We start from the raw sequence: 144179 nt of genomic DNA, 5'->3' as shown, positions 1-144179 counted from the left end.
CATCTCTACTTACCAAAATTCACTTTGAGACCGAATGCTAGAGTATATATTCCTTGCTTTCTGAACTGTATCCCACAATTATGCATTTAACTACCTTATCATCAAGCTTATTGCATTGTTGCTCAGGCACAAGAGCATAAGCAAGACAACCAAAAACACACAAATGAGCCACAGAAGGCTTTCTGCCATGCCAAGCTTTATAAGTAGTTTTAGATTGCAAGGCCTTGGTAGGGCATTTGTTTAACACATAGTTTGCGCACATAGTTGCCTCTAACCGAAAACCATGAGGTAAATCTTGGGCTTTCACCATACATCATGCCATCTCCATGAGAGACCTGTTCTTCCTCTCAGCCACACCATTTTGCTGAGGTGTGTATGGAACTGTACATTGATACCTTATGCCTTTTTCAGCCATATATGCATGAAATTCCTTAGACATATACTCCCCCCCTCGATTTGAAGAATGAAGGGTGCTAACTTTACATTCAAGTGCATTTTCAGCCATGGATACAAGTACATAAAGCACATAAAAACCTCTGACTTCTGCTTTAATGGATACACCCAACTATATCTAGAGTAATCATCAATAAAAGTGATGAATTAGAGATATCCCCCAATAGATGGTGTCCTCATAGGACCACAGACATCACTATGTATAAGCTGTAATTTCTTAACAGCTCTCACAGATCCATCCTTTGGAAATGATGCCCAATGCATTTTACTAAAAGAATACACCCCTCACATACATGTCTAACAGGGTCTCAAGAGTTGGCAACTCAGACACCATATCATGCCTTTGAGGGCATAACAAACTACCATAATTCAGATAGTCAAATCGTGCATGCCATAATTCTGCATCACTCATAGCATGAGTTGTAGAGACTGAGCAAGCATCATGCTGTAACTTTTTAAATACATCCATCTTGTATAGGCCATGAAACAAGGTACTTGAGGTAATGATAGAATAACCATCATTTCTATCCTGAACTATACATTTGTCATCCACAAATTTTACCATCAAGCCTGACAAGGCTAAGGTTGAAACCGAGAGCAAGTTCTTCTTAATGTGTGGCACATATAAAACTTTAGAAAGAGTAAATGCACCCCCATTTACAGTATTAAGCACAACTCTTACTAACTCCTTTGACAGGATATGAGGAACCATTTGTACATGTGATGGTTCCTGCACTTGGGACAGATTCCAAAGATGAGAATAATTTTTTTTATGAAGTAATGTGCTTACTAGTAAAACAAAGTACCAAGCATTTGATTCTGCCACTGACATGCATACATAAAGAACATAAGGGTCATAACTGCAATGTACAGTCCATGACCAATCATCTTGAGCAAAACTTGCAGATTCCTTCTTCTCTGCACTTGGTGCAGATGCATCAGCCACACCCTTGCCCGATTCTTTCTTTTTCTCCTTCTCTAGATTTTTCTTGCACTCATTTATGTAGTTCCCTGGTTTCCTCCAATAGTGACACTTGCCCTTCTTTTTAGGCTTATCACCTTATTTCTCTGCATCTGTACCTGAGGATTCTGATTTTGGCTTATAGCCACCATGCGAAGAAGCTTTACCTTTGCCTTTCTGACTGGCAACAAAAGCTTGGTCACCAACTCACATAACATATCTGTTTTTCCTAGACTTCTCTTCTTGCAAGAGTACTAAAACCAGCTCATCAAATGCAAGGGCATTTGGATTTCCCTTCATCATGAGTCTAAGGGTAGAGGCAAAACTCTGATAAGAATCCAACAATGCATTGAAAACCGTGGGCACCAATGTACTATTAGGATTTATCTCATCCACAGTAGCGAGCTACTCCTTAAAATATTTAATCTTGGTCAAGAAGTTTTCCATTGATTCTCCCTCATTCATGTGCTCAGATTCCAACTGTTTGCGTAGATATGAAACACATTCTTCATTGTGCACCTAGTATAATGCAGTAAGTGCATCCCATGCCTGTTTTGATGTCTTACATGATCGAATATGAGGAATAATGCTTTGATTCATAGAAAATGCAAGCAATGCATGTGTCTATGCATCTCTTCCATCCCATCTCGTTTGAGCAATAGTGGGAGGTACTGGTGGTGCATGTGGAGGAGTCACATATATATCAGATTCTACTTTAGATGTACTTGTAGCACGTGGTTGCACTGGTAGTTGTGAAATAGAACGAGTTTCACTACCACTAAAGGCCTTTAGCAACCAATACATGCCTCATTCTAAAGGCCTTTAGCAACCAATACATGCCTCATCATATAGGACCACAATGGGTAGTTAGTCCCATCAAGTTTGTCCTCAGCAGACAACATGTTGAATACATCGCCAACCATGATTGTCTACCAAATGCAAAATCTTTCAACACACTGAAAGTACTCAATATTCACTCAATGCACCCCCGGATGGGCTACCGGCTGATTGAATCACCTGTAAAGTGTATGAAAATTAACATAGAGTAGAGAATAGAGTGTTATTAGCAAAAGTATGATGGTTGATGTTATTGAAGACACTATAGATGTTGCTGCACACCAAATCTTTACCCGCTGCAGAGCCCAAACACCCAAAATCAAGCAAAAACAATCCAAAATGACGCCTCTCTAGAACGTCCTACTGTTGCGGAAACCTTGTGGTGCCCAAAACGTGTCCGAATCGCGCCATAGACCTTGAAAACACTGTATATTTCATATATAACACACTACAGTATATACCTTCTTCTCCTATATATTTCATATATAACACACTACAGTATATACCTTCTTCTCCTAAGAGGGTATCTCAATCGGAGATAGAAAAACAGGTCGTGAGGAGGGAGGCAGACTACTAGATCAAATGTCAAGAAAGCTAGCTCTGATACCAATTGTTGGAATTAGGGTTAGGGTTGCAACAATGCACACACACAAGATAGAGAAGCTTGAGAGCACACAAACTCGCTAGATTAGAATAAACAAATATGTGGTAGATACAAAAGATAAGTACATACCCCAAATATGTGGTAGATACAAAAGATAAGTACATACCCCAAAATGAGTAGATAAGAGGGTGTACATACACATGGGGAAAAAAGTGTCTCGACGGTCCTAAGTGTGTTCACACACATCACTACCATATAATGCTATAGGTAGTGTACTTCAATGTGCTTGGTTTTGGCATGAAAGATAGGATTCTTGGTTAATACCATTGCACTTTGATTGTCACTGAGAATTGGAGTATGGTTCTCTGAAGGGACACAAACATCCTTCAGCAGTATTCTCAACCATACACATTCAACTATCATAGTGAATTTGCTCTGTATTCAGCTTCTCATCATAAGACGAGGTTGCCATAGTTGGTTGCATCTTGCTTAGCTATAGGAGATGCATGAATTTCCAAGAAAGAAGCATTTTGTCGTGTATCATAATCACCTGCCCAGTCAAAATCAGAGAAGTCCAGTTCTAGATCACCTCCTTGGCATAGAACAATCCAAGATGTTGAGTACCTTGTAAGTATCTAAAGATATGATGAACTAACTGCCTAACTTAGAATCAGAGAAGTCATGTAATTCTAAATCACCCCCTTGGCATAGAACAATCCGAGATCTTGAGTGCCTTATAAATATCTAAACATATGCTTAACTGCTTGGCAAGTCACAATCAGAGAAGTCTTGCAGTTCTAAATCACCTCCCTTGACATATAACAATCCAAGATCTTGAGTGCCTTGCAAGTATCTAAGGATACGCTTATGCTTAGTGCCTAGGCAATACATAAACTTTGAAATCTATGACACACCAAACCAAATGTCTCGTTGTGAGTTACACAAAGATATAAGGCATCCAACAACTTAATTATAAGTGGTTATATCCAATGGTTCTTCGAGATCCTATAGACTGACCTTTACACCAGGTTGTGTTGTTATAGAGATTGGTTTGTAACTTTCGATATCAAACCTTTTGAGCAGTGCCTTGATGTACCTAGGCTGGTTAATAACTATACCATCATCTCGTTGTATAAGCTATATAGCCACGTAGTAGTACAAAAGACCAAGATCTAACATCTCAAAACTTAAGGCAAGGTCAGCCTTAAAGGCTATTATCAAATCCTCATTGGTGTCAACAACATGTCATCTACATAGAGAATGACAATATGCAAATCCTACTTGCCCTTTTTAACATACAAAGTGCTTTCTATAGGACTATTTTGGACATGTCAACCTTAAAGGCTATGGTTAGATCCTCATTGGTGCCAGTCAACAACATACCATCTACATAGAGAATGACAACAAGAAAATCTTGTGCTTATTATTTTTAACATATAAAGTGCTTTATATAGCACTATTTTAAAAACCTTAATATGCATGAATCTTTTGGTTCCAAGCCGTGGGGCTTGTTTCAAACCATATAAAGCTTTCTTAAGCTTTCATACCTTCTGTTCTTGATTAGATTGGGTAAATCTAGCTGGTTGACCCACATAAACTTCTTCTTTCAAGTCAGCATTCAAGAATTCTAATTTGATATGTTCGATAGTGGCAGTTTCCATCCATGGTGGGCTACCAAAGTAGTAACAAATCTGATAGTTTTCATAGAGGAATTGGGGGCAAAATTTTCATCATAATTAATCCCTTTTTTCTAGGCATAACCTTTTATAATAAGTCTGGCCTCCATAGATCCATTAGCATTTCTCTTGACTTTATAAACTCTCTTTAGTACCAATTTCTTTCTTACCATTCTTGAGCCTCTTCAAAAGACTTAGGTTAATCTACATCATGTAGAGAACTAAGAAATGAAAACTTAAAAATATCTATTGAAGGAATGGTTTTAGCACCGGATTTGGTTCTACTGTACAAAGGAGTAGACAGTTTGCTATCCTCCTCCGAGGTTCATCTAACCCATCTAGGCATAAGCCTAGACTCATTGATTGCCTTTCAGCATTTACTACATCTTCCAATTGATTAGAAATCAGTTTTGTGAGCATTTCCCCCTTGTGACCAAAAATGAGGATCAATAGAGTAGGCAAAATCTACCAAGACTCAACAAACACTAGCATTGGCAACAAAACATCAAGCATGTTCGGGGAGTTAGCATAGGTATGTTTATTGAATTCCATCATAGGACATACAAAATCCTATGCCAAAAAAACATCCCTACTAACACTAAACTTCTTAGTGAGAGGATTGTAGAGATGGTAACCTTTGCTTTCTGCACTATACTCAATAAAAATGTATTTCACTGCCTTGTCCTTATCTGCATTTGATATGGCACATGTGCCAAACAACAAAAAACAAGCACATGTTCAACCTTAGGTTTTTTGATGAACCAAGCTTCATAAGGAGTGATGGTTTTCAAAGATTTAGTGGGACACTTTTTCAGCACATAGGTAGTACTAAAAATTTCTTTCATCCAAAACTTGTGTGGAAGCAAATGACCTTTAACCATGCATCTAACCATCTCCATCAGAGTTATGTTTCTTCTTTTAACAATATTAGTTTGATGTAGTGTATAAAGACACGTGTGCACTGATGATTAAAGCTTGCTTGTGCCAAAAAGTCTTTGAAAGCATTAGATTAATACCCCCCTCTATGTGTATGGAGGGTTTGGAATTTTAAGCCAGTTTAATACTTAACCATAGCAAGAAAATGCTGAAAATGAGAAAATACCTCTAATTTTTCTTTCATGGGGTAAGATCAGCCGAATTTGTTGTAATCTTCAATGAAGGTTACAAATTAAAGATTTCCACCAAAAGATGGAGTTTGCATTGGACCACACACATCACTATATGAGCCACAATTTGTGGTTAACTATATTCAATGCATTTTTTAGAAAGGTTAGAATAAGAGCTTGCCAAGGATACATCGTTCATAAATATATTTGGGTGGGGGATCAAGTTAAGACATGTCCTCTAACATCCCATGTTTTTACAAAAGCATTAAACCACCAATAGATGTATGGCTAAACCTAGCGTGCCAACTAATGATATTTCAAAAGCATTTGAAGCTTCCTACCACACAAGCATCATCACACTTTTCATACATGTCCAAATTGTATAAACCTTGGTTTAGAGTTTAGTAAGTATAATTAAGCATAATTTTCCTATCATGTCCTATATCATAGACAATGCATTTATCATCTGCAAATTCAACATTAAGACCCTCCTTGTTGCTAGAGTGAGCACTGAAAGTAAATTCTTCTTTATACTTGGAACAAAAAGTACATTTTGAAGACAAAGATCCTCACCACTAGTAGTGGTAAGGCATATTCTTCTTAATACCTGGAACAAAAAGTACATTTTGAAGACAAAGATCCTCACCACTAGCAATGGTAAGGAAAATCTCACCAATACCTTTAACTAGATAGGAGGCATTATTAGCACACACATAACAGTGTGACCATCCTGCACAGATTTCATATTCTTGACCAAACTTCTATAAGAAGTAATGTGCTGTCTGAAGAAATTACACTGAAACGACATGAATCACAGCTAGGATACGTGAGCTTCAAGGATAACATTTTCTGAATCCTCTTTCTTAGCACTATGGTTATATGGGGGGGCAAAAATGATAAACCCTTTGTCATATTTCTTTTTCTTCTTTTATTTATTATGAAATTTAAAGCAATTTTCAATTGTATGGCAAAGATTTTGCAATATTGGCAAGTAACCTTCTTTGGCTTATTAAAATCATCATTAGCCTTAGAAGTATTGTTTAAATTGTTCTTTTGTTGGAACTTCTTTCCTTTTCCCTTGCTCTGATAAGAGCCTGATCACTACTAAAACTGAGAGGATGCCTTCATTCTAGACTGCTCCTCCTGTAAACAAGTTCTTGGTAGGTAAGAGGGGCTGCATTACCTCTCAAAGAAAGCTGAAGGAAAGTATTAAAACCTAGATAAGAATCATGCAAAGAGTTACGGATGATGTTAAACCATTTCCTTGTTATTAGTGATCTCATCAATGTCGAGAAGTTATTCTCTCAAGTCCTACAACTTGGTTAAGTGTTCATGGACCCCTTCTCTTGCATCTTTTCATTAACAAGATACCTTTTGAGAAAAGCAACTCATGCATCATTTTTAAGCCTGATATATAGTCTCTAAAGTGTTCATTCATGGATTCCTTCTCTTTCATCTTTTCATTATCAAGCTACCTTTTGAGAAAAGCAACTCCTGCACCATTTTTTAGCATGATACATAGTCTTTAAAGTGTTCATTCATGGACTCCTTCTCTTGCATCTTTTCATTTGTCAAGATACCTTTTGAGAAAAGCAACTCGTGTGCCTAATATACAGTCTCTAAAGTGTCTCAAGCAACTTTAGAAGTTTTGCACAAGAATAAATATGTAGAATAATAAACCTTTTGATAGACAAAGCAATTAATGTCAAAGCTTGTGCATCATTAGAATCCCATCTTCTTTAATCAATAGCATGTGTATGTGTTTGGATTTGTTGGCACCCTGACCCCTTTGATTAGTAGCATGTGTATGTGTTTGGATATGTTGGCCCCCTGACCCCTTTAAGGAGTGCTAGGAATAATTGTGTGAGGATCCTATCTTCTTTGATCAGTACCATGTGTATGTGTATGGATCTATTGGCCCCCTGACCCCTTTGAGGGGAGTGAGGAAAAATTGTGTGAGGATGAGGCTCATCACCACTAGTAAGACTCCATAAATCCTTGGCAATAAGGATATTTTTAACTATAAACTCTAAAGGGAGTAATTCAACCCATCTAATTTATCTTCTTTTGAAAGAATACCAAACAAATCATTGGATGAGTTTTTGGCCATATCCGATTAATGTTGTTGAAAATATCTTTAAATGAAGTTAGCAAATGGTGATTGACTAATCTCTTAGTCTACTAAAAATCTATAGTTAAGTGGAGCAATAATTAAAGTACAGATCACGATTGGACTTTTCAATGGGCATAGATTAAATTATACAATAGAATCAAGTGATAGAAGAAGTTAAATTGCTCGATCAAAGAAGTGATATCGCCGATCAAAAAAGTGAAATCACTGATTGAAGCCGATCAAAAGATTAAATCGGACAATAAAAAAAGATGGAATAGATGATCTAAGAAGTGAAATCGCCAATTGAAAAGTTGAATTGCCGATTGAAAAAGTGAAATTAGATGATCGAATCATGTGATTGAAGAAGTCATATTGTCATTTGCTGATCAAATTGGAACTAAATCACATGCCTGAATCATGTAGGATCCCATGATTTATGTAGCTGAATCGCTTGATTGTAAAAGTTAGATCGTCGATTGAATTGGTGTAGGAATCAAGCGATTATAAACCAGGTTTATGATTGTAAAAGTTGGATTAGGAATCAAGCGATTGTAAACCAGGTTTACGATTGTAAAAGTTGGATTAGGAATCAAGTGATTGTAAACCAAGTTTACAATTGTAAAAGTTGGATTGTCGATTGAACTGGTGTAGGAATCAAGAGATTGTAAAATAGGTCAATGGTTGACGATTGTAAAAGTTGGATTGAGTGATTGAACTAAATAGGTCAACAATTACAGAAGTTATCTACAATTGTAGAAGTTATCTACCAGGTCTCTACCAAGTTGACAATTTGTAAAATTTGGATTGTCAATTGAACTAGTGTAGGAATCGGGCTATTGTAAAATAGGTTAGTGGTGACGATTGTAAAATTTGGATTGGGTGATTGAACTAAGTTGGTCAACAATTGCAAAAGTTATCTACCACATGGTGTTAGTAGGTTATCCTCCACGTGTCGTACTAGAGAAATGACAAGTTAACAATGATTTGATAGAAATGATGATGGTGTTGATGGAATGTGACACTACATAATGAATAGTCAGTGAAGACTATTGTTGTTACCCACCTCTATGAACCTACTATAGCTTGGTTGACTTTTGCAGACACTTGGAGACAATTAAAGATGACTAGTTGTTACCTACCTCTATTAATCTACTATAGCCTGGTCGACTTAAGCCAATTGGAGACAGTTAAAGATGAGTCAATTACAACTAGTTGGATGACTGTAATAGAGTAGAAGGTGATTGGAGCTTAAAGTTGTTGACGTTGGAGATAAATGTACTATTGAAGTCAAGTCACCTGCTCTACCACTCTAAGTGAATAAACAGAGACCTAGGAAAAAGTTGTGAAAGCTTCAAAGCTACAAGAGAAGCTTCAATAGAAGCTTGACATGAATCCAACTACTATGATACCACTGCTAGCTCACAATGGAGTTAAAGTCACACACACACAATTCTCAATGATAAGGACACAAGGGTGTAGAGTGTGAGAGAAAAAGACTAGCTTAAAGGGGAGAGAGATGAAGCTGTGCAAAAACAAAAGAGTGTGAGAGAAAAAGACTAGCTTAAAGGGTGTAGAGTGTGAGAGAAAAAGACTAGCTTAAAGGGGAGAGAGATGAAGCTCTGCAAAAACAAAAGAGAAAGTATAAATGAGAAAAAGACTAGCTTAAAGGGGAGAGAGATGAAGCTCTGCAAAAACAAAAGAGAAAGTATAACTGAGAAACACCCCTAGACAATGGTTGAGGCTACTTATATACTAGCTAACCACCCTAAGGTGTATGTCCACACCTAGATGGCCATGGAAAAAACCCCAGTGGGACAAATTGCCCATGGTGTCAGTACATGGCCTCACTGTAGAACTACCATAAATATCTAACAAGGAGTTGTATTATTGAAGAGCTAAGAGGTTTTCGTAGATTTGAGGGGGGTTTAGGTGATGGGTCATACCATGTACCATCATGCTTACACACACCATGAGCCCCTATCCTCCAGAGATGTACGTGGATAGTTATTGATGACGCTAGCACTAGTAGGCTCAAGATCTAGTCTACCCACAACAAACCCCATGTCTCATACAATAGAAAATTGTGACTCGCACTTGTATCTATTGAGTCAATGAGATTAGAATAAGGCTACTTGAAGTAGATATCCAAAATTCAAGTCTTACACCTTCAATTTCTAGATCTTCCTTCTCAATTGAGCTGAGGATGGCCATGTTTATATATAAAGTTTTCCGTATCTTATTTTTCTTAGCCTTAACTTCTCAAGACTTGGATTCCTCTTGAGTTTATTTTTAAGGTCTTCTTTTTGATATTTATCTTGGTTTTTCCAATGCAACTGAGTTAACATATCTTGGGTTACAGGCCTATTTTACTTTTTGAACTTGCTTCCATTGATGTGTCCTTCCACCTCAACATCCTCAATTCTAGTTGTGGCTTTGTAATGTAATCAGTAACTTGGAAAGGCCCTAACCCATGATATTGTAGCTTCTTTTTCTTATTGGATGCCATTCTAATCATAGCACTTGGTCCCATTCTTTGAGTTTTTTTCTTTAAGTTTTGGTCATACCATTTTTTAAAAGGATATTTCTCTAGCATTACAACATGCATAGCTATCATATTTTAAAAGGTATTTCTCTAGCAGTACAACATGCACATCTATCATTCTTGTTCTATCCACTTGATCTAGGTCAATTAAGCAGCATGAACCAATGCATTTTTAGTGATATATTTCTCCACCATTACAACATGCACGGCTATCACTCTTGTTTTATCTATCTTTTCTAGGTAAATTAAGCATTAGCCGCATTTTTTTACCGAATGAGAAGGATCATAGTGGATTAGAGCCATGGATTAGCATATGGATGATGACTAGTGAGATATGCTTAAGAACTTAATCATATTAAAGCATAATGAGAACAAGCTGATGCTAACAAAACACGCCTATTTTTCATTAGATTTGTGCCTCTTAAATAGACTTATGAATACAAGGATTATCTCAATGCTAAACATGTTTAGGTGAGAGTTTAGGTGCTAAAGGTGCTCCCCTTGATTTGTAGATCTAGATACCCTTTCCACATGCTCTAAGTTAACATTGGTGGCTAGTGTTCAAGGCTCTTGTCTGTTTGTAGTAAGCATGGATTCCTTCACCTCTAATTGGCTTTTACCTTGCTTGGACTTACTCTAAGGTGCACTCTTTTAAGGCTCATTATTTACAAGGTTTTCATTTCTAAGGTTTTAGACTTTACACCTTGGAGATTCAAATAGATACCCCTAAGATGGATGTCACTTGATTTTTCATGTCTTTTTGTTGTAGAAAAGAAAAATCTGTTGGCATTCCTCACACATTCCATGGCATTCTTGAACACAATAGGCCACCATAGACTTGCTTGAAGAATCGTACAAATATTGACTTCACCAACAAAGTGTTCTAGAGTGTTCTTCTTACAAAATTATGAGGAATTCATCTTCCCATGTACATCTTCTCAAACATCAATTTTCCCAAGCTTTTATAGGTTTTTGTGATCAGTTATTGATAAGGTGTTGTGAACTTGATAGTTTGACACATCTTTAATCTGTGTAGGAAAACCATATGCAAGGTTTATCCCTACATTCTAGTAGAAGATCTAATTTGAATAATTAAGCATGCAGCAAGAGATCATCCTCAATGTTAGTGGTTGGCCCTCTGTTTGGAATTCTTAATATATGGTTATCCGAAACATGTTGAGTTCATGTTTTCAATATGAGTGTAAAGTCAAACTCCATTAACAAGAATGATCATCATGTAATGTAACTTATAGTGCTGCAAGGTTTTTTTACAAGGTACAACAAAGCGTAGTGGAAAGAAGTTAATATCACTATTTCTTTACCGTATAAATCATTGCCAACCCTACTCTTTTATTAGTAGTACTGTGCTTCATTAATTTGCATGCTAGCAAAACACACAAGGGTCCAAATTGAATTCCCTTGGCTACACTAGCACATATCTAATAGAAAAATTGGATGCATCCATATGTAGATGAAAAATCAAGTCCAAGTTAGGTTTTCTCAAGATTGATGCACTATTTAGTGCCCTTTTGAGTTCATTACATATGCTCGTCCTCAAACCACCAAATTGTTAGCACATTTTGGAGCCCAATTTTATAATTCTCGTCCTAGTATTTTGTAATAACATAAGTTAAAGGCTTTTGCCAAGTGTATGTAATGATGAGTCTATGAAGTCATTTGTAAATGCTATGATTATAAAGCCAAGTTTGTTTTTGGTACTTTTAAGGAGTGTCCAGATGGCAAGGTATATAAGTGACCGTTGAGTCATTGTATGGGAAAATTTCACATAATGCAATCTCTTCGAAAACTTGTGCAAGAGAGAAAGTGTGTTCTTGAGAGAGTTCTTTCATGTGTGCCTCCTTCAAACTTGCACTTTCTTGTGGGTGTGAGAGTGTGAGTGATTCGTCCTTCTTGTGTGTACCATGGTGAGTGACATGCCGATGGAGCAAATGACGAGGGAATGGAGCGACCAAATGGAAGTTGCATCTTAGAGCACAGCTAGATGTGGGTAATTAAGAAATTTCCCATAATTCTATTCTAGCTTAGGCCAAGGTAGTAAGTGACATCTTTGGCACCACTATCAGGGGAGGCCTTTCGTTTCTTTGTTTACTAGCTTAGCATACTTGAGAAGTGCCTAACGTTCATTTGGACATAGATGAAATTTGTGACTTGAGAAAGAGAGACTATTTCTTTTTTGTTTATTACCACCAAAAATGATTTTTTATATTTTGTGTGGTTTTTCATGCATTGAAAGGCTATAGCACCTATAGTAAATGTTTCCAATATTTGTTGTTGGTTTTTTTATTTTCCCATGGGTTTTTGGATTCTTTTGCTTCTTTTTTTTAAATCCCATTTTATCAAAAAATATAAAAATCCTAAAAATTTGTGTAAATACTTCAAATTGAGACCAAATTTTGATGCATAGATTCTTGATTGATCTTTAGGAACCCCTAATCAAGCATAGAATTTGGAATCCCAAAATTAAACTCTAATTTTTCTAGAAAACCCTAAAATTTAAGAAACCTATAGAAGTGTAATGGTACACATTGTTGTAATGGTACGAAGTCCATTAGAACGTGATCCTTATAGAGTCAAATAGAATCATCTGCTATTGACACATGGTAAATTGGGTTGACTTATCACACACAAGGTGCCACATGGCATCTTATCTATATCTTATTCGTATACTTGTAATGGTATGTGTTTTGAAACCATACATTACATATAATAGAACATAGTGAAGTACACTTGTTAGTAGGACATTTTGCAAACAATACATTAAGTATAACGGAACACAGTCAAGCGCACTTGTCAGTATGACATTTGCAAATGGTTATACATGCATACATTTCCTATTAGTCCTTTATACATTTTCAATTAGTATGTAGTAAGTTCTATACATCAGCCATTTGCTTGGTTGTGGTGCTGGTCAAGGTCGTCTCCACCAGAACCAGGGAAGTTGGCTTGAACCAACCCTACATGCAGTTGTTGTTGTTGCAGAACCACCATTTGTGCCTTTGTCTACTGTCATCGAGGCACTAGGTTCTCTGTGTAGTATCACTAAGAGAATCCAACATGTGGTGTGTCTTTTTTCATGATCAATGTTAATAGGATGTTACTGTATTTATACATATTCATTGCTTCTACTATAGGTTTTTCATAGTTGTCTATTTTTTAGCTTACATCTTTCTATCTACTTTTTAAATTAATGGTGGTTGATTATTTTCACAGGTACCCACATCAATAAGCGAGAGACTCACACAGGAGTTACAAGAGTCGAGAGGAGAGATTGACCATCTTAGAGTAGCATTACAGATGGTAGAGGCAACCACTATATAGAGGCATGTCAGGGGGAAAGATATTGATGTCCACTTGGTAGGTTGGTCTCTCTTTATAAATAAAAGATTTATAATCAAGATATAAACCTATAAATTTCTTAAGTTATACCTAATTAGAGAGAATACGTAAATTTTTATGTACTTTACTTTTTAAGTAGGTAGTTCATGAGATGGAGACATAGCTTCAATAGGTCGAGGCAGAGATGAAGAGTACTAGAGCATAGGCAAAGTAGCATAGGATTATGGAGAGGATTTTCGAGCATAGGGTAGAGTACTTGATCTTGCATGTTCGAGAGTTCCACCTGTCCTCTAACATGATAGTGCCTTACCTACCTTTATATCCACGACCTGTTTAGGGAGTTTTTTCAACCTATTCCTTCAAGATGCACCAATGTTTCTCCACAAGGCTTGTTGTACTCTATGCCTTGAGGATATGGATGCGACTGGCGGGATGTGCTAGAATTTTTTCCATTTGTCCTACATCACTCAAGAGCTAGTACGTGTCTTGGCATGTCTCTCTTGTCAAGCATGAGTCAACTTGGTAACATACATAGTTCTTGGCATTGATGACCTCTCTCTAGTCTTTGCTCATGTTGATGTTAGGCTGGTCGGCCTTTGGATTTTACATTAGCCAATGACTTTGAAGTTGACTCTATCAAGGAAAGAGTACAAGAGTTTGAGGTGGCTGTGGATATTGAGTGGAGTGCACATGAGTTTGATGCCTACCATAGAGAGTCCTTCAAGAGAGTAGGCTCACTACACACAAGCGTGTGGGTGGTGATGGTCCCAGTGGCTTCTCTTGGTAGAAGTGTTGCTTTACATGAGAATAGCATGTCCAACAGAGGAGCTTACACACGCAGAGTGGCAGAAAGCATGGACCATAGTCGATTTACAGATTTTAGATTTATATATATAGACATCTTGTAATAGCACGATGTCGAGAGAGGGACAGGGTTGTATAAGCTTAAGGGACTCGTGAGCTCTTAACTACTAGACCACCACCAGCTCATGATCCTATATTTGAGATAGACCTATAGAGATTCGGTAACCCCCATAGTCGGCACAACCTCCTCTCATCGACATGTGCATAACGTTCCCAATGTTCACATCAACCACCAGCAATAGCGAGAGATAATGATATTTGATTAGGTGCCTATTAATAGATAATACTAAACTCAGACTAGTTAGGTTAGCTCACTTACTTACATTGTACTTATGTCTATTGATAGTAACTAAACTTAAACTAGCTGGGTTAGCTCACTTACATTGTACTTGATCTATAGAGACAATGATAAAACCCAAACTAGTTAGGTTAGCTCATATTATATGTACTAAGTTGTTGATGTTTATATTTTATGAGTTACGTCTTCATTTGATAATCATTGAATTTTAGTTGATGTTTATGATTTATGGATTTTTCTCATTCCACTTTAACTATCATGTTGTCTTTACATTTGGGCCCTCTTGGAGAAAGCCGTGTAGAAAACATGAGATAGAGAACCATATCTAACTCGAATGACGTATGATGGTGGTGAGACCAAACTTTGCAAGTGTGTGGGGAGGGGTATCCCACACACACTTACAAAGTTTTACCACCAACAGACGTCGTTTGGGTATGACGAGATTAAGAAAACCCCGAGTTTATGCATTTGGGTTCTCTTGGAGAAGGCCGCGTAGAAAACGTGAGATGGAGCACCATATGTCACCCGAAGGACGTCGATGGTGACCAAACTTTGCAAATGTGTAGGTAGGGGTACCCCACACACACTTTCAAAGTTCACCCACCAATTTAAAATTGTTTGGGCAACATGATAGGATCGAGAAAACACAGATTTTGTGCATTCGGTTCCTCTTGGAGAAACCCATGTAGAAAATGTGAGATGGAGCTTTATATCTTGCCCAAAGAATGTCTGAGATGGTGACCAAAATTTGCAAGTGTGTGGAGAGAGGTACCTCACACACACTTATAAAGTTCAACCACCACCATCGAATGTCGTTCAAGCATGAAGGGATCAAGAAAACCTGAGTTTTGTACGTTTGGGCTCTCTTGGAAAAACCTATATAGAAAATGTGAGATGGAGCAATATATCTCGCCCAAATGATGTATGATGGTGACCAAACTCTACACGTGTGTGGGGAGGATACCCCACACACACTTGCAAATTTTTGCTACCATCGAGCATGACGAGATCGAGAAAACCTAGATTTTTATGTGTTTGGGCCCTATTGGAGAAACCCGCGTAGAAAATGTGAGAAGGAGTATCATATCTGTTTGGGCCCTAGATTTTTATGTGTTTGGGCCATGTTGGAGAAATCCGCGTAGAAAATGTGAGAAGGAGTACTATCTCATCCAAACGATGACCGATGGTGACCAAATAACAAGTGTGTGAGGAGGGTTGCCTACACACTTGCAAAGCTCGACCACCATCCGATGTTGTTCAGGCATGACAAGAACGAGAAAACCTAGATTTTGTGTGTTTGGGCTCTCTTAGAGAAACCTAGGTAGAAAACATGAGATGGAGCACCATCTCTTGCCTAAACAAGGTTCGATGGTGACCAAAATTTGCAAGTGTGTGGGGAATGGGTATCCCACACACACTTACAAAGTTTTGCCACCACCATTAGACATCGTTTGGTCAAGACAAGAGCAAGAAAACCCAACTTTTATGTATTTGGGCCCTCTTAGAGAAACCGTCATAGAAAACAAGAAATGGAGCACTATATTTGGCCACAATGTCCATGATGGACCAAACATTGCAAGCATGTGGGGAGGGTACCGCCCACACATTTACAAAGTTTGGCCATCATTGGATGTCTTTGGCATGACATGATTGAGAAAACTTAAATTTTGTGTGTTTGGGCCCTCTTTGGAGAAACTCACATAGAAAAGGTGAGATGGAGCACCATATCTTGCGCACAAACGATATTCAATGGTGAACAACCTTTGCAAGTGTGTGGGGAGGGTACCCACCTACACTTGAAAGTTTGACCAACATCGGACGTCGTTATTGCATGATAAGATCCAAAAATCCCAAATTTTGTGTGTTTGGCCCCTCTTGGAGAAATCAGCATATAAAACGTGAGATGGATAACATATCTCACATGTTCGATGTGTTGATGAACCAAAATTTGCAAGTGTGTGGAGAGGAATACGCCACACACACTTGCAAAGTTCAGCCACTATCGACGTCATTTAGGCATGAAGAGATCAAGAAAACCCAAAGTTTGTGCATTTGGGCCCTCTTGGAGAAACCTGCATCGTAGAAAACATGAAATGGAGCACCATATATGGCTCGAATGATGTCTGATGGTGGTCACAAAACTTTGCAAGTGTGTGGAGAGGGGTATCTAATATGCTCTCATGATTGGCTACTGTAAGATGCTAATGTGGCTGAGATCCACATTTAGTGTTACATACCCGGTCAAGGTTAAGCTTGACTATATACCCGATCAAAGTTAAGCTTCACTACATACCCGATCAAAGTTAAGCTTAATAGCAACCACTAAATGGGAAAACTAAAAGGCCTCTAAACATTAGGAGAAATATGGACTCTCCATTTTGCCCCTTAAGGAGTTTCTCTCACTTCTCTCTCTCTAGAAAAAGATTCTAAAATAATGTTATAATATTAGCTCTTGTAGAATTAAGGAGATCTCTTTATATTGTTTTTAAAAGAGATTCACCTATTATTTTATTGTAGTATTGTCCCATCTTCAAAGTTATGACCACTTGTCCTCAAAATTCTCAAATCTGAAATAATAATATTTTATTTGATCTAAAAACGTGAAGCATCTAAGATGTGACACTCTTAAATGCCCACTTGACTTTTCAACTTCTAATTCCTTCCAAATAGATTGCATTTACGTATTTCAAAATGGGAAAAGTTAAAAAACGGAATAAATTGATGTAGATATCAGATTTTTGAATTTCTTTTTATCCACGCCTACCTCTATGCTCTAAGAGTGTGACTGTTAATTTTCATCATTTTTCATTAAGTATACAAGGGTTTATGAATATTTTCTTCATTTAGAGACCTCTACATTTTTTAGAATAAGAAAAGTAGGGTTTTCAGTTTAGGGCGGTTTTAGTTTGCTTTGATAATAGATAATAGTTGAGTTTAAGGATGCTATTTCTGTGTTATTTAGATTGTTTATTAGTGATTTTCTGAGTGAAAGAAGTGTGTGAAATATAATTGTTGATTAATAGTTATGATTTAGTTTTAGGATATATTGAAGTCTATATGTTATGTTATGTTCAATAATATGTTATGTCCCCATTCGGTGGTGAAGGCTATTTTGTGGCTATTTCTGTTCATCAATCTCTGCAAAAGAATCAAGAACAAGAGAGCAATGGAGGTATGATCATTTCTCTTATCTGTTATGTTGTTTTGTTATGGTTTAATTTTATCTGAGTATGTTTTCTTTTCTATTAATGCTAATCTTGTTATTCTAAATGTGATTTACTCATGTGTGAAATAGAAGATAATAGTTGAGTCTAATGATATTGTTTCTCTATTATTTGGATTGTTTTGTTATGATTTAATATTGTCTGAGTTATTTTGTTTTCTTTTCTATTTTGACCATCTTATTGTTCTAAATGTGATTTAATCATGTGTAAAATAGCAGATAATAGTTGAGTTTAAGGATGCTATTGCTGTGCTATTTAGATTGTTTATTAGTGATTTTCTGAGTGAAAGAAGTGTGTGAAATATAATTGTTGATTAACAGTTATGATTTAGTTTTAGGATATATTGAAGTCTATAGGTTATGTTCAATAATATTATTTCTCATTTATGATGTTATTGTTGTGTTATTTGGGTGAAATAAGTGTGTTATTTTGATTACAAGTTATGATTTAGTTTTAAATTATATTGAAGTATATCTGGTTAAGTTGTGTTCAATAATGTTATTTCTGGTTATATTTTTGAGTTGTACAAATGTATAAAAGCTACTTTTTTGTTAATAGTTGTATTTTATTTAGAGCTAATTTTTTGTTAATATATGTATTTTGTCCAATTTCTAATTTTAGGATGTAGGCCGGAACAAGAAGAGAGACATTCACTTCCAATTGGAGGCCGAGTACGCACCACTAGAAAAGAGAATGCCAACAAGTAGAAAGCAACCAGAGATAATGCAACAAGAAAGAAATACAGGGGACAGACGCGGATAGCAAAGGTAAATGTGTGGATTGCACTTAATAAATTGGCACCACTTTTACAAAAGATGACATTCAATTCTCATGATACCAATGCATTTAAAGAGGCGGTTGTAAACTTTCATAACTCAATCACAAAGGCATAGACTTTAAATTGCATTACACACTATATGGTCAGAGTGGTCTCCAGTTCATTTTTACAATTAAATTGTGAATGTAATATTTTGAGTTTAATTGTGGATCCTCTGTTTTTGAATATAACACATACTTGAGGCTCATGGTTCATATGAACAAGGAAGTTTGGCGATATGGTTCATACTTTGCTGAACAAGGAAGTTTGGCGATATGGTCCACACAAGGCATGGAGTGATTTCATTGGCAAGCTCGATGTGGATTCCAAAAAGCAATGGCGCATGGAGGTGGAATCAATGATTCCAATCCTATGAGGCAGTTACTCCAATGGTGGTATAGGAGAATAGAGATAAGATATGAGGACAAATTAATAAAGTCCAAATCCAATGATACAGAAGTCGCATGGCAATATATGAAGTGAGGAAAGTAAGATATGAAAATAAAAGAACATCATGCAGAATGGTTGACAACCCAAGAGAGAGTCGGTAGCAAATGGAAATATTGATAGAATTGTAATTATGAAATAACATTTTATGTTTATGAGAGTATTGGAGCAATCCAATGTTTTGAAGAAATAGGTGTTTGCTAAAGTCAACATGGATAACTTTTTCAAAATAAGTGTTACTAAAGTCAACTACTAGTCAACATGGATAACTTTTTGATAGTGTTGATAAGCATACTTGTGTGTGAACAATTGTGTTATTTTTAAAGTTGACTAAACTATTACTTATAAGTGCTTATAAGTGGTGAGACATTTACATTTTATAGTCTTCTAGCTTTCAAGCCATGGCACGCACCAAGCAAAGCGCTAAGAGGAACCCTACTGAGACTTGCCCAACACAGTCCCCACAGGTTAATATACCAACGAAGACTAATAGTGAGCGCACTCAATTTGACAATCCAGGAGGCACTACTATAGGTACAATGCATCCACATCCGCCACGTCACAAGAAGCGTAGATGGAGACCAGGCACTGCTACTCTTCGAGAAATAAGAAAGTATCAGAAAAGTACAAACTTAATCATACCGAGGGTACCATTTTCAAGACTCGTGAGAGAGATATTGCAAGATTTCCAGCGAATGTCTCGTAGTAGGTTCTATGCAAGACTTAGTTCTACAGTCAACAATATATAGCGATGGTAAGCCCAAGCATTGCTAGCTCTTTAAGAAGCAGCCGAGGCATATTCGGTGGACCTCATGCATGATGGTCAGTTGTTGGCAACTATTCATGCGAAGCGCATCACTCTTATGGACAAGGATTTAAGACTTGTACGAAGGATTCATAATAATGTTAATGCCTTCAGCTTGAATATGGATAATATGATTTGAGTAAATCATATGATGTATTATAAACCTGGGTTTTAATGTACTTGTAATCTATGAGAAGTGTTTTTAATACAAGTACAATTTGATGTTTCTTTCTCAATATCTTGGGTGTTATTATCTTTTTCTCTCGTATAGTTTTTCAAGTTTATCGAAAGCATTATTTTTTTGTTCACATGCCTCGTATGGATTTAGGATTTTTCACACAACATGTATACATGAAAGACTATAAGTGTATAAAATTTCAATGAATTTAGAAGTTTTAAAAATTTTATCTTTAGTAAAAAAATAAAATAAAAACTACTCTAAAAATTAGATTACTTTAAACATGGAACAAAGTTCTAGAAACCCTAGGAAATTAGTGAGATGTTGCATCAGAGGGGCTCTTGTAAAAAAGAAAATTACTAAATATAATAAAAATTACTAAAAAAAAATTTAAGAGTTATTTATTTTCATTCTATAAAAATATAAATATAAGTTATATTTTCAAGTTATAAATATAAGTTTAGAGTCTTTTGTTTTCATTCTATTCTTGTTTTATCTTCTTCAAGAACATGGCTCGCATGAAGCAGACTGCCAAGAGAGTTGATCCCGTGAAGGTCAGGCCCCCACCACTGCCCACACATCGCAAACGTCGATGGAGACCCGGCACCGTCGCTCTTCGAGAAATAAAAAAGTATCAGAAGATGACAGACCTTCTAATCCTGATTGAGGAGGCCTTTTCATCGCCTCGTTAGTAGGGAGATTATGGATGATTTGAACGTGAGCTGGCTATCTCGATGGCATCGTCGGGTCGACAATAGTGAGGCTTCCACACGATGGACATCAGTAGCTTTGGAAGCTCTTTAAGAGGCTGCTGAAGCTTTTTTGGTGGACATATATGGTGACACAGTGTATGCAGCCATCTCCATGCGAGGAGAGTCACCATCACTGACAAAGATATGTAGCTAGTTCTACGCATGTGGAAGTGGAGGGAAGATTATGGTGATGAAGAGCCGCAGTTTAGGGTTTAGGATAATCTCATGTATATTTCACAATGTAATCTCATGTGATCATGATGTAAATGCTTTACTGAATGAAAATATTTTTTTTAAATCCTTGCCAAGTGTCTACTTGTATTGTGATTTCAATTTCAAATTAATAATTAAATATTATTTATTGATTTTAATTTTAAATTAATGATTAAATATTATTTGTTGATCGCGTGAATATAACAAAACTTCAAAAATGTATTTTTATTAATATAGAAACTGTTACATCATGACCTAGAAGCAAGTACAAAAATCCTAAACTCTGCGCCTCTTAGAACTAGACTCAGCAGAGTCAGTAGAAGGTTTAAGCGAAGAAATTACAACAAAATTTCCTTCGAGCTGGATAGCATGAAGATCAATCTTCCCAGTGGCAAGGCCTAGGCCAACTAGTGAATGGATCTTCCCTCCACGGTGAGCTTCGAATAAGTATAGGATCTTGCAACACTTCACAAGCACCACCTTCTCTAAGCTTGATTTCACAGGCATAGGCTTGAATGCAGCACCCTTTGTTTTATAAAGCCTTGATCTTCATTAGAGAGACTTGTCCATCAGGGGAGCATACTTTGTGAAAGACAATAATGTCTTGGAAGATTTTGCCAATGTACTCCTTCAAAGCTGTATCCTGGACTCTTCCTCCACTGCCCCTTGTTCCACCAGCTCTAGATGCAAACTCATCGACATAAACAATTTCCTGAAGAAAATATTTGCATGTAAAAATAAATTATCAAAAATTATTCCAAAATACAATTGCATAAAAAAAAATATTTTCAAATGAGATAAAATTGTTGGTGCAGGGCCTTAGGGGCTTGGAGATCCCACACATGTAATTTGGGAAGCATCAGGATCCTCCAGGCATGCCAGCCAAAAGCTGGCGAGGATGGCCTTGAAAGGCCCCGCACCAAAATTTTCAAGAAGATTAAAAATAATAATTTATGTACCTTCTCAGTCTCATCATTCTGTTTCTCGTCCCATGTATCTAAGTCTACCCCAGGGATCACTCTATCACCATGTACAGGGTCAGAGAGGTCAATGCATGGTTGAGATCCAAAGAGCTCCTCCTGCTGCAGCCTCTTAAATTCTGCATTTGAGATATCATACTCAGGAGCAGATTCTACAGCACTTCTTTGGATGTGGATGATTGCAGAGACATCATCCATGCTCGTGCCATCGTATCAGCCAATCTCAGTTACTTGTGGAGGGACATCCACAGTGTCAAAGTCGATGAGGTATTCATCAACACCTCGGACAAGGTGGCAGTAGAGCTCTTCCTCTCTCAAATCCAAGACCTCAAGGACATTCTGCATGAGCAAGTACTCAACACCATCTATAGTGATGGCACTCAATGATGCAAGTTTTGCATTCTTAGTAGGATGGGCTGTCTCTTGGTGGATAGTCGACAAGTCCAGAGACAAGCTACGTGCCTCCTCTTCTTGCTTGTCCACCAGGACTGTCTCCTCTGGCTTCTTCTCTTCATAGGTGAGAAGAGGCACCACTGGCTCCTCATCATTCTCCTCTTCAAAATCAAAGCATAATATATAAATAGCAAAGGCAATATCCCGCTCGATGAGATCGATCGGGTTTGCCTCCTCAAAAGTGAGGGGCATAGAGGTAGATCGGAAGGGGAGGGGGGGAACATGTGCAAGTGCTCTTTGCACAACCTTTCTATGGTTGTCTCACCACTCTTCTCATGGAGAAGAGGAACTCTAGAGGTATCCATCGAGCAGTGGAGTCAGGGGTAAAAAATGCGATATCATCATATCCCGATGTAAATGTTGCCATATACATAGGCAGTGATGTGTGTGAACACACTTAGGACCGTCGGGGCACTTTTTCTCTCTTTAGGAGGTTTTTTTCCCCGGCTTGTATATACACCCATCATACTAGGGCTAACTTATCTTTTGTACATTGACATAATCTAATACACTTTGTGTTGTGTGCATTCTTGCTTCTTCATCTCCAAGTTTTGTGTGCTTTCCTGCAACCCTAATTCCAACAATTGGTATCAGAGTAGGCATCGGCTTCCAGGGCTACGCTGCCAGCACCCTTCGCGACTCACGTTCTCCGATTGAGGTGAGTTTTCACGAGCACTTGCGTTCTCAGAATTTGCATCTGAGGTCGTTTCGGGCTCCGTTTTTGCATTTCAAGTTCTGCACAAGTGTTTTCGTCATTTTCTGCAGAAATTTCGACAGTGCAGTTTTCTGTAAAACAGGCATACGTATTCTATTGTGGACCGTGCTACATAGCACGAGTTGTTTTTTGTTTAGTCTTTGCTTCATTACAGGCAGCTTTTGCATCAGTTTCAGTCAATGGCCATGGCTGATAACAGCAATGATGTATTTCGCATATTGTCTGTTGAAGACAAACTGGATGGAGACAGCAACTACCTACTTTGGGCATACATGATGCAGCATGTTTTGGTTGCAAAAGGAGTGTGGAACATTGTGCAGGGTACGGATGTACGTCCAGGTTCTGTGGATGTAGGATCTGTTGAGGATGTTGCAGGTTCTAGCAGCTCTACTGTTGCTGCTGTTTTACCCACTGCTGAACAAGCTCATTGTTGGGATGGTAAAGATGCGCAAGCTCATGCCTTGATTGCACTTTCTGTCAAACGTAACATCACCCCACATATTCGTTCAGCTAAAACAGCAAAACAGGCTTGGGATATTCTAGCTGGTTTATATGCAGGTCATAACGAGGCAAAAATCGCTTACCTGCGTAAAGAGCTAGAATTGAAGATTATGCAAGAAGATGATGACATGAATGTTTTTCTTGCTGAGATTAAAGATCTCAAAGAACAGTTGATTTTATTCCTGATCATTCTCTTGTGCAGACTGTTCTTGATGCTTTACCTGAGACATATCAGACTTTTGCTTCCACGTGGAGACTTCTTAATGAGGACAGACCTGATGCTGTCAAGTATGATACTTTAGTCAACAAGCTCTTGCAAGAAGCGCAGTCCAGGCAAAACAGGGCCAGGCAGTGTGCTGTTGATCAAGCATTTATTACTGCCCAGCAGCAGCAGAGAAGAAGTGGTAAGGCAGCCCCTTCCACTGTTTCTTCTCCTATTAGTAGGTCTGCAACTTCTTCTCCTTCCACAGGTAGCAACAATAAGACTGAGAAGGCTCTTGATAAAGGCAAGAAAAAGACCAGGTGTAACTATTGTAAGAAGGCAAATGATCATGTCATTAAGAATTACCCTAAGCTAAAGGCTAAAGAGGCAAAGAAGAAAGAGTCAAATGCAGCCACAATAGCGGATGCTTCTACAAATGCAGATTCTGCAAATGTTGTGCAGGATACAGAATGGGCGTTTAGCGTGTATTGCCAATATGACTCATCTGTACATGATGCATGTTTGGCAGTTTCTGTTGACTCTCATGTTTGGTATTTTGACAGTGGTGCTACAAAGCACATTACCTCACATCGTGATATGTTCACTTGTCTTGAGGCTATCTCTAATGGGAATACTGTCACATGTGCCAATAATGCTTCTCACCCAGTGAAGGGCATTGGTAAAATTATGCTTACTGCTGCAAATGGCAGCGCTTTCACACTTTCAGATGCTTTGTATGTGCCAGGGATAAAGAAGAATCTATTGTCTGTCTCTGCGCTTGCTAGACTTGGATTTGTAGTCAAATTTATGGATGACAGATGTACTGTTCATGATTTGACTTCTGGTGATACGATTATTGCATCTGGCACCTTGTTTCGTGGGCTGTATAGGCTCAATTCTTATGACAAGTGTGTGGAAGATTCAGCAAATGCAGTTTCTGATGAAAAGGCAGTTTCAGATGCAAAACTATGGCATGCTCGTTTTGGTCATCTGAACTTTGCTAGTTTGCTGCGTTTGCAGAAATTTGATATGGTTGCTTCATTGCCCCCTCTTGAGGCACCATTGAAACATGTTTGTGAAGGCTGTATTTTGGGCAAAATGCAGCGTTCTGCGTTTCCAAAGGATGGTTCTGTGCGGGCCACTCGTAAATTGCAGCTTGTACATAGTGATGTATGTGGGCCTATGCAAACTCCGTCATTTGGTAAACACTTGTACTTCGTGACTTTCATTGATGATTACTCAAGGCATGCATGGGTATATCCATTGAAGGCAAAGTCTGAAGTGTTTTTGTGCTTCAAACAGTTTTTTCTTATGGTTGAAAATGTATCCAATTGTATTGTGGGCACCCTCCGTACTGATCGAGGGGGGGAGTACATGTCTAAAGAGTTTGATGCATTTCTGGCTAGTCGTGGGATAAAACACCAATGTACAGTGCCGTATACCCCTCAGCAAAATGGTATTGCTGAGAGGAAGAACAGGTCACTTATGGAGATAGCACGATGTATGGTCAAGAGCCAAGCTTTGCCACATGCGTTTTGGCTTGAGGCTGTCATGTGTGCTGCATATGTACTCAACAGGTGTCCCACTAAGGCCTTGCAGTCTATTACTCCATACGAAGCTTGGCATGGCAGGAAGCCTTCTATTGGTCACTTGCGTGTCTTTGGTTGCTTGGCCTATGCTTTAGTGCCTGTGCAACAACGCAGGAAATTGGATGATAAGGCTGTCAAATGCATTTTTGTTGGTTACAGTGCTGAGAGCAAGGGTAAGTTGCTATTTATTTCTTGTTTTTTTTTCTTTATTTGTTTATTACAATCTTCTCTGCATAATAATGATTTTAAGTGGCATAAAATATAACATTAATAATCATAGGTTTAGGGCTTGTCTATGTTTTGTCTTAATGTGAGCAATGATCATTGGTTTAGGGTTCGTTAATGTTTTGTCTTGATGTGTTTATATTTATTTTCATAGGAGCAACAAGGTTGTGTAAATTAAAGAAACAAGGTTGTGAGCAACAAGATTGCTATTTATTTCTTGTTGTTTTAATCTTTATTTGTTGCTTACAATCTAACATATATATTTATTAATCATGCAGTCTAGCTTTATTAATTCAGATGTCTTCAAAGAGAGGAAGAATATCAGTAATATTCACACAATGGAGGTGTTTAACAAGAGAGACGAATGAATGTAACTGGATTCCTGATCAGTATAGTAAGTTAAATTGGATTTTAATACGCCAAGTACTCGTGGAAATTTCAAGGTCAAGCTCAAAGATGTCACAGACTCCAACAAGCAATGGAAAGGTAGAATCATAGAGTTCAGGAGATGCACAAATGTTATGAGTACAATAACAGAGGCTTTCATTCAGAGGCTTTCATTCAACATGTTTATATGCACAAAGATATTTGAGTGCATCATAAATAACTTCCACAATGAAAGACATAAGCCTAACAGTAAGTTTATATCTCTGTGCTTTGTGTTCTTGTGCTTTGAGTCCATCCACTCTGCATGTTATAATATAAGCATGTTTGTTGCTTGTAGCTTTATATCCATCCACTCTGCATGAATGGCAGAATGTAGAATGTTTTAGTGGAAAGCTAAATGTTTTACATGCAGAGATAGGTGCCTTGATTTATGATAGCAAGAGTGTAAGTGAATTGGCATCTCAGAATGTTTACTTTTATGATTCAGTGTATGATGTGGAGAGACACAGTTTGGAGTATATTCCACTATCACCATTGTCTAGCCCCAGGAATGGTATAATCCTAGCTTAGACATGTCAGAAGCATATAGGGTAAAGATAAAAACTGATGTTCATGCTACCATGAAACCATCCACAGGCTCTAGAGATGTGCATCTAAGTTGGTTTGTACCATTTGGTTTGTTTGTATATTTGTTTACATCTTGTGAAGTAGTTAAGAAAACTAAGCTTACTTATCAATGATGCAAGTGCCCATCTGAGGATTGGATGACTCAGTTACTCGGTGAGTCATGGATTCTCAAGAGAACTCACCATGATGATATCATTGAGTGTAGAATTGCTGTGTAAGATGTTACCTTCAGGTAAGATTGCAGAATTACTGTGTCTGTTTGTTGATGGTTTTTATTCATAAGTACTTCATTGTAAGATATTGATTGTTGATTTTATGTTTTTATATTGGTTGTTTGTTTTTTTTACAGGTATTTCATTGCAAGATAAACTTTGTGCATTCGCTTCAAGTATAGGAGGTGGCGACTTCTACAAGGGGGTGGCTCAACTTGGACCAAGACATGCGAGATGCCACGCATTCAACACTCATTGATGTGAATATTCTTTGGGAGGGTTATGACCCTTTTAGTGTTAATGTAGAAAGTCATTGGCCCCTTAGCTTTTTGAGGCAGGAAATCCAACTCATGTCCAATGATCCCCCTTGTAATTTTTATTTTAAGTTGGATGGTAGGAAGGTTGGGAGTGAACATTGCAAAACATGCAAACAATGTATTGCTCCACACATCCTTGAAATTGTAGAGTCCATGTAATTCTTATTATTTCAAGTGAATACTCTGTTTCTCTAAAAGTGTTGTGAATTTTATTTTATTTCATTCTCATAAATTGTAGTGCTTTTTTTCAGTCTTCTGTGTTTCTAACCCATTAATATGTAAGAAAATAAAGATGAGTATGAGTAAGTACAATTGTAAATATAAGTATAAATATATATTTAAGTGTAAACAATAATATAATTAATTATCCTAGAAATATAAATATGGTTTATAATTTCTTATGTTTTAATGAAGTGTCATTAATTTTAAGTCTATGGATATAAGTATAAAAATGAATACAACTTTAAGTATATATTTAAGTGAAAATAATAATATAAGTAACTTTGTAAATAATAAAATATAAAAATAATATATAACAAGAAATAAAAGTATGATTTATTATTTATTATATTTTATTGAAGTGTAAAATATTAAACATAAAAAAATGGAAAAAAAATTAGTTTTCAAACTTTCATGTACATCTGACATGAAAGATATGGAATCTGGCATTTCTCTATTTTTTAAAGATATGGGCTCTATTATTTTATTGTCTTAAGCGATTTGGGCAAAGATATGACAAAAAGATCCATGTTACATGGATCTAGAATCCTAGCTCTCTCATTGGTCAGGCCAATCTTTTTTTATTCACTCCTTAAGGGGTTAAATGGAGAGTCCATATTTCTCCTAATGTCCCACTTTCATTGTGGGAAGTGAATGAATCTCCTTGCTTGGCCAACTTACTGGTAGAAACGCCTTTCTATAATCATGTCGTGGCCCCATTAAAGTGAAACCTATGCTCATCCACTATGTCATGGTCGAGGATGCACTTCGACCTAGTGAATCTCATGAGATAATAATTGACCCCCTCCTCATAATTCTCATCAATAATGTCTGTAAAAACATCATCCTCCTATAAGAAATCTATCAATGTATCAGAACGAAGTGGGCCTGCAAAGTAGGGGTTGTATGGGGATGTGGAAGGTGCACATGGGTCAACACCTGCTCAAACCAATGATCAGCCCATGCTGACATAGTACAATCTGTGTAGTTACCATCTATACATGACCCACAAAATCATGCAAAATGTTATGGGGTCTGTCGCCACATTGTGCTCCTAATGGAATGGAGTTGAAGAGTGCCTGTAAATCATGTGATGTGAGATCAATCACGCTAACATCCACACATCAAAAATGCCTCCTCATAACCCTAGCCTCATAGTAGGAATATGAAGATGCTGCACTTCTTGCCAAACCAATCCACCACCTAGGCTGCACGTCAAAATCTATTCGCATCATGCCAAAGCTGATAACGACAAAGAGCACATTTAACACCTGCTCTTGCTCCATCATGCTCAACCTTCCCATTCCTAGTCTTAAAGAAGCTCTTAAATTGCACACCACATCCATCCGCCGACCATACCCATTGCTATCGCCAAGTGATACCACACTCTTTCAAGAACGAATCGTGGAGAGAGAAGTAATGCTGCATAAAGTGTGCATCATGCAAGAAATAATCGTTGATGTAGAAGTGGTTCTCCCGAATGATAATGTGCAAATCTAGGATACTTTCCACTACAACCACATCAAACTCCACATGTCGGTAACATAGTACACCATGATCGCACAGAGGGAAGGGTTGTAAATTAATCAATTCTTACATAGAGTATGACATTAATTTTAAAATTAATCAATCTATTTTTTTTAAAAAATGTTACCTACTCAAAGAAGCAGTACTATGGATTGAATCTCTTGGTATGATGCAAATGTGTAGTTCTTTACAAAATCTACTACAAAGACAACTACACCTCTCTACCAGACATGCTCGAAACTATCAGTCCTACCACTTGGTAGTATGTGTATGTTGTATGTATGGATACACCTGCTTCCTAAAAATGCATGTGAATACTGCACATGGTATATGATGCTCCATAAGTTAAATTCTCGTAGACTGCCCACACCACCCTGATGCACAACATACTCATAGCATTGCCATCAGACCATCTTGGTCCACCATCTCTACCCTCGCAAGAGATCTACATGTGGTGCAAGTACCCCCCAGACAAGTGAGCTAATGATAAAGGGCATCTATATCTCGGGCTGTAGAGGGGTAGGTTGCCCATGGTATGGACATGTGAAAGCACGAGGTGTGTGCATTATCCCACATGCACATGGGATTCTAATAAGGGCCTTGCTCTTATAGCAATCAATTCATCTACACGAGCACATAGTACAGAGTGGATGAAATCTCTAGGGCTACATGGAAGTTGGGTATGTCTACATAAAACATCATAAAAGAGCTGAAATTGCACGTGGTAGAGCAAGACATGTGTCACACTGGCGTATCTCATGAACCACGGCTTACATGCCTCAAATGATTTTTGCCCAATCCTAACGTGGGGGAATGTAGCTACAAAAAGAGTATATAACTCTGTCTTGGTCATCTCTAGAAAGTAAGTGCCATGCTCAATGCACTGCTTTTTGGCAACTCTCTTGGGCAAAGCTTTCTTGAAAATTGGTGAGGCACAAGGATTTTCCTCCCAAATTTTTCTATCAAAATTCTCTATGGGATTGGTCTAACCTACAATCACGTCTAGGTGCTCGACCACTACTTGCCCACATAGAACCCCAAGATCATTAGCATCTAGACTGTGACTTCTACTAGACCCAACTCTACGTGTGTGTGGTGCTATGGAAAGGATGCGAGATGTGGCACTCACCTTACTTGCCATTTGTGCTATAGTTATGGCTGCCAAAATGGCACGTCGAGCTGCCAATGCATCCGTAGTATTCCTCATCTTGATTCATGCATAGGAACTATGCACACAAGACTACCATGCTAGCTCTTCTCTCTCTTTGACCTCCAATGTGGGAATGCGCCCTACACTCCGCCATGTCGAGATGCTCGATCAATGAAGTGAGCAAAATCGCTTGTGGTGAGGGTGTGAGATCCTTGAAATAGGGCTTTGAAGATTGCTTTGGCACGAAAATGTACCCCACCCTTGGATAGTTCTCTATGGGCACCTAGAGGTGGAGGGATAGGTTCTTGTGAAGGAGGAGGGAGCGGAGAAGGAGGTGGAGGTGGAGGTGGAGGTGGAGGATGGGTGGATTCTTGTGGAGGAGGGTATGAGGGAGGAGAAGGGGGTGGAGTGTGCTCAATATTTGGAGGGAGGGTCATGATTTAGAAATGAAGCCTCTTCCTCAAAATTGTGGTCTAGCAACCAAAAACATGTTCAATGGAAGGAGCAAGAACCGAAAGATAAGGCGGCCAAGAAGTTGGTGACAATGATGCAAGAATAACTTAAGATAAATGGTGCTAACTCTCCTAAGTTTCAATCGCAACATGATGCTATTTGGTGTAGCATTTGTAGCAAAAATCATATGGCAAATGAATGTCCCCCCAACAAGGGGCCATGAGGTATTATTGCCAATTACACAGGAGGGTGGACAACCATGCTACCCAAAAGTGCATATATGAAGCAAGGATAGCTCCGTCCCAAGGGCCACAACATCCCAAAGTCTAGTTCAAGGGCCAATGAAGCTTTCCCCAAAGAAAACTCCAACCACTAATTTTTCCTCAACAACAACCAAATGCAACACCATTGGCCGACATGGTCAAAAAATTGGGTGGAAGTGACTATGTGGATCAACATCTTGGAAGATATGAGAGAAGATAATTTCCCCATGTGTATGCAACAACAGAATATGTACCAAAATCAAAGGTGCACAAAGTTATTTGGTGTACACTTGTAGGAGGAATAATATGGCAAATAAATGTCCTTACTAAGGAGCCAAGAGATATTATTACATGTAATGGGATGCTACCCAAAACTACATGTAAAGCAAGGAGACATCTTGTAGCTCCATACCAAGAAAGCCCTTGCCAAGGGCCAATGAACCTAAGGGATATATATGCAAAACCCCAAAGAACACTTATCCCACTACTAAAATTTCATCACCAAATTGAACGCAACATGAGTAGCTAATATGCTTTGAGGAATTGGGCGGAAGTAGCCATGAGGATCCAAGGAAAGAAAGCAACATCTTATGCTATAATGGAAGATGATAGAGGAGGAGGTTTCCCCATGTAGACAACAATACAATATGTTCCCGTATGTTATTTTTTTCAACTAATATCTTGTTTTGTTTGTATTTTCCTAGTAGGAATTTGTTTCAAATAATACATGTTAAGAGATTAATGTTTTTACAAAAGCCTCCAAAAGCCACTTTTCCTTTGCTAGACTAGTATCAATCTTTTATTCTTGTTGACATGGCCAAAGTGTTGACTAGGTAAACATTGATCATGGTTTATGGGCTCTAGTGGTATGGGATGCCAAGGTTTGGGTGATGTACACGGTCGGTGTAGATCTAGCCTAAGGCTCAATCATGCTTCATTTGAAGCCATTTTAATCTAGCCAACAACTCCTTTGATTGTTCATTTTATGTATATGTTTGTGCATGATAGAGTTTAGGGGATTTCATGGATTTAGATAAGCCATACGGATGTAAGAGCCTAAATACTTTTGTGTGCATGCGTGCATGTGTATGCATGCATGCATGTATACACACGTATGGCAAGTAACAAGAGGAAGTAGGACATCCAATATAGAGAAGGAGAAGACGGGGTTAAATATATAGGAGAGAGTGGAGGGCATTACTTTCAATAAGTGCTAAACGCTTGACTCTTCCCTTATTTCTCTTCTAATTATTATTATTTGTGAAGAGCCAAAGAGAAACTGGGTAACTTCAAGTAAGTTCATTGCTCTCTTGGTTTATGGAACAATAGCTTAAGTTTGGCTTCTTCCTATGGATGCTTTCCTACACCATATTCCATATCTTTTGTGTAATGCACAACATTTCTTTGAGTTGGCCAACCCTAGTATTTCCTTTTGCTATTTTCTATGCTTCTATTTTAGGGCTTCAATCCAATATTATTCTTCTTATCTTTTTTTACTTGGCACATTTGGGATATTAAATGAAACAAACACCTATCCATGCTTTTGACATGTCCCCACCAGGACACTTGTGTACTTCTTTAATAATTCCTATGGTAACTTTTGACAATTACTTATGTCTAGTATCTATAATGTTCTATCATACTATCTAGTTTCATCAATTTTCTTGATGTACCAAAATTTCAAGGGTTACTAAGCCTTGGGTTTTTTTCACCCAAGAAATCAACATTCAGGTGTGTTGTTGCTCGAGGCAAAATCGACCTTAATCTTTGAACCTTGAGTGCATGCTCAAGGTTTTAGAAATTGGAGCACTTTCTCTCTCTTGCGTTTAACGGATCTCTTGCAAGTCTTTTTCTTACTTTGACATTCTTCTTTGGTTGTGAGTTTGTATTTATATGCATCTCTCTCTCTCTCTCTCTCTCTCTCTCTCTCTCTCTCTCTCTCTCTACTTTTTAGTCCTTTTTGTCTTACTTTTGATGAGACACCATCAGCTGTGTACTATGTTTTGGTCTCATAGGCCACTTTGGCCTTTCGCAGACGTTAATATATCTTTCTTTCTTTCTACATACATATATATGTGTGTATGTGTGCACGTGCATGCATGCGTGCATGCAGGTGTGCATGTATATATATACATGTGTGTGTGTGCGCGTGCATTCATGCATGTGTATATATGTATATATATACATATATATGTACGTACACACACACACACACACACACTTGTTTTAATAGTGAAACCACTGTCTCATTAAGAATGTACACACACACACACACACACATGTATACATGTGTGTATATACATGTATGTGTGTTATCCCACATGTATGTGTATATACATGTATGTGTGTTATCCTACATGCATCCACCCTCCCATAGAACCATGCCCAATTGGAAAGAGAGAGAGAGCCAATGGTTTTGTAAGAGCAAAGAGAGAGAGAGAGAGAGAGAGAGAGAGAGAGAGAGAGAGAGAGAGAGACAGACAGACCTTCAAAATAAATACAAGAAAGTCCCTATATGTTGCAGCTAAACCATATATAATAAGCGATAACTAAGTGCCCTTATCCATAAAGCCAAGTGATTAATGTATGGTACTGTGCAAAGCTTGTACTACTAGTAAGTGAGAATTGCTTTGCATGATAAACAAATTATGGATACACAATTTCAAATTTTAAAGGAGTTTTTGATTCTAACTTTGTAACTAGGTATCACTTCCAACTTATTATCTCTTTGACCTAACTCGTTGTAATCAATGTCTATTCAGCTAAGGACACTCCATATATGCATTTGTATATTTCTTATATGCAAGTGCAAGGCTTGCATGGACTATAGATCTTGATTTCCTTGTATTGAGTTCTAGCCACAATCAGATTAGGAAGCTGCATCTTTGGTATCTCTATCATTGAAGCATAGAGAAGGTATAGACACACATCAATACAACTTGTTTCAATTTCAATCTTCCCCATATGTAGAGATGATTGTAGGAAAACGTTTTGTGTGATCTATCTACCAAGCTTGTCAGAAGAATGAACCCAAGTGCTTGCCTCATCTCCAAAAATTGGCTCTTAAAAGATGCATCACATCCTCAATGCCACATAAATCTAGATCTTCCTAAAAACCAAGTGTGGTTGACTACAAGATTTTTTTGGCATGCATAGCTCTTTGTTGTACGTATCATGCCAAGCTCATGCAACCATCATATAGATATGATTGACATTTTACTTGGGTAGCATAGGAACACGCAAAACAAAGCTAGCACCCACAATTAATTGTGGCAAGGAGAAGAAAAGCTCACAGTATAATTCCTAATGGGTCCCTTTGGAAGTGGATTCCCATACCTACCTTCTTAAACAAGTAGTAATTATTTTTAATTCCAATGTCCAAAGTTGGCAATGCATTTAACCCCCAGCATCTTAAGATTTTTAGCATGTGCACTTATGAAGGACCCATTTTCTTCAAAGGATACAAACCATGTACAACTGTGTTAGTAAGGAAAGCAGCCAACTTGATAGATACAGAAGGGTCATGACACATACAACAATGGACATGCTTCTTATAACGAGGCACAAACCTCAATCAATCAATACCTTCTCTTACAAGAATAGGACTACATGCAATCTATCCACTATGAATTTGGGCTGATTTCTTCTTGGTTTCAACTCCAAGCCTGTTGTATTCTGATTCCAACATTTTTTGTTCATCTCCTACCTTTTTTTCTTTTTCTTTCTTTTGCCTGCCAAGTTCAAGTCTTTGTATTAAGCAAGCACTGCAATCATACCTATGTAGTTCCTTTTTTCTAGTGTGAATTAACGAAATTTAGAAACCTTAAGACTTGATAGAAACACAAGGTACTTCACAAGCTTTTGTACATACATCTCAAGATCTTTTGCCCCCAAAAAGAGACTTCTATTGAAGTAAAATCAAATCATACAAAGGGAGATCTCAACCAATCCCGGATAGTATGGGGATACTATGCTGCCATAAAATCCCGGTAAGAGTGGAGCGGGCCCAAGTGGCCAAAAGAGTCAGTTGCTCATGCTTGGACAAACCCAGAGAGTTCCCACTCTTAGGCCTCACTAGGAGGCGTATGAACCTAGCATTACGCATAGTGTAGCTGAAGAAAGGTATGCTCCTCATGGGGTTAGTCACATTAGTCCATTCCCACCCACCAGGGTCTCTCTCTGGGTTTGTCCAAGCATGAGCAACCTAGTATTACCCATAGTGTAGCTGAAGAAAGGTATGCTCCTCATGGAGTTAGTCACATTACTCCATTCCCACCCACCAGGGTCCAATGTAGATATCTGATATGGCATCCACCATACAGCTATAGGCACTACGAAAAATGAGTAATCATCGAGCAACCTGAGTAACCTGGTGTTATGCATTGTGGAGCTGAAGAAAGGTATGCTCCTCATGGGGTTAGTCACATCAGTCCATTCCCACCCACCAAGCAGGGTCCCACTGTAGATATCTGATAGGGCATCCACCATATAGCCACAGGCACTACGAAAAATGAGTAACCATCGCTGGGGAAGGGTCAGTATACCAACGCTTCCTAGAGCGACCCAGTACTCTCACTGGACCCTGTGATACAACTTTTATCCTAATGGATATGCTTCTCACTACCCTCACTCCATGAATGAGCCATGAACGAGAAAGAGATAAGAGGAGATTACAACCCTGTGATGCCCAACAAACTGAGATTCAAAAAAGATTCCTTTTCCAGTTTTTGGACAAATTTAATCCTCTTCCTAGTCATCGAGTATGAGGATAAGAGATACATGCCTCTAACGAAATGAGATACAGATACATAGAGACAAACTCATGAGACATTGGGAGACTAAAGTATCATAGTTACACTTGCATGTTTTCTTCAGAGCATAGGTCAATGCAGAGCTTGAGGGTTGCTCCAGAAACAAAAGACTAGATGATGGGACATCCTCATTGCAACAGCCGGATGGCTAGCTGCATCCAGGTGCCAACACGTGTTAGACACAGTGCAACAAAAAGACCTAAGATGTGAATCAGACACCCCAACAAGAAACGTATGTTGTTTGACCTCATTGAGTGTCTATAGAGGAGATTGTCACACAAACAAGGATCAAGCATCTCACGAGCCACTCTAGTGATTCTCGTTTTCTCTTTATCCTTTTTTTTTGTGGGTAGGAATTAAGATGTGCCGCATTCTATCACAGTACTACTACCCATTATGTACTACTACACTTTGGTTTTATAGTTCAATAAGCCAATTCAGCCCCGTGTAGACATTACTGCACCATCTCTCTCTCTCTACCTAATTTCCATGTCTTCCCACTCACGCCACGAGCTGACAACTTGCCACCTCTTTTTCTGCCTCAAAAGCTATTACGGTTTCCCTCCGACCCTACTAGCTTATCAATTATCATTATCACCAGCATCACTTTTCCTAGGAACATGGCCTGCCTTACAACTTGTGTACTTTACTAGCCCCAATCAACACCATTTCCATGCTCACAAAAAACTCATCCCTTCTCAGCCAGGCAATTTGTAGCCATCAAGGGTGCCCGGATAGGTGAAACTCTATTAATTTAGGGTTGCGCATGTAGAGAGTGAGAGAGAGAGATGACAAAGCTCAAGAGAGAGAAAGTATTGTAGGACTCAATAATGGTTTATTGATTGATGTTGAAACCCTTCACAAGTACATGCTTTTGTAGGCTAGTAGCCTTATCTTTTGACCCATAGAAATCACACACACACACACTTTTTTTTTTTTTTTTTTGGGGTGAAAGCACTGTTCTGTTTATTAATTAAATGTACAAAGGAGTGTGTCTCACTACAAGACAGAGACTACTCAGAAGCAGTGATAAAACACCTCTAATTGATTGTAAGGAAGCTCTCCAAGATCATGGCAATCTTGAAGAGACACAAGAAGAGATCTCCTGAAGTAAGTGAAGCAAGAGAAATCAGTAGTATGAAAGATAAGATGATTCCGGGCCGTGTAGATGGTCCATAGAGCCCAGAATCTCATCCAAGTAAGAAAGGGTGTATAATCTGGTAATGGTGGTGAAACTATGGAAAACAGCCACCGAATCTTTGACCTGGAAATCTGATGCGTAAACGTGTTGAGAGATTGTCGAGGAACAGACAAGCAGAGGGGCAAAACCATAGCATGTGGGGGATTGTTTCCTGTGTTCGAGAGCATCTTCTACAATCCGGTGATGCGATGCGCCTACGAGGTAAGAAAACCCCAACCGGCAATGCTCCCACCACACATCTCCATAGAAAGACCTTTTTGCTTAAGAGAGACACTACTTTTCCAAATACGTGAGAGCACATCACGCCACCACCTTTGAGGCTTGTTTAGATGCCATAAGCGATTGCCATGTTGCTAAATCCATGGGGTGGGGGGGGGGGGGGGGGGGGGGGGGTTGGGGTTGCAATAACAAGTGATATGCTTTCGCAGCAGAAAGTAAAGGCATAGGAAAAGGGCGCAGTTCAGGCCTCCCTGGAACAAATGACCAATCATCTAGTCTCCCTTGGGTATCAAGAGGAGGCACAGGCTGTAATGGGGCAAGCAATTCCACTGGTGTATTCCAAATCTGCCTATGATACATACCCAATCCAAGTTGTTGACTCACTTCGAGGCTCTAAAGCGGCCAGAGGCTCTTGAAGAGGACACACAGTCTGTAATGGGGCAAACAATTCCACTAGTGTATTCCAAATATGCCTATGATGCATACCCAATCCAAGTTGTTGCCTCACTTCAGGGAAGGAAAGTAGCATGCCATGCATATCAACCACATCATCTATGCTCTGCAATCCATGTGCATGAAGGAAATAAGATCTACGAGGCTCTAAAGCGGCCAAAGGCTCTTGAAACACCTTGCTCCAATGAATGTTTTCGAGACGCAAGGAATTACCGATTGATTGTTGCTGCCCATTCCAATGTAGATATTCTAGAATAACTTGCCGGGATTCGTCCTCTAAACTTTCCAAAAAAACTCTCTTTGTAACAAATAGACCAATGCCCAAAAGCTTGGGTTTGCATGACTATCACCAAGTGAGAAAGCATGATGGCCCAAGGTTGTCGTTGACGTAGAAATTCCAATATAAGGGTGCTTTTTCGAGCAATGAGATGCAGATGAATATTAAGTATGTTGAGTCCACCATGCATCTTTGGAGTGCAATCCAATTCCTTCTTGAGAAGATGGAGAGGCTTTCAATCCATACTTGTGCGCCAAAGACAATCTAAGGCCTTTGACATAAACACATCCAAATTTGATTTTGTCCAAGGCAATAATGGCAAGAGAATTTGAACATACACAATGAGAATGGATTGTACAATTCTCAGACGCACATGCAAGGGCCATATAGCTTCCAGTAGTTGAGTTTCTGGAGCACCCATTGCCTTTCTTGCTTAAGGGAAACATGCCAATCAATAGGATATCCCAAGTGTCTTACAATTTCTGTGGGTGGGAAAATCTGCCCTAGCCATAGAACACTATGCCAATCACAGTAGTTCAGGGGCAAGAGCTTGGATTTCTGAAATTCACAGAAAGGGCAGCGGCCAATCCATATAGATGCAAGGCATCCATGATATTTTGAAGATCTGTTGGCATGTTTTTGGGGAAGGAGTCATCGGCATACGCCTGATTGACAAAGTCTCTTCCTCCAGGTATGGTGATGCCATGTAAGCTGCCATTCTCTACTAGCTTACCTATGTATAATAGCATTGGATGCGTTGCAATAGCATAAAGAAGAGCACTAAGTGGACAGCCCTGTCTAACAGAACGACCCATCATCTAGGGCATAGATAAATCATTCTCAATAATGCATTGTGCTTGGCCATCCTCATAAAGCCAGTAGATGACATTCTTCATTTTATTGCCAAACCCCATCCTTTCCATGACCAAGGCTACAAAATCCCAAAGGATTGCATCAAAAGCCTTTTAAATATCAATTTGCATGCTAAGCACATCTTGGTTTGTATATTTAGCATACTCAATACCCACATAAGCATTTGCAATGTTATCCATGATTTGTCGGCGTGGCACAAAGCCATATTGCCTCGGGTGAAAACCATAAAAAAGAACGTCTTTGATGCGGTTGACAATCATTTTGGCTACCAATTTGTAGATCATAGGCATGAGTGTGATTGGGCACTAGTTTGATGAGCAGATGTAGTAGGCCTTCCTTCCAGCATGAAGGGAGATGGCCAGTAACCCAAAACCGATTGATCATAAATAATAGTTGATTTTTTAAGAGATCCCAATAAGCCACAAAGAATTCCACATTGAGACCATCCCAACCTGGGGATTTCCATTTACCGAGAGAACGCATTGCAAAATCCAATTCCTCCATGGTAAAAGAAGACTCCATTTGTTGTACTTGGCAAGCAGTCATAATCGGATTAACAAGATCAAGCATGGCATTCCGAGCATCCATGACTTGCTGATTTGGTGACGTAGGCGTAGCAAAGAGGCTCTGAAAGTGAGTATGGACTTTCACACACACACACACACTATACGAATGACACATGGCACACTTATCCTATCCTCTCATAAAAGGGTGTTCACACCTTAAGAAGGTATTCACACACATTGAGCCCCGAATCCTAACAAACTCCACTTTCACACACTGGATCAGTGGAATGCCACTTGTCTTGTGTTGGTGGAACTCCACTTCCACACACTGGATCAGTGGAATGCCACTTGTCCCGTGGGAACCCCACTTTAGTGGACCAAAGGAGAGTGGACCAGTGGGGTTCAGTGGTGTCTCGTGGCAATCCCCAAGGGCCATCCAACTCAACTGGCACCCATCACTTATTCCACTACTGGCGCTGGCGCAAGTCACTGTGGGATACTCTCCACAGCATCAGTGGAATGCCACTTGTGTTGTGTTGGTGGAACTCCACTTTCACACACCTGATCAGTGGAATGCCACTTGTCCCGTGGGAACCCCACTTTAGTGGACCAGAGAAGAGTGGACCAGTGGGGTTCAATGGTGTCTCGTGGGAATCCTCAAGGACCATCCAACTCAAGTGGCAAGAATCAGTTATTCCACCGCAAGACACTACTGGCGCTGGCGCAAGTCACTGTGCGATACTCTCCACAGCACCACCTACCTGATTCCACCTACTGACACTCCAGGCTAAAAGAACTCTCTAGAGTGGGGAGCAAGAGCCATCAAATCTTGTAGTCCTCTCTCTATTGACATTGAGTCATTGATGTACCAGTCAAAGAGTGTTGCACCTAGAGTCTTCCATTTGGCTTCTAGCAAGCCTGTGTCGGCCTACCTCACTATGACCACTACAGAGTGACCACTACGTGTGCATTGAGTAGCCTTGTAACAGAGTGAGTGGTTAATGGAATGATTTCTGAGAGAGGTGCACTTCTATGTGTCTTGTCATTATCTGCATTATTCGATGTGTGAGAAAGCTTCTTGTGTTAACCTACGTGATCTCCTTGTCGTGACTCTCGGAAATATTGTCTAGAGAGAACATATTGTCTAGAGAGAACCATCCACTCTTTAGTGTGCCAGGCAACCATGCTTGCTACAAATACACTCAAATTTGGCAATCTTGGTGGGACTCTCGAAACTTTGGAGTCCTTGTTATCTTGTCTCTGTGTACCCTCTAACCTGGTCAGCCCAATCAAGAGTCCCCTCTCAATGCGCTACTATAGCCATAAGGGGAGCTGATGACACGGACCAGTGTGTTGGTGGCCCACTTACCTGCCTACATCGGTGATTACACGGTTCACCAATGGGTGATGCAGAGGCCTTGTCTCGGTCCACTCAGCAAAAAGATCCAAGAGAGCAAGCCAACGACTACCTTGCTCATGTTCCAGAAGTTGGCATCCCAATTGGAAAAAACATGTCACATGTTCGAGAGTGACAGGAGCTCCATGCACTTCACTACCACTGCATATGATCTAGTCACCTAGTTGAAGAGGGAGTTGGAAGGACCAAAAGTCCCAAAATGAGGAAAGTACTCTCACCCAATTGAAGAACTAAAGACCCAGCAAGAGGCCAAGAAAGGATTGTGGTACACCTTGCGTCAGTCCCCCGAGTACACCACCCATGAGTGCCCTAGACAACAGTACTGCTCATTTTGTGAGAAACATGGGCATGACAATAATGACTGCTATTCTGAAGGGATTCTGCCAACTCCACCAGCAGCAACAGTTCCCCAGCCTTGCTCCGACACCTCCACTCAAGCCTCATACTCACTGCCTTTGCTAAGATTTTGTAAGCAGGTCCAAGCAAAGTTATGGGCCTCCATTGTTTAATATTGGTCTCGTCCCCAGCTTTCGGGACAAGGTGGATAAGACCCTCCGTGAGAAAAGGAGGCATCATACTAGTACACCAGAGTAGTAGTAACATCGTCACCAATGTAATCCCAAAACTTCAAATAGAAGGATGGAGAGATACTAGCATCCCCTAGGCATTTGCCTTTCGAGAGGGCCTGCAAAGCATGTCTCAGCTCATCCTTTGAAAAGGGGGCATCCAAAGAGGTGCACATATCATCTGTAATAAGCTTGGGCATACGCTCCTAGACTTTCTGTTGTGCAACATATCTATCCAAAGAATGGGCCTCCACAGAGAGCAAGATCTGATAAAAATTTGAGGCAATACTCCTCACCTTATTTGGATCAGTGTGAAATTCTCCTTGAGAATCCTGTAGGCATCTCAAACTGTCCCTACTGTGCATAGGTCCAGCGCTGAGAAAAATGGTTTGTTGCATCTACCACCCATTTGTGTGTCCAAAATGCCTGATTAGCATGAAATGAAAACTCAGCCCGCCTATCCATGGCCACTTGTAACTCAGCTCTAATAGTGGACGAGAAATATGGGATCCAAGGGCTTCTCATGTTCCCTCTGAAGTGCAGCCAACCTACGTTTGATAGCTCGCTCCTCGTCTAGAGCCTCTTCTTTCTTGGCCAAAGCAACAGAGTTAATAGTGCTAGCTAGTCCTTGTCAAGGCCAAGGCAAGTCTCTCCCGGGGGTCAAGATCATCACAAAGCCTCCAAATCTCTCTAACCTCCCATGAGGTCTCTGCATCCTCGTAGAGAGAATTTGCATTGCGAACACGAGGTACACCCTTTTGTCTCCCAAGTTCCCTGGGCAGTGATCTGATTTGGTAATACCAAGTAAGATGGCAATAGAACCTCCTCTATCCAGGCCCTAGTCATCCACATAAAATCTATCCAACCGTGCAAAGATGCATCCCCGTTTCTACGGTTATGCCATGAATAAGATAGAGAGTTAGGCATCGTCTGGAAATCATCCTCTGTCCAACAATCCCTGCCATAGAAGGAGAGTATGAATCTCTCCCACGAGGCTCTCTCCAAAGGGTGTGTTCTACCTTCACAGCCACCCTTTTCGTCAAAGGGCTGCTCAACCATGTTGAAGTCTCCTCCAACAATCCAATGATCAACCTGGGGGGTGCCCCAAAGGGCCACCCTCTCTCCCCGCACATTAGGCACACAAATATTCAAGATACCCAACTTTTGTGCCTCCTCCATAACCATAATCCACTATACTCTAGCCAGTATGATAACACCATGGCCAATAACATGAGGCAAAAGTGACGATGACATTGAGATGCATACCCCACCTTTGGTCCCCTGTGCACAGGACCAAGAAGTGTGTCCAGAAAGGATCTTACCAGTTTTACCACACTGAAGCATATCCAATTTGTGCTCCTATAGGAGCAACACGTCCATAGGTCCACCTGTAACGGCAAGGTGGAGCTGATCCTTAACAAGGCGCTTCCTACTGCTAGTGGGAATCCTCCCTAGACCATGCACATTCCATGAGATAATCTGCATGGTAAAGAATCGAGACCTAAGAAATCGCTTGGCCGGGAGTCTAAACCTGCCTTCCATAATGCTGGAGGAGGGGGTATCCTTGGAGCAAAGTCCAATGTCAGCATGTTCACTCTGTCCTGGACTCTGCACAGTCTCTGTATATGTGCGTGCAATGCATGGGTGCCTTGCAAGGCATCGTGGCATATATTTTGTTGTACATCCCGGCAAGGCCTCGTAAGATGGCAACGTGTCCTATGCATCCATACCAAGTGCATCCTACATATTGTCCATACCAAGCAAGGAGGACTCAACATAGTCATCCTGCCCAATTGCAACATCCTTCTGCAAGGATGACTCCGCAAATTCATCACCTTAACCCAACACATCATCACTGTGTACATTGTCTTTGGGAGGGGCATCATCTTGTGCCCCAGCGTTCTCACCTGGAGGGCAGCAATGAGAGACGACCCGCCAAACGTCAGGTAGACTTGACCAATGCCGGGTCTGTCACCAGATTGGCCACTTTGTGTAGGATTGCCCTAGGGTTAGGGATCATAGGAGGCGGCGCAAACGTGCTCCTCAAGCGAAAGCCTAATGCTCTGCCTCGGCCAGCCTTTCGCCAAGAGTAGGTCTCAAAAGCAACCAAAATCCTCAAAGGACTCACTGTCACGAGCCAACACGATAACCCTAGGAACAGCATCAGACGAGGCTAACTACCTAGGCAACAAAAGTGGGAAATCAGGGATGGTGGAAACCTGTAGGACCAGCACAAAGGCTGCCCAATTGGCCTCTAAAAATGGCCAATAAGCATGAGGAAGACCTAGGAACCTAAGAGTAATAGGGTAATGGTTTCGGTCTTCTTCAACAGGGTCGAAGTAGCCAGTGTAGGGTAGGAAGAAAATCTTCCTTGGAAGGGACTGCCCTTGAGCACTTCAGAGGCTGCCTCCTCTGCGTCAAAGTCTACTTGGAATAATCCTCTTCCAAGTAGCCTTACATCTCTAAAATGGAGTGCAAAGTGGGAAGGCAACAACACCGCTAGTCTTGGTGGATATGGGAGGGGTGAGAGCCAATGATAAGTGTCATCTTGGAGTCTTTCTCAATTTCGTTGAAGAGAGTCGCAAGCTCGTATTGTGAAAACTAGATGGTTCACCCGCGGCCGAAGGGAATTGATTAGCCATGATGCTGATTGGAGAAAAAAAAGTCAACAGGAGCCCTGATTAAGAGTAATCCATTCCTGAGAAGACGGAGGAAAGGGCAGCAACAAGGAGGGAGGCGGAGGGGAAAGCAGGAAGCGGAGGAAAGGGCAGTGAAGAGGACAAGGGCAGTGCAGGCAGCAGAGGAAAGGGTAATGTGGGCCAGCAGAGAATGGAGTGTAGCGCTTAGGTATGGGGAGCTCAACGATCTGAACTTGCTTTATTCAGTTGTGTTATCTTCACTTTATGTAGATCACTTGTTTTACAGGCCTTCACAGATTTTTACATGGTTGAGCTCACTGGTATGTCCGGCATGGTTGGCATTTCTTGAAGATATTTGAAGGTCCATAGATAACTCATTTTTACAGGCCTTCAAAGATCTTCAGGAAATGCCAATGATGCTGGACACATCAGTGAGCTCAACCACTTCCAAGTTCCCAGCCTCCTCTGTGCAGAATCTGTTGAAGGGAACCAAGGTCGGTGACACATGTATCTAGTTCACTTTTCTTTTGTTTCCATGATCATGCTATCTCATGGAAGTATTGTAACATTGTTTGGGTCTTTTGTAGATGCTTAATATAACTCTCTCTCTCTCTCTCTCTCTCTCTCTCTCTCTCTCTCTCTCTCGGGATCCTGACCTTTCACCTTCTAGCAGAAAGTCCAGGACATACTCTTGCTAGATGGAGAGGAATCACCACAGGAGATGGACATCATCACAGCTCTACACTCTGTTATGGAGTAGGATGGCACTATTATTGGATGAGGCATGCACTCTAACCATTTCCCCATTGTACTAGCGCCTTATACTAGCCACATGGCTACCTGTAATACCTTTTCATGGACACATGTTCATGGTATAGGTAGCATGGGGGCACAGCAGTGGCGACTCAAGATACTGGGATCAGTGAGATCAGTACCATTCCAGGAGGCAGCTCAAAGCAGGCTAGCAGAGTTTCGAGGGCAGGAGAGGAGTCTCCGCAGCCACCCTTTAGCATGCCTGCAGGAGCTCACCCCGGACAGCCCTTGGATTGAGGCTCAGATGGCCTCAACCCGCACTAAGATCAGCTGCATGGATGAGAGCAGAGTGGAGTACATATTCCATGGCCGCGCGTCTTTTTGGACTGAGGCTGGAGGCAGAGGCACATGAGTATTTTAAAGGGGGAAAATGTACTCGTTGAATTCTGAGTGAGACGTTTTTTCTAAACATTAATATTTTTATTCGTTGGGCAATGATATACTAAAACGTGGGTAACGTTTAATAAATAAACATGCTGGGTAACGTTTATAAAAAATTTGATTTTTCTCGTATACTTTTTTTGCAGCCGTTTCTCCACATTTCCCACCGTTCCACGTTAGGGCATGGCCGTTTCCATGTGTGAAGGGGGTGGAAACGCGTTTCCTCGTTTTCCACCTCCGTTTCCTGTGACTATGATTTGATTCCAAAGGCGTAGAAGATCAAACGGCACCATTGTTTCCGAACCGCCTCAGGTTTGAGACATAGCCATTGGTTACTTCAGTTCCCTCCTCACTGCAGGGCCTCACTCCCCACTTGTACAGGATGCGAGAGAGAGGTTCTAGCTGCACACGCGTGAGGTGGTCCCACCCTCTCCGGAGCTTCTTGATGACACCCTTCTCTTCCAAGGAGATTGCACAGGCTTTGCACGCGCTCCCTAGGGGCAAGTACCCAGGTGGGCTTCCGGTTCCCCTGTTTCTTCGTCATTGATAGTTCATGGAGGGGGCCTTCCGTGCCGCCTTCAATGAGACTCCAAGGAGGTTTTGATTCGCTTGATCCCCAAGGAGGGAGGTGACAGGTTGGATATTCACCAATGGAGACCTATCACCCTCTTGGGAAAAGCCTACAAAATCCTAGCCAAAACCATCAGCCGTCAACTGCAGCCCCACCACCCAGATCTGATCCATGGCACACAAACACGTTGTATCTAGGATAGGAGCATATCCTGGTTAATATCTTCACCTTTTGAGAGGCGTCTGCCTGTCTTTAGGAGCAGGACTTCTTCTAGATTTCGAAAAAGCCCTACGACAAGGTAGATTGGAGCTTTCTCAAGGGGACTCTGTGCAGGATGGGTTTTCCCACCACCTGGATCTGAGGTGTCTTTGCCCTCCACTCAGCCTCTCACATTCAAGTCCTCATCCAGGGCACTTGGGGCGACAGGTTTCCACTAACTCCTTCAGTAGGGTTGTCCCCTTGTGCCTTTCCTCTTCTTTTTCGAGGCAGAGGTGATGAGCAGTTTTTAAGCTTCCCAGGAGACCGGACTTCAGGGCCTTAAACTTCCTATCGGATCTCAGGAGGAGCTCCTCGATTCAGAGTTGGCAGATGACACAGCTCCCTACCTTTCTGAAGATGTAGAGAATATCCAAAGGTTTGTGGATGCAATTGAGATTTTTGGCCGAGCCTCAAGAGCACAGATCAACTGGCACAAGTCATGTAGATTTTGGGTTAGCTCATCCCCTACCCCGGCTTGGCGTCCAGCTGAGTCCTTCCGGTGGATTCCAAGGGGGACCCCAATGCGTTATCTTGGCTTCCCGGTGGGAATTGACATCACCTCAAAGCAGCAGTTTGTCCTCCTCTTTGAGCATTTGGAAGAAGCTTTATACCAGAGCATGACCATTCTCTCAGTCACTGGTCGAGTAGTGGTAGCGAACCAGGTCCTTCTCGTTACCATGTGGTACATGACCTCTTGCTGGACCTTTTCCAGCATGTGTATTGGCCAGGTACAACAGGTACAATGGTTGATCCGCAACTTCTTTTGGGCATGCAGCGATGGCAGGCCGGCATGGACCAAAGTGACTATAAAGAGTCAACATTCAGCCTCACCACAGAGGTGGCCCAGGCATTGTTGATCCTTCTATCGCGGCAATAGTACACTAGCAGACTCGGGGCAGCCCCATGTGTTTCCTCCATGATTTTTGGAAACAACTGTGGGACAGCTTCTGGCATCAAAGATTACTCTTTTCCTTTGGCAGATAGTCACCTCACAAGAGCCTGGCAGTGGCTGGTAATTGGAGGTCGGCCAGCCCTCTGTTCTAGGCATGGACACCCCCAAGAGTCACAGCGGCATTGCCTTTGGGATTGTCTCAAGGCGCAACACGTTTGGGACCAGGCATCTGCCTGCACCATCACCTTTGGGGGGGGGGGGGGGGGGGGGGGGGGGGGGGGGTAGCCTGAACTTCTGAGCCAGCACTGGCCCTAGCATATGAGGAGACGGGACAGGATCTCGCCCTCCTCCTCTCTCACCACCGTATTATGACAACCCTGCTATCAGCAGCCCTAGCAGGGAGGACCACAAGCCTTGGTCACAGGAGGGAGTTGATCAGCAGCATAGTAGCATGGCACATTTGGCGTGCTCGCTACAGCGAGGCCATAGAGGGCACTACCACGCCACCCGCAAGTCCATCCAGAGCATATGGACAGACAACATACACACCCTCCGTGGCCACTGGGAAAAGCTGAGGCAAATTTGAGCATATCCGGAAGTGCCGAGAGGCTTTTTTGCAGATTTGGAGCAGTGGTCCTTTCCTCAAGATCAGAGACAACGAGGTTACTTGGCATTAGAGGCCACCGGTTTGGCTGGCCCCCCTCCTCCTCTTCTTCTTCAATTGTATGAGATAGCCTTCCTCCGAGAGTGGCCAGTCAGCGAGGAAGGACCCCTCTCTGTCCCCAACTATTTTTCTTGTCTCCCTCGATTGAGATTGGTCATGTACTTGGCTGTTTCGGCTGTTAGTTTGGTAACTACTGGAAGGATCTTTTCTTGGAAAAAAATAAAAAAATCATTAGTGGCACCATGTGCATCTGCATAGTTCCCCTAGCATATACTACATTTCTATTAGTTTGCCTTCTTTCTGTACATGGCTAGCCTTTCTTTTTCTTTCCCATGGTTACCTTTCACTATGTAGCGTGACATGCGTAACTATGGTCTTATCGACCCTCGTGATTTTCATTACACACTGATAATGCATTATTTCTGAAAATGTTTTTGAAAAGAGGATTACCGGTCTTCCTAGAGCATAAAACTCTGCAGGGAGCAGTGACCAGGGCAACACCACACCTTAGGAAAGGCCTCACGAGAGAAGTCATGCATGCACCAAGATTTGGGAGAATCTTATCACAACAAGAACAGGTGCATCTGCACATTCGCATACCTAGCTGAGAGAAGGTAGTAGCAAGGCGGTGAACAAGGTGAAATGCCCTTCCAAGGAGCCGGCGAAGCAGCCACATAATATTGCTAGCAAGACACAGCACTAGCAATGGAAATTTCTTAATGGCTTTTCCCCCACAAACTATCTTGAAAACTGCTGTGCAGCCTCGTGTGACCTTACATGCTCCTCCCTTTACTGCTCGTAGCCACAGTGCTGGTGCCACCTTCCTCACCCAACTGTCCACTTGCTTGCAATGGCACGCTCGTGTCCACCAGCCACAAGTTTGAGATACCCTCACTAAAAAAGTGCATCTTCTAGAATGAACCACAGATGAATCTCCACCTACACATGTAAATATAATATATGTTTAAGAATTCATATACATGAAGAGATTTCATTTCAGGTAATATTAACTACATGTTGGTAGAAGATGAAATAAAGCACAGACAAAGATTTTCTCTCACCTGATTCTTGTACGTTGTCAATTTTGATTTTGTTCTGATGACTTTTTTTCTTTGACTTGTCCTCGGCTGATAAACTATCATGATTTGCACCTTTACCCTTTTGCCCCTTCGCCTTCTTTGCTTTCTTGTTCTTCTGTTGACCACCATTGCCTATCCTTCCATCGTCAGCAGGCTCACTGCCAGGTAGTCCTTCAACTCCACTCTGATGGTGAGATTGTTTTTCATGAGTGTCTTCAGAGCTTTGCTGGTTATGTTTTGTTGGCCTTGATATGGCATTCTTATCTGGCTCTATTTTGTTCTTTAACTTCTTCTTTTTGCCTTGTTTTGATGATGCTGGGATGTTCAACCCACCATCATTGTGGTCCTCTTCCTTGTAAAGTTCTGAATTATAGTTCACAGCAGGTTGCATTCCTACATTATAAGGTACTCCTGTGAAGGCCCCATATGGAGGCATTGGAATCATGAGCGGAGACTGTGTTTCAGAATATAAAGGCCTCTGCTTAGTTGCATAGTACTGAGGATCTACCTGCGTTGGTGGCCTCTGGTTATAATATTGACCAGCTTGCTGTCCAAACCAATTGACTTGAGGTGACCCATAATACTCATCATATGGAGCCCGAGGCACTGCAGCAGACTGACCTCTTTCGCTAGAGAGCTGTGGAGCCTCTAGAGAGTTACCAGATTCCATCTCCGAAGATCTCTGAGGCGTTCTTTTTTTCTTCCTGTTTTTATCTGCTCTCTCCATCTTTCTAGACTTTTTTTTTTTCGGTTTGCACTTTTCTAGATTTGTCTCTGCATTGGATCCTTCTATGTTTTGAGTTTTATTTGTGTTTGGAGGATGAATGGACTCAATGAAATGTTGACCCGTTAATGACTCAGGTAATGTATAATCCTGGCCAAAAGCCACTTGGGACTCATTGCTTGTCATAGACATGTAGGATGTCATTGTGTCTCCCATGGACATGGTGTTTTCCCAACCAGAAGCTTGTGGATTGTTGAAAGCCTCTCTTGCTAAACTGGACACATTGTACTGTTGTGGGTATTCTCCCAAAGTTTGCAACCTGACATCTTGCATGGTTGATTGTGCTTCTGAAGGAGTTAAGTGAAATTGACCTGCTTGTGAAGCAGCAGCATACGCCGTTGGTGGTAGCAGCATGGATGCAAAGTGGACCTCTGGATTTTGAGGGTGCATCATGAGACCAGGAGGAGTAAGCTGCAATGGATTTCCTGCAGTATCATAATTTTCTGCTGTTTGTACCCATGGTGAGCAGTATGAATCATCGTTACTTGATTCCTGGATGTTGCTAGAGAAAATCCTCTGACTACCTGCAACATAATTATCGGTAAAAAGAATTCCGGGTTCTGCACTTGGCTGACCAGCTGCTTGCTGCTGATCGAGAATAGAGGATTTGATTTGAACCAATGGATTATACTTGATGGATAACTGTTGGTTACCATAGAGTGGGACATCTTGAATTGCAGTTCCAGCTGATGTGGTTGAGATGAATCCAGGACCATCATGATATTGCAAGTAAAGGTGGTGGCCTTGCTTCAAATGAGAGCGAACCTGCAGAATATAACCACTTGAACAGAATTCATAGGTGTCCTACAGTAGCCAAAGAAAAAAAAATACTGTACATAATACGCTCTGGGGAATTTTGTATTTATCACTGTGTGCATCTTAAGCAGATTGGTGTAGTGAAATCAATATCATCTTGGAGATTTTTCAAGCGGCAAGAGGTGCTATCTCCAAGTAATTTTACCTTTCAAAACAAGATTTCCCTTAAGACAGCTTATATAGAACAGGCTTCGAAATTTGAAATTGCAGCTGAAGCTCCCTATACAGCCCTCCTTCAGCCTGCCGCCCCTCTTGGCTGCCAGCCTCCCCCACCCACTTGTGCCCTTTGTCCCCTTTAGATTTTCTTCTTTCTTTCTAATTCTATTCAGTCAATTTTGAATTTCTTCTGATTCTCCTTGCTGTCACCTAGCCGTCCAACATGCCTTGCTTCTTTCTTTCCTGCTTATTTTGGTCCATGTCCACCCCACTGGCCAGGAAATCTATTACCTTTACAAAGTGGAGCTACAGAAAATGATGAAAGCCATCAAGTATGATGCTGCCTATACTCTCATCAAAAAAAATTATGGATCCTACAGCAAGAAGGGGAGGCAAAGAGGGACCGGGGTTGGGCTGTGCATGTCATTAGCAGCAGCAGCTGTGACGGGTAGTGAGGAGCTCCAACAGGCATCAACCTTCAGTCCAATCCCCTCTAGACAGCTTAATCTCTCAGTCTTACGCTTTCCTTTTGCATATGGATCTCATCAAGAAAAATGCAACATCTTTTGGGAAGACGCTTCTTCCAACTCGACTTTTTTTCTCCGAGACTACTTCTATTAAGTAAAATAAAATCATACAAAGGGAGATCTCAAACCAAAAGGTAGGGAGATCTCAACCAATCGGGGGCACTATGCTCTCATAAAAGCCCCGTAGGAGTGGAGCAGAAGAAAATACCATGGTTCCACTCTCATAAATCTGCTGTGTTGCACAGCTCCAGAAGATCCATGTATGCTGGCCCAGGTGGCGAAAAGAGTGTGAACAATGTCACTCCATATACTGCAAATACACTGGGTGTCACAAACATGAATACCCTACAAGGCCTCTGATTACCTAGTCCTCTAGATATTCCACGCCATGACACTAGCAATAATCTCCCAGGTGGTGTCAATACCAAACGGAGGTTGTGAGGGCAAAAGGACGGAAGGACCAGATATACGAGAGATCAGAGTAAAACCACACAGCATGAATATGTGAGTGAATATATATAAAAAGATGAGTGCAGATATGTACAAGAGCCCTCATATGAGAGGTGACTCTGAGCAAAAAGAAGACCAGTGCAGAAGCAGAGAAGGACGTTGGAGCTGAAGCACGGTCGATGACGAAGACTCGCGTCGATATGAGGCAAAGCACTCCGAGGTGATAGTGGCAACAGAAAAAAGGTAACGTCGATGACGAGGATGGTGGTGCAGTCTCTAATGACATGGGTGCTGCGTACCTGAAGCAGAGAGGGCTGCCGTCCCGAAGAGTGCAAGCTCCGGTGACACGGGTGCTGCGTTCCTGAAGTAGAGAGGGCTGTCCCGATGTAGCAGAGAGGGCTGCTGTCCTGATGTAGGGCTGATGTTAGCCTAGATGTAAGCGCTGAAGATAGGCTGAAGTGAGGTTGATGTCAGCCCAGATATAAACGCTGAGGTGGTGCCTGATGTAAACGCAGATGTAAGCCTGAGGACAGGCTAATGTAAGTGCTGTAAGGCTCAAATGATAAGCGCTGATGTACACCTGATGTAAACGCAGATGTAAAACGGAGGACAGGCTAATGACAAGCGCTGATGTGAGCTCCAGCAAAACGCAGGTGTCTGCTGGAGCAAAATGCTGGTGTGAGCTGAAGTATAAACGCTGATAAGTGCTTTGAAGTAGGCGCTGGCATATGCTAAGATGTAATGCTGATGTGTGCTGATGTAGGCCTGATGCAAGCACCAGAAAACAGCCGAACGTTGGCTGATATGAGTCCTCCAGATGCGGCCTGGACCAACAGAGGAAAACGCACAGTGAACCCCTAGTGGAGGCGGCCAGGTGGTACCTAATATGGCAATGAAGTGGTACACTAATGATGAGGTATGAGGCTGTGCTATTTATAGCATAGAGGGGTGCTGGTCGGTCACCATACAGGAGTCGGCCAGCAGCCAAGACAAGAAAAAACCTCAAAAATATAAAATATAAAATATTCCAGAAAATCCCTTTTTAGGGCTGGAAAAGTGCTGTTTCTTCACAGAGGTCGTGTGTATCGTAAATGCGGGATATCCTGAACAAACATCTCTCAACTATGCCCCTACGACAAGTATAACAGGATCTGCTCCCTTGTCGTCAAAAAGAAGTTGTGGGCCAGATTGAATCAACCATGCAATAGCGTTTCCCAAGCAAGTATCTAATGTGCCATCACGCCCTATAGTCCACCACAGTGATAATATAGTGCTTCTTGTTTCTGGTCCCTGGAAGAGGTCCTATAACATCCATACCCCACTTTTCAAAATCTCCATAACTCAGGATATGATGCATAGGCTCTGGAATCAACACCCTTTTTTGGAAAGCCTGACAACTCCTCCACCAATGATTAATATCCCGGTTCATGCTTGGTGACATATGTAACATGCCCATCTTCAATAATAATATATGTCCATTTAATAGATGAATTTATGGCTTTTTTGTGGTGTAAAAATCATAAATTTTAATAATTGAGCTATTTCCACTTAAAATCTTAATATTCTAAGTCCAAATTTGGAATCTACGCGCGATTTACTATAATATAGGATTTTACAGCACTCAAAACGGACACCGGAATAAGCCTATACGTAGATTTTTAGTTATTTTTAGTTAAAGTACGGTAAATTTGCGACCTCAATAAATGCATGTCCGGTTGTCCGATTGATGAACGGACTGCACCTCTATGACCAGGGAGACACCCCGGACATTTTTCGTTGAAAAATAATCTCGCAGCTACCGAGCGCACCGGTATGCATATCGATGCAAGCACCCCAAAAAAAGGATCCATGCCCCAAAAAAGATGCCGTTCACATACCCGGGCGCCCGTACAACGGTCACATTAGGACCAAAGGCTAATCGCCCTAGCGTACGGTCCCCACTCACTTGCCGTTACGTGGACATCCATGCGGCCACTGACCCGGAAGGTACATGCATACCTCATCTTTTACCCGTGTAGAGGCACCATCCCTTTCTCCAGACTCATGCAACCATAGACCGGTGTACTTTCATCATACACCATCCTCTGCACCCCGCTTTGCTCTCCCTTTCCCTGCACTCGTACCTGTACCGGTCCCTATATAAAACCCCCCAGTACCCCCATGGTTGACACCCCGACACCCTGCACTTCTCGTACCTGACACTCTGTGCAGAGATTGCATCCGAATCAAACTATAGGAGTGGTTGGTGATCACTCTACCTTGGTTGGTGACCGAGGGTGTTTCTACAGGAGCGGTTGGTGATCACTTAACCTTGGTTGGTGACCGAGGGTGTTGCAACAAGAGTGGTTGGTGACCACTCAACCTTGGTTGGTGACCAAGGAGTTGCAGGTAATGTGTTTACCTATGTTTTCACAGTTGAATAAATCTGGTGTCGGCTGGACGAGTCTGTACTATCCGGGCACCCGCATCTTGTACATATAAATACTTCTGTTGGTAATAAAGATACCTGAGGGGGGGGGCAGGCCCAACTTCCGTCCCTAGTGTTGTGTCATGTGCAAGTTGGTTTATGTTTGCAGGATGTATATGCTCATGTAATGGTTCACAATGATGGTAATCATGTATATGCCAGGAATGGTTGATGTATGTATGCTGTTTTGGTAGTGAATTGGTTCCGTATACACGTGCTTGTTTGTGACACATAGATGGGAAAGAAAGCGCTGTCTCTAGGAATCAAGAATGAGGTATGTCCAAATAAAGATCAATCACTCTATGGGTGATTCGATTTTAAGAGTCATTTAGAAGATCACGCTCCCCCGGCAGGATAGAACTGGGTCTTATCTATTAATCGTATCCCTGTATCTTTACATGGTCAAGGTGTCGACGAGTAGGAAATTTTTCTCGAGTTAAACTTAGTAGACTATCTTATGGTTTCCCCTATTTAGGAAGGGGGGGATCTTAGTTCCTAGGACTTGTTATTTAAGGTTCTGGAAAAAAAAAAAGGTTGTTTTGGAATGTATGGTTTATCCAACATAATGCTGATTGATAAAATACCTTACTAGAACAATTTGAATTAGTGATTGAATGATTGTAGGAAGAGAGATGCGTACTCGAGATTCCTAGTCTTCCAGTGCATCTTCCAGTCGGCTTGTCACTCTTCAAATTTCTAATTCCATGATACGATGGTATAGATACTCGAGAGGTTGTCCCTTCCTCATCCCTCTCGTATCCAACGAGAGTGGGGTAGAGATCGCTTTTGGAATCATGAGCCAAGGTACTTTTTCATCCGAGCAGACCGAATTGGGAACCTTACCCGATTTAAAGCGGATTCGTTGGATTGAGAAACTAAAGATAGTACGCTTATTCTGGTTCGTGGATACTCCCAGAGCCAATAGCTATATGACCATAGAAGAAAACCGTATACCACAGAACCGCTGGGTATATGACCAAGTAATGCAAGTCTTACCCGCCAGTCTACTGCCCCTACCATCAGTCTTCTATATCTTAGAAACCACGGCAGAACCCCCATATTTCACCTATGTGGATCTCTCAAGTCTTATGTCTTAGTTGAGCGTAGGATTTTCTTTTATGATGAATAAGACTAATTACATTAGTCTCAAATCTTTGTAATAAAGCTTGTCCTTGTAAATATTTGAGAAATAAAATGATTTTAAAGTTTTACTTTTAAAAGCATGAGCATAGTGTAAAGTATGAATCTCGTAATCCTAAAATTTAATCTTGTGATGATGACCAGGACGATCAACCTACTCTCCCTAATGCGCTATACACAAATACCCAAGAGAAGAAGCTCCTATTCAAACAGATGCAACCTCCCTCCTTTGAGGGGCAAGGTTCAAAAATTGAGAAGGATACCGAGGTATGGATCGAAGCAATGGATGATTATTTCTCAGCTGTCGGTACTGGAGCGGCAAACCAGTCCATGCTTGCATGATTTTGCCTCACCGGGGATGCTAAACTCTGGTGGAAGCAATGGTGCGGTGACAAGGGAGTCACTGAACAAGGGAGTCACTGAACAATCCCAAACATGGGATGACATCAAGCAAGCTGCGAAGGAGCGGTATCTCCCCCCATCTCATGAATCTATCAAGATGAATGAGTTCTTTAGCCTCAAGTAGCTCAGTTTAACCCCGGAAGAATACTACTCCAAGTTTATCACTCTCCGGAAGTATGTCCCATCCATGACTACCTCCTAGCAAGTAGCCCGCTTCTGCCAAGGTTTGAATGACTCATCATGGTAAGCCATTCTTGCTTTTGATTGATTGTGGTAGTACCCATTCATTTCTTTCTCCTAGGTACTTACAAAAATTAAATTTGGGTCAAAAACCAGCTAGGAAAATGGTTGTAGAGCTAGCTAGCGGGAAGGAAATAGTATCTCACCATTCTGTAGAAAACCTTGACTTTGAATTGGGTAGTGAACAAACTCATGGCCATTTTAGGGTCTTACCATTAGGTATTTATGATGGGATCCTTGAGATGGACTGGTTAACCACAAACAATGCTAGTATTCACTGTAACCAGGGGAGTATCACTTTTAAAAATAAGCATGGCCAAGTAGTATTAGTTTAGGGAAAGACAGGTAAACCTAAGTCTAGGGTAGTCAAGGCAAAAACATCTTCTCAAGGGAGCACATAAGATACAACAAGTTTTCCTAATTAAGCTCAACAAAGCTGTTGAACCTAGTAAAGAATCAGAACCCTCTTGGCTCCAAGAATTCACTGACATCTTTCCTGATGAGTTTATAGGGCTACCACCTCCTCAAGAAGTCGATCATGAAATCGAGCTGATCCCTCGTGCTCAACTTGTCTCAAAAACACCCTATAAGATGTCTCTTCCTGAAGCCACTGAGCTTAAGGAAAAACTTTCCCAGCTCATTGAGCAAGGATTTGTACGCCCCAGTAGCTCTCCTTGGGGAGCACCTGTTCTTTTCCAAAAGAAGAAGGGCGGCACTCTTCATCTCTGCATAGATTATCAAGGACTAAATCAAGTCTCTGTCAAGAACAAGTATCCTATCCCTCGCATCGACGAGCTTCTTGACAGGTTTCATGGGACCAAGATTTTCTCAAAGATAGACCTGAGGTCTGGCTACTATCAGATCAGAGTCAAAGAAGCAGATATATCCAAGACAACTTTCAATACCCGTTATGGTCACTATGAGTTTACTGTAATGTCATTTTGGCTCACCAATGCTCCTGCAACTTTCAACCACCTCATGCAAGATATATTCCGCCCCTACTTGAATGAATTTGTGCTTGTCTTTTTTTATGACATCTTAGTCTACTCCAAGTCGGTGGAAGAGCATGAGGAGCATGTGCGCAGAGTTCTGCAATTGCTGCGTAGACATAAACTCTATGTAAAGAAGAGCAAATGTACCTTCTTTACTCATCAGATTAAGTATCTTGGATTCATTGTCTCCCAAGATGGTATCTCAGTAAATCCTACCAAGGTCAAAGATATACTGGAATGGCCAGCTCCTAATTCAGTCTGCAAAATTCACGGAATTTTTGGAATCACAGGATGGTACGGATTTTCATCAAAGATTATGCCCTGGTAGCTGCACCCTTGACCCCTCAGCGTCAATCCTGAAACTTCTTGATTTCACCAGAGAATTTGAGGTGGTTATTGATGCTATTAGTCTAGCACTTGGTGGTGTCTTAGGCCAAGAAGAAAGAACAATGGCTTATACTTCTCGCAAGCTAAAACAATATGAAGCAATTCATGCCACCCATGATTTAGAACTCTTAGCTGTTGTTCATTGCCTCAAGTTATGGAGACTATCTCCTAGGGTGCAAGTTCTAGCTTGTAACTCACCACAAGAGTCTGAAGTGGATCTTCACCCAACCTAGCCTCAACATGAGGCAGAGAAGATGGATTGAAATCCTACAAGAATATGACTTCGACATCAAATTCCGCCTTGGGAAGGATAATGTGGTAGCTGATGCACTCAGTCGCAAATCTTTCTTGAGTGCAATTTCTATGCCAAATGATTCCATTCTGATCAAGGTGAAAGAAGTGTCATTTCATGATCCTGATACCAAAGGATGGTGAACCTAGTCGAAGAAGGAGGAAGCTCAGAAAAGGAGAAAAATCTAGTCAAAGGTTACTCCACCCATGATGAGTGTCTCTACTTCAATCACAGGCTATATATTCCTAAGAATCCTGCTCTAAAGAAACTAATCCTCCTCGAAGCTCATGATAGCCCCACTGCAGGGCATCTAGGCTATGCAAAAACCTTGAATGTTGTAAGGAGGAGCTATCATTGGGCGGGCTTGAAAAATGATGTCTTTCGGTACTTGAAGCAATGTCTCTCATGTCAAAGGATCAAAGCTGAAAGAGTCAAGATGCCTGGGAAGCTTCAACCCTTGGATATCCCCCAAATGAAGTGGGAATGCATTAGTATGGATTTTGTCACAAGTCTCCCCACTGTACAAGGAGGATATGATTCCATTTTAGTGGTGATGAACTTGCTTACCAAAGTAGCTCATCTTATACCGGCAAAGCAAACCTTCAAAGCTTCTGATGTTGCCCGATTATTCATTAAGGAGGTCTTCAAGCTTCATGATCTACCGAAGAGGATAGTCACTGATCGGGATTTTGACTTCACTTTGAAGTTCTGGCAGTCCTTATTTCAGGCCTTGGATACTCAACTTTACTTTAGTACAGCTTATCATCCAGAGACCGATGGCCAGACTGAGAGGGTCAACCAAGTATTTGAAGACATTCTCAGAGCATATTGTAGACGGGAGCCAAGAGGATGGATTCAATACCTTCCTCTGGTAGAATTCGCTTATAATACATCTTATCATCGGAGCATAGGAATGTCACCATTCAAAGCACTCTATGGGCAAGAATGATTATCTCATCTAAATTTCTCCGATCCAACCTTAAGAGTTGAGGCATCCACAAAAATGCTCGAGGAGATGAAGGAACAGACCAAGGCGATCCAAAAAGATATTAAAGCTGCTCAAGATCGGCAAAAGCATTATATTGACACAAGGAGGTCTAAAAGAATCTTCAAGGAAGGAGACAAAGTTCTTCTACAAGTGCGACCCAAGCGTAGCTCTCTGTCACTTGGGAAAAATAAGAAACTCAGTCCAAGATATTGCGGACCCTATATAGTCATCAAGCGTTTGGGCAGAAGTGCCTATAAACTGCAGCTACCAACCCATATCAAAGTCCACAATGTATTTCATGTAAGTTTGTTAAAGCTTTATGTACCCAGTCTCGATCATATTCTTGATGATGAGCAAGTTGTAATCCCAACTCAAGGAGTCCTTTAGTTGCAGCCTAGTAGGACCATAGATTCTAGAGAAAGGCAACTCTGTAATAGAACTCTTATAGAATATCTAGTACAATGGAAAGATTATCCTCAAGAGGATACAACTTGGGAAGATGAAGCTACACTCTTAAAAGAAAACCCCGAATTCATGACGATATGAGGACATCTCGATTTCTTTAAGGGGGGAAGGATGTAACATGCCCATCTTCAATAATAATATATGTCCATTTAATAGATGAATTTATGGCTTTTTTGTGGTGTAAAAATCATCAATTTTAATAATTGAGCTATTTTCACTTGGAATCTTAAAATTCTGAGTCCAAATTTAGAATCTACGTGCGATTTTACCCTAATATAGGATTTTACAGCACTCCAACCGGACACTGGCATACGTCTCTATGTAGATTTTTAGGTATTTTTAGTTAAAGCATGGTAAATTTTCGACCTTAATAAATGCATGTCCGGGTGCCTGATTGACGAACAGACTGCACCTCTACGACCGGAGACACACCCGAGACATTTTTGCCCCAAAAAAAAAAAAAAAGCTGTCGAGCGCACCGATATGCATATCGAGGCCAGCGTCTCACAAAAGGAATCCCCGCCCTAAGAAAGATATCGTTCACATACCCAAGTGCTCGTACAACGGCCGCATAAGGACCAAAGGCCAACCGCCCTAGCGTACGGTCCCCATTGGCTATCATGTGGACACCCATGCGGCTACTGACCCGAAAGGTACATACGTACCTCATCTTTTGCCCGTGTACAGGCACCATCCCTTTTCCCAGACTCATGCACCCACAGACCGGTGTACTTTCATCATACATTGTCCTCTGCAACCCGCTTTGCTCTCCCTTTCCCCAGACTCATGCCAGCCCCTATATAAACCCCCCCAGCACCCCCATGGTCAACACCTTGACACCCTGCACTTCTCGTACCCGACACTCTGTGCAGAGTCCGCACCCGACACTTTATGCGGGACTGTATCTAACAGCCCTATGCAACCCCTCTCTCCCAGCAAGCCCCTTTCAACCCATCTCCAAGTAGACTTTGCAGAATTTTTTTCATCTCACTCTTGGTTAAGTAGAGAGTGTCCTTAACTGCTCTCGCCCACCCCCCCCCCTCCCTCCCACCCCCCCTCCCTCCCGCCCGCCCATTTGCAGTGAATTTAGTAAGGGCTCTTTGGCTCTTAGAGGTGGTTCCCACCTAAGAGTTATATGCTCATAAAGTGAGCAAACAAACTCTGATTCGTGATCCAGCTGAAGCATTAAGTTCATTGCGACGTGGGTTACGAGAAGGTGGATAGAATGGCTCTTCCACGAAGATGCCAAAATACCGCCTCGGGAAGCGTGCATAAGGACCCTAGAGAGAATACTCCGGATGCGGCCCTAACTCTCCCCTTGGGAGTCCCACAAGAAACTAATGGCCAGGTTAGCTTAATAATCGTTTGAAGAAGTGGTTTTTTAATTCACTTTTAATGTTAACATTAATTATGTAAGAAAGAAGTTGCTACTTTTCCTTGCTTTGAAAATACCAAAATTCTTGTGAAATCGTTGCTTTCTCGAGCAAATGATGTTGTTTCTCGTATCCTATGGTCTAGTTAAGCAATTGTGTTGTTATCTTGATTAAGTTAAAAGTACAGGTACATCTTTTCCCTACCTTAATGATGACCCCGTTTCCGTACTTTGTAGCTGGGCGGCGACGTTAGCGAGGCCCGGAGTCGTCCCAAGGTATCCCTCCTACCATTGGGAAGATGAGATTCGCCGGTTTAGGCGAGTATTATGATGCTACCTAGTTCTGCGGGCCCAGGCTAGTGCGGTGAATAAGCCCACCCTAGCGTGTCGACATCCCTCTAAGGAGCAGGAGGATAAGCGATGGAGCCTGAGAGGGCGATAGGCCGAGTTGAGTCCTTGCCAGCTACCGACAACGAGGTATATGATTCCGTAGGGATTGCCCAGTCTATAGAGGTTGGAAAGCCGAATTCTAGATCATCGGCACAATAAAGTAAAGGAATAAGAGAGTCTGGATTTGGCTATGGATAGTTTTGAACATTGTATTTATTTATTTTTAAGTCCCTTATTTGCTAGCATTGTTGTATCATTGTTAAAGGCTGTTTAAACAAACACTATGAAGGTCATTAATTACGGAACTTATTTATTTATGTCGAACAGTGTGGTAGGATTAATTAGAAAACAAAATTGATGCGTGAGTTGGGTGGAAAGTGGGAGGATGGAATGTCTTGATGGCACCATCCTATGGACGGGTGGACCCAATTAGTCAGATAGCTTTGCGACAAATTAACTGAAAACTCTGGGCTAGATAAATAGGTCCCTGGGCAACCCTACTCTAGAGGATTAGGTCAGCGGTTGTGCCTCGCATGGATAGGAAAAAAAGCGTTGTCTCTAGGAATCAAGAATGAAGGTTGCCCAAATTAAGATCAATTACTCTATGCGTGATTCGATTTTAAGAGTCATTTACAAGACCATGCTACCTCTGCAGGATAGAACTAAGTCTTACCTATTAATCGTATCCTTGTATCTTTACATGGTCAAGGTGTCGACGAGTAGGAAATTTTTCTCGAGTTAGACTTAGTAGACTATCTTATGGTTTCCCCTATTTAGAAAAGGGGAGGACCTTACAACGTAAGCTTGGCTGTCAAGATTTTCCTTTGTGATGTTAACTCCATAATGGCCTTCAGTCTCTTTGTGAAAGGTGATCACCAATCAAAACATACCTCATGGCTCTATTGACAATCGCTTTCGTCTTTCAATTATCCAAGTTTTTTCTTACAAAACCTATAAGAAGAACATGCTCCTCCTCATGAAGAGACTCTCTACCTTGATACAAAGGCTCCTGGACCTTTATAGCATGCACATTTTTGGTAAAGACTTGCTGTGCCAATTCATGGGCTCTCTTGTTGTCATCCCTGGATACATGCCATATTTGGAAAACTTGAAAATTGTTAAGAATCTTTCTTACCTTTAAAAACCAGCCCTTCATCTCATCTTTGTTGATCTTTCAAGTGCTCTATACTTGTCTTATGATGAGGATGGAATTACCTTTTATGATCATGATTCAGTCTTTTGAACTCTCTTCTTTTGCACTCTTCAAGACCCAAACATAGGCTGAAATATTCAGCCTCATTGTTGCTTTTTACCTCTATCTCTTGACAGCCATACCGTAGCTCTTTCCGTTGCTCATCAACAAAAACAAATCCCGCTTCTCCTTTGCCGACACTTCTTAAAAGCTCCATCAAAAAACAACATACCATCGATGTCCCGCAACTCCTCATGTGGGTTAGGACTAGGTAGCTTTACCTAACCTTCTCTGTAGGTGAGCATATCAGCCATGTGAGCTCTCACGCTATTCTCTTTGATGAAACTCATATCAAACTCTTGAAGAGCCATAATCCACTTTTGCACCTTCGGGTTATCACCTGGGTATCTCATGACATGAGGCAACAAACTACAAGAGGTAAGTACCACAAAAGATCTATTAATCAAATAAGATTTCAGCCTTTTAGTAGCATAAACAAGAGTCCAAATCAGCAATTTAACCTCATGCCATGACCTCTCCATCTCACCCATTGTCCTGCCAATGTAGTAGACAGGCATTGTCCTACTCATGTATGATTGTTTTGTGCCTTTTTGCATAAGCACTACCCCTACTGCATGCTTTCCAACATTGAGGCTCAAATAGAATACCTGGCTCCAATCTGGGGCAATCATGATAGGAAGAGGTGAAAGCATATCCTTGATGTTCTCAAAGGCATTCTCCTCCACCTGAGTTTTTGGACAACACTTATAAGCTCCCTGGTTGATCTTGGACTATCCATCTGCAACAAACTTTCCACTTTTCTAGGATCTGGAGCTATGCCATTCTCACTCACTCCATGACCCAAGAGTACTACCCTAGCCCTTGCTAGTTTGCACTTAGCCGGGTTGAGTTGGGGTCCATCTTCATCAAGACTTTTAAACACTATGTCCAGCCTCTCCACATGTATCCATCTGTCACTATAAACACAAAAATCATCCATAAAAATTCTAACAAAAGATCCAAGATATGGGCCAAGAACCCTATCCAACCAGCTTTGAAAACTGGCATATGCATTAAGAAGCCCAAAGCGCATAACCCTGTAACAAAACACCCCCCAAGGAGTAATAAAACTGGTCTTTTTCTGGTCTTTTGGGGCGATTCTAATCTGAAAATAGCCACTAAATCCATCACAGACTGAATACCTCTCATGCCCTATAACCTGGTCTAATATCTCATCTTGGAATGGTAGAGGATAGTGATGCCTCTTCGTGGCTGCATTAAGAGGTTTGCAATCCACACAAACCCACCCTTTATTACCCTTCTTAGGTACAATGACTACAGGGGAAACCCACTCTGCATCATCAACCGGGTATATAAAACCAACTTGTAGCGATTTGGTGACTTCTATCTCCAAAACCTCTTTCTAAATAATACCTAGCCTCCTTAGCTTCTTAGCCACTGGTTTTGCACCTTCTTTCAGCTTTATCTCATGAACCACACTTGCAATCCCCCTCATTTGATTGTAATCCTTGGCAAATAGATTTGGATACCTGTCAAATAAAGCCCCATACTGCTCTTTTTTCTCACTAGTCAAGTTACTAGCAAGCATCTCCATCAACTCAGCTTTCGGAACATTGGGCTCTATATCTTGCACACGATCTTGCTCAGCCATATGACCGGCCATACTAGCCCCTTTAACCTCACCTATATGCACCCCACACATATCCACCTCCAACTCCAACAAGCTCTGATCCAATTCTATGGCATCATCAGCTTCATATGAGGATCCTGTAGAATACGCATCATAGCTGTCAAAAGAGGTTGAATCAGCCCTGTATCCATTTCCAACTTCTCTCCGAGCTCCAAAATCTTGCCTATCTTGACTTCATAGCAATCAGCCATGATCTTCCCAAAATGATGGGATATGCCCCAACCCCTACTGGCATCACATGCATATCAATCACTATTTTTTGCCCAAGAATATTCAGCTCCATATCTTTGACCACACCAAGACACTTCACCTTTGAACTATTGGCCATCTTCATGCTAAAAAAAGACTTCCCTGTCACCTCCAATCCAAGATCATACACAGCCTCTTCAGTTATGACACACACCTGGCCCCCCCCATCAATGTAAACCTTGCTCACCTTCCTGCCATGAACCCAAACATCTACAATAGGCAATATATCAAAAACCTTGCTCAATTGAACTACATTAGTCTCAGGTATTTTAAATCTAACTCTCCTAACACTTGCAAGCTTATGCCATTGTCTCCTTATGCTAGAATTCAGCTGCAAAAGCTGACCATAAGTGATATCAGCCTTCCTATGTTTAACATCACTTAGGAGATTATACGGGGGCTGTCCCTCTCCCAACTGGAAGTCATCCATGTCAATTTTTCTTCTTCTAGCCTTGGCTTTTCCTTGCTTGCTAGATTCTACTTTTTCCATGGTTGCCTTCCCCTTCTCTTGCTTCTTCCTGGCTCTTGTTTCCTTACCTAAATCCTCGGACTCTGATCTTTGCATCCTCATCCTCTTCTTGGCCAACACATCAGCCTCATCTTCCTCTTCCACAATTGCTTCAAGCATACTCACATTACCCGATGAACCTTGAGGTTCACTTGTCGTTGTTCGAGCACTTGATTTCCATTAACTCCATCCTTAATGGTCTTTGAATAATAGGATATATACCTCCTGGCTCTCTTCTTGGTTGAGGGCATTGAGGCGCTATATGACCCCTCTCTCCACAATTGTAGCACTAGACATGCTCCATTCTATTTCTTTGTTCTCTCCCCTTGTGGTCTTCTTACTTGGTTTTGAATAACCTACAAGGAGCCACTATCTCTCCTCAAAAAGAGCAGCTCCTTCCACCGGAAGACATCGAAAGAAACTATAATCTACATGCAATCCCAAGATCCTGGGGCCCACCTAGGGACTCTGGCAAGAGAGCCCTCACTGGGGAAGCGGCGATAGTCATCTCTACCGGCTCCGAGAATCGATGAATCAAGTGGAGGACAGAGCTCGCCAGTTGCCTCTGCTCCGGGTCTGGCGCTGCAGGGGGGCGGTGGGAGTGCTCTAGAGAGGCAGAGGGAGGGGAAAGAGCGGGCTCAAAGGAAGAGGACAAGGCAAGATAGACTATTGCGGGAAGAGTTGAAGGCGAGGATGGAGGATGATGAGGAGGGGGGGGGAAGAGGCGGGCGGTTGCGAGAGATCTATCGGAGAAGGAGGGTGTTAGAAGGGGCTCACCGGGGGTTCAGTGGGGCCAGTTGGCCTCATTGGAAACTGAGAACCAGAGGAAGAGCCTCGGCGCGTTAACGGCCGCCGAACCAAGGGGGCCAGAGGGACCCTCGCAGTGATTGGAGGGGGCCCTTCGCCAACGGGTGGGTGCTGCGATAAAGGCTCAAAACGGTTCTCTAACAGAACCGAATCCTCCTGTACTCTACCAGCTTGGCGTGCGCGGCGGCAGCACTTCGCTCTGGTAGTTGGTTGACGGCTGTGGCGCGGGCCAACGGTTTGCCATTCTCCGACAAGAGAGTCATCCGTGGGCGGGTCCTAGTGCTCGGCTGCCTAAGAGCTTGTCTCTCGCTCTACCCCTTGGTGAAGATCTGAACGGGGACCGCGTAGGAGAGGGGGGGGGGGACCACCAGAGGTGGTCTCCTGGATTGACGCCGAGGGCAAGCTCTGGCGAGGTGGCCCATCTGCTTGAAAATGAAACACTCACTAGGAAGGCCTGAATACTCCACTTGCTGAATGATGGGGTCACCTTGAAGGCATGGAATAGATATGACATGAGGCACTGTCTCCGGCGAGGCAATACAGATGTGAAGGGATGGAATCCCAACCGCTTGTGCAAGGGATGAGGCCGGAATGGGGGGATTTTCATCACTCTCCTAAAGACTCCACCGATCACCAGGAGAAGAGGAAGGTATTCCTTCTTGAGACCTAGGAGGCAGACTGTAACTAGGAAGCCTGACACTGCACCCACTGGGTTGGGCGCGGGGTCAAAGCCGTGCTGCCACCATGCAAAGAAGGCCTAGGCCATACGCAGTGCAACGGGGCTCAGCTGCATGACTCGATCTGACGCCGCTAGCGAGTCGAACTCAACCTAGTAGTAGCCACGCCCCAGAGGATGAATGTCTATGATCTTTGCCGACCAACAGAGGCTAGCTTGAGTTGTCCATGCACAGGGTGGCTACTGACAATCTTGCATTCAAAGTGGAGGCCTCCAATGATGCAACAATCATAGCAAGGAGCTGAAGGTCCGCTTCAAAGAAAGATAACCAAGTAACGGCAGCCTCGGTCGGGGATGACGGAGCGACTACCATGGAGTCCTAAGGGTGAAGACCAAAATAGGCCGAGACTTGCCAAATGGAGAAAGCCCAAGAACTAAGAACGTTGCCAGAAGAAGACGAAGGGGGCAAAGAAGCCTGAGGAAATGGGGAGGCTACGAAGGAGGGAAGCGAGGAAGGGAGAGACACAGGAGGGGGCAAAAGGAGGGAAGAGAGAGAAGGAAGGGGGTGGGGGGGGGCGGGCGGAGGCCGGGGGCAACCAAAGCAAGCAGCTGGGGGGGAGAGGGGGGCACTGCAGGGGAAGGAGGGGGCGCAGGCGGAAACAGGAAGAGAGGGGAAGGGCTGTAGGCAAGCAACGAGGGGGCTAGGTAGAGAAGAAGGGGGAGAGGGGGGGTGGCTGGCAAGGCGAAGGGGGAAGAGGCGCAAGAAGCAGAACACAGGAGGGGGGGCACTCACAGATCCGCGCATGACTCAATCATATGCGGGAACAAATTTTCCCAGCACTCTCCACTCTTCTTTTCTATGGCTACATATCTGGTGGGGTATGAATGAGTAATAGGCGTAAATTATTGAAGCATCAACCCCTCGCATTGACTGCTGCCACACAAACTCTTCCAAGGTAGTGCAAAATGACCAAAGACATGAGTAAGATGCCTCAAGAAACAACGTCGTATCGTCGGCCCAGTCAGAGTCCAAAAGCTTCTCCTCTGAGCGCAGTGGCAATCTCAATCCAAATACTCCGGCGCCGGAGTGAAGGAAAATGCTCAAAGTTTCTACAACAATGAGATACAATATGGGAGGCTGGAGCTAGGGAGCAGCCTTGCCGTACGGACTGAGAGATTTGGAAGCACTCACCTCAACCTCCACAAGCAAGCACAATGTTGTAAGCCTCCCGATAAAAGCAAGAGACACCTCTGATCCAATCTTGAGAAAATCCCATGCATGCGAGAGTACCCTCTAAGAACACCCAATCCACTCTGTCATAGGCTTTCTCAAAATTGAGTAGCAAGATTGCCAAGGGCTGATTACTTCCCTTGGCCCACTCTACCACCTCCCAAAACAAAAAGGTGTTATCAAAGATGCACCTTCCTTGGAGGAATCCATTCTGCAACACTGACTACAATATCATGCTCACTGCCTTGGCAAGAAGTGGCAGTAAGAATCAGAGGCAATCCTCCTAATCATGTTAGGCTCTGAGTGGAGCACTCCCTGCGTGTCCTTCAGTTGTCTAACACATTCCCTGTTATGGGAGAGGCCATGAGCATGACTCCCTTGGTTCTAAAACTTCATAAGAAATTGATGCTCTTTACGGCCGAGCCATGCTTGAAACGGTGCAAAAGGATCACTTCTAGAACCATCACTTTGGCTTTGTTGATGATGTTGGGTTCCGGTTCATCTTGGACATTTGAGGGAAGAGGTCCAGCATAATACTTCAGCTAGCTGACATGAAACATCATGCATAGTCCAACTAGAGGTAACTTCACTTCATGAAACACATCATGCATAGTCCAACTAGAATGTAACTTCAACTTCATGGACACCTCATTGATCTTCTTGATGATGGGAAAAGATCCGAAGCTCCGTATCAATAACTTTGGGCGACGCTTACCCGCTTGTTTCCACATGTGCTTCATAATCCCAAGATATATGCATTCCTCTTCTGGCAATTTCACATCCCTTTTGTCCTTGTTGGCCTGGCAAGATTAGGACTCTTGCGCTTTGACCAATCTGTCCTCCACAGATTCTAAGGTCTCCTAGTAAGACTCCTTCACTTGGTTTCTTCACGCACTAAAGATGCTGTCTTGGTCAATAATGACTGGAACAGTCTTCCAAAAGTTGCCTCATATGGAGTCCCACCAATTGCGGAAGAAAAATACTCATTGAGTACTACTTGAACCAAAGGCAAATAATGTTCCCACTTACCTTCCTGGTCGTGGATGTAGCACTTCAGCACATCAAACGGAAATTGATCGTAAATCTCTAGCTGGTCGTCTGTCTATGGGTGGAATGCACTGGAAAAATTCAACTTAGTCCCAAAATTATCAAACAATGCCCTCCAAAAATGTCTTGTGAACTTGGCGTTGTTGGGATAACAAGAAAGCAGAACACCTCTATAGCAAGGTCTCCCAAAAGTGCTCAAGATACAAGATCAGCACCACAAATCACAACACACAATCCTCCATGAACCATGAGGATTCAAAGAAATGATCTCATGGGAGTTTACTAGCACACGCCCACCCGAAAGATCACTCCATACACCCAGAAAGCACCTGTCTTGACATGGAATTACGACACATGTCTACCAATGCACTTGAAGACAAGAGCTTCCTCTTCAGCAATTCAATACCCTAAGTCATCCACTTCGGACATATCTCTCATAATTTGTATACATATGGAGGTAGCGCCCACTACACGGAATTACACCAAAGCTGCCACAAACTGTAGCAAAATTGACGACAAGGAGATGTTGTCCTGTGTTGACACTTCTCTATCTCTCTTCTGATTTATCTAGATTGACTTCTACCTCAGAATTCTGATGCAGAATTCTACTTCCAAAACCTTTACAGAAACAAATCTTTCCCTTTGTGTCCCACACACTCTCCCTAGCCCTCAGACTACATCACCATGGAAAGATACCACACATATCATAGCTAAACATCAAAGCAGAAAACTGACACAACTGACATAAGCCCCTCTCTGTCTTCTTCATATACAAAATCATTGTAGTGTCTCAACCATAAGACATGGGAAAAAAATCAGACAAGCAGAAACTAGACAAAAAACTCAAAGAACTTCCATAGATAGATCCTAACAATAGCACTTCAAAGCCCCATGTTCAGTGGCCACTGTCGGAGGAGAAATTGAACCGAATCATGTACCTAATAGAGGAGCTGATCTGAGAACCCTGGGACATACCATAGCTAATTCTCCAGCATCCAACCCTCTCTTTGCTTTGATCCATGAACTGCTCTTCTCACGTTGCGCTGGCCATCACTGCACACCGAAAGGAACTGCCCGGACTCTAACTTACATGTGTCCAGGTGAAATCAAACCTGCAGCAGCTCTCCCCTATAGGCTTCCATTCTCTTCTCCTTTTTGGTAGCACGAACTACACTCGCTTTTTCAGCCGATGCCGCCTTCGCCTTCTTTCTAGAACTTTGCTCCACCCTGTCTCCTCGTGATCGCTACATACCTTCTATTTTGAACTGCACATCTGCGCTTTTTCTTTTGGTTGCCACGGGCCTTTTTCACCATCCTGGATTGACCATGCATCACGATTTTTTTTGCCTTTGCATTGTGTTTGTGAGGGATTTATTCTGCTCTTCACATATAGCCCTCCTGGATTAAAGGGGAACAACAAGATGTTCCAAAACCACTTAGCTACACTGATCCAATTGCCCGGATGAACAACCTGCAGCCTGCCTTCAAACTGCAACTGTGCCTTTTCCTTCGCAACTAGCTGCATCTCTTGGTCAACATCCACAAACTCTTTATTCTCCAACCTGCTCACGGCATTCCAAACCTGATTATCTCCCACGCATTTTTTCAGCATTCTCCTGAACACCAAATAGCTCACCATCATCCATATCTATATACTTTTCAAACAAATCATGGACACCTTCCAAGGTGTCATCCCACAGCAGATCCTCAACACTATCTACATCACAACCCATATACTCATGTGCACATGGGTTGTAAATAAGGTTTATAAAACCCCCAAAAAAAAAAAAAACTAACCATCATACTTTCATCCGCTTATGCACACATATATACAATAGGTACAAAAAGCTGAGTTTTTTTTTTTTTTCAAAATGCGCGTGACATAGTTTGCCACACCCCAAGTCTGCTTGATCATTCATGGTCAGCAGCAGAAAAGAGAAGAAGTTGTAAGTCCATTGATGAAGTATTACTTTCCTCCTCATGATCAGAAAACACATCAGAATTTTCTTCATCTTTAACCACAGACATCAATCTTGTAAAGTACTTTTTCAACCTGTATCCATTCACACGCGATTTATGTGGAGTGCCATCTAAATCAGCAAGGAGATACGTACCATTTGGAAATCTGTTCATTACCATGAAAGGACCTTGCCATTTGATTTGAAATTTCTTTTGAAAAGTTTTATCAAGCTTACTATTATAACGAAGAACTATATCACCTTTTTTGATGTCTTTATCCTTCACTTTAGCATTTGCCTTTGCTTGATTAGTCTTCAATACCTGCTCATAGTGTTCAAGGGCAAGCACTCTATCTAATTGCACGCGTTGAAGATACAAAAGCCTTTCTTTGAACTCATCATAACCTTTCTCTTGAAGCTCACACATCAGCCTTAATGCCGGAATCTCTACTTCAATGGGAAGCAAAGCTTCTCTACCAAACACCAAGTGAAAAGGAGAGAAACTAGTACCTGACTTGATTGCAGTCCTATAAGCCCATAGAGCACAAGGTAGTTCTAAATCCCAAGTCTTCACATGATTCTTTGTCATCTTTGTAAGCATTCTAATGAGCTCTCCATTGAACCTTTCATTCATACCATTGCATTGAGGATAGTATGGAGTAGTGTACCTGCGATGTATATGAAGTTTCTCACATAGAAAGTTCACAAGTTCTCCTCTGAAACCTGGACCTTTGTCAGAAAGTAGCTCCAAAGGCATGCCAAATTTACAACAAATGTCTTCATAAACAAATTTGGAAACATCTTTACTTGTAACATGCTTCACGCCTTTAGCTTCAGCCCATCTAGAAAGATAGTCAACAGCAGTGAGTATGTAACATTTACCTCTACCTGTCATGGGCAATGGGCCAATTGCATCAATACCCCACTTCTCAAAGACATCATAAGCTAAAATAGTGCCTCTAATTTCTGATTTTAGCACCCTACTTGCCATGCTTTGACATTCCTTGCAAGACTTACACCAATGATGAACATCACGTTGTATACTTGGCCATACATACCCCTCCTATAAAATCTTATGTAGGGTGATTTTTGAAGCAAAATGGCCGCCACAAGAACCTTCATGATTTTCCTCCAAGATCCTGTAAATTTCCTCTTTCCAAGGCACCCTTCTCATGACAAGATCAGCTCCCCTCATAAACAAAGTATCTCCAAGAAGCACATACCTTTTAGCACGTCGAATAAAGGCGTATTTCTTTGATGACTCCAAATTTGCTGGAAGCATACCTGTTTGAAGAAATTCCTCTTCCTTATTCAAGGTTTCCCTTCCCAAATAAAGAGGAGAATCAGCCCTAATCACATACAATTGCTCTATCATAGTTTGAGCTGCACCATGTGCTTCTTCATTCTGACTTCTGTCAATATGCCTCAAACTCCATGCTTCAAAACGCTTAAGCAAACTCTTCACTCGAAAACACAAAACTTTAAGCCTCTGATTTTTACTCTGCCACACCCCAAGTACTTGCTTTACTACCAAAAGTGCATCACCTCTTACCCTTACACGGTGTATCCCAAGATGTAGACAAAAGTGGAGACCTTTCTCCAAAGTAGCATACTCTGCTTCATTGTTGCTTTGTGCCATAATCTTCAAACCTCTCTTAGTTACCAAAATGCCTTTTGGATCATAGATTACAATCCCCCCTGAAGCTTCACTATGACTTTTCCTGTAAGAACCATCAAAAAATAATGTAAAAGCATCATCTATGTCTGGGGCTTCTATGTGCCGCTTCTTCACGATATCCTCCTTGATGAGAAGAGGACTTTCTTTGTATGTAAGCAAATCAGCCAAAGTAGCTCTTGTGCTTTCCTCAACAAGAAAAGAAAACTGAAATTCCTGTAGCTCCACAATCCACTTCATAAGCCTCTTTGACAAGTTAGAACTATTCACCAATTGTGGCAATAGAGTGTAGCTTGTGAGAAAAGTGAATGGCTTTGGAAGAAGGTAATGCCTAAACCTTCTACAAGCATAAACCACACTCACCATAATAAGCTCCACTTCTGTATAGCTTCTTTCTGTCTCCATCTTCACCCTACTAGCACAATAAACCGGTCTCATATAGTGAGAATCTTTACCTTGTTGAAGCAGCATAGCTCCGATAGCATCCTCACCCACTGTTGGATTAACATAAAATTCTTTATCCCAATTAGGAGCTTGCATGGCTGAAAGAGAACCAAGAACTTCCTTGACGCTTTGAAACACCTCTTCACATTCACTTGTCCACTCTAGAGGATCCAACTTTGCCACTTGTTGTAGAGGATAAAGAATTTGAGAAGATAAAGGAATAAACCTTGACATATACTTCACCTTTTGTATAAATGTAGACAATTGCTTTGTATCCTTGGGTGATGATAAGAGAACCAAAGCCTTGACTTTATCAGGATCCGCTTCAATTCCATTTTCTGAAATCATATGACCCAAAAACTTCACTCTTGGTTGTGCAATATGACACTTCTTTGGATTCAATTGACCGCCACTTTCATCATATCTTCCAAATGCCAACTCAAGCTTTGAGCAATGATCTTTCCTGGAACTATAGACACAAAAATCATCAATAAGATCCTTCACAAACTTTCCAAGGAAAGGAAGGAACACCTTGTTGACACATCTTTGATACCAAGCACAACCATTCATGAGGCCAAAAGGGAGAACCCGATAGCAAAAACATCCCCATGGAGTGATAAATGTGGTCTTCTTTTGATCTTCAAGAGATAAAGAAAGCTGAAAATATCCTGAGAATCCATCACATACACTATACCTCTCATGCCCTGCAACTGTATCCAATATGTCATCAATGAAAGGAAGAGGATATGGATCCCTCTTCATTGCTGCATTAAGTGGCTTATAATCTACACAAATCCTCCATTTACCATCCTTCTTTGGTGTAACAACCACAGGACTTACCCAATCTGTAATACTCACAGGACAGATGAAGCCGGCTTTAAGAAGCTTGTCCACCTCTTCTTTAAGAGCATCAAGTTGTACCTGTCCCATCCTTCTTAACTTTTGACGTATGGGCTGAGCCCCTTCCTTGAGTGGAATGTGAATATCCTCTCCCTTAAAACCTCTAATTTCCTCATAAGAAGTGATAAACAAATCAGGAAACTGCTCTAGCATATGTAAGTACTCACCTCTCTCATGACTAGTCAAATCTGCAGATAACATGCTTTCGAGAAGCTCCTTCTTCACATGAGGTTGAACTTTGGGTTGCATCAGCCCTTCAATTTGCTCATAAGGACCAGAAGTGCCTTCGTCATCCATAAGGTAGATAACTTTATGATTCATTTTCCCTTCTTCTTCAAGAAACAAGGAGGAGACATCCACATCACTTTCATAGCTAGAGTTTGATTCACTTTCTTCATCCCTTGAATCTTCTTCATCACTTGAGTATTCTTCATCATCACCTTCATCAAATTCAGCACCCAAAGGTTGCTTACTTGCCATGTCAAAGCTCTTCTTATCACCCCTTTTGTTGTAGAGGGTTATGGTACCATGTCCCCAATCTTGTATGGCTTTAGTTGCTTGCAACCATGGTCTTCCAAGTATAAGAGGAAAAGCACCAATACCTGCGGGCATGACATGGCAATTGACCAGTGTCTTGACATCAAAAACATCCACCTCCAAGTCCTTTACGATGCCCAAACACTTCACCCTTGCTTGGTTGGCTAGCTTGATGCGAAAACCTGATTTCTTCACAACATTGAGACCTAGCTTTGTCACACATGCTTGAGTAATAACACATACCTGAGCACCACCATCAATGTAAGCCTCTCCAATGCTTTGCTTCCTATGCCATGCATCCACAGTAGGGCATATGTCAGGTAATTCACTAAAAGAGAGAACTCTCACTGATCCCCTAGTAGGCTCTTTCTTCATAGGGTTGACAACCTGCTTCCATTGCTTCTTTAATCTTGGGCAAAGTTGCATGAGTTGACCAAAGGTAATATCCACCTTTCTACTCACCAAATCAGCTCTCAAATTATAATTTGATTGCCCCTCTCCCAATGGCAAGTCTCCCGTATCATAGCGCCGCCTAGGTCTCCTCTTCTTCTTTTCTTTGGTTGCACCCGCTTCACCCTGCTTTCCTTTCTTATGGCTGGGACCTGGATCACTAGCCTCTTGCTCTCTTGTAGCCCTCTTACCCATGGGCATAACCATTGCTTCCGAATCAGCCCTAGCTTTCTCCAAACCAATCACATTTACCACTTTAGTCTTACCCTTCTCTTCAGCTGTCAAACCACTTGGTCCTGCTTCCCCTTTGATTTCAATACGATAATCATGGGAACGTGAAGGAACCTGTGATGGAAGAGGGAACATATCACCACCCATTCTCTTTGGCTTATCACATTGAGGACTCTTATGACCAATTTCTCCACAATTGTAGCATTGAGGAATCTCACCCCTTCCATATGTGCCTCTTCCTCTACCATTTGTTCCTGCTTCATAACTTCCATAACCCCGACCATAACCATAACCTTGACCTCTCCCACCTCCCATCATATGGACACTAAGATTCTTCATGAGACCAACCACTTCTTGCATATCCCTGTGAAGAACATCAGAAGCTCCCGAAGGGGCACCACATACTCCTTGAGAAACCTGCATACCATTCCCAATCATTGACTCTTTTATAGATACTTGTGGTAGATCCATAGCCCTCACTTCAACCTTAGGGTCCACTTTAATTCCAAGCTGATGTAAACGTTGCATCTTCCACTCTTTATTTTTTGCCACTTCAACTGCTTCATCAAATGTCTTTGGTTGCTTTAATTCCACCTTCAAGCGTAGACTAGCCTTCAAACTTCTAAGAAACCTGTTTTTCTTCAACATAATAGGAGGATTTTCAGCACCTAAAGCCACACACCATCTCTCCCATAACTCACTAAATTCCTTCACATAAGCATCCACGCTTTGGTCTTCACCTTGAACAAGACTTTGAATGGAATGCCATACCTTATCAGGGTCTTCTACCCTCCGAAAACGTTCCAAGAAAACCTGCCGTGCTCCATCATAAGTAACTACTTGAGGTGGCTGAGATGTTTGTACAAAAGCTTGATATTCCCTAAGCCAAGCTCTAGCTTCATCCTTAAGACAAAAAAAGAAGATTCTCAACACAACTGCAGGGTCCTGCCTATCAGCAAGTAAACATTGGAACTCCATGTCTTCAATAAACTTTTCAGCATTCTCATCTTCATGTCCATGAAACTCGGGAAAATTTGCAGCCATCTTTAATAAAACCTGTAAACCCAAGGTCACTTGAAAGCGTTCCTCAGTGGGGGCACCAAAACACTGTTGGGATAACAAGAAAGCAGAACACCTCTATAGCAAGGTCTCCCAAAAGTGCTCAAGATACAAGATCAGCACCACAAATCACAACACACAATCCTCCATGAACCATGAGGATTCAAAGAAATGATCTCATGGGAGTTTACTAGCACACGCCCACCCGAAAGATCACTCCATACACCCAGAAAGCACCTGTCTTGACATGGAATTACGACACATGTCTACCAATGCACTTGAAGACAAGAGCTTCCTCTTCAGCAATTCAATACCCTAAGTCATCCACTTCGGACATATCTCTCATAATTTGTATACATATGGAGGTAGCGCCCACTACACGGAATTACACCAAAGCTGCCACAAACTGTAGCAAAATTGACGACAAGGAGATGTTGTCCTGTGTTGACACTTCTCTATCTCTCTTCTGATTTATCTAGATTGACTTCTACCTCAGAATTCTGATGCAGAATTCTACTTCCAAAACCTTTACAGAAACAAATCTTTCCCTTTGTGTCCCACACACTCTCCCTAGCCCTCAGACTACATCACCATGGAAAGATACCACACATATCATAGCTAAACATCAAAGCAGAAAACTGACACAACTGACATAAGCCCCTCTCTGTCTTCTTCATATACAAAATCATTGTAGTGTCTCAACCATAAGACATGGGAAAAAAATCAGACAAGCAGAAACTAGACAAAAAACTCAAAGAACTTCCATAGATAGATCCTAACAACAGCACTTCAAAGCCCCATGTTCAGTGGCCACTGTCGGAGGAGAAATTGAACCGAATCATGTACCTAATAGAGGAGCTGATCTGAGAACCCTGGGACATACCATAGCTAATTCTCCAGCATCCAACCCTCTCTTTGCTTTGATCCATGAACTGCTCTTCTCACGTTGCGCTGGCCATCACTGCACACCGAAAGGAACTGCCCGGACTCTAACTTACATGTGTCCAGGTGAAATCAAACCTGCAGCAGCTCTCCCCTATAGGCTTCCATTCTCTTCTCCTTTTTGGTAGCACGAACTACACTCGCTTTTTCAGCCGATGCCGCCTTCGCCTTCTTTCTAGAACTTTGCTCCACCCTGTCTCCTCGTGATCGCTACATACCTTCTATTTTGAACTGCACATCTGCGCTTTTTCTTTTGGTTGCCACGGGCCTTTTTCACCATCCTGGATTGACCATGCATCACGATTTTTTTGCCTTTGCATTGTGTTTGTGAGGGATTTATTCTGCTCTTCACATATAGCCCTCCTGGATTAAAGGGGAACAACAAGATGTTCCAAAACCACTTAGCTGCACTGATCCAATTGCCCGGATGAACAACCTGCAGCCTGCCTTCAAACTGCAACTGTGCCTTTTCCTTCGCAACTAGCTGCATCTCTTGGTCAACATCCACAAACTCTTTATTCTCCAACCTGCTCACGGCATTCCAAACCTGATTATCTCCCACGCATTTTTTCAGCATTCTCCTGAACACCAAATAGCTCACCATCATCCATATCTATATACTTTTCAAACAAATCATGGACACCTTCCAAGGTGTCATCCCACAGCAGATCCTCAACACTATCTACATCACAACCCATATACTCATGTGCACATGGGTTGTAAATAAGGTTTATAAACCCCCCCAAAAAAAAAAAAAACTAACCATCATACTTTCATCCGCTTATGCACACATATATACAATAGATACAAAAAGCTGAGTTTTTTTTTTTTTTTTTCAAAATGCGCGTGACAGCGTCACAATTTGATACTATGGTCCTAGGAATGCCACCGATCAGGTACCAACGCTGGATAAAAATCTTGGCAACATCCTCAGAAATTATGGTAGACTTTCAGGGAATCACCATAACAAATTTGTTGAAACAATCATCTATAATGAGACATTGCGTGTTACGCTTACCTTGACTAGGAGGCAAATGACAACGGACAGGGGCAGGTACAGCCAATCCATGTGTGAAGGGGCTGCGTGTGAAGGGGGCCAGGCAACAGGTCTGGATGGGCGGAAAACAACAGCCAGGCCACGTGTGAAGGGGCCACGACATGGCCAGTTGATGAAAGGCGCCGGGCAGTGCAATGGCGGCCAACACATCCAATTTGTCGAGCAACACAGTGAACGAACCTGAGTGCAAAGGGCGCTGAGCTACAGGCTAAGGATGTGCGGATATGGAAGGTTGGTGTGTAGTTGTAGGCGACCTCAAACATATAGTAACCACAATGGTCAAATAAGTGGCAGCACAAGCTGCACCTCTATTGCACTTGCCTGCCTGAACAAGATAAGGGCAATAATAGCAGACGGGTGTAAGCTGGGCAATGAATAGCTTACAAGATGGGCAACGAAGAGAAGCGTGGTGAGTAAAACCTTGATGGAGTGAGCTTGAAGTTGCCTTGTAGACAAGGCAGCACCAATGGCTAAAACAGGGATCTGGGGAGGGGGAGTGATGGAAACTCACCCCTCCCCAGTAGGATTGCCAAAAAACAGCTCCCATGAACAAGATGAAGAAATGAGACTGAATTCTATTGGTTGCCTTAAACATTGGGAAAATCCCCTTTTATACAAAAATCCTGTAGGCATTACAATCCCTTCATGTAGGATAACTCACACACACGTCGTGATTTCACATGTGCATATCAACGTCCCGGTGAACAAACATGAAAACCAGCACATAACTCCCACACATGTGTATAATCATGAACTATGACAATCCAAGAAACAAAAAATAGCCATCATCAACCACGTGAACAGAAAGAGAAGGTGGATTCACTCCCCTGTAGATAAACTAAATGCCCATGAAAAGATGAAGAAATGAGACTGAATTCTATCGACGGCCTTCAACATTGGGAAAATCCCCTATTGTACAAAAAGCCGTTGGCATTACAATCCCTTCATGTGGGATAATTCACACACATCGTGATTTCACATGTGCTTACCACAAGCAACCTATCCCTCTACAGGTTCCCGGGGTGTGTTGAGTTCACCATCCCCCCATACATGTGTATAACCATGCACTACCACAATCCAAGAAAAAAAAAAGGCATCATCAACCATGTGAGCACGAGAAGGTGGAGTCATGCTTGAGTAATCTTGTTATTACCAAGCCATTTTCTCCCTACTGCACCAATGGCGGGTCTAACCCTCCGCCCCCTTGGCTCCTAACCTACTGCACCACACTTAGTGGCTCCTACAACCTTCTCAAGCATAAGTTTGTTGACTCTGGAATTAGGTCCAACCATACAACCATCAAAATCATATACATAGGATTGAGAAAGTTACATGTCTGCATGAAAATGCACCCAAGATGCGACTTGGAGCACTATGCTGATGTCCAGAAGAGGGTGCCGATGATGTCCACAACAGGAATGCTGAGGATGCAATCTTGGTGCCAACAAGTGTACATGTGAATAGCCACATACAGGGACTGTCATCCTTTTAGATCATCCAGTGAGATGCCGTTGATGAATAAGTTGGGAAGCCCGCCAGCAGCCCATCAGCTAGCACCTGAGATGCCACAAAGGAGCATTCACACCACATTGTCCATGGCCATTACTGAAGTAGCTACATACTTCTTCTTTTTTGGTGAAAACCATGCTTCTATTAACAATGACTTATGTTCAATATAGGAGATGGACTTGAGGCAAGGGAACACATATGGTGATAGAAGGCTGCCGGTGGCAAACTCAAGTTCTGCGATAGAGGAGATAGGGGCTCAGCTGTTGTAATGACGAAGTTGTCTTGCACAATGAGGGGATGGTGCAAGGGGATAAGGGCAGTGATAGTTTTGGGAGGCGATAAGAAGGAAATAGGTGATTAAGTGATAGGAACAGGCAGTTGGAGGAGGCGATAAGGGATGTAGAGAAGGGCAATAGGCCAAGAAACATTTTGGCCTCGGGAGGGAGAAGGGGGGGAGGGGAGGGGGGGTTGGGGATAGGAGGGCTGGATAATGGGTATAGGTGAACAGTCGAGGCGAAGAAAGTGGGGGTGTGCACCGTGGCACAGAGGGGCAAACGATAAGGGATGAGATGGTGTGATGAGCACAGGAGGCGATAGGCGATAAGATGTGAGGATAAGTGCAGCCATGTATGTAGGGGGCGACAAGCAGTGGCGTGGTTAGGTGAGAGGGGCCCGATCCGTGGGCGCTGGGGAGAAGGTGTGAAGCTGTGATATCCCACTTGCAGCCACCCGAGGTGCCACATCAGCAGGCCACGCCAAATGGCGTGCATGGACAGGCATGAGCGGCGGGCAGTAGATGTGTGAAATGGGTGACCACAGCTCTGATGGGGGGGGACAGGAGCGTGCTAGCAAGGACCACCAAGTGTGAAGCGGTAGGTGAAGGGCGACCAGATGGCGAATGTTGGGAGGCTGCCAACCAGTACACGGATCGGATGCTGTTAACCTCAGGCATGATAGTCAACAACCAGAGTGGGCGAGGATCAGCAGAAGTGGTAAGCGGGCCTCAGCAATGGTGGGGAGCACAACAAGCAGGTGGGGATGAGTTGGGCACGGAGCAGCAGCACGATGTGGAGAAGCAGCACGACTGAAGGTATGGAAACACCTACAGTAAAACGAGAGGCAGCACGCATCGACCTATGCTAAAGCAGGCAGCAGCTAAGCAAAGCTAGTACGCGTAAATAGGAGCCTGGGGAGGGGGGGTGATGGAAACTCGACCCCTCCCCAGCAGGATTGCCAGAATTCAGCTGACCTGTAGATAAACTAAATGCTCATGAACAAGATGAAGAAATGAGACTAAATTCTATCGATTGCCTTCAACATTGGGGAAATCCCCTTTTCTACAATACGCTTGTAGGCATTACAATCGCTTCATGTGGGATAACTCACACACACGACGTGATTTCACGTGCATACCACAGACAACCTATCCCTCTACACATGTTGATACTCCAATTCATTGTCTTGGGGGATCGAACAGCTCCAAGCGATAATGCTGCACGACTCAATGATTGTGTGTTTAGATCAGATGTGAATTTCATAGAGTACAATGCTTTTGTAGGCATAAGCCTTATCTTTTGACTAAGTCACACACTCACTAAGCAATGACACATGGCATGGACCATGACATCATTGCTTACTACATACTTTTTTTTTTTGGTAATATCGAGTGCAGTATATTTATATGCTCATAAATTTACAAGATGGGAAGTCTCCAAAGCGGAGAATATCCCAAATATCAGAAACATAAAGAGAAAAGCTCTAAACAAGAAGCATCCATATCACCCTCATGGCAGGCATGATATAAGGATTGCCGCAATGAGGCTCTGAAGGATTCATATGACTGATGATTCTGCCGACCCAAGTATGCCAAATTATGCTCACTCCAAATTGTCCAAAGAGCCCAATATCTCACCCAAGAGAGAAATAGTGAGTATTGGGACAAAGACCGCATATATCTGCCAAAAAGCCAGAAATGTTTCCCAAATCTAGGACTAGGGAAACGGAGCCGAAGAAAATCTGAAATTCTCCTGAGGAGGATCCTGGAACAAGGACAGTGCCAGAGCAGATGAAGAACAGTCTCTGAGGGAGCCTGACATCTTAGACATGTGGAAGGTGCAACGTGACGTTTAGCAAGTATGACCCCCACTGACAATGTGCCTGTCAAACATCTCCAAAGAAAAAGTCTTTGTTTCAATGGCATTTTACACTTCCACAACATCCGGAGATTCTTCCGCCACCATGAGAGGGGCTTCCTTATATGCCACAGAGAATTAGCATGTTGATGAATCCAAGGGGCAGGCTGAAGAAGCCTATAGGCTTTGATGGAGGTTAAGGCAGGAAGGGGAATAGGATGAATGCATGTAGTAGATGGTTGTAATTGCCAATCCAGAAGCCTGTCTGTGTCAGCCACAAGTGGAATAGGTAAAAAGGGATGCAATAAATCAGCAATTTTCTTCCATATCAACCTATGATGCATTCCCAATGCATAGGAAGCAGTGGCCCGGGGAAAGGATAAGACATATCCCCGATCATCTACCACATCATGTATGTACCTAATTCCCAATTTCATAAGATTGTATGCCCGAACAGGTTCCTGTAAAGCCAGCGGAGTGTCAAAGATGGCACTCCAATGAATACTCTCTTTCCTCATCGAGTTTGTCTGCAAGCAATTATCAGGAGCCCATTTGACCTTAGAGAGAACTTGTTTCCAGTCAAGTATGAGGGCAGTAGAGAAAGGACAACCGGGTATCCTTCCTACAAATCTCCCAATCACAACCTCCCAATGATCCGTAATCCAATGACCATAAGCAGAAGTCCTCATGTTGACACACATGGATGCTAACATACAAGTCCATGGCTGCTGTTGACGGAAAAAAGTATGCAACATTGTAGCCTTCCTTGCAAGTACATGATATTTTATATTGAGGACATTAAGTCCACCATGCATCCTTGGGGAGCACACCATTTCCATCTTCATCGGTCTCAATGCTTTCACAGCAGTTTTTGTCTTCCATAATATCTCCATAGCTTGAGACATAAAAGCTGAAATATCCCTGGAGGACCAATGCAGCAAGGGCAAATAGAACTGGACATAAGACATCACAATGGATTGTACTATTCTGAGCCTGACATGAAGAGGCCAAGTCGAAATCTTCCAGTATTCCAGTTTATGTTGAAGTCTTTGGAAAATCCATTTTAACTGCTGCTTTCTAGTGATATGCCATCCTATGGGATATCCCAAATGCCTGACAATATCTCTGGAATGCACCACCGTTCCGGCCAAAGGATAGAATGCCAGTCACATTGTTTCAGGGGGAGTAATTTAGATTTTTCAAAATTGACATGCAATCCCGCTGCCAACCCATATAAAGAAAGAGTGGCCATAAGCATGCGAAGTTCCCGAGGAGAATTCTGTGGCATGAAGAAGGAATCATCAGCATATGCTTGTGCCAAAAAAGATGTAGCCCCTGGGATTTTGAGACCAGTCATCTATCCTGTGTTTGTAAGATGATCAAGATACATCAAAAGAGGATGGGTCGCAATGGCATAGAAGAGAGCACTGAGAGGGTCATTGCTTACTACATACACATAATATCTAGCCTTAACAGGCTGTTCACACACACATACACTCACACTCATAAGAGAGTGTTCACATACACTCACACTCATAAGAGAGTGTTCACATGCACATATATATGGACACAAACTGGGGTTTACACACAAGGCGGACATGCACACATGAAGCTCCAAATACCCAACACCTTGTGCTGCCAACAAGGTCCCATATGAGTGGGAGTGAAAAAGATGCCATAATCCTACTCTCTCATAAATTGGTCGTGCTTTATCTCCACAGCCCTCGAACATCCCTGGATTCTAGCCCAAGTGGCCATGAGGGTGTGGATAATATCACTCCAAATCCTACAAATGCACAGTGACTCATATACCAAATTTTCCTCAATGGCCTCAATGCATCTAGCCTTCTAAATGTGCCACGCTGCGATACTGGCAATCTCCCATGCACTGTCCAAACTTTGTGACTCAGACATGTCCTGAAGATAGCACCACCGAGCAACTCCCTGACTAATAATGACCTGATCCATGTCGTCCCTTCATACCTAAGCTGTGGGCCCGGTTGTGTCAGCCAAATGATAGCACCAAAAGAGTCTTGGACACACAGTGCCTTTGTAGGAATTGGAGTGATATTATCCATACCCTTATGGCAACTTGGGCTAGAATCCAGGGATCTTCGAGGGGCGCAGAGAGAAAGCGCGGTCAGTTTATGAAAGAGTGGGATCACGGTCTATTCTTCATTTCCACTCATATGGGACCTTGCTGGCAACACAAGACACCTGATTGGTTGAGATCTCCACCTAGTTTGGTTTGAAATCTCCCTTTTGTATATTTTTTCATACTTAATAGAAGTCTCCTCTCCAGAAAAAGAAAAAAGAAAAAAAAAGGAGGATATATGTGTCTTCCTGTAAGATTATCAACGGCGAGGAATGAGAACCGCAAGGGAGGGAAGAAGGCGAGTCGAAGGGGTAAGGTTCAGCCTGGGAGCAGCTGAAGACAAAGGGAACGCTAATGTTGCCATGCACAAGGACAGCACCAAACTTTGTGACTCAGACATATCCTGAAGATAGCACCACCGAGCAACTCCCTGACTAATAATGACCTGATCCATGTCGTTCCCTTCATACCTAAGCTGTGGGCCCGGTTGTGTCAGCCAAATGATAGCACCAAAAGAGTCTTGGACACACAGTGCCTTTGTAGGAATTGGAGTGATATTGTCCATACCCTTATGGCAACTTGGGCTAGAATCCAGGGATCTTCGAGGGGCGCAGAGAGAAAGCGCGGCCAGTTTATGAAAGAGTGGGATCAGACTAGAGGAAAAGAAAATGCCATGGTCCCACTCCCGCATGAATACAATGCACTTTGCCTGCGCGGAATGAGAGGACCCTTGAATACGAGCCCATGTAGCCATGAGAGTATGGATGATGTCACCCCATATAGTACCAATGCACTGAGACTCAAAAATCTAGACACCCTCAATTGCCTCCGTTCATCTAGCTCTCCAGATTTGCCATGCTGTAATACTAGCAACAGTCTCCCAGCAGGTGTCAATCCTCTGTCTAGGGGGGTGTATAATGTGATTGAGGGACATCCTACAACAAACCATATTAGGCAATACCTCTACGATTGAAAATAGCAATGTCTATATCACTACCCTCGAAGAAAAGCTATGGACCAGACTGGAAAGCCAAGCAACTGCCCCCCAAGTAATATACATGGCGCAACCACTCAATTTGCCCATAAGTTGGGCTATTGAACCCCACATATGATGTGCATTGCTGCATCCCCATAAACAATACTGTGCAGTCTCAGAATTTTCTCCACATCTCAGGCTAGATGCTACACCAAAAACCGACCTCCACTGATTGGTGGGGAGACCACCATGTAAAAACAACCAAAAGAAATGAGAGATCTGGCTCCTTTTGTATGAATGCCAAAGCCTATGCCAATATCTGCACTGTATCACCGGAGTGATGTCATAACTCTCCCAATGAGGCCTGAGAGTAGGGGCCCTATGCATTTGTCGAATGATGAGAAGCCTAGCACTCTAGATAGTGAAGCTGAAAAAGGGATGGCTTTTCAATGGATCAAAGGCATCAATCCACTCCCACTCACCTCGATCCCACTGAAGATATCTGATAAGATAGCCACCATACAGTCACAAACACCAAGAGCCATGACTTACTATCTGAGGAGAAGGATCAATGAACCAGTGCTTCCCCAAATGACCAACAATCTCACTCGACAAAGCTTGATGTCTGGGATGATCCCCTCCATGCTACATCTCCTCAATCTCCATCCAGGCATGATAGAATAGATGATGCAATCTATAGCCTCCTAGCCCAAGAGAGCAATGACCTGTAGAGGTATACCAATCCTAGAAAAAACTCCCAGCCATCTCAGATAATAATCTCCATGAAAGATCCCAGAGAGCCACTCACGCACTATAGCTGCATCAATATGATCAATACGTATGCGAGAGCCCCTAAGATGCTGAATGGATGCAGCTCTTTGATCCACCAAAAGACTTCTAAAGGTCTTCCTAGCAAGAACTGTATATGCACATCTCTCCCATCTTGACCAGTGCATGTAACGAGAAGCACCTCATCCCTAATGAACTCGTTCCACATAATAGGTTGTCGGTCAGCCTCATCCAAAGACCTAGGAAGCCTCTATCGCAAGAAAGGTCTCATACTTCTCCATGCTCTGACAACGGCTACAATAAGAGGGGAACATGGTGCCCTGATATCTACCTCCATGAACAAAAACCGTATGTTGGGCAGCCAATCTCTCCCAACACATGGTGCACATCCATAAATTTGAGATAAGAAAAAATCCTTCCAAGGCTTCGTGTCTGGTAGGAAACCTCTAACCACAAGTTTGCAAAGCAAAGCCCTACACTCAACATCCAGATCAATAATATTCAGCCCCGCCCTCACGTATGGGCTGAATAACTGTAAGCCAAGCTACCCTGGCACGTGTGTCATCCAAGCCTAACCAAAGAAAATTGTGGATCAACCTCCACAACTGACCAATGCACGCACGAGAGAAGCACCAACGAAAGGCAATAAACCAAGCTGAGGCAAGCAATACCTCATTAGCCACTAGTGCTCTAGAGGCTAAATCCAATCTCTTGGAGCTCCAATAAAGAAGCTTCTTTCGAATACTCAAAAGAACCAAGGAAAATTGTTCTGCAGGAGAAATATCAACCCCAACCTGGCATCCCAAGTATCTAGCAATGCATCCTCTGCTGATCCAAGTAAAACCAAGCTTTGCACCAACTCTCAACGAGTCACTAATCCAAAAACCAACAGATTTGTGCCAATTAATGAGGGCCTCAAATGCCAAACAAAACTCTTCTAGTAGCACCCGGAAGGAACATAAACATAAGTGTGAGACCTCCAAGAACATGGTTGTGTCATCAGCTAACTCCAAGTCAACCAGCTCCTAACTACGAAGAGGCAACCTCAATCCAGAAATACCCGCATTGGAGCAAAGGAAGATGCTCATGGCCTCTGCGATAATGATATATAATAATGGGGCTAAAGGGCATCGCTACCATATTGAGCGAGAGATTTGAAACCACTTACCTCTATCACCACAAGCAAGCACACTAATGTGGGCATCACGATACATGCATGAAACTCCCCTGCTCCATCTTTGAGAGAAACCCATATGGCTAAGAGTACCCTCAAGAAAGTCTCAATCCACTCTATCATAAGCCTTCTCAAAATCCAACAGCAGAATGGCTAGAGGCTCATTACTCACTTTGGCCCATTCCACAGCCTCCCAAAACGAGAAAATGTTATCAAAGATGCTCCTCCCGCTTAAGAATCCGTGCTTAGTATCATGAATGACAGAGTGGGCTCCACGTGAATGAGGCATCATCTGAGAGAATGCCAAACACATAGTAAACTGCGAAGAAAGGCCAAACGAGGTGGCTGATAGCTGACAGCAATGAAAATCCATCTGATAGAAGGCCTCCAATCTCCACCAAGGCAAGAGTGACAATGACACACACCATCCCAAAGTAAGATCTTCCAGGTGTGATCTCTTGGAGTGAGCCCTCGAACCATGAATTTCGCTAGTAAAGCCTTGCTTTGTGTCTCAAGGTCCATGATGCCCAAACCCCCATCATGTGTCAGTATCCCAAGCCACTCTAGCTCTCATATCCGAAGTGCCATCTGAGCTAGCCCACAAATAATTCTGGATCAACCGTCAAAGCAAAGAGACGGGAGACCATGAAAGGCACCAACAAGAAGCGTCATCCCAAGTCGTGCCCAAGAGAACCTGATTAACTACCAAGGCCCTGCCAGCCAAAGAAAGTCTAGCTGAACTCCAAAAAGCCAGCTTTCTCCTAATAGAGGAGATCACTGGAATGAACGGTTGGGCTGCCGATATGCCAAGGCCGACCTAGAAACCTAAATAGCGAGCAGTCTGCTCGTGACCAATCCATTATCCAAGACTCAAGTGAATCCCCAATGTTGACCCCAAGTAGGCGAAGCCACAGGATCGGTTGGAAACCCAAAGATTTGTTCCATATGATCTTTGCTCCTGCTGCCAAGAAAAAAAGTATCAAGAACAACTTGCACATGCTCCAGGACCTGTGCATTATCCTCAACATACAGAGCTGTATCATCGGCAGACTCTGCATGAAGGAGGTCCTGAGATAAATCCAAAGGTAACCTCAGGCCACGAATGCCTGTAGTACCGTCTCAAAGAAAACAAGACATTTTTACATACAAGGATACCCAATAAATTGCATGCTAGAAAAATTTTCCCATAACATCATTTATTTTATGTTAATGGTCCTTTAATCTTGAGCATAGTCTCATTCTCCAAAGAAGGATCCACATCCTGTGAGGCAGAGATGCATAAGGGTTGGGGTGCTCTAAGGGTGTGGGGGCAGGTACGGGGGTCCAACAAGCCTGCCATCTCTAACCACAACCCAACACTGTGTGGTCTGCTGGGGCACAGGGGCAATTGGAGTCTAGGCAAATGCACAAGGCATCTACTCAGTAAGACCATGCCGCCTCCTAGCATGGCCTCTCGATCTAGGACAATCTCTAGCAATGTGGCACTGTCGACGACAAATCCCACATTGGTCAAGTATGCCTGCAATCTCCATCCTCTGACGGAAATGAGAGCCGTCAGACCTCTGAAGCATGATATGATTGTCAATAATCGATGCATCAGCAACAAGCACAAAAAGCCGGGGTACACCATCAGAAGTGGTGGTGACAACAGCGGAAGTTGAGGTGGGAGAGCCCGCAAGGACCGGTACCTCTAAAACTTGCCCGAAGGATGCCCCTATGGCAGCTAAGAGCTTCCAATAAGACCGAAGAAGAGCAGGGAACCACAATGAGACCAGGCAATGAGACCAGGGTAAGGCGCTGATCCTCCACCAATGGATCAAAGCCCACTTGGTACTAAAAGAAGAAGATTTTCCTAGGGCCAAGAGGAAGGGTTGCCAGCCAACACTTGAGAAGTAGGTTCCATAGAAAGAAAGTCCACCTAGAAGAATCCTCAATCAAGCAGACGTGTATCCTAGAAGTGCACAATCAACTCCAAAGGGAGAGCTGCAAGAAGCCATTCATGGGCCTACGAGTGAGAGGGGTGGGAGCCATAAACCCTCGTGATAAGGGTGGTCTAGACCTCAATGTCAATGTCGTGTTGGAGAGAGGTGAGCTCCCCTTGCGAAAAATTGATGATTCTCCCGACCTATGGGGGTGAGGAACGATTGGTTATGGCGGAAGTCATAAGCCCAATCAAAGGTGGGCAGCCGACTTGAATTCGATTAGAAACAACTGCTGAAGGAAAAGCAAATGGCAGAGAGGGAAGCAGAGGAGCGGGCAGGAGGCAACGAAGGGTAGGAGGCGGCGGGGGTAACACACGAGCAAAGGAAGCGGGCATAAACGGGGGCAGGGGAGGAGGTGGGGGGCAAAGGCGGGGGCAACAGAGGCGGAGGCGAGGGGCAGCAGAGGCAGGGGCAGAGGTGGGCAGCAGAGGCGGAGGCAAGGGGCAGCAGAGGCAGAGGGAAGAGGCGGAGGTGGGGACATAGGAGGAGGCGGAGGCAGCAGAAGCGAGGCAAGGGCACAGGAGGATGCGGGGGTAGCAGAATCAAGGTGGGAGATAAAGGAGGGGGCAGCAACGTGGGCTCACTCTCGTCTCTGAGTACGCATCTCCTAGTCTTTTTTTTAGATGAAAGATTGTGAATTAAGGAAAAGTTAAAAATGACTAAACTCCATTGATACAAAAGACATTTTGAGATCGACTTTGGAACTCTTACAGGAGGAACTAGATATCTCATTTCTTCTGGCTATGTTTACATGCCAGACTTCCTATTAATCAATGAAGAGCTATCTTTGGTGCAGACCCATCTTGCCCTAGATGTTCGACAGCTTCTGAGACTGTACAATATTGTATTTGGGGCAACAAAGTTGCTTAGAGGATCTGGAACTCAATAGCTCAGCTTTTAGGCAGATTAAGGAGAGGCACTATCTACATTACTTGGGGCTCTATTTCCTGCCTTGCTCAGTCTTGTCACATGCATCCCACACTTGAATGTCACGTGGCCATATCTATACAGCAGGTGCAAGTCTTGGGGTGGTAACTGGCCCTTTGTGAGCCCTTGTCCAGGACAAGTCACCCGGGATTCGCTTTAGAGGGTCATGGTCAGGTGTGCATCTCCCACACACGAGGTCAATGCATGTCCCACACGTTTGTAACCCTCTGGAATGATGTAGAGGTGTACCGGGCATTTATTAGGCTTCCAGCCGGATGCAAACGCACTAGTTTAGGTCAAGAGATGGACTTTGTAGGAGTCCGTCTCATGGACAGCCATGGAAGGCCTATCCAAGAGCCACCAAGGCCTTAGGCCAGCCCTTAAGCACATGGGACAGCCTATGAGAAAATGGACTAGCATATTTTTGTCGGCACTATGTAAGCCATGGGCTGCCTAGAGCATAAATCATCTCATTATCTCTCCAAGTGCAGAAGTCTTAGGGCTAGAGGCAACCCAAGAAGGGGCCATGCAAGGCGGAAAGTGTAGATCAAGATATTGTCTTCAGGCTAAAAGCTATCTCAACTAGGGGAAGATATCCAAGTCAATTCAGTCCTAGTTATTTACAGCCAGCAGTCTGTCAATCTACTCATTCAATAAAGCAAATACACCATACATGGTGGGGGCCCTTCACAAGGTATTTGGGACCCAATCCTGTGTATTTGCAGCTTGCGCTGCCCCATAGAAGGAACAAAGACGACACCTAGAACACAAGCATTTCCTTGCAGCTCTCAATGCAAGGGTGTACCGGCGACTTGCTCAACTCATCTTCACGAGGTGGTGAATTTAAGTATAATGGTAAACTCGATCCCACACCTTTGTATTCTTGAATTCATCAGTTTGAAGCTTATTTTGTTGTAGGTAGAAAGTCAGACATGGAGAAAGTTGTGTTAGCTAGTTGCTACATTGAGGGTGAAGCTATATCTTGGTGGACTCATTTGGCCCATGCCAATTCCTAGTTTGGGGTTTCCACCTATGAATGGGACCAATTTGTCACCAATCTCATGAGAAGCAGTTTCTACCGCCTCATTATCTTGAGCTACTTGAGGATGAGTTCACGGGATTGTGCCGGAACGCGCAAATGGTCCTCCAATTTGCCAACAAAGTCACTCATCTGGCTTTACAGTTCAACAAAACAAAGGAGGAGAGGGCAATTCCTATATGGTTTAGACACACAAATCCAATGGGATGGGCAGATGTTTGAACTACCGACCTTCAAACAAGCACTAGTGCTCGTGAATAGTACTGAGATGAAGTACTACGATGGAAAGGCCAAGACTTTCCATCCCACAGCATCCAAGACAGTGCTTCCCGGTAACCAGGGCCAGAACCAAGCAGGGTATTTCCGAGGACAGAGCACAAGAGCCTCTGGCTCCAAGAACCCGACCAATGTGCCAAAACTTACTCCACACCAGAAAGCGCAGGCATACAAGATTGGTGGTAAGCTTAGTTCAGTGGCATAGAACCAATATAAAAAGTAGGGGCAATGCTTTTATTGTCATGCAATAGGGCATACTTCTAGGACATGCCCTAAGAAACCCCCTGCACAGACCACACCACCAGCTTCTATAGCTTAAGTGGTGAGCCAGGCTCCCACACAGACCCCTCAAGATGCCGCTAGTTCTTCAACTCCCAACCCCATGGTTAGCACCATTGTTGTTGGAAATAAGTGCACACTAGGTGTACTATTTCTCTAGTCTAGTTTCAGTTGAGTCTTTGTGTCTTGAGTCTAGTGCCATGTGGTACCTCTACATTTATCCCATAAGTGAGTCTACTCAATCTTGTACTTCTCACCTATAAATTGTAGGTGTCACATCAATAATCAATCAATCATGTGTCTTGTCTACACTCATCTCAAGGTAACTCTTTGTCTTTCATTTGTGTTCTTGTTTCATTTCTAGTTTGCTCTTGCTTTCATATTTTCTACATGGTATCAGAGCCATGGTTTTAGGGTTTCCCTGTTTTTCCTCTGAGCTTTCGCCATTCTCTCCAAGCTGTCCCACTCAATTCAGCGCAGCCCTGTGTTGCCCGCCATATCTTCAGGCCGCCGCTTAGCTGGGTGCTGCCCCCCCCTGCTCTTGGTAGTCGACCTGCTGCTGTAGCAACCCGCCGGCCTGAACTTGCTGTCCGCCCTGTTCAGGCTCATACAGCTCTATTGTTCTCTCTCTTGGAGCTGCTGCCCGTCATATTGGAACTGCTACAGCCCACTGTAGTGTTGCTGCTTTGGCTGCCTTCTTCATCGACTCAAGGGTGCGCATCATCTAGAAGAAGCTGCAGATCGACTTTCCTCCTAACGAGCTATTTGCTGCATTCAGTTCTGCCATCGCTTCCTCTTGAAGAGTCTACAAGGTACTGTGCATTGTCTCCTTCAGTTTGCTGGTCAGTCCTTTTCTTATCCTCATATCTGCAAACTGCTAGTTCCTCATGCTTCGATGGGCTGTCACATGCTATGGCCTTGACAAGTGGTGAGAGAGCCGGCTTCTAAAAACAGTTTGGATCTCTTCTCTCATTCATTTCTGCAATCTTGTAAGGGAATAGACACTGCCCTTGCATTTTAGCAAGAGGTAAGACCTTCCCACATGGCCTCTTCTACTCATTCTCTCATGTCTATCGACAAATTCAATGGGTCCAACTTTCATACTTGGCAAATCAAAATCAAGTGCCATCTTATGAAAGAAAGTCTTTGGGACGTTGTTCACCATGCTGCTCCCGAAGATTCCGACATTGAGCAAGTTATCACTTATGCTCCCACTGCCAAGAATGACAAAGCCTATGCTATCATCTTGCTCAGTCTTGGAGATGATTACATTCATCACATCTCCGACATACAGTCTGCTTCTCGAGCATGGATCACTTTGGATACCCTTTTTGGACCCCGCTCTAAAAACTCTAAGATTGCACTTATGATCTCATTCTTTGATCTATATATGCAGGAGGGAGCTACTATAGCCTCTCATGTCAATTATTTTCGCAGTCTTATGGTTCAGCTTGCATCAGTGAAGTCCCCCATCTCCGAAGATATTGCTATTGCTGTGCTTCTCAAAAGCTTACCTGACACCTATGCTACTCTTGTCACTACCTTCAAGTATCACAATAATCCTACTCTTGAAGGTATCATCAATGCTCTCCAAGAAGAGGAAAGAACAAAACAACAAAAGGTAACTGACACTGCATTTTTAGCAAAGAAAGGAGGTTCTAAGGTAAGAAAGCCTTGCACCCATTGTGGAAAAACTAATCATATGGAGAAGGACTGCTTCAAGGCTCATCCATGCACCATTTGTGGCCGTGATAATCACCGGGAGAAGGACTGCTACTCTAAAACCTCTACATCAGCCCCTGCATCTACCTCAGCCCATGTTGCTGAAGCATCTCAATCAGCAGATCTTGCTGTTCATTCCTCACATGATGAGGAGTGGGCTTTCTGATTACTTCACCTTTCTTGTCTACCACTTTGACCACCGATGATGTAGGTCAAGGGGTTTTAGTGTCTTACTCATTATGCTTTTTGACCTCTCTCTTGTCCCTACCCAAGAGGCAAAGATTGCCCTTGAGGAGGGGATGTCTTCAAGGTCCATCTGTTTGTCTACAGTCAGGTCTACAGTCAGTCTTCTGTCTATCTAGTCTTGTCTGTCTGTCTATTTGTCTATCAATCTGACTGTGTCTTGTTTTAGATCCACTCTTGTCCCTACCCTTGTGGACCCATATGAGGATATCACTTGAGGAGGGGTGTCTCAGGATCTTTTGTCTCTCATGTCTTGTCTCTCAGTCTATCAGTCTTTATGTCTGTCTTCTAGTCTTGTCCATCTTGTCTTCTAGCTTGTCTCTCAATCCTTGTCTAGTCTCTCTGTCTTGGTCTTATCTTTTGTCATAGTCTTGTCTTTTTGTTTTCCTCCTAGTGTCCACTTAAGGAGGGTGTTGGAAATAAGTGCACACTAGGTGTACTATTTCTCTAGTCTAGTTTCAGTTGAGTCTTTGTGTCTTGAGTCTAGTGCCATGTGGTACCTCTACATTTATCCCATAAGTGAGTCTACTCAATCTTGTACTTCTCACCTATAAATTGTAGGTGTCACATCAATAATCAATCAATCTTGTGTCTTGTCTACACTCATCTCAAGGTAACTCTTTGTCTTTCATTTGTGTTCTTGTTTCATTTCTAGTTTGCTCTTGCTTTCATATTTTCTACAATTGTCGGCTGGGAACTTGAAGATAAGCAAAAGGGCACCCATGACCCGGAGTATAAGTGCAATAAGTTGCTCAAGGAATTTGGCTACATAGGTGGCCAGAGAGTCGTCAACTTGTTTGACAATGGTGGTACAGAGGATGTGATGACGGAACACGCCACTTGGTGGGCCTATTTCCCACTGACTTCGGTAATTTAGAATGGGAATGCCACGAATATCAAGTTTGGGGCTCGTGGTGCTAATAGACATAATCTTAGGGCTTTGTTGGTTTCACAAGTTTCACCTAGACATTGACTCGGAATGGCACACTTTTCGGATTCTTCGGAATGTGTCCAAGGCTCCTGTTATCATTGAGTGTGAACCAAGAATTCCTAATTTGCCACATGCAAGCTAAAAGAGAAATGAGGAAAGATGCACATTATGCGGTGATCTATGTTCAGACCGCCCACTGTTAGCCCTGCATGACCAATTCCAAAAGATTTTCTTTCAGGACAATCGCCCTTCCAAGCTCCCCTCATCTAGACCGGAAGATCACAGAATTGAACTCCTCCTAGGCTCGGAACCACCGAGCAAGTTTCCATATCACCGCAACAAGGCTATAAAATCGGAGTTGGACCACCAACTACAAGAATTGTTGCAATCAAAATTCATACGTTCCAATGTATCTCGTTTTGCAGTGCTTATCGTTTTGTCAAGAAAAAAAGGATGGATCTTCCAGACTTTGTGTGGATTATCATGCTTTGAACAAGCTAACAATCAAGAGCAAGTTTCTAATGCCTCGGATTGATTACATCTTAGAGAGGTTGAATGAGCCAAGGTGTTTTCAAAGCTTGACGTGGAAAGTGGATACCATCAGGTATGGATTGTCGAAGGGGACATCCCAAAGACAACTTTCCGCACTGAACGGGCCCACTACGAGTTTGTGGTCATTCCCTTTGGTCTGACGAACGCCCCGGCAACATTCAACGACATGCTGATGCATGTGTTCAGGGACTTGATTGGAAAGTGTCTTCCATTTCTCGGATGACATATTGGTTTTTTCAGTTACAATGGAGTAACATCACATTGAGATTGAAAAAGCAATAAAGTTGCTCGAAAGCAAGGAGCTTTATGTCAATGAAAAGAAGTCAGAATTTTATCTGTTCAAGGTTCATTAGCTTGGATACATTATTAGTGCCAAAGACATCCGCCGGTCAGATCCTACCAAAGAGGCAAAAATCATGAATAAGGAGATTCCAGAAACAGCATACGATGTACGATCGTTTGTGGCAATTTGCCAAGCATATTCCACCCACATTGACAAGTTATCCGACCTCTTGGCAACTCTCACACATCTTCTCAAGGGTATCAAGACTCGTAGGCAACGCATCCACATGACTCCACGTGGACTACCAACTTTCAAGGACCTCAAGGTTACTTTAGTGTTTGCCTCATGGGATGATCCATTCCAAGTAATCACCGATGCGAGTGGCATCGCCATTGGAGTTGTGTTATAGTAGAAAGGTCATCTAGTTGCTTACATGTCTCGTAAGCTGATTCCTGCTGAGAGAAATTACTTGGTCTAAACTCCTTGTCATGATCCAGGCCTTGAAGTATTGGAAACATTTTCTATATGGGTGCAACTTTGAGATTCACACAAATCATTAGGCTTTGCGCTGGCTTCAAACAATGCCAAGTGCACAATGGAGTAACCGGCAACACCACTGGAACCAGTAAAAGATAGGTTGGCCAAAGCCCAAGAGACTTATTCTCAGCAAGCCAACAAGGATAGAAGGGATGTGAAATTCTCGGAAGGGGATTGGGTTTATCTCAAGATCATGAAAGAAAGGTTGAAGCAGGTGGGCAAGCGATGCCCAAAGTTGTCGTTTTGGAGTTTCGGACTTGTTCCCATTCTGAAGAGGATCAACGAGGTGTTCATGAAGTTGAAGCTACCTTATAGTTGGACCATGCATGAAATATTTCATGTTGCTTGGTTAAGGCACTTTGCCCGACCCCCTCCCACAAATGTCCAAGATGAACTAGAACCTAATATTGTCGACGAAGCCGAAGTGATGGTTCCAAAACAAATCCCTTTGCACCGCTTCAAGCATGGCTCCGGCCGTAAAGAACATCCTCACGAAGTTTTGGGACCGAGGGACACATGAAGTAATCTAACTTGACAAGAACTTCGAAGATTATCCAGCATAATTGATGGACTATTTGGAGGCTATGTAGCCTCCGTCAAGTTAAGCAAAAGGGGATGTCACATGCATCCCGCACTTGGATGCCACGTATGGCCATATCTATACAGCAGGTGCAAGTCTTAGAGTGGTAACCACCCCTTTGTGAGCCGTTATCTGGGACAAGTCAGCTAGGGATCCACTATAGAGGGTCATGGTATGGTGTGCCTGTCCTACACATGAGGTCGGTGCGTGCCCGCACGTCTATAACTCTCTGGAATGATGTAGAGGTGTACCGGGCATTTATTAGGCTTCCAGCCAGATGCACGGGCACCAGTTCAAAAGATGGAGTTTGTAGGAGTCCACCTCATGGACAGCCATGGAAGGCTTGTCCAAGTGCCACCAAGGCCTTAGGCCAGCCCTTAAGCACATGGGACAGCCTATGAGCAAACGAACTAGCATATTTTCTTCACTATATAAGAAATGGGCTGCCTAGAGACAAGCCAAGGGCTAGAGACAAGCCAAGAAGGGAACAAGCAAGGTGGAAAGTGTAGACTAAGGGATTATCTTCAGGCTGAAAGCTATCTCAGGCAAGGGAAGATATCCAAGTCAATTCAGTCCTGGTTATTTACAGCCAGCAGTCTATCAATCTACTAATTCAATAAATCAAATACACCATACGTGGTGGGGGCCCTTCACAAGGTATTTGGGACCCAACCCTCTGTATTTGTCTCTCCTCTCTCTATGCACTCTTATCTTCTCTACATTGTGCTATCAATCAAGAACCAAGAGCTGAAAGTATTTATCAAAGTATAGTCCTTTTTTTGTAAGCTTTTGCATGTTACAAGTCTAGACCACATATTTTCTTTGAGGGTGGAGATGATGACGCTGCCGTTATGATTGATAGAGGACTGGTCTAAAATTGCACACTACAGGATATTCCTCAGTCAGACTACACACCACCCTTGGGGAGGCTTGACACCACTCAGGAGATTATCACCAGCATTACATCCTAGCATATCTCACAAGCGATATACACAGAGGCAATTTGAAGGCATTCAGATCTATGGCACCCAGTGCATTTGTACACTTTGGAGAGCTATCATCCATGCTCTTATGGTCACTCGGGCTCATATACAAGGGCCGTCCAGATCAGCGCAAGCAAAGCGCACTATCTTCATGCAAGTGGGATCACGTGATCGTCTCATGGACTCTCACTGCACTTTCTTGGCATCACCCCGCCCCTGGTTGGCTGCAATTATCTTACACTCTATGATGAGGTTCTCCGGCTTTCAACCATGATTTTGTATTTGTTCTTTTTTACTAAATAGAAGTCTCTCCCCCCCCCCCCCCCCCCTCCTCCCGCCCCCAAAAAAAAAAAAAAACTAAACACCATGTTAAAGAAAAAGATTAGAATCCTTAATAACTTAAAAAGAATACGTTGCAAAATACACAACACCTGCATCATCCAAAACATTCCACAGCTTGCAGTTAAGCTCATCTTACCTCAGCTTTTCGCCCCTGGATATGCTGCAAGGATTGCTTCACCCTTTTAATAAGCTTGAGTCTGGCCTTTTCGTGTAACTGAAATCCAAAAGTTGCAATGTAAGTCAATTGATATTTCTCATTGCCCTTTATATCTAAAGGTTGCAACAGCATTTAAAAGAAAAAGAAATGGATTGACTTCCCAAACACAATGTCCCTAAATTTTCTAAGCATGGCTCCTCCACCTCTAGCTGCTCCAGTCTAAAGATCAATCAGGCTTGTAGGACTTTGTAAACAGCTTTATGAAATTTAACAAAGTATCAGTTCTTTCTTTTGTAAGAAAACTTCAATTAGCAGAAGCTCTTCAGCTAACAGCACACAGCGTCACCCTCTTTCTCCCCACCTCCCCACCCCTCCTTCCCCTTCCCCCTTTCCTTCCAGCCCATGTTTCATCTTCTGCAAACCACCCCCCCAAGACCTTTCGGGTTTGCTCCATGCCTACCCCTTCTCCTTCTCCTACTTGCACCCAGCCTCTCCTCAGCTTGCGCTTCTGCAGCACATTTCTTCCGAGGCCCCCCCACGTTCCTGCTGCCCCTGGCTACTCCTTCTCCTACTTCCTTCCACAGTGCCCCTTCCACCCCGCAGCCCTTCCCTACTTGCACACACCCCGCCCTACTGCTGCTGCGAGGGCAGTGCCCCCCTTTTGCAGCCCACTATGATGATGTAAGAAGTTTATTTTCTTTTAGTTTTTATGATCATGTTATCTAATGGAACTATTGCAACACCTTTTAGTCTGGCAGTCTTGTGATGGGGGACTTGGATGGCCACGGTGGGTGAATCGGTTGTCAGATATGACTGCTCCACCCTCATATTGCAATGTCCAAGAACTAACTAGCTCATGTATATACAGCCCCCATTATGAGGAGTAGCCATGGTTAAGCAGCCCAGGCATCCGCCACGCCCCTGTGTCCACATGGGATCATGGTCTAGAAGGCCACATGGCGGAGAGTGCCAGATGGTGGAGTGCAACTTAGATAGATTTGGCACATAATGGCCACGTGCTTGATTGGACCATTAAACTCATAATGATGTATACATGGGGTTCGTTGACTCTGCTTTTTTTTCCCAGAAAAAAGACTTTTATTAAGTGAAATAAAATCATACAAAGGGAGATCTCAAGCCAAAAGTTAGGGAGATCTCAACCAATCGGGGGCACTTTGCTGCCATAAAAGCCCCGTACAAGTGGAGGAGAAGAAGATACCATGGTTCCACTCTCTCATACATCTTCTGTATATTGTCTGTGCAGCTCTAGAAGATCCCTGTATGCAGGCCCACGTGACTCTCATTGGACCGATCACAGATACAGGTATCTGTACATCACATCTCAATATCCACCATCCAGACTAAATGGAATAGAAGGCATAGGCCTCTTCCTCCTTTGGTTTCGGAAATCCCATCACCTGAAGGGGCACGCCTGTCCCACAAAAAACCCCCAACCACAAGTAGTGGCACTCATCTAAGAATGTAACAGTAATCCAATGGTTAGGTATAGCCGCATCAATCTGTGCAATCCATCACTCTGAGATGCTGGGTAGATGCCTCTCTGATCATCTGGAAGTTTCTGCAATCTGTGTGACTAGGATATAAAAAACAATCATATTGCATGTTGGTTATGACCCGACATAACACTAAAGGTTCATATATGAAACACAATTCTTCAATAGAGCAAATATATGTCATCTTCTAATCCAGATATTAATCATGACATTTAAAGAGGCCATCATGGAGTCCATACTAAAACAAGCAAAGAAGCCTAGAAAATAAATTGGGTATCAATTTGTTTTCGTATTTTATAACACAACTTCCTCACTTTTTCAATGCCTTCCCCATGGAACAGATTATTTTTTTCCTGCAGCAACCTGTACGCTTTTTCTAGAATGCCAATCTCATAGATGAGCTTATTTGTGATGTTTAAAGAAGACCCTTGAACAGTACCTGCCAGGTCAGAAAGGATTGAATTTTGCATTAAACTGGGTTTATTTAAGCTCCATAAGTCTTTCTATTCAGGATTGATTTTTGTATTAAACTGGGTTTATTTAAGCCCCATAAGTCTTTCTATAAAAAATGCAATCATTTTTTATTAACATAAAACATTCAAGTCTTTTTTTCAATGTTCAGCTGATCTCTTGAATATGCAGAGGCTTCTGTATAATGCCAATATTAGAGAAATCAAACTGATATATGAGATCATGGCATCCACCACCGTCTGCCTATTCTAGTATCATGATTCTATGTAATGCATAAATACCCTGAATATGTTGGTTGAATATCTCGCATATAACAATAGCTCGCATCAAGGAGCCTTCTTGGATATCAGCTTCGGTTGTTGCTCTCTTCTCTTCTTCTTTTAGCCTCAAAATGTCACCATTGATTCTATTTACCTCTGCCTAAACAAACAGCTTACGTAAATGAATATCACATTTCATAAGCAGAATCACCTCATGTAATTTTGCTTGATTACGATTATCCAAATATGGTAAGAGCTGGCTATTTAATGCCATAGTCATAAGAAGCATGAAGACCTTGTCATATAAAAAAATAAAGAGTATTTCTCATGTGTCTACAGCTAAAAGTAGCCATGTTTTCTTACAACTACATGCTTAGTCATGACTTTTTCTATGCACCTTCAAGATAGGTTGATCAAACCAAAACATGTGATTCATATTAACGTCATTTCTCTCTTGGATGGTAGGAGAATTTTCCATCAATTCAGACGTCGAAAGATCTCATAGTAATCACTGCCTTTCTGGGTGGCTTCCCATTTTCTTCCTTAAATAGTTCATCATATTCTCTAGCACAATTAAAAACGTTTTCTTAAGTGCATAGCTTATTTTAACATGCTTTATTCTCGTAGTAGTCCAGCGGAAGAATCTTCATAAAGAACAACCATTCAGATTGTTGGTGAAAGGTAACAACTTCCCCTACCAACTGTCACTAGCCTGGACATTTCCTAGTATGAAAGGGGTCTGGTGGACTGTACGACGTCTAAATATTTGGATAGTACATGCTTTGTGAATGAGGGATTCTCCTGGAATACAAAGGATCACACTCCTTAAGTCTAGGAGGGTTGCTATTTTTGGACAAACCCGAATGGAAATTCCGTTCGCGTCATTATGTCTGTACGCTAGGAAAATAGGGGGACTTGCTAAAGCACCTTTGACAAAATGTCTACGAGTTGAGATATTTTTAGAGATGAAGTTTTGGGGGGAACCATCTCTTAAATTGGGACAGGTGGCAAGACAATGGATCAAAGTGAGACTGACACTTGTCACCTCAACTCTACACTTGTCATTTTTTACTTACCATTCTAGCTCATGGGAGCCCAAATTGGAGCCCTCTCTCTTCATTTAGAGGAGGCTCTCTTGTTGCAAATTAGCCTCTACCATGTTTGTTGCCCACATTCTCGTCAACTATTACTGGTGGAGAGTTACTACACTCCTTCACTCCTCTCTACAAAAGGTTTCTCTACTACTTTAGTCTCTTGATGGATGTACCAAGCTGTACCATCTTTGTACCTACTGTACCAAATTTTGTACTTGCTATACAACCGTTGTACCTGTTGTTTTGAGGATTGTACCTATGTACGAAATTTTGTACCTACTATACAACCATTGTACCTGCTGTTTTGAGGATTGTACCTACTGTACCAGATTCTCTGCCTACTATATAACCATTGTACCGGCTGTTTTGAGGACTATACCTACTGCTTTGAGGGCTGTACTTGCTGTTCCAGCCATTGTACATGCTGTCGTACAATCTATACCAGCCTTTTGTGCTTGTTGTACCACCTGGAAGTGAGGATGTACCGGCTGATTTGAAGGTCGCACCTGTTTCAGAGATGGTTTGAGGCAACTTGTCTTGGGACAGATTCAGAGAGTCCCTACCCTTAGACCTCATCGGGATTCCTATGGTATTACCTCTAACATTCAGAGGAGTTTCTGGCGGAGGCTGTGGCACTCTTACAGGAAGGCACTAATCTCCTCATTCTTTTGGATTTCACTACATGGTGGACTGGCCACCATCCAGTGGAGATCGGTTATTGGTGTTAGCCCAAATTGCCCGAGATGTGCAGGAGCTTCAGAGACAGTTTATCACTGCCTATGGGAATGTAGGGAAGCATAGAGGATTTGGACCGTGATAGCACACCTGTTTGGCAGGATTAGTAAGGATGCCTACTTATCTTTTGGTGCTATCATTTGGTTGACTTAGTCGGGCCCCTAGCTTAGGTATGAGGGGGACGACAGGACTCACATCATTTTGATCAAGCAAGGAGTTGCTCAGCGGGGTTGCCTTCAGAATTTGCCAGATTCAGGATACGCCCTGTTCCTGCATATGTACTAGCTGGAAGTATGTTTGGATTTGCGAGTATTTTCATATCTACACATGTATATTGGATTTCTTATGGATTACTTTGGGATGTGTATTGATGGCCTTATTGGCATTTGTACTATGATACTCTGGCAAGAGTCCCAATGATTGGGTGAGCCCCCAAAGCTTGTACAAAAGAAATACTCCTTGGTAATAAAATTACCCAAGGGGGGGATCGGCCCATTCCGGGCCCAATGTGGTGTCACATGTGCAAGCCCCATTTTTAGCATTGTAGATGTTTTTTCCAGATATTATTTTTATGCAAAGTGATGATGGATATGTTTTAAGGCTGTGGCCATGGCTTAAATGTTTAATTACATTATTGGTTAAGTGTTTGAGAAACCCTTCGGCCCACTTTCCGAGTTACACCAACCCTATGCCATCATAGAAAGGATCATTGGAGTTTGACCTTGATTACTCCTTAGATGGGCTTCATGTTGACAATGCAAAAGTTGATCTGATTTTGGAAGTGTGAAACTTCAAGTGTTTCAAGTGAATCTTTCATGGGCAGTCCTTCCAAGCAACTGTTGCCTGATCAACTAATCTGCAGCCATTGGTATCACCAAAAGAATGTCGTGCATTTTTACCTTTTGAAGCACATAGCAATGCAGGTTTTGACTCTGCAAACACCTTCTGCAGCATTAGATGATTCCATTAATGTTTTGCTAGTAGCTCTTGATGTTGCATGCCTCGTGATATAGTTTTTTACACATGTTGCAGCTGGTTTCTGTAATGATTGTGAGATGCCTCCATGAGGATTGAGCTCTTCCTCGAGGTGCTCTACACCTCCAAAAGAGCAAGCACTCCATCAAGTATGGCACAGTCAGTTGAAGAGGCTCAACAACTCATCGCTGACTTGGAGCAATTCTATGCACATTATTCCGTTGATAGTCAACGTACAAAAAAACAAAGCCATGCTGGGCAAGACCACAAAAGGACTTTCTCCCACTATTCTTTACCAAGGTCAATCAGTGGAAGTGATGGACACATTTAAATATTTTTGAATACAAGTCCCATCCAAATCAGAAATAGCAGCTAAAGGCTTCTTGGTCGAGGCTTCTTCCAGGTGGACTTTCATTCTTCAGAAGCTACTTCTCAGGCTTTGGCTAGCAGCCCCTTTCCTCTTGGTCCAAGGAAGATTTTCTTCTTTCAGTACCAAGTGGGCTTTGATCCAGTGGTGGAGGATCAGCGCCTTACCCCGGTCTCACTACGGTTCCCTGCTCTTCCTCGGTCCTATCGGAAGCTTTTAGCTTCCATAGGGGCATCCTTTGGCCAAGTTCTAGAGGTACCGATCCTCCCGAGCTCTCCCGCCTTAGCTTCCGCAGCCGTTACCGCCACTCTTGATGGTGTACCCCAGGTCCTTGTGCTTGTTCCTGATCCATCGATTACTAATGATCATGTTATGCTTCAAAGACCGGACGGATCTCATTTCCGCCAGAGGATGGAGATTGCAAGCAGACCTGCCCAGTGTCGGATTTGTCGTCGACAGGGTCACATTGCTAGAGATTGTCGCAGATCAAGGAGCCATGCTAGGAGGTGGCATGGTCCTGCCCATTAGAGGCCTTCTGTAGATGCCGAGACTCCAGCTGCTCCTTTGCCACAGTAGACACCACAACGTTGGGTTGTGGTTAGGGATGGCAGGCACCCTCGAAGCCCCGTACCTGCCCCTTCCCTGTGGAGCACCCTAACCCCTATGCAGCTCTTGCCTCACAGGATATTGATACTTTTTTGGAGGATGAGGCCTTGCAAGCACATGATCAGGATCTCTTACAGGCGGATGCTCCATTACAGTTACAAGATGATTGCACCCTTGAGGATGATGTTGCACATTCGCATTGTCATGGTACCTCTCCAGTTCTGAGGACTAGCCCTAGCTTTTCCCCGGAGTGGGAGAGAGAGGTAAGGTTTACATCGTCAGATTTTTCCTCCTTACCTATGCGAGACGTACTTCCGCCTCTAAAGGGGGTCCTTCGTCGACCACGAGATCTTGTCGTTCCTACTCTGAGTCTTTATGAGGATTGTCTCTTGGAACATTCAGGGTCTTGGGGGTTTTTTTCCGCGTCGACGGAAACAAATTGTAGAAACCCAGCTTCATTGTGCAGTCACAGGTGGACCTATGGATATATTGCTCTTGCAAGAGCATAAACTGGATGCTAGTCAGTGTGGGAGATCAGGCAAGCTTCTCTCGGGACACACCTTTTGGTCACCGGCTGTTGGTACCAAGGGTGGTGTTTGTATCTCTGTTTCAGCTTTGATCTTGCCTTGCATCATTGGACATGGTGTCATTTTGCCTGCGAGAGCGCAGTGGATCCTTCTTATGCAGGGTACTACACGCATTGGTATTCTCAACCTCTATGCTCCTAACCATAGAGGTGAGAGGATTGCCTTTTGGAAATCTCTCACTACATTGATGCCTCTTGCTGACCATTGGATTATTGGTGGGGATTTTAGCATGGTTGAGTGCCAACGGATAAAAGAGGTGGACATGAGGGCCTTGTGCATCCTCTTGAAAGAGCGTCTTGGGAGAGATTTATACTCTCCATTCATTGTAGAGATTGTTGGCATGAGGATGACATTTTGAGGAGTCCATCCACTCTTCTTTATTCATGGTCTAACAGGAGAAGAGATGTAGGATGTATCTATGCACGGTTAGACAGATTTTATGTGGATGATTGGGTGCTTGACAGAGGTGGACATACTTTGATTGCTACACGCACCTCCAAATTGGATCATTGCCCAGTGGTTTTATGTATCAGAGATCCGAATTGCCATTGATCAGCACCCCATGTACGCATCCCTAATCATTTGTTTTCAGATGCAGAACTATCGTGTCGTATGCTTGATATTTGGAGATCTCATGACTTCCTACAAGCCTCTCAAAGCCTAGCCTCTGCTCTCTGTGATATTAGTGACTTTTATCACACATGTGCCTTGTCTAAGAGACAAGAGGCCTTGGACTTAGAAAGGGCTATTAGACTTAGATTGGCTGCCTTGCAGAAAGAGCACAAGAAACATCTTCATGCTCAATGGGTTGCCGATTCTTTATGTACTGTTAGAGCATAACTTCATCACTCTCTTAAGCAGCGCGCGGAGTACCGTTTCCATGCCCAGGAATCCTTTTGGACACAGATGGGTGGCAGATGTAACAAACATTTCTTTGCTTCTCACGGCCCATCTCATGCCAGAGATAGTGTCAGGCAGTTGTAGGATTCACATGGCACTCTTCACTCGCATCCTCTTATGGTTAGACAGATTGCCACCAATTTCTATTGCCACCTTCTTAGTGCTGAGCCGCATTCTGATCTGAGACATAGGGCACAGAGGAAGGTTTGGAATGCATTGCCACATTTGATCACCGAGGAGATGTGTGCCGCTCTGGATGCCCCATTTTCTATGCAGGAGTTCAGTCATGCTCTTCATGCCTTACCTCATGGTAAGTGTCTAGGGGAGGACGGCCTCTCCCTTGTTTTTTTCACTACTTTTTGGGATGAGATTGGGGCTGAGATAAGATCGGCTTTGTAGGAGATGTGGGACACAGGTTCTATGCCTTCTTCTCTCACTGAGGGGCTTATTTATCTTATTCCTAAGAGCGGGGATAAGACATTGATTGGCCAATGGAGACCTATCACCTTACTTGGGACTGCCTATAAGATTCTTGTTAAGGCAGTGAGCCTCAGGTTGCAGCCAATTTTGCAGGATGTTATTCATGATACCTAGAATGGATTCTTACATGGCAGGTGAAACTCACGGGGGTGCCCAAGGGACTAGGGCCTCTGACACACTTGTTGATACCATCAATGCATATTAAAACATTTAAATATGGCCACAGCCTTAACATATATCCATCATCATCACTTTGCATGAAACATAAAAGCTAGACAAAACATCCACAAATGCTGAAAATGGAGCTTGCACGTGTGACACCGCATAGAGGCCGGAATGGGCCGACCCCCCCCTTGGAGTATTTTATTACCCAAGGAGAATAATATCATGTACAAGCTTTGAGGGCCTTACTCTCCCCACGGGAGATGCCGGATTGTCCATATACAAATGCCATAACACAGCCCAACACAAGGCAACTGAGCCGGAACATAGGCTGTAGAAATGCCGAGCCAACAACATAATCCATATACCTCCATGTGGGTACTGATTCTTCCCCAAAAACCACGGGTCTTCATGCAATAGAGCTGGTACAGCAAGTACAACTCTCCATTCAGCCGGTACAGTAGGTACAGTGGTTGGTACAGCCGGTACAGTGGCTAGTATAGCAAGTACAGAAGCTGGTACAGCCGGTACAAGGGCTGGTACAACAAGTACAATGGCTAGAAATCATAATAAATGATTAAATACCCTTGCCTTCAGTATTTCTTCGCGATGGAAGCCTCCAAAACAGTCCCCAACTGCCGGTATTCTTCATGGGCAGCCTTCAAGAGAGAGAAAGAGAGTAGCCATCATTAGGGCAGCCTGTAACGGTGGTAAAGGCTAGTGTGCAGCAAGAGAGCCTCTCTTAATGAAGAGAGAGGGCTCCAATTTATAGATTTGGGCCTCCCATGAGCTAAAATGGCAAGAGAAGGCTACAATGACAAGTGGAGAGCCACACAAAAGCTAAAGTGACAAGTGTGAGGCCACTTGTCTCACTTTGATCCATTTTCTAACAAGTGTTAGGCCACTTGTCTCACTTTGGTCCACTTTTCCCAATCTAAGAGATGGGTCCTTCCATAAACTTTATCTCTAAAAATATCCCAACTGGTAGACATTCTGTCATAGGCACTTTGCCAACTTTTGGTATCTGCTCAATTCCAGATGTAATGACGCGAACAAAATTTCCATCAAAGTCGGGCCAAAAATAGCAACTCCTAAATTTTAGAAGTGTGGTCCTTTGTATTCTAGGATAATCCCCCATTCCCAAAGCTTGTACTTTCCAAATATTTAGACATCCTGAGTCCACCAGACCCCTTTCATACTAGGAAATGTCGAGGCTGGTGACAGCAGGAGCATCTTTGATAACATTTTCTCGTTTTGGGAGGCCGTCGAATGGGCTAAAGCGAGCAATCAACCCTTAGCCATTTTGCTCTTGGATTTTAAGAAGGCCTATGATAGAGTGGATTGGGACTTCCTTGAGGGTACTCTTAGTCATATGCACTTCTCTCAGAGATGGATCAAGGGAGTTTCATGCATGTATTGTGATGCCCACAGTAGAGTTCTTGCTTGCGGTGATAGAGGAGAGCGGTTTCAGATTTCTCGCTCAGTACGACAGGGCTGCCCATTAGCCCCTTTATTATATATCATAGTTACAGAGGCCATGAGCATCTTTCTCCGCTCCATTGCTGGTATTTCAGGATTGAGGCTGCCTCTTCGTAGTCATAAGGAGTTGGTTGACTCTGAGTTAGCTGATGACACAGCCCTGTTTTTGGAGGCTTCACATATATGCTTATGTTCCTTCCGGGTAGCACTAGAGGAGTTCTTGTTGGTGCTTCTCTTGTGCGTGCATTGGCCAATTGCGGAGATTGATCCGCAATTTTCTCTGGTCGGGCTTGGATGGCACCTCAGACACTTGTGCCAGGGTAGGTTGGCTCACAGTTATTTAGCCCAAAAGAGAGGGGGGCTTGCTTTGCAAACTTGTGGTCAAAGGTTTCCTACCAGGCACTGAGCCTTGGAAGGATTTTTTCTTGTCTCAAATTTCTAGATGTACACCCAGGGTCGGAAGAGACTGGATGCCCAACACACGTTTTTTGTTCACAAAGGCTGATATTAGGGCACCATCTTCCCCTCTTATTGCAGCCATTGTCACAGCATGGAGAAGCATGAGATATTTTTTGCGACAAAGGCTTCCTAGGTCTTTGGACGAGGCTCCGACAACCTATTATGTGGAACGAGTTCATTAGGGATGAGGCTGCGACTTGGTGCATCTCGTTATATGCAATGGTCAGGATGGGAGAGATGCGCATACATAGTTCTTGCTTGGAAGACCTTTAAGAGTCTTCCAAGGGATCGGAGAGTTACATCCACTCGGCATCTTAAGGGCTCTCGCATTCGTATTGATCAGATTGATGAAGCTATTCTGCATGAGTGGCTTTCTGGGACCTTTCACGGAGACTATCATCCGAGTTAGCTGGGAGTTTTTTCGAGGATAGGCATACCTCTGCAGGTCATTGCTCTGCTAGGCCAGGAGGATACAGATTTCCTCATTTATTCTATCATGCCTGGTGGGAGATTGAGGAGATGTAGTATGGAGGAGATTATACCAAATACTAGGCTTAGTCCAGTGAGGATTGTTGGTCGCTCGGGTAAGCACTAGTTCATTGACCCTTCTCCTCAGACAGTGACTCATGGCTCTTGGTGTTTGTGGTTATATGGTGGCAATCCTATCAGATATCTTCAGTGGGATCCACGAGAGTGGGAGTGAATTGATGCCTTCGATCCTTTGAAAAGCCTTCCTTTTTTTAGTTTCACTGTTCGGAATGCCAGGCTTCTCCTCACTCGACAGATGCATAGGATCCCTACTCTCAGGCCTCATTGGGAGAGCTATGATATTTCTCCAGTGATACAGCGCAGATATTGGCATAGACTTTGGTACTCATCCAGAAGGAGCCAGATCTCTCATTTCTTTTGGTTATTCTTACATGGTGTCTCCCCACCAATCAGTGGAGATCAGTTTTCGGTGTAGCACCTTCCTGTCCTAGATGTGCAGCAGATTCTGAGTCCGTACAACATTGTCTATGGGGATGCAGCATTGCATAGCAGATTTGGGGTCCTGTAGCCCAACTTATGGGTAAATTGAGTGGCCGAGCCATGTATGTGACTTGGGGGGCAGTTGCTTGGCTCTCCCAGTCCGCCGATTCGCAACTTTTTTATGAGGGAAGTGGTACAGATTCTGCTTTTTTCATTCGTAGAGGTATTGCCCAGCATGGTTTATTGCAGGATGTTCCTCACTATGATTATACACCCCCTAGACAGAGGATTGACACCAGTTGGGAGATTATTGCCAGTATTACAGCATGGCAGATCTGGAGAGCACACTCTTATGGCTACTTGGGCTCGCATCAGGGGCCCTCTCATTCTGCGCAGGCAAAGCGTGTGATATTTATGCGGGAATGGGACCATGGCATCTTCTTTTCCTCTACTACCACAAGTCTTACATGGCATCATGATGCTCCTCAGTGGTTGAAATCACCTTACATATTGGGGTGATTCTATTCTCTTCCGGCTTATAGCTGTGATTGTTGTATGTTTTTCTCATACTTAATAGAAGTCTCTTTCTGAAAGAAAAAAAAGAGAAAAAGAAATAGCAGCTAAAGGCAGTCCCAATCCACTCTATCATAGGCTTTCTCAAAAGATGGCCAAGGGCTGATTACTTGCCTTGGCCCACTCTATTGCCTCTGAAAAGGAAAAGATGTTATCAAAGATGCTCCTTCCTTGGGAAAATCCATTATCCGTGTCATGAATGACCATCTGTAAACAGTGGTTGCATTCTCATGCTCACTGCCTTTGGAAGAATTTTGTATGGAGTCCCAAGCAATGTGATAGACCTCCACTGGGCAATGTTAGTCTTATCACCACCCTTAGGGATGAGGTGGATAAGATCCCCACTAAGAAAAGCAGGCATAGAGCTTATGTTCCACATATCCTATAATGCCACAGTGATCTCATCCCCAATGTCATCCCAAAAACTTATGAAAAATGTGGGGGAGAGGGCATCATCCCCAGGACATTTACCATGTGGTAAACCCTGAATCTCATGTCTAAGCTCATATGCCAAAAAAGGGGCATCAAGTAATGCACACATGTCATCCGAAATCAGCTTAGGCAGGGACTCGCAAACCTTCTATTGTGACCTACCATTTGAGGGGAGTGAGCCTCTGCAAGCGGGAGTAAGGCAATGCTCCTGACCCTGTCAGCCTGTGAGTGGGGCACTCCCTATGCTGCAGCTGAATATGCATTCCCTGTTATGGGAAGAGGCTGTGAGCAGCAAAGAAATGCCTGTTACATCTACCTTCCATCTAAATCTAGAATGAATCCTGTGCATGATAACAAAACTATGCGCAGTGCCCAAAAGAGTCCTACAACTCAACCCTAACAAAGCATAATGCATCTGAGATCCACTGGCATCAGGGTGTTTCTCAAGTTCCCTCTGCAAAGCACACAATCTACAACTAATGGCTCTCTCTCTATCCAAGATCTCTTGCCTCTTGGCTAGGGCCACACTGTGATAAAGATCAATGACACTACCCTTGACCACATCTTCACCCTCCGTGCCATCATCGAGGAGGGTAGAGCACGACATCAGAGGTTTATTGCTACTTTGTGGATTTCCACAAAGCTTTTGATATTGTACCCCAAGCCCACCACCTACAACGTCTACAGGAGATAGGAGTCCCATCTGACATGGTTTGGAGCTTCATCACCCTATATGACTCTGTCACTGTACGAGTGAGAGCCCCAGGAGGTACATCACAAGAGATTTCCATCAGTATTGGGGTGAAACAAGGCTGCCCTCTATTACCCACTCTTTTTGGCCTCTACATTGATGAGATCTAGAGCTTCATTGACAGATTAGGTGGGGCTGTGGTCCCACACTAGAAGGCATATTGATCCCCCTACTACTTCATGCAGATGACATCGTCCTCCTTTCAGATTTAGTCGAGGGGCTTCATAGAGATTTGGATGCCTTACAAGACTTTTGCACTCAGTGCGACCTCACAGTTAACCTTGGTAAAACCAAGGTAATGGTCTTCAATACCTCCCGCCCCTTCACATCCAAATTGAGCTTCACATATAGAGGTATGTCTACCTTGGTGTCACTTTCAGTGGCCCATGCTTCCGCAGCACATGCCAAAGTGACATGGGGATATGCAACCTTGAGCTTACGTGAGCAGCAGAAGTGCTTCCAAGCACATTTCTAGGAGCCTAGGATGAAGGGTTTGTCTTTTTGACACCACCCTCATCACACTAACCTTGATGTATGGAAAACCTTCTAGGGACCGAATTTATCCAATGAGGCTTGGCAATGAGTTGAGAGGCCCCAAGTCATGATGTTCTCCCATATGATCCGCAGTAAACCATCGGCACCACACTAGATTATCCACGCGGAGTTTGTTGTAGCCCCGACGGTAGTGGATGCACTCTTCCAGATAACGTACCTCCATCGGATCAGTCACATGGATCCACAAAGGTACCCGAGGCTTGCCCTTGAGTCCTAGAGACAGCTAGCACTAGAGGGCCACATTGGAGTGTGGTATGCTCGAGTTTCCACTTGGTTCTCAAGATATGGGCTCCGCATGGACAGCCTCCCACCCCTTCAATACAGCTTGGACTCCCCTTTTCTCCAGCTCTCTCATGAGGACACCAACCGGATTGTCCAGTTAGATCTTCTCAACCTCTACACCCACTACACATGGATCACACCTTCGGAGCTCCCACCAAAGATGCACTCCTACAGAGACCGCTTCCTCGCACTTACTGAGGATGGATTCATCCAACACCCAAGCTACTTGAGTGTTCACATGTGGATTGGGATTGACCAGATACGGGTTTCATCCCACCACCTCAGAGTGGAGACAAAAAGAGTTGAGCGCCTCTTCAAAGCCGGGAAGCTCATATAGAGACCCAAGGAGGAGAGGATCTAGCGATTATGCCACACAGAGGTTAAGATAGAGGAGCATTACATATGTCACTGCCCAGTATACTATGAGATCCACGGGAGGCTTCATTGTCAGTTCCATGACAGATTTGGCCCACTCTCAAGGATCATTGAATTATTTTTCCTCTTCTACTTTTCTTTTTGCTTCTTCATCTTTTCTTCTTTGTTCTTCTCATCGGTCTTCATCTTTTCTTCTTTGTTCCTCCATCTGTAGGACCTGTGCCAGATCTGAGATGCCTTCTTTGGGGCCTGGGCTTCTCTTTTTCGGCGCGGCAAGCTACATCTTCAGAGAATTTATTTGCTCCATCATTATTCTTAGGAGCTCTTCTGTGCTTGGCGGAAGCGTTTTTTCTGTTTGGAATCTTTATGTGTAACTATTTGACCCTCCTAGCTCTTGATGAAACCCATGCCCGGACATCAGATAGGTGGAAGAAGACATGGGGACGGGGTCCATAAGATTTGATTACGAAAAAGCACCATTCTTGGTCAAAAAAGCAAGCAAAAGCAAAAAGTCAAACACGGTTGACCACGAGCCAAGGGCACCATTGGAAAGAGGAGACTAAGCCGGACCAAAAAGCTAAAAGGCACTTTCTTGAAAAGCAAGGCCTTAAAAAGTTGAGTAATATTTTATTAATAAAAGACAAAAAAGCAAAGCACCAAAAGTTGAGTAATATTTTATTAATAAAAGTAAAAAGAGCAAAAGCAAAGGCAAAAACGAAAAAGCAAAGCCCTTTTGAAGTATAAAAAGGCTTGAGCCTCTCTTGTAGCATCATGAAGGAGATCGTGGAGTGGGTGTGGGCATCATTATGATTATAGAGAGCTGCTTCTTCGCCATCAACACCTTCTCCAACTTGCTTTTCAGACGTACAGTCAGCCCTAGACTTGTATGGGCATATGCATGGGCGATATGGATGCGCATACGGAGCTGTATAGACAGAAATTTCAGAAACCCTAAAAATTTCCAAAACCCTGAAATTCTTCAAAAACCCTAAAACCTACTTTTTGGATGTTTTTATTGCTCAAAAACCATTAAAGCAAGTTTTATATCAGTTTTCTTGCCAGAAAGAGCTTTTCCATGGTTTTCTTCATCGACAAAGTTGTAGGAGTTGTGGAGATTACTCATGGGAACTTGGACTGCTTGAACTTCGATATGGAACATAGAGCTTGGACATGGAGCATAGACATGGAGAACTTGGACATAGAGCTTGGACATGGAACTTGGACATGAACATGGAACTTAGACATATAGCTTGGACATGGATCCAGACTTGGACTTGATCTGGACTTGGTTTTGGATTTGATTTGGACTTGGATTCATTGGATTTGGATTTGGATATTGGATTTGGTACTAGCTCGGTGAGGGATACTTTTGGGTCATCCCCATGGTGTGCATGGCATCAGAGATCTCGTACCTCGACATCGACATCGACATCGACTTGGATATCCGACATCGGCATATCTGTCTATTTCGTATTCATTGATTGTATTGATCCTGGCCAACATGCCCGTGGATTGTTCCTGAATAAATTCCTGAAAGGGGGCGGGGCCTGTTCCCCGCTCAATGTGGTGTACTGTGCAAGATCCCTATTCCCTTCTCTATCTCCCCTCTCTCTCTATATCTTTATCTCTTGGACATGTGGTTGAGTCTATCATGGCACGCCCTGCTAGGCTTACAGTGGTATCAGAGCAGGATTTCTTTTGAAGAAACTTTCTTGGGGTGACACAGCCATGTCAAGAGCAGAGGGAGACCAAGGGCCTCATGAAGAGAACAACCATGAGGTTGATACAGAAATTCTTGTTAGGAACCAAGGTCATCAGAAGAGTACCATGACTTTCAGTAGTTCAGACAGTTTCTCCAAGATGAAATTCCTAGCTTGGAGAGCTAGGAAGGAAAAAGACCAAAGAAGGGCTAGTTATTTGACCTAATTTCATTTTCAAATTATGCATACCCATGGTAAAGACAACAAAGTAGCAGATGCTCTATCTCAAAGACCCTTGATCCATGAGGTTTCTATGGGTTACCATATGGATTTCACTTTGAAGAAGGATCTTTATGCTACCAAAGAGGAACAGATTACCGAATAAAGATTTGGTGACTTCTTATGTCATCAAGAAGGGTTTTTCTTATGATGCAAACCCGCTTATGTGAGACAAAGGATTTTGAGGCCAAAGTGACTACAACTCAAGCTTTGGAAAGCAACTGGCCTAGCAGAAAATAGACATTGAACTATATGTTCGAGAATGTTTGGTTTTGTCAGATGATCAAGTTTGATCGACAAAAGCTATCAGGATTATTGCATCCATTGAATGTTCTATGGGAGATTATTGCTATGGATTTTACCTTTCAATTACCAAAGACAGGATATGGAATGATGGTATATGGATCTTTTTCACGATACCAAGAAGATCAACCATGTATGTCATTGGTTGGACCTTTCAGATCATTGGAGGATATATAATGCCTTCCATGACAGTTTATGGAAACCATGTATAGGGTTACCCCCAGAGGAACTTGTATTGAAGGATCCATCAGGGATGGAAAAGCTAGAACAGATTGTGTTTCATTCTGTGAGAAAAAGAGGAAAGACAGAGGTCAAAAAGTTTCTCTTGGACTTCAAGAATTATTCGCTATTGGATGCGAAATGCATGCCAAGGAAGTACTTCAAGGACTATCCAGATATACTTTAAGCTTATGAGGAAGTGGTTGGTCCAGATGTATTTGAAGTACAGATATGGACGTCCTGCAATCAAGACCAATTCAAGAGGGAGGGATTATGCCTCTAGCACTCTTCATTGTATATATATATATATATATATATATTGGATTGGAACTGACCATTATTCTGCTTATAATGGTTACTTGGACACACTCTAGTGGGTGGCAATGATGCCGGATAGCCCAAGGAGCAAGATTTGTATATGGGAGGCAACGATGCCAGATGACCCGTTGGACGGCAACGATGCCAAAACGAGATTTGTATATGGGAGGCAACGATGCCACATGACCCGTTGGACGGCAACGATGCCAGATATCTTGGACTTCGCAGTCGGGCGGTCATTGCGACCAAATGGCCCAGATGACTATTGGATTTCGTAGTTGGGCGGTCATTGCGACTAGATAGCCTAGATGACTATATTGGATTTCAAAGTCGGGCGGTCAATGTGACCAGATGGCCTAGATGACTATTGATGTACTCTTGGGCGGTCCTAGTGACTAGATGGCCTTGAGGATAGTCTAAGCGGTCCTAGTGGTCAGATGGCTTGGCATGGTTTCGATGAAACCAGACAGGACAATCCATGAACAGGACGATCATTACTTGTGCATTGCATACTGATGTATGTTTAAATTTCTTTGACTTTGTGTGCTGTTTTTGATGTGTGGACAATGCTTGGATTTATGGCATGTGATAGTCCACTGGGCTCCAGACTACCTAGCCAGTACCTGGAATACCCAGTAGATGCGAATGATGCATACTTGTTTGTCGACTAGCTTGTGTCTAGTTTTTGCAGGAGGTAAGTATGCATTTATTTTATCTAACACATGTGACAGGTAATAAAGATGTACCATCAAGAACAAGGACATCGGTCAAAGAAAAGAAATTGAGATGTTGTCACATGAGCAGATGACACCCCAGATATGGGGAAAGACCAGATGCACAAGCTCACCAAATGGAGCTAGTACCTTCAAACATATGGAAGTACTTCATGTACTTGGAACATATGGATGTGTTTGGAACACTTGCAGTCAGCAGTTAAGGACAACTATTTGGTCCTCCTAGCTCTATTTCACATGATGAAACCCATGCCTAGACATCAGATAGGTGGAAGAAGACATGGGGATAGGGTCCAGAAGATTTGATTAAGAAAAAGCACCATTCTTGGTCAGAAAAGCAAGAAAAAGCAAAAAGTCAAACACAATTGACCGCGAGCCAAGGGCACCATTGGAAAGAGGAGACTGAGCCAGACCAAAAAGCTAAAAGGCACTTTCTCGAAAAGCAAGGCCTTAAAGCCAAAAAAGCAAAGCACCAAAAGTTGAGTAATATATTTTATTAATAAAAGTAAAAAGAGAAAAAGCAAAGGCAAAAAGAAAAAAGCAACACATAAAAAGGCAAAGCAAAAGCATGGACAAGCTTTTGGCAAAAAGCAAAGCCCTTTTCAAGTATAAAAAGGCTTGAACCTCTCTTGTAGCATCATGAAGGAGATCATGGAGTGTGTGTGGGCATCATTATGATCATGGAGAGCTTCTTTGCCATCAACACCTTCTCCAACTTGCTTTTCAGACGTACAGTCAACCCTAGACTTGTATGGGCATATGCATGGGCGATATGGACACGCATACAATGCTGTACGAACAGAAATTTCAAAAACCCTAAACCTACTCCAAAAACCCTAAAAACTACTTTTTGGATGTTTTTATTGCCCAAAAACCATTAAAACAGGTTTTATATCAATTTTATTGCCAGAAAGAGCTTTTCCATGGTTTTCTTCATCGACAAGGTTATAGGAGTTGTGGAGATTACTCATGGGAACTTTGGACTACTTGAACTTGGATATGGAACATAGAGCTTGGACATGAAGCATAGACATGGAGAACTTGGACATAGAGCTTGGACATGGAACTTGGACATGAACATGGAACTTAGAGATATAGCTTGGACATGGATCTGGACTTGGACTTGATCTGGACTTGGTTTTGGATTTGATTTGGACTTAGAACTTGGACTTGGATTCATTGGATTTGGATTTGGTACTAGCTCGGTGAGAGATACTTGTGGGTCATCCCCATGGTGTGCACGGCATCAGATATCTCGTGCCTCGACATTGACTTGGATATCCTACATCGGCATATCTGTCTGTTTTGTGTTCATTGATTGTATTGATCCAGTGTGCCCGTGGATTGTTCCTGAATAAATTCCTGAAAGGGGGCGGGGCTTGCTCCCCACTCAATGTGGTGTACTGTGCAAGATCCCTATTCCCTTCTCTCTCTCCCCTCTCTCTCTATATCTTTATCTCTTGGACACGTGGTTGAGTCTGTCACGGCATGCCCCGCTAGGTTTACATTATGTCTCCATCTCTTCTTGTTGGCTTTCTTGTTGATGTCATGTCTCTCCCGACATGGTGGAGGCCTGGGTATTTTTTTCGAACCGCAGTTTTACCATCCACCTGATGCTCTCACTTCTTTAGGTAGCTGAGTTGGGTTACCAGCCTGATGCTGTGATACCAATGTTACATGCACTGAGCTTGATCATGATAACGCACAATAGGGCCTTCTTTATACCTTTATGTGGTGAGAATCTTTAGCATCAACTTTAGAGAGTAAAGAGAGAAGAGAATGAGAATGTAGAAGACAACACAGTATTGGGTCCCAATACCCACTGAAGGGCCCCCCCTACAAGCAGGAGTATTTGCTTATATTATTGAATGTTGTACAATGCTGAGTACAAGTGATATGAGAATGTAGAAGACAACACAGTACTGAGTAAAGAGAGAAGAGAATGAGAATGTAGAAGACAACACAGTATTGGGTCCCAATACCCACTGAAGGGCCCCCCCTACAAGCAGGAGTATTTGCTTATATTATTGAATGTTGTACAATGCTGAGTACAAGTGATATGAATGCCCAACGCTGATATGCAGCCCGACTGCCTGCTCGACCATCTATATGCTGGCCGATAGCCAATGGGCAAAAAGGAAGCCAACTGGCTGCCCTAGCCCACCAAAGGCTTGGATGAGGCCCTTTGTGGGCTGGCCATGCCATGGTCTGGCCCAAGGCAAACTAACTGATCCTAATGCTGATCCTAATGTAGAACTAATGCTAAGGCTGACCCTACATGCTTTATCCGATACATTCTCCTAGTGGGTTAAGAGGACTGACACTCGACTGACCTCTAAGGCTCAGGGAGACTGACCTACGTAGCTCATGCCTGACTCTCCCTGAACTAAGGGCTCACAATGGGGTCACATCATACGACAAATATTCCTAAAAAAGGTGCTACTTCTGTACAAATGTTGCACTAATGATCATGCCAGTGTGTCACTGTGTACCCCAGTGCAGGGTGCACTGGGGTACACGTGACAAGCATTGCCTAGGCTCTTCCTGCTCGAGCTCCGCAGACACAGGGACACTTTCTTGAGAGAGCTTCGGCCCCAGCCACCCCGACCCCTCCCATGTTAGCCAACATCCACAACTTCTTCCGGACCCAAGAGGAGGAGGACACCCATACAGTGGATCCCGTGGACCCACCTCGGGCTGCTCCGGACCCACCTCACCCGAGAGGAGTTACCTTGGGCCACGCCTCCGCATTCCAGCGAGCCTAATGCCCCTGGGCCCCCGCACGTCAGCCACAATCCCCTCTTCAGCTCTAGATCTAGGACATGCTCCATCGCCATCGAGCTACCTTTCCACGTGACATGGATGAAAGCACTGCACACTATTGCTTCAGGCAGCCAATGATAAGACAGGTCTAGCTCTACGAAGAGTATCTATAAAACTTAAGGGGGCCTTGTTCCAGATTCAGTAACGGCTTCATCAGTATCCTAATCTTTTGTTCGTCTTAGCTGATATTTGAACTTTGAAGGCATCTCTTGGTTGTGTTTCCATGTGAACATCTATGTTGCTTTTCATTCATGTGTATAAGGTATGTAGATCTGTGGGATGGGTTATATATTCCAAAGTCAATCCATTATGTATGAGAAGATCTTAGGAGCCACATGTGGCGTGGTGCATTAGGATAGGAGCCAAGGGGGCGGAGAGTTTGACCTGCCCTTGGTGCAGTAGGAGGGATGGCTTGGTCTGTGGTGATGCAAGCCCTTGAGAGTCTCAAGTGGTAAGACCATCCTAATTGCATCATCATGGCATTATACCCAATAGAGAAGTTCATGGGGGAGGTCTTTCACACATGGCAAATGAAGGTGAAATACATGCTTATGAGAGAGTTCCTATGGGAATTGTTACTAGGAGAGATCTTTGTCCAACAGGGGGAGTTAAAGTGTAGAATGCAAGGGATGAAAAATCACTTAGTATCATCGCATTAGGCCTGGATGACAACATAAGGCAAGGGCACATCAAAGGATGCATGGAATGAGTTGGAGAAATTATTTGGAGCTAAGGGTAAAAATAATAAAATTATTTTGAAAATATTTTTTGGTCTAGATTTATCACATGATCAAGGTTTCTCTACTCACCTAAATTACATGAAAAGTTTGATGCAACAACTTGGATCAATTGGAGCACCTATTGATGAGGAGGATGCCATTGCTAACCTAATCAAAGTGTACCTAATGCGCCATATAGGGCTGTGGTTTCCACCTGCAAAAACCTGCCTAACCCAACCTTTGAAGGAGTTGATGCTACCCTCTTGGAAGAGGAAAGTAGGGTCAAGGAAAAGGCAACACATGTACCAGATCAAGCCTACTTCAACAAGGGTACCTACAAGGGTCCATCGAAAGCAACGGGGAAAAATGAAGTGCAACTACGGAAGGACCAATCACTTGCAGAAGGATTGAAAAAAAGCACAAACTCAAGCTAACTTTGCAGATGAAGAAGAGAAAGGTGAGAAGTCCTCTAGCTCAAGGTGAGAAGTCCTCTAGCTCAACAGAAGAGGCTAACATTGTCCATGAAGATTGGGATTTCTAAAGCATCAAGGGCCACATTAATTCCTACCTTGTGTAAAACATTGCACAAAGTTAAGTGATGAAATCTATGCAATAACACTTGAGGGGGAGTTTGTTGGACATATCAAGCATTATCCATCCATTGGGGAGCCATTTAAGCCTAAAGTTATAAAGCCTATAGCCTTAGAGTAAATCTGGATATTGTAACTAAGCAATGTAAGAAGCCAAAAGCCCTAGAATCTACCTAGAACTAACTCAAGTATGGTTAGGAGGATTCCAATCACCATAAAGAGAGCCCAAATTGTAGGAGAGGTGCCTAGATTCATTTAATGAAGATTAGGGATGATTAATCCACCATTAGGTGGTAATGTCTTGAGCTAAACCCATGTACTCATGCCTATTTATTTAAAGGCCTCTAATCAATAGAGATTGTGTGTGCCATTATCATCATCTTGCCCTCATCATGTTAATCTTTGAGTCATTAGTGTTGACCACCTCACATTAGTGTAGCTCACAATGTTTAGTGTGCTTGTCATGCCTAAACATTATGTCTAAGCATCACTCCTATCCACCCCAAGCTACCCAAACATCCTAATCAACATGTTGCCTATGCTCCTATTTGTGCACACTACTCACATCTTTAAACATGGAGATGGCATTCACTCCTTCACCTCACAAGCACAAAGAACGCTTGCCATCACTGCCTTTATCAGGGAGGTGTTCCACTGTCCAAAAACACCATAAGGCATCGATACCTAGTAGTTTGATTTTTACTTTTACGCTTTATTGTCATCTTTATCACCCTGTCAATCGTTTATACCAACTTTGCCTCAAAAGACATTGATACAATATGTCTTACCACCTATCTCCTTGCTAGTACTAAACATAGTACTTCAAGGCACTTTGATGCTATTGGTCTTATGGGATAAAGGGTCATCTGCCTTATAACAAATGTTGAGTTTCCACAGCCATTTCATTCAAACTTTATCTGCTCATCTTCAGTCAAATACATTTTGGCTCATCTCATTGCTAAATCTTCTATGAGACATACACACCCATTCATCACCTTAACTTGTATTGCACTCCAAGTAAGGTAATCTCACACCCTGGCATGTCACAATCATAGATGAGATTAATGTGTGGCCAAATACACAGGATTGGCCTTCTTATGTTATCTTTCAATACCCAAATACCTTTAAGTTTTGCACCAAGATACACTTTGAATGCTTTCGGACCTTCTTACACTTGAAAAGAGTTTTAACATATAGAAGATAACTGTGCACACATGCGCACACCCACACCCCACCCACCACCCCCCAACCAACCCCAAAAAAAGAAAAAAAAACTGATACTAAAAAATTGATAGGAAATCTTGAATCACTAAAGATCTTTTTTGCTGACTAGGTGAATTGCACAAGAATTTGTTTTGTGTCATCTATCATGCATGTTTTGTTTCCAAGAAACCAAAAAGTGTTATCTTTTGGATTTACATGAGTAGTGATAATTTCTTGATAAATTGAAACGCACCTCCATTTCGGCAATTGTCCTAGGATAGTGTGCTTGAAGCTCTTCGTTACGTGTAACAGAAAGAAGTCCATCATTAAAGCCATCTCTTTCTGATAGTTCTTGCATTTGCCAAGATGTTTCCAAACTTTATTTCAAATTTTCTGCCATAATAAGAACCCTTAAATGCGTGCCAAAAAATGCAAGAAAAATGGCATCAAGTATGCTGTTTTTTTCGTCAAAAAATGACGGCCTACACTTTTTTTCCAAGAAAAGATCCGTCAATTAGTAGAGAAAAGGAAGATCTACCAAGAGGCGTATACAACCCTCCAAGGAGGTAAGATTCTTGAGGAATCACAAAAAATGTTTGGGGTGTGTGTGTGTGCCTTCTGCTGGTGTGTGTGTATCGTTTGCAGTCATGTCGCTCCTTACGCACATACCCATGGATTTCGAATGCTTTCATCATAGGGGATTTTAATAATTCCCCCAACTTTCATGATAACACCTCTCACCGCTCTCATATGATGTCCTCTGTTGGATGTAGACAATGACTTCTTTGGATGCATGTGATTTGTGGACACAGCTCATGCCGCGGTCCAAGGGTTATACTTTTCATCATAATGTTGTTTTGCATTACTAGGCACATTTGGATAGATGGTACCTTCTGAATGCAATTCAATGCGATGCATACACATGTAAGAAGTGGATTGATCATACATGGCACCTTTCTGATCATTTGCCAGTATGGCTTGCTCTGTACTTTGGCATGGCTGACAATGATTGTCCCTTACCTCATAAAAGATTGCTCATGATTAATAACAGTTATTTGTCGGATGCTCTTTTTGCTGATTTGGTACATAGAGCCGTGCATCCTCTCCTCATGCACATGCAAGAGGATTTTCTTGGTTCATCTCTGTACGGTGAATACAAGCTGTGATTCAAGACTATGGAAGGTGGTATATGGGAGAGAACAATAGACAAGTTGAACAAGCAAAATTGGCAATACAAGAGTACACTGAAATCAACCATTCTAGAGAGCTGAATAATGATAAGTAGCAGCTGTTAACACAAGCTGAAATTTGTCTTCGATATGATGATGAACGTAAGCTTAATAAATGGCAAACTAGGGCGAGGAAGAAGCCATTGCTTGATAAAGGCTGCTCGTCAAAATCTTTTTTCAACGGTCTCCATGCTTCTAGGCAAAAACAATGCATTACAAGAGTCAAAAGAATATATGGTACCTGGACATGCACAAAAACACAGCTTGCAGAGGCTTGCCATGATTACTTTTCTCGCATTTTTGTTGCCCATCTACCACTTTCAAGAGAGGCTCTTGATGCACGAGAACTTTTCTTACATCAGGTTATGCCTATCATTACATGCCAAGAGGCTGACAATATGGATGAGCCCTTCACAGATGTAGAGCTAGATGATGCTTTAAAAGGCCTAGGTGAATGGAAGTCTCCATGCTGGGATGGTTTGACAATGGAGTTCTTTCAGATGTTCTAGGATATTCTGAGATCGCCAATTTTTCTTATGGTGAATCACTACCGGAATGTTGGATGTTTGCCATCCTCATGGAAAGAGGGCTTGCTCAAATTACTGCTCAAAAAATAGCTATGTGAAGCCATATCAGATTGGCATCTTATCTCTTTAATGCCAAATTGGTTACCAAGATGTTTGTTAATAGAATAAAAAGTGTCCTACATGCAGGTTTGCATCCTACGCAATATGGATTTGTCCCTCGAAGACAAATCACTGACAATATAGCAAATGTGTATATCGGCATTGAATATGCCAAGTATACGGATCAAGATGTCCTTATCATGTAGGTGGACATAGCTAAGGCTTTTGACACAGTACAATGGGAGTTCATAGCTCAGGTTATGGATAGACTGGGATTTGGGCCTAAAATGAAAAAAGTCATCTTTTAGCTTTATCAAGAGGGATCAACTAAATGCATTTCGGGCGGTGTGGTATCTTGGAAAATCTGTTCAGCAGGGTTGTCTACTTAGTGCACTTTTGTATGCCATTGCGACTCACCCAATGCTCCTTTACATGGATAGTTTGACACGAGATGGACAGCTACATGGTCTCTCCATGGCCGATGGTACACAATTTGTGGCACGGGCATATGCCGATGACTCTTTCTTTTTTCCCAAGAATACAGAGGGTGATGTAAGAACTCTCATGAAAGCATTGTCCCTCTATGATTTGGCTACAGGATTTTTTTTAATTTATTTTTTATTTTTTTTTGGAAAAACGATCCTTCTATTAGTTAATGAGAAGACGCCATAAGGCTACAAAGCTCACCTCACAAGGAGGGATAATAAATACAGTGAACACCGGAGCTCCACCCCCGTGGTGGCTGGCCGCTCTCTGGGGGGGGGCTACCTAGTAGTACATGCGGGAGGTGAGAAGAGCCAAACTGGAGGCCTGTAGTGCCAAGTGACATCCTCGCCCCTCGCGGTGAGGAAAGGGCAGCCAAGTGCGGAGGAACGCCTTGCGGCGATCTCTCATGCGATCCGAGTCGCCCTGAAGTTTCCCCCAGTGTCCTCTCAAGGTGTGAATGATGTCCACCCAGAGAGCCTGTATGACCTCCGCCGGTGGAGTCGCCTGGTGGTCTATGGCCTCCCTGCATCGGGCTCTCCATATGTGCCAAGCCGTCATGCTGCTGATCATCTCCCATCTGTGCCCGTCCCCCTCCTGGGAGACTGCCGAAGAGAAGTCTGGCGTCGGAACCACCGCCATCGCCCTGTCAGAGACCTGGATGGTCACACTACCAGGGACGTCCTCGTATCCAAGGGCCGGGTCGCTGTCCGTGGCCCAAGCCACCGCACCCCACGTCACCATCATCTCACCTGGCGAGCCTGCAAAAACCATCCTGAGAGCGCGCTGCCAGACCTGCTGTGCCTGTGGGCAATCCCATAAGCAGTGCCGCTGCGACTCCTGTGCATGGCCGCACCGAGGGCAGGACGCTGGGAGTCTGCCAAAAGCTAGCCAAGCCCCCACAGCCAGTCCTCTATGCGCTGTAAGCCAGAGAAAAAGCGTCACCTTCCGGGGCCGGAAGCTGCCCCAAAGGCGCTGCCAGAAGTCCCTAAGGAAGGCAGGGGAGAGCCCCTGTCATCGCCAATGCTCGGCCGCCGCCGGGGTGCCCGCTATCCTGTGCCTCTAGATCCGCCGCCCCAGCCTCGCTATGTACTGAAAAAAGGGGGTGCCTGGGCTAGTAGGGGCCAAATAGGGATCTCGCCAAAGCCACTCGCCTGGATCCCACTGAAGGCGAATAAGAGGCCTGCTGTCCCAAGCCCATAATCTCCAAGAATAGTCCTCCCCTATCGAGGCCGGTGAGGGGTCTATATGCCACTGTCTCTGATGAAAGCCGACCACCCGCACCCTCTGAAAGATACAACCCTGGAACTCATCCAAATCTAGTCGGGTCCTCTGAAGCTGGCCTCCCTCTCCCACCTCGAAGGTGAGTGGGGCGACTCTCTCTGCTGAGCCGCAGACCGCTAGAAGGATCTCATGCTGAGTAAAGACGCCCATCCACTGTGGAGGTGGAGGGTCCTCTACTGGAGTCCGCCACTCCCGGGGGATGGCCGCCTCAATGTCCCGCCTCATCAACTCTCTGCCCCTCATCCCGCTGAGTCTCCTCTCCTGAACCTCTAGAGGCAGCTGCTGAAAACATATCCAATCGTCTAAGGACTGGGCTGGGCCGGAGTTCAACGGGCCCCACGACACATGAGATCGCGATCCAACCATATGACCACTGGGAAGTCGGATCAAGGGGTTCCAGATCAATGGCTGCCTCAGGCGCTCCTCATCGGTGCCCGGGGGAGTCTGGAAGAGTGACGGCCTCAGATGCTCCCAGGCCCTCAGAAGGCTAGCTGCAAAACGCTCCTCGAAACCAAGGCCCACTCCTCTGGATCGCTGCTCTGTAAAGATCCACCTGATGCTGGGGGTCCAGGGGCCGCTAAGAGAAGGAGTGCGGCTGAGAATCCTGGAAACAAGAAACTCCTTCCACGGCTCAGCGCGCCTGGTAGGAGGCCACGAACCACCAACTTGCCAAGCAAAGCTCGGCTCTGACAAATAGGATCAACTATGCCCAGGCCGCCTCTCTCCCTCGGCTGAGTGATCACAGCCCATGCCACCTTGGCCCTGGCGGGCCGCCCGTCGCCACCGGACCAAAGAAAGTTCCTGATGAGCCTCTGCACCTGGCCAATGCACGCCCGAGAGAAGGCCCAGCAAGAAGTGATGTACCACATGGTAGCAAGCAGAACCTGGTTGGCCACAACCACTCGGCCAGCCAGAGATAAACGAGCGGTACTCCAATACAGAAGCGTCTTCCGAATGCTCAGAAGAAGGGGGGCTATCTGCTGCTCCGGAGATATGTCAATGCCCACATAGCATCCCAAATAGCGCACTGTAGTGCCGGGGGCCAGCCACCACTGAAACCCATCAACTGGCCTCCAAGTCGAGGGGGGGGGGGGGGGGCCAGAACTGACCCACAACCCACACGACTTGTGCCAGTTGATCAAAGCGCCCGAAGCTCTGCAAAACCTGTCCATGGCTGAGGCGAAGCGGCGGAGGTTCTCCTCCCCTCCCTGCAGATAGACAGCAGTGTCATCCGCAAACTCCGAGTCTAGGAGCTCCTCCGAGGTGCGGATGGGGAGCTGGAGGCCCCGCAAACCTGTATCCTGTGCCGTCAAGAAAGTGCTCATGGCCTCCAAAAAGAAAAAGAAAGGGCGCCAAGGGGCACCCCTGCCGCACCGAGCGCGAGAGCTGGAACCTCTCTCTGCGCACGCCCTGTATCAACACCTGGCTATGAGCCGATGTGTAGAGTGCAGAGACCCCTCGGATCCACTGAGGGGGGAAGCCCATCCTCGCCATAGTGCCTTCCAAGAAGGCCCAGTCCACCCAATCATATGCCTTCTCGAAGTCGAGAAGGAGCACTGCCAGATCCTCCTGCCGAAATCTAGCCAAAGCCGTAGCCTCCCAGAAAGAGAAGATGTTATCCAGGATGCTCCTATCCTGGATGAAGCCTGTCTGCGTGGAGTGGATGATGTTCGGAAGGTGAGGCTGAAGCCGCCTGCTGATCGCCTTAGCTAGGACCTTGTAGGCCGTGCCTAGCAAGGTGATCGGTCTCCACTGTCTAATCTCCAGTCTGTCTCCTCCCTCTTTGGGGATCAAGTGAATCAACCCCTCTGCCATGCTGTCCGGCATGTCTCCCGACTCCATGATCTCCTGGAATGCCAATCTGAAACCCCTATGCAAGAGACCCCAGTACCTCTGGAGGAAAGCCACTGAGAGACCGTCCTCTTCTGGGCATTTGCCCCGAGGAAGTGCCTGAAGAGCCGCCTCCAGTTCCACATCCGAGAAGGGGGAGAGAAGGGAGTGCTGCAAATGGGCCGCCACAACCGGTCTCGTGAAGCTCCAGACTGCCTCCCGAGCCTCTCTCACCCTGTCATCTGCTGGCTCAGCAGAGAGCAGATCCCTGTAAAAATCTGTGGCGATCGCCCGAACCCTGGGGGGATCCACCACTACCTGGCCATCAGCCTGCCGAAGACGCCTGAGACCCTCTCGTCTGAAGCGAGGCCCTGTCACCTCAAAGAAATCCCGAGTCACTCTGTCTCCAGCCTGTGTCCAAAAAGATGCCCGAGCATGGAATCGGAACTCCACCCTCCTCTCCTCGATGGATCTGATCTCTGTGCGAGCTGACTCCATCTGCTCTGAAATCCAAGGGCTCGTAGGATCCCTCTCCTGAAGTCTCTGAAGGGAAGCTAGACTCCTCCGCAGGCTCCTCTCCTGCTCTCTGAAAGCCTCCAGACGGTCCAGGGCAGCCTGTCTGAGCATCCTACTGATCTCCTGCAAACCCCTGGCAAGATCACTGGCTGCCGATCCTCTCCTGAACTGAAGCTCCCGCCAGACCTGCTCAACTTTGGTCGCAATCTCGGGCTCCTCTATGAGACAATCTGGAATCCGGACGCTCTGGCCTCGCTCTCCTCTCGTAGGGTCCTCGATCTGGAGAAGCACTGGAAAGTGGTCTGAAAAAGAAGAGCCTGCAAGTATACCCACAGTGCCCCCTCTATCGCAAGCCCACTCATCAATGTAAAACCTGTCGATGCGGGAAAGGTTAACTCCTGTGGCCCGTCTATCCGAGCGCGAGAAAGATAAACTCCCCTGCATCCTGCCAAACTCCGAGAGAGTCCACGGATCCTGGCCTCTCACCTGCAGCACTAGCTCCTCCCAGGCAGCGAGCTCCGGCCCATGAATGGTCTCCTGGCTGCCCCCCATCCTGTCCTCTGCATCCTCCAGCATGTTGCAATCCCCCCCTAGCCACCAATGGTCTGCCATGGGGAGGGACTGCCTAATGGTGCTCCAGAACTCAGCTCTCCCGGTCGCCCCATTAGGGGCGTAGAAGTTGAGGAAGCAAATGCGGTCTTCCCCAACCCGAAGGATGATCCACTGCGCTCGACCCTGAACCAGAGTGCCAGAATCCACAACCTCGGATAGAAGCTGCTCGCTGACTGAGATACTCCACCCTGGTTCCCCTGGGAGCCATATGCCGGTGACCAAAAAGTGTGACTCCTGCCTGGCAAGATCTTCCCACAGGTGCGGGTGCGCCCGGCAGAAAGGTGGTGCTCCTGGATGAAAAGGATATCTATGGGCCCTCCAACGAGAGCCCTCTGGATCTCCTGGCAAAGTCTGCCCCGACCAATGTAGCAGCAAGGTCCACCAAGACCCTGGATGTTCCATGAGAGGATCCTCATGGATGAGCTATGGCAAGTGAAGCAGCCGCCACTGGCTCACCCCTCTCAGCCGGCCCGGATGAGCTGCCCTCCACTCTGTGAGTCTTGGGCGCCGGCTTGGAGGGAGAATAGTCACTGTCCGTCCGGGTGCGGAGTCTCTCCAAAAAGAGGGTGACCTGTCTCTGTGTCCAGCCCCACTCCACCTTCGCCCTGTCCAGGGCCTAGGCGTGAGACCAATCCTCTGCATATATGTATCTAAAGGTAGGCTGCATCCTCGGGGCGGCATGGAGGAGAATCAGCAACACCGCCTCAACTGAGGTGTGGACCGGATCCGCCCGCCAATCTCCTATACCAAACAAGCTCATGCGGGCTGAGTGTAATCGGGTCTGCAATAGGTCCGTGAGCCCCAAGTCACAGAAGTGGTGAGAAAACTCCAGTATCTGATCACGCAAAACCTCCTCAACAGAGTTGCAATCCCATGCTGTGTTTGGGGGGCAACACTGAGAGGAAAGGAGAAGGCCACCATGCTGCTCACCAATGAAGGAGAACGAGATGGATGGCACACCACGCATACTCGCAAGGGCGCGACCAGTGTCTCGAACGGGCCAGCATCCAACTCGAGACACCTGAAGAAACCGTAATCCACTGGGAGCCCCATCACTCGCGGGGGTCCCCCAGGGGAGGCTAGAGAGAACTCTGTGGCGGGCGAAGCTAGGATCGCCATCTCCACCGGCCCGGAGTGGCGGTGGAACAGTCGCTGAACTGAACTCTGGCCTACCCAGCTGCGCTGCCCCGGGGCAGTGGGTGGTCTGGAGGAGTATCCTGGAGAGGCCGAGGGAGGGATGGTGGCTCACGGAGAGGGGGGAGAGCGGGGAGAGGATGGAGAGGCATCTGCCAGAGGAGAGGTGTCAGGGGGGGCCGCCGGGGGAGGCGGGAGGGGGGGGGGGGTGGGGGGGGAGAGGGGGGGGTGGAAGGAGTGCTCTCCGAGTGAGGGGAAGAGGGGCCGGGGGTCGCAGAGTGCGGCCCGGGATCCTCAGGAATCTGCTCCATGGAGGGGGCGGGGCCCCCCGTGGGGGGAGGCGAGAGCGGGGTCTCCACATGGGGGGCTCCACCGGCGGCCTCAACAGGCACTGAGACTGAATCCTCGTCCATCGGGGTGGGACCTGCTGGCCGCCTATCCCTGACTGGAGCATAAGTGCGGGTAGGTGCCTGGACGCCAGCCGGAGTCGCCTGTCCGCCAGCCTGTGCTGCCTGCTAGCGTCTGCGACGGTCCCTGCGGGCCGGACGTTTCCGCCGGCGAACCTCCTGCCATCCGCCAGTCTCCTGGGTCTGCGCGGCATCCTCCGCCGGGGGGCCTGCTCGTCAGATGATGGCGGCTGCTGAGACGAGCCAGGGATGTCCGGTCTCTGAGGTGGATGGCCACCCCTCGGGCCTCCTGAAGGGGGTCTAGAGGCGGCAGAACGTGAAGGATGAACCCCCTTGCGGGGACAGGCGCGTGCGAGGTGGCCCATCTCCTGACAGATGTAGCACTCGCCGGGGAGGCCCGAATACTCCACGCGCTGTATCAGATGTCCTCCAGAAAGACAAGGGAGGAGGATCGTCTTCGGGAGGGACTCCGGTGACGGAACCACAACACGAATGGCCGGGAGTCCTGCTGCCCGAGCTATCACTGAAGCCGCTGTCTGAGGCGTCTCCACCACCTGCCCGAACGCCTTGCCAATGGATGACAAGAGGAGCAAGTACTCCCTGCGGAGTCCAGGGAAGCAGATAGTGATGGGGAAACCTGTCGCGCCTGCTAGCGGGTCAGAAGCGGGGTCGAAACCGTGAGTCCATCGCGCCAGGAACGCCCGGGATGAGCGGAGGGCAATGGGGCTCCGAGCCAGCACCGTCTGAGCTGCCTGGGGGGACTCGAAATCCACCTGGTAGTAGCCACGTCCCAAAAAATCAACGCTGACGATCTTGGCAGGCACGCCAACGAGGCTGCCTTGCAGAAGGTCGCGAAGCTCTCTCCGCATCGGACGGCTACCCACTATCTTGCAGACCAAGGAGGAGGCCTCAAGAGCGGATACTGTGGAAACAAACAACTGATGATCTGCATTTGTGAACTCCAGACGGAGACCGGAATCGGCAGGGGTAGTCGGAGCGGCTTCCATGGAGTCCTCCATAGGGAAAAGGCCAGAGACCGGGGTCACCAACGGGAGGGACACAGCCCTACGAGGAAACGGCGAGGCGGAAGGAGAGAGGATAGCGGGGGCGGAGCGGGGGTGGAGCGGGGGGAGGGGGGAGCTGAGGCAGGGGAGGAGAAGGGCTTGCACACACATCAGTATAGCAGGCGGAGAGGGGGGGAGGGAAGGGCTGGGGGAGAGGGAGGGGCAGGCGACAGGCAGCGAGGGGGTGGGGGGGGCATGCGCAGGCTGAGAGAAGGTGGTGGGGATGGCGCAGTGAGGAGGGAGGGGCTAGCGCAACTGCACAAGAAGGAGAGGGAGCGAAGGAAAGGCGGGAGCTGGGGGCGCAAGGAGGCGAGGTTCATAGGCAGACTCATCTAGTCTTCTGCTGCCAAGCACGCTAGCTAGAGCAATATATTTGGCTACAGGATTACATGTACATTTTCAAAAATCAAAGCTGCTCCCTTTGAAAGATTATGATTGGCATCAACTTTTGTGGCCGGGTCAGATCGTCCCACCTAAAGAGATAGTCAGGCATCTTGGTTATCCCATTGGTTGGGAATTTTCTTTGAAAGATGAAACTCGATGGGAGATGGGAAAATTGCACCCTAAAATAGAATACTAAAAATTGTCTACATGGCCTCTACATGTGCGATTACATATAGTACAATCAATAATCATAGCATATGTCCAGTTCTATCTTCCGTTCTTACCTTGGTTGAGCAAAAAGATTGATAATTTCATGTTTAAAGCAATGAATGCCTATGGAGAACCAAGGCAGATAGAAAAGGGTTACGTTTGTTAAGGCAGAATCTTATCTATTTGCCCAAAATGCATGGTGGGCTCAATGTCCTAAACATTCATTATCATATACCAGCAAGGAAAGCCACTCTTCTACCTACATTTATAGAGCAAATCAAGCCATGGGCATGCATGCTAGGAGCCATAGTCACATGGAATGGGAACGGATAGATGGAACGGGGTCTGTTGGAACGGGAACGGGAACCCATAAAGAAAATGGGAACAACACGTTATCACCGTATGGCTACCATTTGCAAGCTAAGGAGATGCAAGGGCATATATTGCCAAGCCTTTTAGATGCAAGGTCATACACCACTCTCATATGATATGATATGATTATAGAAAAATATAAAATTCTCATTTACTCAAAAATTAGACCTAGAATGCCTTTAGCCAAGGATGCACATTTGCCAAACGGGAACGGGAACGACAAAGTCTATGGAACGCGTTCCCTCGTTTCCCAAGGCTATGGAACGGCGTTCCATGTTACTATGCTGGGAGCTCTGTGCACTAACATGCAAATAGATGCATATAGACATTGGATCATCAATTATAATGATATAATCTTTGGGCATTTTCATGGTCGTATTCCAGACTCACCATATTCGACTACTCTCATTCGAGATTGGCAAGCTATATTGTGTACTTGCAATGGTCAAGTAGGCTTCCAAATCGAGGAAACTCACTACTCTTACAGATTCATTGGAGCAAGGTGTTTGATCCACCGCTTGCTTTGTCACAACCAAGAAAGGCCTACAATCTTTCTACATTGGGAATTCGTCGCATATGTGACGTTGTGGATAAAAATGGTTCTGTTCTTACCTTCCCACGTGCAGTCCGACAATGCAATTTGGGGATGCACCACAGGCCAATCTAGAGACTCATTTTGGAAATAATGTAGCCCTTGCAGCTAATCCCAATGCTTGAGGAAACACTCAGAATTCAAGATTGGCGTTTTCATAGGCAACGCGTAGGATATACTCCTGTATCATTTGGCAATTTGTCTGCAACTAAAGCTTATAGGTTACTCTTACCACCTCCATGGATTGAGGATCATGCAAATCACCTCTGGCATTTGTCAAAATCTCTTGCTTGGTGGAAAGCTGCATTGAAAAGAATTTGGAAGAATGGATTGCCCCTAAAGCAAAGATTGTTTCTGTGGAGATGTCTGATTGGAGTATTTCCAGTTGGATCTCTTACCATCTCCATGGCTTGAGAATCATGCAAATCGCCTCTAAAATTTGTCAAAATCTCTTGCTTGGTGGAAAGCTGCATTGAAAAGAATTTGGAAGAATTGTTTCTGTGGAGATGTCTGATTGGAGTATTTCCAGTTGGATCTCTTACCATCTCCATGGATTGAGAATCATGCAAATCGCCAATGAAATTTGTCTGCATTGAAAAGAATTTGGACGAATGGATTTCCCCTCAAGGAACAATTGTTTCTGTGGAGATGTCTGGTTGGAGTATTCCTAGTTGGATCTCTTTTGGCACAAAGGTGCATTGCCACTGCTTCTTGTAGGCGGTGCTCTCATCGTACAGAGACAGTGCCTCACCTTGTGTGGTATTGTTCGCACTCTCGCGATTTTCTTGATGATTTGTTTGCACATCTTCGGGCTCGTTTTCCGAGGAGTTGCGGTCGAATTTTTTGGCTTTTTGGTTGCCTTTCTCCTCCCCTACCAGACTATATAGAATTCCTTGACTAGATCAGACTGGGCATTGTGGACTATCTATCATGCTTGGAATCACTTGCTCTTCTCTGGAGATTCTATCCGCTTGTTTGTTTATTTCCGAAGAGCCCTTTTCCAATCCCTCCAATCTCCTCATGAAATCAGGGGACTAACCTTCCAACAATTAGAAGTGTTTTCCCACTGTCTCTGATCTGAGTAGTAGCTGTCCTTATTTGGGATAGCTATGAATGTATATTTCTTTTTTCTTAATGAGACAGTGGTTTCACTAAAAAAAAAGTGTGTCATTTGCAGATCATACCAATCCTCTTCGATTGGATGCGCTTTCGGCAAGTAATGTGTACAAATTGTTGCTTCCTTCCCTGTGGATCCCTCCTCATGCTGATACATTATGAGAAATGCATAAGAATACTAAATGGTGGAAACAAAGGCTTCGACTAAAAGGGTCGTAAGTTGCCTCTCAAACAGCATCTATTCTTATGGAGATGCCTTGTGGGAATACTTCTAGTTTCCATTCTTCTAGCAAAATGACATATCTCCAGTGATCCATGTTGTAGTAGATATGGACGACATGCAGGGTCCGTTCCGCATCTTCTTTGGCATTCCACAGAGTCGAGGACTTTCTTGCAAGCATTGACTTGCAATCTCCGAAGACGTTTTCCATCCTTCAGAGGAGGAAAACTCTTCTCGATTTTTGGTTTTTTGCCATCTTGCATGGCTAGATTTGACACTTTCATGATCTCCATAAGATACTAGGCACTCTCGACTATTCGGAAGGCTAGGAACCATATTATGTTTCAATAGACTTCTCTAGATGCTTATGCTTTCTTTTGTGCCAATCTTTGCCAATCCCTACATGACTAATGACGGCTAGAGGCTATTGATACCCGAAAGTTTGAGGTCTTTTTCCACTGTTTCTACCTTTCTTCATTGGATGACTTCTCTCTAAAGTATATCCTCCACATGTGCATTTCTCCTTGGTAATAGAACACTAATATTTAAAAAAATTTGTATCGTTTGCTTTTTTTTTGTGCACCTGGTTTTTTTTTTTTTTTTTGGGCAAGGGGGTGGGGGGGGGATGGGGGGATGGGGGGTCAAAAGCTAAATGAAGATCAACCCAAGCAACTGACAACCCAGAAACAAAGGTGGTGACGGGAGGGCCGCAACAAAAGATCACGTTAGAGGCGATAGTGAAGGGAGGGCCGCACTAGAAGATCGTGTTATGGCAGGGCTGAGACCACAAGCCAGAAGCAATACAAGAGCAGAAACAAGGGAAGGAGTGGGGGGGGGAGACTAGGAAGCAAGAAAAACAAAGGGAGCGAGGGAGGGCGGAAAGGGGGGAAGAGGCGAGTCAATGCTATGATGGTAGAAAGAGGGAGCACAGAAGAAGAAAATAAGGGGCAGAAATGTGCATAAGGAGTGAGTGGGCAGGGGGTGCATGTAGGCAAGTCTTCAATTTATTTCACTCTAGGATGGAGCTTTCAAGCAAGAGAGAATGTTTTTTTCTCTCAAGAATGCACAATGCAAGCTACCTTTCTCATAGCACAATAATAAAGAGCTTAATATAGTCCTAATCCCACATAATCTTAGCAAATTGAACATAACAGAGCTACATTTTGAACCCCACTTTGACTAGCCGTGAATCGTCTCTTTCTACTTTTGAAAAGTGATGTTTTTTGTGATAAGTGATTTGATTCCAACCCCATTTGGTGGTGGAAAAGATGAGATTTTGTTGACCCTAAGACTATTGACTCACTTTTCTTATTCTTTTCTTTTCCGAGAAAAAGATCCTTCTATTAGTTAATAAAAATAGCCACAAAGGGCTAAATACGACCACGAAGGACTAGATACAAACTCACCTCCATATACGGGGCGGAAACAAATAGTCAAGAGTTGGAGAAAGATGCACTTCTCCTCCGTCTAGCCGCTCTATGAAGACAAGGCTATCTCATAAGGGGGGACGCGGGGGGGGGGGGGGGGGGGGGGGGGGGGGCGGCGGGGCGATAACCACATGAGTGGTCTGTAATGCCAAGTGGGATTACCACCTCTATCAGTGAGAAAAGGGCCAAGCTGCCAGAGCCTCAAGAAATCTTCCCACCGCTTCCACATGCAATCAGAACCACCTTGCAACTTCCCCCACTGACCGTGGAGGAGGGTATGAATGATGTCAAGCCAAATGTTCCTGATGGACTCTGCAAGCGGAGTGTGGGTACCCTCAATGGCTTCGCTGCATCTAGCTCTTTGTATGTGCCAGGCTGCAATGCTACTACAAATCTCCCATCTCTGACATGAGCCCGGTCTCCAGTGGTCAATAGATGGGGCTGTGACAGGTACTACAGAAATCAGGAGGTGAAAGACTTGAAGGGCTAGCCTCCTACCATCCTTCTCATAAGCCCTGACAACCTCAGCCTCTGTGGCCCAAGCGACAATGCCCCATGTAATGATACGGGTCGAGGTCCTATCCATCGTGAAGATGCAGAGAATCAGCTGCCAAACCTGCTGAGCCTTCGAGCAATCCCAAAGACGGTGTCGCTCAAACTCCTGAGGGTGGCTGCACCATGTGCCAATCGCCAAGCTCTTGTGTGCCATCAGCCAAAGAAATAGGGTGATCTTTCGAGGCCGAAAACTTTCCCAGAGCCTCTTCCAAAAATCTATGAGAAAACACTGGGAGAGGCCCTGTAACTGCCAATGTACTATTGGTGTTGGGGTGCCATCTGAATCCTAAGGCCTAGCCGCATTGTGTATGCGAAAAAGGGGGCATCCAGATTCTCCTCCCAATCAGCAGAATAACACCAAGTCCACTCTCCCAGGTCCCACTGGAGGCGTGTGAGAGGTCGGCTCTCCCAAATCCATAGCCGCCAGAGTCTCTCCCTGACCACCTTGGCCGGCGGGGGGTCTATGTGCCACTCATATGCATGAAATCCAATCACCCTCACCCTCTGTAAGGTACAACCACTGAAATCCTCCAAGGGCAGCTCTGATCTATCTAATCTGCCATGGGGACCAATAGAAAAAGTGAGCAAACCAAGTAAACACTCCTAGCCATTGTGGGGGGTCAGCCACACCTGAGGAAAAGTAGAGTCGATGTCAAGGCTGAGTCTGTCTCTACCCCGGATCCCTGCCAGGACTCTTTCCTGAACCTCTGGGGGAAGCTAAATGTGCGCTAGCCAAATCTTTGAGGGACCTGGCAGGTCCTGTGCTCAACGTGCCCCATGATACATGAGGTCGGGCCACCAACATATGGCCATTGGGTAAACGGGCTAGGGGGTTCCAAATCAGTGGCTGCCGAAGACGCTCCTCTAAGGCTACTGGAGCTATCTGCCTAAGGGCTGGCCTGAGGTGCTCCCAAATACGGAGTAAGCTGGCTGCAAATTTGTCCTCAAAAGCTCAGCTAAATCCACGGGCCCGCATCTCTGTGAAGATCCATCTGGTACTCTACAGCCAGAGGCCTCCTAGGCTCTGAAATCTGTGCCAAGAGGAAGTCTTTCCAAGGCTCACCACTGCGAACGATTCCTCTAACAATCAGCTTGCCCAGCAGGGCGCGGCTCTGAATAGCGGGGTCAATAATGCCTAGGCCCCCTTTGCATCGTGGCTGGATGATCACACCTTGGCTCGGGTAGGCCTCCCATCACTGTCGGCCCAACCGTTGTACCTGGCCAATGCATGCTCGGGAGAAGGCTCGTAGGAAGTATGTACCACATGGTGGCAAGCAGGACCTGATTCGCCACCACCATTCAACCGGCTAAGGAAAGCCTTGAAGAACTCTAATACAGAAGCTTCTTCAGAATGCTCAGAAGAAGAGGGGCGAGCTGCTGCTTTGGAGAGATATCGATGCCTACCTGGCATCCAAGATAGCAGATTGGAGTGCCCCTTGGGATCCAATGGAAAGCCTCAACTGGGCGCCAAGTCGGGGCGGGTGCAAAGCCTACCCAGAAACCATACGACTTGTAACAGTTAATCTGTGCTCCTGCTACGCGATAAAAGATCTCAATTGCCTCAGCAAATCTCTAGAGATTCCCCACATCCCCTGATAGGTATGCTGCTGTGTCATCTGCAAACTCTGAGTCCAGAAGCTTCCCCTGTGTACGGAGGGGAAGACGCAATCCCTAGAGCCCGGTCTCCTAGGACCTGAGCTGAGAGAAAACTACTCATGGCCTCGGCGACGAATAAGAAACGATAAGGTGCCAGAGGACAACCCTACCGGACCAAGTGGGATAACATCCGACGGGCTTTCTTCAATGAGTATTGGATTGGCACCCCACCATGCCCTCAAACGTGTGCATTTTAATTCGCCGTAGTGCGTGGCACATCACAATTTTCCCCGGCGGTTTGTTGACATTCCACATCAAGTACTGCTTCACAGATTTTTCAATGATGTTGTCCAGATTACTCCAATCTTGAACAAAACGTGTCTTGGTGTCATGGATCAAGTCAGGGAGGAAAGGCTGAAGTCTCCGGCTGATGGCCTTGGCCAAGATCTTGTAGGCAGTTCCGAGAAGGGTGATGGGTCTCCACTGCCGGATCTCCAACCTGTCACCACCCTCCTTTGGGATCAAGTGTATCAAACCCTCTAAAAGCCTCTCTGGCATGGCTCTTGTGATCATAATCTCGTTGAAGGCTGCTCGAAAGGCCGCCTTCCATGAGATCCCAATGGCGAAGAGAGAGAGAAACTGGAAGCCCGTCCGCCCTTGGGCATTTTACCCTAGGGAGAGCCGTTGATGCCTCCGCCAGCTCCTCTGCAGTGAAGGGAGTCAATAAGAACAACCGAAGGGTGGGGGGAACCACCTCTCTCATGTGTCGGAGACCCTCGCATGCACGTCCATCACCTGAGGGGTAATGGGGCACCCGTGAGGAGAGATCGGGAAAAATCAATGGCGATGGCTCTCACATGGAGGGGGTCAGAACCAATGGCTCCATCCTAGCCATGCAACTTGTGAATACCATCTCTCCGCCTGTGGGGGCCTGCTATCTCAAAGAAGTCTCCCATGACTCTATTGCCGGCCTGGATCCAAAAGGAAGCTCTGGCATGGTACCTGTACTCCACCCTCCTCTCCTTGATGGATCTGATCTCCATGTGGACGGTAGCAAGCTGACTCTTGATCCATGGGTTGTCGAGGAAACTCTCCTGAAGTCGTTGGCAAGACCCCTCCTCAAGCTCCTCTCCTGCTCACAAAATCCCATTAATCTACTATGTGCTGCCTCTTACAAAAATCCCCTGATCTCACCTAGGCCACATCCAAGGTGCATGCAGCAGAGCTTGAATGAAATCCAGTCCCGCCCATATCTGTTATATCCTGCTGCTGCAGATCTCAGGGCCCTGTATGAGGTTGTCCGGAATCCTAGTGCTCATGTGCCTGTCCTGCCTTCAGGGGTCCTCTAAGGACAGAATTACCAGAGCGTGATCCCAAAAAGTGGTGCCCGCCCAAGATGCCAATCATGCCCCCACGGCAGCAAGCCCACTCATCCACATAAAACCTATCAAGTCAGGAGAGGTTGGGGCCGGTGCTCCTCCTATCAGGACGCAAGGAGCACAGGCTCCCGTGGCTACGCCCAAACTCTAGGAGATGCCAAAGGTCATGTCCCCTAAGTGCGAGGATCAACTCCTCCCATGCAAAGTACTCTGCGCCTGAGACTGTAGCAGTGCCTCCTCCGAGTCTATCCTCTGCTATCTCAATCATGTTAAAGTCTCCACCCATGCACCAAAAGTCAACCTAAGGAAGGGCCTGACAAACTATGATCTAGAAGATGGCTCTACTTGTTGGGGTGTTCGGGGCATAAACATTGAGGAAGCCCAAGCTATCCTCTCCAATCATAATGGTAACCCAATGCGCTCGCCCAGAGACTATGACACTTGAGCCTGTCACTGCCGGCAAGAGCTCTCGCTGACAGAAATACAAACTCCTCCCTGTGTCCCCGATGAGCCAAAAGAGGAAGACCAAAATGTGTAGCTCCTGCCTAGTAAAATCTTCCGGTAGCGGCGGGTACGCCCCTCGGAAAGGTGGTGCTCTTGGAGAAAAAGAATGTCGATGGGTCCCCCAACTATAGCTCTGTGAAGCTCTCCTCTGAGGACGCCTCGCCTCTAAAAGCACTGAGGCCCCCCTAAACTCTAAATGTTCCATGAGACTATCCGCATATCGGAGGTGGAACTATCAAAACTTCCCTCCACAGCCTGCCTCTTCCCCTTGGTTCGGATTGCTCCTCATCCGGGTTCAAGTCGGCCTTTTTCTTCGATTAGCATCATGGCTAATCAATCTCCCTTGGCCAAGCGAACCATTGTTTTTTCCAAAGCCGAGCTCGCGGTCCTCTACGCCGAAATCGAGAAAGACTCCAAAACGACCCTCATTGCCAGAATCTTTGGATCTCACCCTTCCCGTCTCCAGGCTCGGGATTGGGTCTTGGCGGCTCTGCCCTCCGACCTCACCTCACATTTTCGAGATGTCAGGTTGCTTGGAAGAGGTTTCTTCCAAGTGGATTTTGCTTCTGAGGACGCAGCCTCAGAGGTTTTGAAGGGCAGCCCTTTGCCATTGGGCCCGAGGAAGATATTCTTTCTTCCCTACTCCAGCTATTTTAACCCTGTTGAGGAAGACCAGAACCATTGCCCGATTACTCTCAGATTCCCAGGTCTTCCTCGTGCATATTGGCCTATGTTAGAGGCCATCGGGTCTGCCTTTGGGCTGGTTCTTCCTCGCGCATATTGGCCTATGTTAGAGGCCATCGGGTCTGCCTTTGGGCTGGTTCTTCAAGTGCCCGCCCTCCACGCCTTGCCGACATCTTCTGCCCATGTGGTCACTGCCTCGGCGGATTCTGTCCCCAGGGTCATGGTTCTTGCCCGTGACATTGAGCTCTTTGAGGACTATGTTTTGCTTCCCGGCCCTTGTGGCCCTTTGAAGCAACGTATGGAGATTGCAGGTAAACCCAATCAGTGCCGGGTTTGTCACCAACAAGGTCACTTTGCTCTAGATTGCCCTCAGGCTCGGGGTCGCGGGAGGCCTCACAAGCGTGCTTCTCAGGCGCCACCTCCCTTGGTTCCTTCCCGTTCTTCAGTCTGCCAAGTGTGGCGAGCTGTCTCTCACGCCCGCCCCCCTGGTGTGATTGATGGGAAGGCCTCCTCGGATCATGTACAGATAGATGATGTTTCTGGTCAGAGGGATGTGTCAGTTGATGCATCTTTGCAAAGAGATGATATCTCAGATCAGGATGATTTTGTTGAGTCCTCTCTACTTGGAGGGGGCGATATGCAGGATGTTCAACGCAGTGGGGATCATGTATTGCAAGATTTTCAGCATGATGCCATTGCTCTTGATGCCCCGTAGGGCGAACAGGTTTCTCGTACATATGCAGGTACTGTGCAAGCCCTTGGACAAGGGCATGTCAGTGGACTTTGCCCCATGGATTATCCCGTCCTCCAGCATTATGAGAGGCGTCCTCAGGCTGCCCATCGTCTTCTTAGATCGGCGGTCAAACCCTCTTCTCTTCCATGAGAATCGTCTCATGGAATGTTCAGGTCCTTGGAGGGCTTCCCACCCGTGGTAGGAAGCGCCTTCTGAAGGACCAACTTCACCCTGCTGTTACAGGAGGGTCTATGGATGTACTTTTGTTGCAGGAACACAAATTGGATAGATCTGTGTGGCAAAACTGGTAAGACACTTTCTGACCACACCTGGTGGTCCTCGGCAGTTGGGACTAGAGGGGTGTTTGCATTTCAGTGGCAGCATCTGTTATGCCTCATGTTATTGGGCACGGTGTTATCATCCCTGCTAGAGCGCAATGGATCTTGATCATGTATGAGGGTCAGAAATTGGGAATCTTGAATATCTATGCACCTAACGTGAGAGGTGAAAGGGTGGCCTTTTGGGACACCATTACAAATGTCATTCCCGAGGTTGATCATTGGATAGTGGGAGGAGATTTTAATATGGTTGGCAACCTTCTAACAACAAGGGTGGACGCGAAGGGGGTTTACACCCTTTGGAGCAAACCTCATGGGAGAGGTTCATGCTTTCCTTTTTTGGCATGGATTGCTGGACTGAGGATGACTTAGAGAGAAGGCCAAACTCCTTATCTTTCTCTTGGCATAACCGCAAGAGCAGGGATGACAGCATCTTTGCACGTCTGGAGAGGTTTTATGTGGATGATTGTTCCTTGGACAGAGGAGGCACCATTGCTATTATGCCTGGCACCACCAAATCCGATCATTGCCCCCTCATTTTGTGTCTCAGGGAGCCTGGGGCTCGCTCGGCCTCTCCCCGTGTCCGTATCCCTGACTCTCTTTATCTAGATGCTGACATCTCCCTTGAGATCAGAAAGATATGGAGATCTTGTGACGGTCCTGATCCCCGTCATAATATTGCGCTGGCTCTTGAGAGGACCAGCCATTATTATCATAGCACTGCCTTGTCCAAGAAGAAGGAGGCTCTGGACAAGAAGAGAGCTGTTAGGCGTAGGATTGCTGCTCTTCAGAGGGTACATGAAAAGCATCCACATGCGTCTTGGATTACAGACCTCTTGACCACAGTTAGAGCAGAGCTGCAGTTGGCCATGGACAGGAGCGCTGAGTTCGCGTTTCATGCGAATGAGGCTTTTTGGACTCATATGGGTGGCAAATGCAACAAAGAGTTTTCTCAGGACACAGGCCTTCCCATAGCACGGATTCTATGAGGTACTCGCAGGATTCACAAGGTAAGGTTCAGATTGAGCTTGATAAGGTGAGGGGTATTGCTTCAGATTTTTATCGGTCTTTGTTGACTACAGAGGTGCCCTCTCCTCAGAGAGATGTGGCATGATAGAAAGTTTGGGAGTGCATGCCCAGGCTCATTACAGATGCTATGTGTTCTTCCCTGGATGCCCCTTTCTCGAAGGATGAATTCCTTCACGCACTGCATGCTCTTTCCAGTGGTTCATGCCGAGGGGATGATGGTCTTTCTCCTGCCTTCTTTATTCTTTTTTGGGATCATATTGGAGATGCTATCACTATTGCCCTTTAGGAAATGTTCTTGTCGGGTATGATGCCGCCATACCTCACGGAGGGGCTGATTCACCTTATCCACAAGAGTGGGGACAAGACTGACATCAAGCAATGGAGGCCCATCACCCTCCTTGGATCTGCATATAAAATCTTAGCTAAAGCCTTGAGTATAAGGTTGCAGCCGATTCTCCAAAGGACTATCCATGATACACAGAATGGGTTCCTCCAAGGAAGGAGTATATTTGATAACATCTTTTCTTTCTGGGAAGCTGTCGAGTGGGCAAAATCTAGCCAGCAGCCTCTTGCCATTCTTTTGCTTGATTTTGAAAAAGCTTATGACAGAGTGGATTGGGATTTTTTGGAGGGCACTATGGCACACATGGGGTTTTCCCAAAACTGGATCAAAGGGGTGTCCTGCCTATACAGGGAGGCTCACAGCACTGTTTTAGCTTGTTGGGGGCACGGCGAGCGTTTTCAGATTTCCCGTTCAGTGAGGCAGGGTTGTCCCCTCGCCCCTTTATTGTACCTCATTGTAGCTGAGGCTATGAGCAGGTTTCTTCGGGCTGCCCCTGGTGTTGTGGGTCTTAGGCTGCCTTTATGCACGGAGGAAGAGTTTTTGGACTATGAGTTAGCAGATGATACTGCGTTGTTCCTTGAGGCTTCACATGCTGGTTTATGTGCTTTCCGGACAGCCTTGGAGGCCTTTTGTTTGGCAGCAGGAGCTACTATCAATTGGCGTAAGTCAATTGGTTTTTGGATCAGTGATTCTCCTCTTGTAGATTGGGGTACAGATGTTGGTTTTACTTGGATTGAGAGAGGATGGTCTGCCAAATACCTTGGTTGTCAGGTGGGCATTGACATCTCCCCTGCAGAACAATTTGCTCCAGTGCTCTTAAGCATTAAAAGCAAACTTCATCATTGGAGTAGGAGGAAGCTCGACTTGGCCTCTAGAGCTTTGGTGGTTAACCAAGTTTTGCTAGCCACGGCTTGGTTTATCGGTTCATTCTGGATTTTTCATAAGGGCTGCGTCGCCTTATTCGGAACTTTCTTTGGTCAAGGCTTGATGCAAATGCACACACCAGGGCCAGAGTTGCTTGGGAAACCATTATCAGGCCTAAGCAGGAAGGGGGATTGAATATCATTGACCCTGAGGTGCAATGTAAGGCTTTGCTTTGTAAGCTTGTTGTTAGGGGCTTTCTTCCAGGCAGCACTGAGCCGTGGAAGGACTTTCTCATGCAGCAGATCACGAAGTGTGTCCCTGTTCGTGGAGGTGATTGGACTCTCAGCTCACGCTTTATTTTTTCGAATGCAGTTCACCGCTCCCCTTCATCCCCCCTGGTTAGGGCCCTCCTACGGTTTGGTACACATCCCCCCGCGTTCAGTAGAGGAAGCTAACCGGCAGCCCATTCTGTGGAATGATTTGATCTTAGATGTGCATGGTAGACCTCTTGGGGCAGCTATGCATATTCTTTGGGCTGGCTGGGAGACCCTATGCCCCACGTGTTCTCTTGGAAGAGGTTTCAAAGCCTCACCGAGGTGCAAAGATTGGATTTCACGCAGCATTTGAGAGGCTCTAGCCGGAGGATTGCACAGATTGATGCAGCCATTCCCAACCACTGGATTACTGGATCTTTCTTGGATGGCCGTCATCATTCTTGGTTTGGCGTTTTTTCTGGGACAGGTGTTCCTCTTTAGGTTATGGGTCTCCCCTTGCCTAGGGAGGATGATGTACCGGTCTTTTTTTCTGTACAGGATGGATGGCAGCTTGAGAGATGTGACGTGGAGGACCTTATTGAGGGCCCCCAGATTTGTCCAATCAGAGTTGTTGGCAAGTTAGGGAAGCTCGTCTTTGTTGACCCCCCCAGGGATGATCACAAAGAGTGTTAGCCTTTGGTTGTATGGTGGCTGCCCTATCAGACATTTGCATTGGGACCCCGGTGCATGGGAGAGGAAGGATGCTTGTAACCCTTTGAAAAGCATGCCTTTTTTCAGTTATACGGTGCGGAATGCCAGACATCTTATCTTGGGACACAATCAGAGTGTCCCTACTCTTAGACCCCATTGGGAATCTTATGGCATTTCGACTGACATTCAGAGGGTATTTTGGCGGAGATTGTGGCATTCTTATAGGAAGCCACAGATTTCCTCCTTTATCTGGGTTTCTCTTCATGGTGGTTTGGCCACCAATCAGTGGAGGTCTGTTACTGCTGCTTGCCCAGCATGCCCTAGATGTGCAGGAGTTTCAGAGTCAGTTTACCATTGTTTATGGGAATGCAGGGAAGCACAGAGGGTTTGGTCTGCGATTGCACATCTCTTTGGTAGGATTAAGAGGGATACTATCATTTCTTTTGGTTCTATCATTTGGTTGACACAGTCTGGGCCTCAGCTGAGGTTCGAGGGGACTGACAAGAGCTTGGCCATTATGGTTAGGCAAGGAGTTGCTCGGCAGTGTTGTCTTCAGGATTTGCCACTTTCACACTTTGTCCCTCCGACACAGAGGTTAGACAGCTCTTGGGAGATTATTGCTAGCATCTCAGTCTGGAATATCTGGAAGGCTAGATGCACTGAGGCCATTGAGGGTACTCCCGTTCTTGTTTCTCAGTGTCTTTGAAGGATTTGGAGTGATATTATTCACACCATTATGGCTACCTGGGCCAGAATCCAGGGATCTTCGAGGGCTGCGGAGAGGAAGCGCGGCCAATTTATGAGAGTGGGACATTGGTATCTTTTTCACATCCTCTCATTCGAAACCCTATTGGCAGCACAGGGCTCCTAATTGGTTAAGATCTCCACCTTGCTTGGTGTGAAATCTCCATTTTGTAAATTTTTTCATACTTAATAGAAGTCTCCTTTTCAGGAAAAAAAAACTGCCCTCCACTCGAAGAGTCTTGGACGTGGGTTTAGATGGGGAATAATTACAATCAGTCTTGGGGGCGAAGGCGCGCCAAGTGGGCAGATCCTGTCCTCCATGTGTCGCCACTTTGTCCAAGCGCAAACTCTGAACTCTATCGATCACAATGGAGGTATCCGTAAGAGGGAGGGGACGGGTACTGTAACTGAGATATGAAGGAACACAAAGAGCAGCACCTCCAAGCTGGAGGCCACAACCTCCCCGCCTAGGTCTCTATGGCTTGAACCTCCAAACTCCATCCTAGCTAAGGGCCAGAGGTGGGTGAGCACGTCGGTGATGCGTAGACCATGAAGATGGTGCGAGAGCTCTATAGCCTGCCCCTGGATGGTGGGAGCCACCGACTCCGAATCCCACTCTATCGACAGGGAAGCACTCAAGGGAAAAGAGAAGATCATCGCACCACTCTCCAGCGTAGAAGGTCTGGAGTGATGAAACACAACACAAATCCGAATGGGAGCTACTATCTCCTCAAACACAAATCCAAATGGGAGCTACTATCTCCTCAAAAATATATGTCCCATCCGCCAGAAGACACCAGAAGAAACTGTAATCCACAAGCAGCCCCAAGATCCTGGGGGCCCACCTGGGGACTCTGGCGGGAGAGCCCTCACAAGGGAAGCGACGATGGTCATCTCTACCGGCTCCCAGTGTCAATGAATCAAATGGCGGACAGAGCTCGCCTGCCTCCACGCCAGGTCGGGCGCCGTTGGAGGGCGACGGGAATGCTCAAGAGAGGCGGAGGGAGGGGGGAAAGTGTGGGCTAAGAGGAAGAGGGCAGGGCTCAGGGGATTGCTACGGACAGAGTCGGAGGCGAGGATGGGGGAGGAGGGGGAGGTGGAGGGGGGAGGAGGTGGAGGTGGAGATGGAGATGGAGGTGGAGGTGGAGGTGGAGGTGGAGGTGGAGGTGGAGGCGGGAGGAGGCGAAGGGGGGTGGGAGAGCTGGAGAAGAGGGAGAAGGGATTGGCTGGGAGTAATCCATTGGAGAGGGAGGATGCTGGGAGCATAGTAACATAAAAACGTGTTTGG

General features: G+C 44.3%; 1 protein-coding gene across 5 annotated transcripts; it reads right to left on the bottom strand.

The window, feature by feature from the left end:
- Positions 1–33987: 33987 nt before the first annotated feature.
- Positions 33988–120048, bottom strand: LOC147637568 (uncharacterized). 5 transcript variants are annotated; one of them, XM_086799368.1, is made up of 5 exons: positions 119905–120048; positions 96717–96794; positions 48670–50236; positions 48209–48547; positions 33988–34798 (listed from the first exon to the last, which is right to left on the bottom strand). In XM_086799368.1, the coding sequence occupies exons 1-5, from the start codon at positions 120007–120009 to the stop codon at positions 34770–34772; spliced, it is 2118 nt and encodes a 705-aa protein (XP_086655494.1). In that variant the 5' UTR covers positions 120010–120048; the 3' UTR covers positions 33988–34769. The 5 variants fall into 5 exon arrangements, with proteins under 5 accessions (XP_086655494.1, XP_086655491.1, XP_086655493.1 ...); XM_086799365.1 differs by having other exon boundaries at positions 34470–34798; positions 48059–48547; XM_086799367.1 differs by lacking the exon at positions 33988–34798 and having other exon boundaries at positions 47874–48547; positions 48670–49995; positions 50125–50236; positions 119905–120042.
- Positions 120049–144179: the final 24131 nt, after the last annotated feature.

This window comes from Cibotium barometz, chromosome 6 (assembly GCF_041138505.1).
Source record: "Cibotium barometz isolate CiBa-2024 chromosome 6, ASM4113850v1, whole genome shotgun sequence".
Lineage (NCBI taxonomy): Eukaryota > Viridiplantae > Streptophyta > Polypodiopsida > Cyatheales > Cibotiaceae > Cibotium > Cibotium barometz.
The sequence above is the reverse complement of the archived record's forward strand: the minus strand, read 5'-3'. Positions and strand labels throughout refer to the sequence as shown.

What these genes read in the sequence shown, in the direction of transcription:
- LOC147637568 (XM_086799364.1), bottom strand. Translation starts at nt 120,009, where the DNA reads ATGCAAGAACTATCAGAAAGAGATGGCTTTAATGATGGACTTCTTTCT. An exon ending in GGACAATTGCCGAAATGGAG is followed by an intron (nt 96,795 to 119,904) that starts GTGCGTTTCAAT and finishes TTTGGATTTCAG; the next exon opens with TTACACGAAAAGGCCAGACT. An exon ending in TGACAACGTACAAGAATCAG is followed by an intron (nt 48,548 to 48,669) that starts GTGAGAGAAAAT and finishes TTACATGTGTAG; the next exon opens with GTGGAGATTCATCTGTGGTT.